Here is a 144,179-nt window from a genome sequence, read left to right as displayed (position 1 = left end):
TAGGTCTTTGCAAAATATAGCCGGGCTTTGGATGTTTTTCTTTGTTAGAAAAGGCTTCCCTCTTGCCACCCTAACGAACAGCCCAGACATATGAACAATACGGGAGATTGTTGTCACATGCACTACACAACCAGTGCCTGCCAGAAAGTCCTGCAGCTCCTTTAATGTTGCTGTAGGCCTCTTGGTTGCCTACCGGACCAATTTTCGTCTTGTCTTTTCATCAAGTTTTTTGGGACTTCCAGTTCTTGGTAATGTCACTGTTGTGCCAAATGTAATCCACTTCTTGATGACCGTCTTCACTGTGTGCCTTGAAAATTCTTTGGTGCCCTTCTCCTGACTGATGCCTTTCAATACTTTGATATGTTGTAAGTACTTTATGGACCATGGCTTTTGCTGTCACATGCAACAAAGAAAATGTCAGGAAAATCCTAATCGAACAGCTGAACTTTATATGTGGTTACTCAGAATCACTTTAAATAATGGCAGCTGTGTTCTGACTACTATTTAACATGATTTTGAATGTGATTGGCTTATTCTGAACACAAGCACATCCCCAATTATAAGAGGGTGTTCACACTTATGCGACCACATTATTTTTGTTTTTTATTTTTATTTTTCCCCACTAAATGATTTCAGTTTGTTTTTCAATGGCATTGTACAGATTATGGGTCACATTAAAGAGGCTCTGTCACCAGATTTTGCAACCCCTATCTGCTATTGCAGCAGATCGGCGCTGCAATGTAGATTACAGTAACGTTTTTATTTTTAAAAAACGAGCATTTTTGGCCAAGTTATGACCATTTTCGTATTTATGCAAATGAGTCTTGCAAAAGTACAACTGGGCGTGTTGAAAAGTAAAAGTACAACTGGGCGTGTATTATGTGCTTACATCGGGGCGTGTTTACTACTTTTACTAGCTGGGCGCTCTGATGAGAAGTATCATCCACTTGTCTTGAGAACGCCCAGCTTCTGGCAGTGCAGACACAGCCGTGTTCTCCAGAGATCACGCTGTGTCGTCACTCACAGGTCCTGCATCGTGTCAGACGAGCGAGGACACATCGGCACCAGAGGCTACAGATGATTCTGCAGCAGCATCGGCGTTTGCAGGTAAGTCGATGTAGCTACTTACCTGCAAATGCTGATGCTGCTGCAGAATCAACTGTAGCCTCTGGTGCCGACATGATGCAGGACCTGTGAGTGACGTCACAGATCTGCACTGCCAGAAGCTGGCGTTCTGAAGAGAAGTGGATGATACTTCTCGTCAGAAAGCCCAGCTAGTAAAAGTAGTAAACACGCCCCGATGTACACACATAATACATGCCCAGTTGTACTTTTACTTTTCAACACGCCCAGTTGTACTTTTGCAAGACTCATTTGCATAAATACGAAAATGGTCATAACTTGGCCAAAAATGCTCGTTTTTTAAAAATAAAAACGTTACTGTAATCTACATTGCAGCGCCTATCTGCTGCAATAGCAGATAGGGGTTGCAAAATCTAGTGACAGAGCCTCTTTAAAGTTGGAAAAAGTTCCACTGAAACTATTCTTCTTGTACTGAGTTTGTAACATGACAAAAACTGGCATTTTATATATATATATATATATATATATATATATATATATATATATATATATATAGTCCAAACAAAGATGAACACAGCACTCCGACCCAGCTGTAAATCAGGACATGTGCACGTTACCAGAGGATGAATCAATTCCCCAACTTGAATATAGAAAAAAAACATAGGACAGGCAACAGCACCAGGACTTCCAGATTTGATTAAAAACAGTCGGTTTAATTACCACCAAGTAAGCAACGTTTCGGTTCACACATATGTATATATTTATAGCTGACTAAAATAGCACACTTAAAAGTTAACACTTGTCTCAAGGAAGGAAAAGCTGAATTTTAAGAGTAAGTCTTATAGGTGCAGTAGGTGCAGAACCTCTGGTGCTTACATAATACACATTTGGCGATGTCCAAAGCGCTACCGTTATTGGAGGAAAGTGGTACACATATTGAGTTCCATTTATCACCTTGCTATCCATGTTGATCATAGTAACTGTATTCTCAAAGCTGATATTGGTATAATTGGCTTTGCAAGCGGTAAAACCATAGCATTAAAAGACTTGTTCTTAGGTGGAGGACTAATTGTCTGTAATTTTAAATCTGCACTTCATCTCCTTCAGTCTCTGCCTGGTGCAAGGCCATGAATTCCTTAGCATTGTGAAAATTATTATCTGTGCAAACTATAATGAACTCTGGGGCTCTGGGGTCCATGGGAACATCTATTTCCACAAGTAATGTATTTAAAAAATTATCTTTTTTTTTTCTCCCTGCATCTTTTTCTCTCTGCTCTCCCCACGAATGTACTGGATAAAATTTGACAAAACTATGTATAATCAATGGCAATATAAATCATAAATCGACAGCGCCTTATATACAATATACTGTCTAATATGATTGATTCCTGTCGAATATGTGATAAACTTGTGATGACTATTTTAAAGAAATCAATAAAAGATGATTAAATAGACAAATAAAAAAAATAGTAACTTTCCATCCTCATCATCCTCAGTGTTCTAATGAAGACTAAATAGACCTGACTATGGAGGAAAGTCTGTGTGCTACAATAAACAGTTGAAGGAAATGGATTTTACAGGTAGACTCAAGTCAAACATTCCTTGAGGTGTCCAGACAGAACAACTCAGCGACTAACAGCCATCACAGACCAGATGGACCTACAAATGATCTGATGTCAGTGCTTTATGACCAAAAGCTTCTTGTGCCACCAAAACAAACCTGCTACTTAAAACCATGGCAGTCCTGAGTTTTAATACATTGTAGGGATTTTCAGGTTCCACACATGTTGTTTTTTGGATGTAGTCTAAATACAAAACCGAACAATGTATGTGACTATACCAGTTGGAATTTCCAGCACTTGTATATAAAACACAAGGAACATAAAACGGATGATGATAGATAGATAGATAGATAGATAGATAGATAGATAGATAGATAGATAGATAGATAGATAGATAGATAGATAGATAGATAGATAGATAGATAGATAGATAGATAGATAGATCAATAGATAGATCTTCCTTGGATGAAAAGCAACCCCACACATGAATGCTCTCAGGATGCTTTAGGGCTTGCCCAGACGTAGCGGAATTTCTGCAGCATTTCTGCTAAAACTAGCAGACATTCCTTTGCGGAAAAACCGCATCATTTCCTGCGTTTTTGACTGCAGAATATGGTGCGGATTTTGCGGCATTTTTTTCAAGTCTGTGAGATGGTGATATCTCCTCTGAAAAACCAGCAATTCAGTCCACTTTCCGCAGCAGGAATTTACATGCTGTGGAACGAAAAACAACGTCCCACAGGTGAATTTCGGGATGGAAATTTTACGCAGCGGGTAGATGAGATTTGTTAAATCTTGCCCATTGTGCTGCGACTGTATTCCATTGCATATTTTCCGTTCGCAATTTCGGACGGAAAATACGCAGCAATTCTGTCCAAAACAGTCTGAAGGGGGCTTCATCAGGGAAAATAACTATACCCCATTCCTCTGCCATCCCATCCCTGTGCTTCTTGCAGAATAGCAGCCTGTCCTTGATATTTTTCTTGGAGAGAAGTGTCTTTTTTGCTGCACTTCTTCACAGCAGGCTAGCCTCCAAAAGCCTTTGCCTCACTGTGCGTGCAGATATACTGACACCTGCCTGCTGCCAATCCTGAGCAAGCTCTGTACTGGTGTTGAACCAATCCCGTAGCTGAATGCTCTTTAGGAGACGGTCCCAGCAAGTGCCGGACTTTCTTGTGCACCCTGGGGCCTTCTTCACAGCAATTGAACCTCTCTCCTTGAAGTTCTCAATGATCCGATAAATGGTTGATTTAGGGGCAATCTTACAAGCACCAATGTCCTTGCCTGTAAAGCCCCTTTGATGCAAAGCAATGATGACTGCATGTGTTTCCTTGGAGGTAACCATGTTTAACAGAAGAAGACAGTGATTTCAAGCACCATGGATAACAGAAGAAGACAGTGATTTCAAGCACCATCCCCCTTTTAAAGCCACCAGTCTGCTCTTATAAATCAATCATCATGACAGAGTAATATGAGTGGCCTTGTCGTCATTTACACTTTATCCGGAGCTAACAACGTGATCACATGATGCCTCGTCATTCGGCGCTTTAGTGATGATGTAGTTGGCGCTATGATGTCATCGCGCCACTGCCTCGTTCCACTGGAGGAGGACTGGTGTCGCTGGAGGATGGCGCGGCAACGGGACAGGTAAGAATATAATGTTTTTTTGCTTTTATTGTGGGCAGTGTTGTGGGCCTTAACTATAGGTGACAATAACTACAGGGGAGGACTATATAGGGCACAATAACTACAGGGGAGGACTGTATAGGGACAATAACTACAGGGGAGGACTGTATAGGGACAATAACTACAGGGGATGACTATATAGGGGACAAACTACAGGGGAGGACTGTATAGGGACAATTACTACAGGGGTGGACTATAGGGGACAGTAACTACAGTGGAGGACTATATAGGGGACAATAACTACAGGGGAAGACTGTATAGGGACAATAACTACAGGGGAGGAATAAACAGCGGACAAAAATTACAGGGGAGGACTATATAGGGGACAATAACTACATGGGAGGAATATATAGGGACAATAACTACAGTGGAGGACTATATAGGGACAATAACTACAGGGGAGGACTATATAGGGGACAATAACTACAGGGGAGGACTATATAGGGGCACTATCTACAGAGAACACTACTATCTACAGAGGACACAATAGAGAGCACTATCTACAGGGGGCTTCTATGAGAGACACTATAGGGGGTTTTACACTGGGCGATTATCGGGCAGATCAACGTTCTTAGAACGCTCGTTGCCAATAATTGCCGACAACAATAATATTTAACTTTTTTAAGATGATACGACCAGCAGACGATCGAGCATTTGTTTGTTCATCTGCTGATCGCTGCCCTGTTTACACGGGTATATCGGCAGGTGTACCGGCAGGGGTAAAAGGCTCTGTGTGTGGTGCATTACTTTACAGTATTTGACACAATTTTATTCATGGACACAGTGTATGGTACTATTATATTCAGGAGTGCAGTGTATAGTACTATTATATTCAGGGGCACAGTGTATAATACTATTATATTCAGGAGCACAGTGTATGGTACTATTATATTCAGGAGTACAGTGTATAGTACTATTATATTCAGGAGCACAGTGTATAGTACTATTATATTCAGGTGTACAGTGTTTAGTACTATTATATACAGGAGTACAGTGTATAGTACTATTATATTCAGTAGCACAGTGTATAGTACTATTATATTAAAGAGTACAGTGTATAGTACTATTATATTCAGGAGTACAGTGTATAGTACTATTATATTCAGGAGCACAGTGTATAGTACTATTATATTCAGCACAGTGTGTAGCACTATTATGTTCTGGAGCATGATACTATTATATACTATTATATTTAGGAGCATAGCGTGCGGCACCATGACAATTTTATCTTAGTTTATAGGTGCGGAAATGTTGGAAAAGTGAGAAGCTGAAGACATCTGAGCGGCAAACTGCTGAAATGGGTCGTGGCCGGGAGAAGTCATCATAGAGGACCAAAAAAAAGAGAAAAAGAACGACTCCAATCTGAGAAGTCGTCACCGGTGAGTCACTAAATGTAAATGTTTATTCTCCTTGTGACTAATCAGTACTATCGTTCTTTTTTTGTGAAACAACAACTCCCAGCTTATCCTTACCATCATTCTGGCTATACTGGGAGTTGTAGTTTTATGCCGTACAAACTTGATAGGGGTTAAACTGAATTTGCAAATGATCTCTGTACTGAGCTGCATTTGTGCTTGTGCTATATGTATGTACTGAGCTTAGTTCTGATGCTGTATATATGTACTGAACTTCGTTCTGGAGTTATATACATCATAACAACCAAGCTCAATACATATGAACACCACCAAAGAGAAGCTCATAACATATATACAACACCAGAACCAAGCTCAGTACATATATACATATCCAGAGCCAAGTTCATTACATAAATAAAGCACCAGAATCAAGCTCAGTACATATATACACCAGAACAAAGCTCAGTACATACAGTATATACACCAGAACCAAGCTCAGTACATATATATAACACCAGAACCAAGATCACTACATATATATACTCACCAGAACCAAGCTCAGTACATATATACGGCACCAGAACAAAGCTCAGTACATATATAGTCACCAGAACTGAGCTCAGTACATATATACAGCACCAGAACAAACTCAGTACATAAATACAATACCAAAACCAAGCTCAGTACATAAATACAGTACTGAGCTTGGTTTTGGTGCTGTATTTTTGTACTGAGCTTTGTTCTGATGCTGTATATATGTACTGAGCTTTGTTCTGATAATGTATATATGCATGAGCTTTGTTCTGGTGCTGTACTTATATACTGAGCTTAGTTCTGGTGCTGTATTTATATGCTGAGCCTGGTTTTGGTACTGTATATATGTACTGAGCTTGTTCTGGTGCTGTATTTATGTACTGAGCTTTGTTCTGGTGTTGTATTTATGTACTTGGCTTAGTTCTGGTGCTGTATATATGTACTGAGCTTTGTTCTGGTGCTGCATATATGTACTGAACGTTGTTCTGGTGTTTTATTTATGTACTTGGCTTGTTCTGGTGCTGTATATATGTACTGAGCTTGGTTCTGATGCTATATATGTAATGACAGGGGTGGGGAGACAGACAAGTGAGCCCTAATCTACCCGCCACTCAGTCCCTGCCTACTTGCAACGACCCGCCCTAGGCGACGGGGTAAAACTGGGCAACGGTCCCTACGCTCAATAAGTGCACGACAGACAAACAGACAAGGGTACACAGAGCTAGGGGGAGAAAGGGGCAGTTGCCCACGGCAACACCGTGAGCAAAAAGAGAAGTGAACAAGCCAAGTCAAACCAGGAGAGTACGAGGTGCCAAACGCAGAGCAGAAGAGTAGTAAACAAGCCGAGTCAAACCAGGAGTGTACGAGGTACCAAACGCAGAGCAGGAGAGTAGTCAGTCAGCAAGCCGGGGTCAATATGAAGCAAGGACAATAGTACAAGAAGCTGCAGCAGGGCCAGGAAACCAAACGAGAAGAATCACAAGCAAAGGAGGAACAGGAAAGGCAGGTAAAAATAGACAGAGGGTGGGAGCTAGCTCCGTCTGGCCAGGCTGTGATAGGTTCTCCCACTCCCAAGCCTGCCACCCTGAGTGGTGGAAGATGGAGTCACTCTCACAGGCATAGAAGCAGGTGCAGACTGATTATCTATGGGTGTTAACCCCGAAGCTGTGCCTGGCAGATCCTTTACAATATATATGTACTGAGCTTGCTTCTGGCACCGTATCTGTGCATTTGCCGGGAGAGTTGACGTGGTATACTGCACACGCCGCACTGTCCTCCACCCTTCTCACAGTCCACATCCTAACTAAATGGGCTGAGCACGCTTAGGATATTGAATGTGCGCATATAGGTCTATACGTAATGGGTGAGTTTAACATAATGAGCGTCGGTATGTAGGTACGCACGCTTATGTAATTTTATACATAGTGTGGAAATCCACACTAAAACATTCTGGACAGGGAATTTCTTTATTTAGAGTCCACTTTAATATTAATATAGAGCATATTTGGAATATTGTAATTGTTTTATTGTATTATTATAATCACTTTCCATGGCGCGATACGCCGCAAAACACTGTGACCCCACCACCCCCCCCCCCCCCCCACGTGTATATCCTTGTCCGCAAAACAGGGAAACTGTTGTTAAAAATTTGAATCCCACCCCTGGGTCTTACCATCTTAGACAAATGTCTAATAGGTATGGAACCCACCTCTGGAACCCCTACCCCAGCCCACCTGGTGAGGTAGCCAAATACAGGCAGCAAAGTAATGGAGAGGTGGCTACACGGCTCTGTCTTCATGTTCCCTTCTATGAGAGTTATGGAAATAGCCGAGCAAGCTGTGGATATGCCATAAATGTCTGAGATGGGGAAACCCCTTTAAATAAAACTTACAGGACTATACACATGTGGATATGTATTATACATATTTTTGGGAGATGGTAGAGAGTCATACAGACATATATCATAAAACATATTTATTTCTTTGCACATATGCTCCTATTATGTCACAATGAACTTTTTTACAGATATTTGCAGTTATATCATACATTGTAAATTTTATTTATTAGGTTAGATTCCACAAGACAGTAAGCTGTATTTCTTTTGTGTGACCTTAGAAAACTACAAATGAGTAAATCAATGTGAATAATTAAATGCAGCAATAAAATTTGATTCATTTAAAAGGAAAGAACAGTATTTTTGGAGAATACAAAGGAAAATGTAATTATACTAATAACTCCATGTAGATTGTAGGTTCCCCAACAAGAATAGCTAATCACTGGGAATTCAACCAGCAGGACCCCAATTATCAAGTATCAAAGGCAATGTAAAAAGGGTTGTAATACGGCAATAGCAAAGTTCAGAAAAAAAACCTGATTCTAGCCATTTAACCCCTTAGATTTAGTGATCAGTAGTGGGTTAGGAGTTTTATATGGACAGTCTGTGGCCTAATAAAGCCCCCATGCCTGTCCTGTGAATATGTCTGTCAGCTTTTTGCTGACAATCACTAATGCAAATGTAGGTATTCCAATGCTTTATAAAAAATAAAAGTCAAAAGTAAAAGCCCTCTTAAAATGTATTGAAAATTGCAGTCGACTATGTTTTTCAATACAGCTGTATGCAAATGCAAAAATAACTATTAAAATGGGAGTCAAAGCGGACATAGGCAACGGTATAGGCATGCAGTTGCATATGCCTGCGGCATACGTCATATGCGGAATATAATGCCCAAATGTGGTGTGAACCTAGCCTAAGAACAATGTCTGCTCTATTACTTGTTCCCTATTTATATCTGACTATAGCCAGAGCAATTCTGCAGTACACATTCATATAACAATGATTATATGGATATGCAGACACAATAATAACACAAGTAGCCTACCCAGGCCTGTACGTTTTATCAATAGGTCCATCCACGTGATTGACTTTTGACATTGTTCTGTTCACCTCTGATGGCATTTGACTTAAACCTGCTGATAAGTGGACACCGCTATTAGCAAAGACTTGAAAACAGACACTTGTCATTTTAGGTCACTTATCTCTTAGCTTTATCCGGTAAAATGTCAAAAGTGCCCCTGGCCACTTCTTTCTTATCACTTCTAATTAGATACAGTCAATTGTCGCTTAAAGTGCAATAGGTAAAAGGAATTCCATGTTTAATCACAAAGAGAAAAACACATTCAAAGCTTCAGTGTGTCTGTTTTATGCAGTCTCAAGTACATAAAGCATGCATCCAGTTATGACAACATATATATATATATATATATATATATATATATATATATATATATATATATATATATATATATATATAAACAATATTGCATATGAGTCTGCCGGCCCGCTCAAAGGGACAATCTTAGGCGTTTGGTATTTAACAGTCCCAAAACTGTAGCATAAAACTCCCATTGCATGTGTTCTGTATCACAGTTGTATACTTTTCAGCATATGCCTATCAGCCTATAATGTTCCATTATTTTCTAGGGATGAGCGAGTGGTAGATCACTTGGATCCTAAGTATTTCCTTGTGAATCATAGCAATAATTTGTATTTTTTTCTCATCCACGATACACATTTAGAAACGTTATTCTAATGTATAAAGTGTCAGATGTTTCCATATGTGTGTTCTGCAATGTTAGGTTACAATTTAGGATCTCCGCTGTTTTAAAAAAAAAAAAAACAGAGTAGGAGCAATCGTATGCTTTTCAATAGAGAGCAAACTCAATTTGATACAGACATGGAAATAAATTATATTACACAGTAGGATGTAATACTTCTGAGGTTTTTCATGCAATATGCAGCCCCAGTTCTACCTGTCCGTCGGTTTTTGCTTGTTCCCTAATATCAGAACCAGAACCCAGATAAGCGAAGAAGGGACATTTTTCAAACATTTTTGTCTCCATGTTTTTGGTGAAAAGAAATGTAAGGGATGATAAATGCTTCTGACATTCTTGTTAACTCTGTTAAAAGTGTTGTCCAGTTTCAGCAAATTAATGTTATTAAAAGTTATAAAATTTTCCAATATACATTCTATATTAATTTCTCACAGTTTTCAAAATCTCTGCTTGTTGTCATACAGTAGGAATATTCATTGTTTACTTCCAGTGGATAAAGTTCTGTCCATGGTCATGAGATGAATGCACAGGTGCACAGCTCGTTGCAAGATACAGCTCTGATACACATACTGTAACGAACAGTGCACCTGTGTGTCCATTACATTACATGACCATGGAAGTAAATAATAAATGTTCCTACTGAATAACAACAAGCAGAGATCTTCAAAACTGTAAGGAATTACTCCAGAAAGTATATAGTAAAATTGTATATATTTTATTTATACAAAAAAATAACAATAATTTGCTGAAACTGAAATTTCCTAAAATGGGTGATACTCTTGAAATGCTTACAAAAATCCATATAATTCCCATAATGCCATGCACATAGACATACAATATGCATCACGTTAAATGCCACTAATCGCTATAAAAGAGGACTCCAGTACCCCATCCTACCCCACCAGTCAGTGGCAGATCATCATAAGGGTGTTTGGGACAGCCACCCGGTGCCCGAGGCCCATGGCCGCCCAAAGTACATTGCAGTTTTAGCACGATTTTTTGCAGCGAATCGCAGCATAACCGCGACAAAACTGCATTGTGTATGTCCTGTAAAAGGACCTTCATAGATAAGGTTAGATGACCTTATAGTTGCAATTCTTGTTACTGTTGAGAGACCTGCAGTTCACGTGACGATGTAGGCAGGTCGTAGAATAGCAGCAAGACTCCATAGAGAAGACTATGAGCTGCTATGTACGTATAAGGTGGATGGATTTGTTTAAGGGTTCTGAATTTAGGGGTCTCTATTAGTTTAGAGGTCTGTATTTAGGGGTCTGGTGTCTGTATTTGGGGGTCTGTATTTAGGGGTCTGATCTGGAGTCTGTATTAGTTTAGGGTGTCTAGGGTCTGTATTTAGGGGGTCTGTATTAGTTTAGGGGTCTGTTTTTAGGGGTCTGTATTAGTTTAGAGGGTTTGGGGTCTGTATTTAGGGGTCTGGGGTCTGTATTAGTTTAGGGTTCTGTATTTAGGGGGTCTGGGGACTGTATTAGTTTACGGGGTCTGGGGTCTGCATTTAGGTGTCTGGATTAGTTTAGGGGTCTGTACTTGAGTTCCTGTATTTAGGGGGTCTGGGGTCTGCATTAGTTTAGATGTTTGGGGTCCATATTCAGGGGTCTTTGTGTCTGTATTAGTTTAGGGAGTCAGGTCTGGGATCATTATTAGTTTAAAGGGTCGGGTCTGGGGTCATTATTAGTTTAGGTGGGCAGGTCCGGGGGTCTGTATTTAGTGGACTTGTCCGAGGTTTGTATTTAGGGGGTATGGTCAAGGGTTTGTATTTATTTGGGGGGCTTGTTTTGGGGTCTGTATTTGTTTAGGGGTTTCTGGTCGGGGATTGCAATAGTTTAGGGGGTATGTGGTCTGTATGTAATCTAGGGTTTGGTCTGGGGTCCGAATTTATTAGGCTGAGTTTATGCATGGGCCTGGGGTCTAACTTTGCTTAGGGACCTGATATGGGGTTTGGAGTCTGAATTTTTGTGTTTCTATAAAGGCCGGAAATGGCTGCAGAAGTGAGGGGCAAAGAGGTCTTGGCAGGAAACTCTGTAGTCATCAGCAGAAGTTGCCATAACGGTCTGTGTCAGATGGAGAAGAAAAGAAAAGAGAACAACTCCTATCAGAGAAGACATCCCCTGTGAGTCACTGGATTTATAGAGGATATTTAACCTCTCTTGACATGTCTGTTATAGGAAATCCTTGTATTCCACAAAAAGTATTTATGTAGCCCAGGACTAATAAACAAATGGGTGTTACCATTCCCATTGTCAGGAGGATGTGTCCCTATACAGTGCGATGCTGTCAGCGATGGTTGGAGACTGTCAGTATGAAGGGACACAGCACTTTGACAAGGGGAATCGTAGCATTCATTTGTCAATGCTCGCACAGAAAGGTGGTGTTGACTATATGGCAGAGTGGTGGTGGAGAAGGGGGGCGGAAGTTTGGGGAACAGCCCAGGGCCTATGGTCTACTTAACTCTGCCACCAGTACATCTGTGATGTGCAGGAGTGGTATGGAGCGTTGGACAAGTATGTGCATTGTGCTCCGTACAGTTCTTCTGGATGGCACAAAAATTACCAAGTACTTAGTAGAGACATGGAACTGCTGTGCCCAGTTTAAGCAATCTGTGTTGGTCCTCAACTTTGTGTGTGAGTGAATTTTCCATTAGATGCCAAAATGACATAGAGATATTCCATCACGGTGCATATAGTTCATGTTGTGATCGCTCCCACCATACAACATTCCCACACCACTATGACCACAATATTAATCCTTCAGAGTATCACTTAGGAAGGGTTCACACTACATTTGGTAACTACATTAGGCGGGACCATTTGAATAATTCCACAGAATATTTGCCTATACACTGGCCAAACATATGCCAAAAATACACTTTTCTGACATATGTGTGACTCATAGTAGTCTATGGGCATGTTAGAGGTGTATGTTATATAACAGATTTTGGAATTCCCCATGACTTTTGTTTTCTAGCATTAAATATGTTATGAATGTACTTGTTCTCTCTTAAAAATGTTTTGCTTACTTAGTCTACAAAAAGTCAGATAGTCTTACTCTGTTGTAAGCGATCTGCTTACAATAATTGTCTGCTTCTGAATATGAGTCCGTTGTCCATGCGAACGCTAAATCATGTAGACAGAATGCCATATAACACTGAGCAATATATAAATCACATGAGTTAAACAACTCAAAAGGCTGAGAAGAAACTTTCTAAGAAGTAACACTGACCTAAAGAGTGATTTGTCATTATTTACAAGTATAGGCTTAAAAACCTTGGCACCGAAAGTCAAAGTAATTTTTTCATAGATTTGACATATATAATACACTGCTAGAAGGTCAGAGAACCCAAGGTCGTGTTAACCTTGGCACTGGAACAGGAAAAATATTGTGTCCCAATCACTTGGAAATATATTTTGACTTATAACAATATCACCTTGGACCTTAATAGTCTGATCTCATAGACTATGAACTCTGTGAATGGCAAGTAATTGAATTTAGGTAAATTTCAGTGTCCATTGCAGTTTCCTTCTACATAATTCAAGTCATCTATGCAGAATGTAAGAGTGGCTCATTTCATGAATATTCACGATGTCTTGACATTTTTAAAGCAGTAACAGAATACTGGATTTTGCATGCACACGCTCAGGTAACAAGCCATATACACTGCTCAGATGGTTTATTGGAATTATTATATAATTGCCAACATGTATATTTGTAATATTTATCATTATTTTCATATGGAACTTTCGATATCAAAGAGGGTTTCCCTCCATACGCATTTATATATCGGATAATGCCCACCCCACTGTAAATTATAATAATAGTAGGAGTCACCAAGGTGCTCCATGACCATGACCATAGAAAAGCATGAGTACATTTCTACAGGTGACAGAGTTCTAATATTCATTATCATTTACAGTAGGGGGTTCATTATTCCCTACGTGACATACCTCAGCTGGGCAGAACCTCTTTTTGAAGCTAAAGGGGTGTTTCCTGTCAGCCATTGACTAATATGGAACGCCCTCAGTCTTTTCATGAAGAAGGTATTCAGCAGCTAAAGGTCTGTATTATAAAGTTCTGCTGTAGCTAAAGGTTTGTAGCAGCGACTGAGATATAGAATTGTAATATATACTGCAGCTGCTGAAGAACCTTTTTTTTCAAATTAGAGGACCCTACAGCCAATCAGTGATTGTCACAGGAGAAGGAACTTCCTGCAAAAGTGATCTACGACAGACTGTTTTTGCAAGAATAGATGTAAAAACCATAACAGGGTCCCCATCTATCATCTGCCATTTACAATATTGGTGTGGCAGAAGGGCCTTTGGCGCACTGATGAGGGAAAGGGGGTCCAACAGGTCTGGAGGGTAGAAGTACTAGTAAGTGTGAATTAGTTACTCACTAGTACTTTTAACTCTCCCTGACTCTTCTTTAGCTCAAGGAGGCAGATCAGGAATAGTAATTGTCTTGCACATTAGCAAAAAGACCAAATAAGTGTTGTGTGTTTTTTCAGAGCTAGGCATTGTATGAAGTGGGCAACTTTCCAGTTATAATGTTTAGAACATCCCCCACCCCCGGGAAAACCAGATAATTTTCCAATTTAATGGTAAATATAACTATCCAGTTTTCTTATATATTTTTTAGATCTGTTTGCTGTCAGTGAATGAAAACATTCTGGCATACACTTAAAAGCTTGAAGGGGTTTTCCACCTTCTAACAACTGATGACCTATCCACCTGATAGGTCATCAGCACATGATCTGTGGGGGTCCGACAACCAGACCCCACACAAATCAGCTGGTCCGGTGCCTCCGTGCACCAGAACGGACGTACATGCTGGAAGCAGTTGGCTCCAGTCACAGAATAGCGGCCGAGATGCAGTACTGCAGCTCTGCTCCTATTCATGTAAATAGGAGCAGACCTGCAACCTGCAGTTCTGCAGCACGCCTGCTATCCTATGTATGGAGCCAACTGCTTCCAGCTCCGTACATAGCATTATGTGCCATAACATCTGGTGCCCGCAGGCCACTGGAGAGGCTGATCGGTGCGAGGTCCGGGTGTCAGACCCGCACCGATGATATACTGATGACCTATCTTCATGGAAAACCCCTTTAATATAGTGCTAACTGTTTTTTACATTGTATCAGTCTAAGCTAGTAATTTTCATCCACTTTACCACCTGCAAAATGTTTCCCCCTCATATGGAACCTCTAAGATTATCCCATGATTACTGTAAAGGCTTACTTGGTACAGCTGCTTTGTATCCTGTATGCAGAGGAGCTGTATCGTGTGCTGAAACCTGTATCCGTCAGGTCAGCGGGACTGACTGGTTCAATGAAAGTGGGTCCTGCGTGTCTCTGACACACAGGATCGAGCTGTTACCAATTACATCTAGTTCATAACTTAGATGTGGTCAATAACAGGTGGATCCTGCGTGTCAGAGACACACAGGCGCTGACCTGACGGATACAGGTTTCAGCACACGATACAACTGTTCTGTATACAGGATACAAAGCAGCTGTATCACACGTGGCTAATAACTGAGGTATTCTCATCTAGAAGGATTGCTACTAGTAGAGTATGGTGCAATATACATATACCATATGGTGGCACAGGGAGTGCTTACGGGTAAATAATATGGAGCCCTATGATGCCATTCAAGCTCTGTGCTTCACCGTGTAGATGAAGCCTAAGGCTGATGCTACATACTTGGGTATTAAGATAATCCACTAATGCTGTCACATGAAGCAATCCTTCTACCAACTATTAATATTAAACCATACTTTTGTGTGGCTTTATATTTGGAATTGTTTAGTGTTGTCCTTCCATCTGTGTCCTGGCCACTAACTGGTTACTACAGGGCTTGCACTACAACTATCAGCATGCTCATGAGATTTATCTAGTGATTGCAGACAGAACAAGGCTCAGCCAATGTCTCTTGTCCATTTGTTTATTAAGGCATGAACTACATGTTGATCGCTCTGCAGTGTGGATAATATTATTCATAATATATTAAAAAGACCAGAATAATAAACAGAATATAACATAAATGTTGCACATGTACATAGAGAATGTTGGCTGTGTCATAACATTAAAAGTCTTCCAAATATATATAAAAAAATGTTTACATGTTTATTATGCTCATGGGAAACAAGGAAAGTGGATGTAAAAAATACAGTTTATATTAACACAGTGTTCTATAAAAGACATAACTAACCCAATATACTAAAAGAGTAATCATGTGAAACAAAAGATGGGACAAAGAAGTCATATAAATATGCAAGAACCGTATATAAAGTGCCACAGTATAAGTAACATTGACTTAGGCTATGTTCACTTCTACTTGCAGAAATATTTTTCCTGTCAAAATTATGGACATATTGGCAGAACCCAACAGACCCATGGTAAGTCAATGTAGTCCATCGGGCACCAGTGATATCCATTGGGCAATGAATTCAGCCATGTGTTGTGGTTTACGTTATAAATAAAAAAAAAACACGATGCAAGTGTGAACAGAGCCTAAGAATGATTTACATTCAGTAGTCAAGTACACACATACAGTACAGTGCGTCGCAGCACAGACTATAAAGCAATTTATAAATACATTCATCATACATGGCATGACAATATAACATGCAGCACAGGTTTACTTCTACTTTACATCACACCACGTGCTACACTAACATCCTTACATAGTGTACTTTTCAGAAAGTGAAGTAGGTTGGGGGAGTGGCAAGAATGGGCTAATGAGGGGAAATCACAAGCCAGAAGAGAGGGGTAATATTCTTCTTCTTCATCATTGATATTCAGACTAAGATGGAATTGCCATGCCCTATAAACATACCACAGAAGTAGCAGAAGAAAAACTAAACGGTGCACTAAAAGGAGTCACTTAGTCATAGTATTTGCCCCAGTAGGAGGAGCTCACTGCGTACAGATCTTTACAGCTCAAACCAAATTCAATAGTTGCTGTATGAGTCCATATGCTGTAGCTCCACCTAGTGGTGGCTGCAGGCAGACAGAGTTGTATCATTTAACTTTATGGCTGCGTGTTAGGTTGGCCATACATATTAGATCGCTTTCAGCTGAGCGTGCATGTATTCCGAATGGGGAGAGGGGAGTAAGCCGCTGCCAGACACTTCTGGCCGCTTATCTCCCCTGAGAACAGAAAGATCGGGTCTGTTGAATACCAACTCCCGATCCCTCTCTCTTCTGCCATTGGAAGAGAGTTGGGAGGCCCCCATACACATCAGATGTTCCAATGATCCTGCCAAAACCAGCAGGTTTGACCTGTGTTTGGACACTTTAAGGAAGCAGAGGGTTTAGAGCTCTATACATGAAAAAACACAGCTCTGAGTTCTATAAAGATATATCATGAAATTAACTATAATATATATATATATATATATATATATATATATATATATATATATATATATATATATACACTACCGTTCAAAAGTTTGGGGTCACCCAGACAATTTTGTGTTTTCCATGAAAACTCACACTTATATTTATCAAATGAGTTGCAAAATGACTAGAAAATATAGTCCAGACATTGACAAGGTTAGAAATAATGATTTTTATTTCAAATAATAATTTTCTCCTTCAAACTTTGCTTTCGTCAAAGAATGCTCCATTTGCAGCAATTACAGCATTGCAGACCTTTGGCATTCTAGCTGTTAATTTGCTGAAGTAATCAGGAGAAATTTCACCCCATGCTTCCAGAAGCCCCTCCCACAAGTTGGATTGGCTTGATGGGCACTTCTTGCGTACCATACGGTCAAGCTGCTCCCACAATAGCTCTATGGGGTTGAGATCTGGTGACTGTGCTGGCCACTCCATTACAGACAGAATACCAGCTGCCTGCTTCTTCCCTAAATAGTTCTTGCATAATTTGGAGGTGTGCTTTGGGTCATTGTCCTGTTGTAGGATGAAATTGGCTCCAATCAAGCGCTGTCCACAGGGTATGGCATGGCGTTGTAAAATGGAGTGATAGCCTTCCTTATTCAAAATCCCTTTTACCTTGTACAAATCTCCCACTTTACCAGCACCAAAGCAACCCCAGACCATCACATTACCTCCACCATGCTTGAGAGATGGCATCAGGCACTCTTCCAGCATCTTTTCAGTTGTTCTGCATCTCACAAATGTTCTTCCGTGTGATCCAAACACCTCAAACTTCTATTCGTCTGTCCATAACACTTTTTTCCAATCTTCCTCTGTCCAATGTCTGTGTGCTTTTTTTTTGTCCTTATTAATCTTTTCCTTTTATTAGCCAGTCTCAGATATGGCTTTTTCTTTGCCACTCTGACCTGAAGGCCAGCATCCGAGAGTCGCCTCTTCATTGTAGACGCTAACACTGGCGTTTTGCGGGTACTATTTCATGAAGCTGCCAGTTGAGGACCTGTGAGGCGTCTATTTCTCAAACTAGAGACTCTAATGTACTTGTATTGTTGCTCAGTTGTGCAGCGGGGCCTCCCACTTCTCTTTCTACTCTGGTTAGAGCCTGTTTGTGCTGTCCTCTGAAGGGAGTAGTACACACCGTTGTAGGAAATCTTCAGTTTCTTGGCAATTTCTCGCATGGAATAGCCTTCATTTCTATAGACTGTCGAGTTTCACATGAAAGCTCTCTTTTTCTAGCCATTTTGAGAGTTTAATCGAACCCACAAATGTAATGCTCTAGATTCTCAACTAGCTCAAAGGAAGGTCAGTTTTATAGCTCCTCTAAACAGCAAAACTGTTTACAGCGGTGCTAACATAATTGCACAAGGGTTTTCAAGTGTTTTCTAATCATCCATTAGCTTTCTAACACAGTTAGCAAACACAATGTACCATTAGAACACTGGAGTGATGGTTGCTGGAAATGGGCCTCTATACACCTATGTAGATATTGCATTAAAAACCAGACGTTTGCAGCTAGAATAGTCATTTAGCACATTAACAATGTATAGAGTGTATTTCTGATTAATTTAATGTTATCTTCATTGAAAAAAACTGTGCTTTTCTTGCAAAAATAAGGAAATTTCTAAGTGACCCTAAACTTTTGAACGGTAGTGTATGTATATATATATATATATATATATATATATATATATATATATATATATATATGTGTATATATATATATATATATATATATATATATATATATATATATATACATTTAGAGGAGCTCTCAGTAATCGGTTTACGGAGCCCATTCTGACTTTTGCAAAATTGTCCTAATTTATTGTCAGTTGTGTTGCATAGGATATTTAAAAACTTTCTTATGATCCTCTTATTTCAGAATTTGAATATATCATAAGCAAATGCCATTTACTAACTAATAGCGGGCAAGTGGTAATGGACTAAGCAGTCTGTATGGCATTTATATATTATACCCTTTTAAGGATAGATTCGAATAAATGCCTACGTTCTCGGCTTTATAATAGACAATGCATTGCCATGTGACACTGATCATGAAATGGGTAAAGCATTTTCAGGTTCTACCCTAGGAAGGTGGCAGATAAAAGACAAGACATTCAAGTAGCTGACAGAGTAACCTATAAGTGCCTGTCTTCTGCAATCTACTTGTCAGCTTTTCAGTTCGGAGAGGAGACGTGTGCCATCGCTGTCAGCTTACTGTCACTCTTCCCCTCTGCCTTTCAGCACATTTAGTTCAATGAATGGATGTTATGTTGGGCTTTGCTGGACAACAAGGAGGATTATACATGTTCATTTCAGCACAATATGACACACTGTAAATTTCTTATCTGTGAGATTGTAATGGAACATAAAGATTAAACAGCATATGCATTGTTTCTTTTTCAAGGAAAAATCATCTATATTAATGTACAGAATATTGCCTTGAGCTATGTTTGGCCGATATAAAGTTACATGAGGATTTTGCAGAAGACAAATAGCAAATATGGCATTTATAGATTGTGTTATGTTGCAATTTATTTTTTAGACAAAATATTTCCCTCATGGAAACTTTTTTTGTTTTCTTATTTTTAAGTTTTTGTATGGGTAATATAAAAAATTCTATATGTATTAACAGCTCTATACCTTATATTGCACTAACAAAGTCCGCAGAACTATACAAAGAATATCACTTCAGTCTGTGTCATCAATGGGGCTCACAATCTAATTTTACGATCACAGAAAGAGAAGGGCTAGTTTCACAGAAAGCCTATTTTTGAATGTGGGCAACAACCGGCGTTCCCAGAGTAAACCCAATTAAAGATGGGGAGAACATACAACTCAATGCAAATGTTGTACACGGCGAGATTCAAACCCAGGAATCCAGTGCTGTAAGGCAACAGTGCTAACCAGTAAGACACTGTGCTATCATAAAGATATTTGTGACGAATCTATGGATGATTCCTTTGATGGATCTTTTTCATTTCTATGGCACTCAGGCAGCAACATGCATCAGTTTCATCATGATTAGTTCTTACAGATTATGGGCAAATTCAGACTACCGTAGTATACGTCCTTGTGATGGCTGTTAAAACAACGGCCGTCTCACGGACACATGTATTTCAATGGGACCGTTCATACAACCATTGTTTCAACGGACCGTACGGAGGGTCCGTTGAAAACTAGAACATGTCCTATTTTCTTCCGTTTTCCTTTCTGCCTTACTCTGCAAACTGTTGCTGCTCATCTGTGTACCAAACTTGGATTGTTTCCTGCCTCATGCTACAATCTGTTGCTGTTCATCTGCGTACTGAACTTAGATTGTTTCCTGACCACATTTCTGCCTCACACTAAAACCTGTTGCTGCTTATCTATGTACCAAACTTGGATTGTTTCCTGACCACATTTCTACCTCACACTACAACCTGTTCCTGTTAATTTTTGTACCGAAATTGGATTGTTACATGACTACGTCTCTGCCTCACGCTACAACTTGTTGCCACTTATCTGTTTACCAACCCTGGACTGTTACTAGACTATTCTTGCAGTTATCACCATTCTGCCTGATCGTTTCAGCCACTGGACTCCAAATCTGCTGCAGACTTTGACACTGTTCTTTCAGTGTGTATTTTGTTGGCTCTACTTCCTCTCTTAATGTTGGAGCTCCAGAAGGTTCAGTGTTGAGCCACCTCCTGTTTTCTCGCTACATAATTCCAGCTGGACACAAAACATTGAACCTTGGGGAACACCTACAGAGAGAGGAAATATAGCCAGCAAAAGACACACTGAAAGAGCAGTCGGCGAGAGATAGGAGGAAGACTAGGATAGGACAGTGTCCTTTAAGCCCAAGGAGTAGAGAGTGCTAAGAAGTATTGGGTGAACTAGCTTGTAAAATGTGGCAGATAGATCTGGAAGGACTAGAAGGGAGTAATGACCATTAGATTTAGCCGATAAGAGATTGTTATATATTTTGATGGATGCAGTTTTAGTAGAATGTAAAGTATGGAAGCCAAGTTGGAAAGGGTCAATCAGAGAGTTAGTAGAGAAGTAAATGACCAAACGAATATACACTATATGTTCCCAAAATTTAGGAGTAAAGGGAAGGTGAGAAATAGGGCATAAGTAGCAGGGGTGGAGGGGTTCTTGAGAATTCGGGTAACTAGAAAATGCTTCTTAAAAGATAAAAAGGGAAAGTTCCAAATGGGAAAGAGAGGGTGAAAATTATGGTCAAGTGGGGAAAGACAGCTAGTGACATAGCACGGACAATATGTGAGGGAGTAGGATCAAGAAGACGGGTGGTTAGAAGAACAGAGGAGTGCAGAGACCACTTCTTGTATTGCAGGGTATATAATGTGCAAGATGGAACATGGGGGGATTGGTGGATATAATTTTGGGGAGGGTTTAAAAGAAACTCTTTATCTATATCATCAATCTTGTCCTTAAAGTAGAAGACAAGGTCGTGGGCATTGAGATCAGTAACAGGTGATTGGGATACTAGACCAAGAAGAAAGATAAACATTTTAAATAAGCACTTGGGGCTATTTAAGAGAGAAAAAAGCTTATGGTAGTGAAATATATTCGCTGTTGAATTCTCCAGCAAACTACATCTGATCTCTGGCGGTCCCAGCAGCAGGACACCCTGTGTCAGGGTACCCTTCTAACAAAAAGTATTGGTTCAAAGCAGGCTGCCCCTGTAACGAACAGTACCAGCTTGACTGATATGTGTTAAGATAGTTATATCACCATATGATCATATGTTAAGGTAATGATGTATATGATGAAGTAACGAGCCACAAATCAAGATAATTGTTGCTATTCACATGGTGATAGAAACAAATATGGATCACCTCAAGTAATACAAGAAGTGTTTTCTTTTACATTTGTGTTCAGTAAATAAATGTAATATTTACAATTTTTATAACTTTTTGGAACTTCATTTACTGAAGTGTAATTATGGATAGAATACCCTCAGGGCTAATTATTTGTACCTGAAAAAAATTAGGAGGGTCCAGTGATAATAAGCTAATTACAGGGTATCCTGCTGCTGAAATCTCCAACAATCAGATATAATATGTGGTGGAACCTGGGAAGTGTTTGTTTCACCTGCAGTGCCGTCATATGGGAAGTGAAGCATCACACCATTTCCAATAAAATTAATGGGATTTCCGTGTAATTTATGGACAAGCTGTGTCCTTAAAATGCTCTTTGTAACCACTCTCTGCTCTAGCTAATGGAAGGAGATTCTGAACGGGAATTAAAAAATTCTTAATAGGGTATTTAAAAATGATTTTTCTAAACCAGACAATTCCTTTAAATTTTAAAACTGTACTTTCAACTCTAAGGCCCTGTTCACACAGAGTTTTTTTTACATGTTTTTTGATGCGGAAACCGTGTACGAAAACGCGCCAAAAATGTCTGAAAATGCCTCCCATTGACTTTGATATAAAATGCTTGCGGTAAAAAGAAGTGACATGCCCTATCTTCAGGGCGAAAGCGTATTTTGCCGCATTTTTGCCTGTGCCACTCAATGGATCCGAGTGTAAAACGCGGCAAACGGCGTGCAGGCAGATGACAATCTGCCTCAAAATTCCAAATGGAATTTTGATGCAGAATTTTCTGCCTGCAAAAAACTCAGTGTGAACTCAGCCTAATACTAAGATCTTTAAGGTGTAGGAGGCCTTTCACTGGCATTCACGGTGCTTCCAATCCTACTACATGTAGATAGTATCTTATGGCCCAAATAACATTTCAAAGGAAGGCAGGAAAAAAAAAAGAATACCTGAAATGTAGTAATTATAGAGGCTGAGATAAGATACGCACAGCATTAAAAATAAATAGATAAATGATCAGAGTGTTAGCTGATAAACCATATTTAGTACACTAATCTCAAGTGTTTGTTTTGCATTCCTTCGGCTTTTAAGATGACAGGATGTGATCAATTGCTTCCTTAAAGGTTGGCAGATGTCCTGCACTGAATTTCTATTCTTTTTGATGTCCTGTAGTTTGTGTTAACGTTTGTGAACTACTGTTCAGATATAGAACCATGATTAAAATAATTTGTGCATCTGGTTATAATTAAAGACCAGGTTCAATATAATGACAACTTTATCCAAAGGCTGGCACAGCAATAGCATCTCCCTGAAAATCAATGTTATATTGTATATCTGTCTTCTGTTTGATCTTTGTGTTTCCTAAACACTGGTCCATTGTGGTTATTGACACAACAGCTGTGGATATCCAAGGTAAAAATAGTATTTTATTCAAAAGAAGAATCAAAGTGTCTTTCTAGTGGAACTGATACAGCACAATAAATTAAATTATCTACTATAGATAATCTTCCAGTTAACCCCTTGTCTTCTGCCAGATAAGGAACGACGGTCGCAAAACCGTAAAAGATGCCTATATTGTCTTCCCCATGCCTATTGAGTTATGCGACCACAATGTAATTTGAATCGTAAAATCAAATAATTGCTACATGTAAATACTCGTTGTGTGGCTCCCTCTTGATTGGACAGTATAGAGGAATGAACAATCGCATCACACAATTCTACGCAATGCTTTCTTAACAACATAATAAATTCCACCTAGACTATTGAGAATAAATTCAATATGATCAACAGCAACCCTTTTTTTTATTGAAAGTGATGCTCCGGGCACATCACATAAACCTGGTTAAACACTCCCTATAAAGGGGTTGTTGTACGATTAAATATTAAATTTCTCTATTAAATCATGCAAAGCATAACAAGTTTTCATTTGGAATTATTTTAAAATGCTCCCGTGTCTACTTCTTACTTGTTGTGGCGCCCCCTGGTGTAATAGAGGATCTCAGGAGGTAGCAATAACAAGTTTGTAGAAGCAATGTAAAAAAACTGGAACATTTTTTTTTAATGATTCCAAATGAAAAATTGTATATTTCATTATGGGACAACCCCTTTAATCCTGAACTGGAGAATGTTCCATCCAGAAGCTCAGAAAGTTGTTTCTGTGTAATAGGAAAACATTAAAATGGAACATTACTCAGTTGGACAGATGCTGTGTAATGTGGAGTAGTAAACTCCTGTCTATTGCTCTGATTACATAATCTTTTTTCATCTACTTTTGGCATCCCCTGGGCCGGTGTCCATCGGCATACTATTTTTATTTTAACTGTATAGGAAAGTGTAGTGTGCTGCGTCTTACTATATGGAGGAATCTCACAAAAACAAATATTCCAGTGCAGTATAATTTTCTTATAATGGAAGCCTGTAGGCGATTTATGCCACCGTGACATCCATCTGAGGTATACGTTAAGAAATACTCCTGACATATACCCCTAACAGAAGTCTCAAACATGATGTCAACAGAGCCATAAAGGGGTTGTCCAGTTTAAAAAAAAAACATTTTCATATCAGAGAATTCTGAGTTACTAGAGGGGGTCCTCGGTGAAGGATCCTCATCTCTTGGACAGAGTGGAGAGCGGTTACAAAGAATGCTTCCTGCTCTGGAGGACCTGTCCTGTTCTGCATTACACATACAGTCTATTGATTTTAATGGTTACTGTGCAATAATTAATTTGCCCTGTGGTGGCACTGCAGGTAAACTGAACACTTACTGCAGCTGATGGTTGGAAATCCCAACAGGGGGACACTTTGTGGTTAGCTTATTGTCAAGGGACCATTCTAACAAGTAGGGATTAAGCCATTTTTTTATTTTTAATTTTTGTTTTTCACTCCCCGCATTCCAAGAGCCAAAACTATTTTTTCGTCAATAGAGTGGTGTGAGGCCTTATTTTTTGCAGAATGAGTTGTAGTTTCTATTGGTACCATTCATAGTTCCATATAATGTAATGGGAAACTGAAAAAATGTTTGCAGGCTTAAGTTGGAAAAAACTGTGATTCCTTAAATTGTTTTTTGGGTTTAGTTTTTACAGCTTTCAACATGCGGTAAAAATGACAACTTATCCTTATTCTGCGGCTCTATACAATTACGGTGATACCTAATTTATATGTTTTTTTTTTATATTTTACTACTTTTATTGATAAAAAAACTTTTGTTAAAAAAAATGTTTTGTGTCGCCATATTCTGAGAGCTCTAACTTTTTTATTTTTTCACCGATTGAGCGGTATGAGGGCTTATTTTTGGCGGAACGAGCTGTAGTTTTCATCTATACCATTTTTTGGTACGTGGAACTTTTTGATCAGAAAACAGTGATTTTTGTAATAGTTCACACTTTTATGAAAGCAGCAATACCAATTTTGTTTACTTTTTTTATTTTTTACATTACTTTAGGGGAAAAATGGGTAAAAGAGCGTTTTTGAACTTTTAATTTTTATTTTTTTTTCACTACTATAAACGTCCTTCACTTTTTTTAAACACTTTATTAGGGGCTAATAAACGTATTGAAGTGTATTGCAGTATATTGTCATTTTGTCATTTTTACCGGCTTCTGTTCAGCCCTGCCTACTTAACAACAGAGGCATGGTGAAGGCAGTCCTGGGGGTCTTCATTAGGCCCCTGGGTTGTCATGACAACCTTCATCACCCCAATCTCATTGCGGTGGGGGCGACAAGCTGTCGAAGGGTGCCACCCCCCTCTGTTCAATGCCACAGATTTTGCGGTCACGATTGAGCGGTTAAACAGCCCGCGACAGCGCGATCGCTGCACCTGGCTGTTAGTCCCGGGTGTCCGCTGTAAAATACAGCTGACACCCGCAGCGTGTGAGCGCGCTACAAACATCACCCCCCGCACCCGGACGTAATAGCACAATCTAACACAGTTTGCCAGGGATTTCTGTTACTACAAATACACACTTTCAGCTTTTTACGACACAGAATGTAAACTGAACACTATTCAGATAATCACATATTAATCAATCAAAGTGATCAAAAAAAGTGTAAATGAGGTAACACAGATGTAAGATTGTCAATGTAGACAGCGTGTAGACAAGGTACGTTAAGTAGGACAGTTTTTACTGATAATCTTTTCCTGAAATAAAACTTCAAGTAAATATTTGAGTTTTACCTAATCCTATATTTCAGCTTCTTGTAGGTCCAGCATCTTGGCTACAAATCAGACAATACTTCTGTTTCATCATAAGTTACAAAGAATATTTTACATGAGAGTAATTACTGAGAAATCATTTCAGCCAATTTCTTTCTGCCCAACAACCCTCCATTTCCTGAAGTCGTCATATGATAAAAAGAACTCCTTGTGCGACTTGTCGACGCCAGAAAAGTTCGCTTTTCACACCTTTGGAAGTTTGAGTCATAGTAAATGTTCACTGGAATTAGAAAGGATTCTGTGAATAAAGCTTGTTAGGACTTCTGAGATACAGAAGTGTCAGCTGGATCATGCTGTAGGTCCCAATATTTGTCCTACAATGTGGTGTATGTTCTAACCTCCTCCCAGGTGTTAATGAACACAAAACTCAGCACAACATCATTTCTCGATACATGAAAGGCAGAAAAATATGGGTAAAAGTCAACACCTTTCTATTAAAACAAAACAAGATCAAAGCAGCATGTAATATAATTAGCGGAGTACGCAGCTAATGATTCAGCTTGGTGGAAACCAATTACCCGAGCTGCATGACTTAAGACATAGGTCATCTATGGGATATTTTAGGATATGTCTATATAGCACCTCTTTAAGATTAAGTCAGAAAATAAGGTGTTGACAAAGTTATGGCTCTTCGTTACTCCCCAATGCAACATTACAAATGTAGAAAACAGTCCTAACATAAATTTGGTAATGATATCTAGTTGATAAAGACCGGAGTCTACTCAATGTGGGCAAAAGTGGTACAACAACATGATGTTTAATTTTTAGCTTCCAATTATGCAAATAGGAATTCAGAAATGCTAAAGTGGAATATAAAGAAACATAGAAAAATATGGTATGTACATTAGCGGACGTAGACAGAAGAAGGCTGCTTGTACCAGAACACTATATAAGTCCCTTACTGTCCATACAGCTGAAATGTCAGGAGCAACGTGATCATCATAGATCTTATGTCTCATGGATTTTTAGCAAATCCTGGTACCTGTGTGTTCATTTCTTTGGTATGTCACAATCCGCCAATAATTATGAGCTGAGAGAATCATTAAAGTAAAGAATTTTTGTATTGTTCCAATGCATCTAAAATTAAAATTAAAGCAACTTTGTAAATGTAAAACTTTGCAAATTCAAGATCTTCTTTTCGTTTTGTGTCTACAGCTCATATGCAAAGACATTACGAGGGATTTATCAAGCTTTCTATGCCAATTTTCTCACATAGGAAAGTTGCAAAAAGGCGCAGATTTACAGTGCAAATTTTGATATTTTTGTGCTGCCCCCACAACTTTTAGGGTAAGGCTGGGTTCACACGACCTATTTTCAGACGTAAACGAGGCGTATTATGCCTCGTTTTATGTCTGAAAATAGGGCTACAATACGTCGGCAAACATCTGCCCATTCATTTGAATGGGTTTGCCGACGTACTGTGCAGACGACCTGTCATTTACGCGTCGTCGTTTGACAGCTGTCAAACGACGACGCGTAAAAATACAGCCTCGTCAAAAGAAGTGCACGACACTTCTTTCAGACGTAATTTGAGCCGTTCTTCATTGAACTCAATGAAGCACAGCTCAAAATTTACGGCTGTCAGAGAAGCCTCGCAAAATGCGAGGAGGAGCATTTACGTCTGAAACGAGGCAGCTGTTTTCTCCTGAAAACAGTCTGTCTTTTCAGACGTAAAAGCCTCTCATCGTGTGCACATACCCTAAGAGGGAGTGGTTTACTAGAGGGGCTGGGCCACAGCGCCCCAACAAATTTATTATAATTTACGCCAGAAAACTGGCATAAATTCTAGTGGAAAGCTGTACAGTATTGTATTTTGATGTACAGTATATATGATGTATACAATCATTTGACCATAGTGTCATTATTCAATGCTTTTCTAATGCACACAGACTATAGGATTACACTTATAAAATTTGTACTATTTGTATTTTATTGCATATCATTTATATTTCACATTATGAACATTGTAAGGTAGTCTAGAGGGCGCATATTTTCTTATTTTTATATCTTAGGATATGATGAGATACAGTATGAGAAAATGTAAGGAAAGACACGTCTTTAAATAAAATATTTTACTCAATTCAGTTCTTCATTTACACGCAGCAGAATTATTGCAGAAATTTCTGCAGCTGGAAAATCAGTTCCATACATGTAAATGGGGATGTTTCTGCAGTATGTACATGGATTTCTGCAAGCAACATTCAGTAAACTTACCTTTATTGGATGTCAACAAAACTGTCGACTTGGCCTTTCTTTAAGGCAAATTATCTAATCCATAAAATTTCCTGATGATAATCAGACGTTTAATTAGCCTTGAAGCGAACCTTCAGTTACAACTAACTTTAAATACGTATATGCTATCGCATTTACTAATAGAAGCCTCAATACCAAAGAACAGTATAAGGACCACTTCCTCTCCAATAGATCATTATAGAGCACCCCCCTTGCACCAGTAATTGTGAACCAATTACACAAAATTAAACAATAGATGCCCTTACCTACTGTGCCCCTGTGTAGCTGCACAGGTTTCACATATGGTATGTCCAGCCCTGCTCTTTGCATTATCTACATTACATGACTGTGCTTCCGTTCAAGAATAATTGGTGCCAGACGCTTCCATTGTCCATGTACAGTTTCCTCCGGGAGCCAAGTTGAGTGTGCAGAAGAACGGGAACCCACTTGGAGACCACTGCTCAGTTCCTAGCTAAGACTTAGGCTTCCGGTGGGCCCTAAAGCCTTGGAAACAGAGTCCATCTACTACAATAAATGCATCTGCGGAGTGGACGTGCCCGGTGCAGATTATTACTGAACAGAGGCACAGTCGTCTAATGAAGTATACAGCAAAGAGACTTCTATTAGGACGTGCGATAACAATAAGGGTAAGTTGTAGCTGGAAGTACAATTTACAGCAATACTTCTAGAGAAGAAAACCTTTGAAATATGGCAACTGACAGCGTATGCTACGATTTCAGTTCAGATTCATACATCTGAAATCCCCGGCATACAGAAGCTCAAAGAAAGCTATGGGTACTGTATTATGGCTCCGTACAGCTCAGAGTTTGTATGGAGCCATACTACACCTGTGGGCATGACCCCTAGCGGAAGTGATCCCAAGAAAAAGCACGTATTAGAGAATTTATTCAATTCCCTAATCTATAAGAGAACCTTATGTATTGTAAATAGACCATTCCTTAATTTCGTCGTGTTTTACTTTGGAAGATATTCTTGTAATAAGACTAGAGGTTCAGTCCCAAGGAAATAAGGGTCAGCGCTGAGAATAAGTTGTATAAGGATATCTCCTATCAGACATAACAGGATTATATACACCCTGGGAACAATCAATATTCTCAATGACATTGTAGAAAACTGATTCCTCCAAAAAGTCAACTCTAGGCAATTAGCAGAGAATTAAAGGGAGGAGAAAATCTGGTTTCTTTGTTTGTCTTTAAGAAAACGTTAATCCTAAACTGCAAATTAAATTGGATTGCATTTCAAAGTCCAACAATTGTAGAGGGAGTGAAATGAAAGTGGGAAATGGTCACTGCACTTTCAAGTGTCAAATCTCTTCTGGTTTTGTCCTTGTTCAAACAAAGAAGCTGCCTGCTCTTGTCCGCTATGCCCTCATATATGCTTCATGTGACCACATGTCTTTAAAGCTGGGAAAATGTTATTATTGTACTTCTAAACAGGGCCATAAAGCTTCTTAATGCTGAGAGACATAGATGGGACTGTATAGAATATAACAATGCGGGATGTGTGCTACATATGGTGGACACCAAATAACACAATTGCCTTGTTCACACAGTGCAGATTTGCCGGAAATTTCTTATGTATTTTTTAAGCCAAAACCAGAAATGGAACCTAAACAGGAGAAATATATAAAGGAAGGTCTTATAGGTCTGCGCTCCTGGATCCAATTCTGTTTTTTTCTTAAAAAATGCATGCAAAATTGACAGCAAATCTGTACTGTATAAACAAGGCATTATACATTTTATATATATATATATATATATATATATATATATATATATATATATATATCTTCATAACATGAAGTTAACAAAATGACATCTTGATAGTTGGTTGTTTTCTTCAGAGCAAATTCCCACACTGCAGACGCGTAACTCGAAAAATCAGTACAAGGGGCCCCCACCTACTATGTGGCATTTATAATACTGATGTCTTCTTAGGTGGCAGAGAGGTCATAGTATTCCCCTAGGCACCAGAACCTAGGTGCGACTGCTACCCATGAAGCCCTTATGCTTTGCCCCTGCCACTATATTGCATCTATAAACACACACAAAATATGTGTTTTGGTGTAAAGGTACATGCGGTATGTGTTCGTTGTAATAACTTACTCACATGGTTGTCACCCATGAGAAGATACATACACTACTATACTTTACTATACTCTACTACACTATACTTTACTTTACTGTACTATACTTTACCATAATATACTTTACTATATTCTACTTTACAATACTCTACTATACTATACTTTACTATACTATACTTTACTTTACTCTACTATACTATATGTTACTATGCTCTACTATACTATACTATATTTTACTATACTTTACCATACTATACTACGCCAAACTTTACTATACTATACTTTACTATACTCTACGTTACTATACTTTACAATACTCTACTATACTATACTTTACTATACTATACTTTACTTTACTCTACTATACTATATGTTACTATGCTCTACTATACTATGCTATATTTTACTATACTTTACCATACTATACTTCGCCAAACTTTACTATACTATACTTTACTATACTCTACGTTACTATACTTTACAATACCGTACTATACCATACTTTACTATACTATATTTTACTATACTATACTTTACTACACTATACTTTACTATGCTATACATTACTATACTATACTTTACTATGCTTCCACGGTTCTGTGGTCTTTCTTTACAACAATTGTGTGCAGTCATGTAGTCAACCATTTATACCGACATCACAACAAATTCACCCTTCAATTCTCCTGCCAATCCTGGGCAGACGGTTCCACGTTCCTGAGCCAGTTTATGTTTACTTGGCTCCAGTCATGATGTGTTGTACCCTAAATGTGACAGCCACAATCAGTCAGCAGTGATGTCACTATGGACGGCATAAAAGTTGTTTTTGTTGTAAGCAGCACCAAATAAGCCAAGTCTCACAGGATTCCCACATAGCAGAAAGAAACGATAATGCCAGCATCCTAAAAGGTGACTGTTTCTGTCACCAAATCAACAGGTACAAAAATAAAGTGAAACCAACAGTATATACCGTACAAACAATTAATCCATCGGCCAGTCAGTCTTTAGTATACAGTTACCCGCCTCTTCTTGATAAGGGGATGGTCATATACTCATGTGTTAAAGGGAAGGTGTCATGACATTTTTTTTTTTAATCATATGATATGAACATAAATTTTATTTATTTGTGTTCTCGTGTTCTACTTTTAACTTTTTTCTAACTTTTACTTCACAATGGTGGCTGCCATTTTTTTTTCATCTCTGTATATGTCGATTAACGACACATACAGAGATGGAATACGGCACATACAACCCCATAGAGAATGCGAACGGGAGCCGTTCCATTCTCTGCAGCATACGCCGTCTGTGTGGTAAGCTCGTTAGCGAAATCCGGCGCCATTTTCATGTGGGCCGGAAGCCACTGCCGGACAGTAAGATGACGACTTCCGGACGCGGCTTCCGGCCATATGTTCAAGGGAGCGAAGACGCAAGGAATAGGAGCGGAGGCGGCGGCAGGAACAGGTAATTTATGTTCGTGTATGATGTGTGTATTATGTTCGTGTATGTTCGTGTTATACTGTCTGCTGAGCCCTGTATCTAATCCTCCTACACTGTGCAGTCGCTCAGAAAATGGCGGCACACAGTGTAGGAGCTTTGTAGATTCAAACCCCTCCTTCTCCTGGCACTAGCCAGAATAAGGGAGGGGGAATTGTGTGAGGACACTAGAGAGAGTGTGTCTACCCCAAATTTGCAGCATAAAGCAATGAGGTTGCTTTACCACATTGACCATGCTGCAATTTTGGGAACTGCTCCCTCTAGTGACCAGCACATGGAAATGTTATAAATTAGAATCTAATTTATAATATTTCCTGACTAAAAAAATTAAAACAATGTGTAATCACTTAAATAATAATTGTTTAACAAAAAAAAAAAAATTTCTAGCGACACATTCCCTTTAACTAGTCATTCTTCCTGGCTATCAGTAAGAACCTGTTGGTTTGAAACGCATAACCGTCTTTTCTGGGAACTTTATCTGTTCTCTTTTCTTTTAAATGAATGAAATAAAGAAGTTGTTTTAATTTCGATTATGTGCCGGACGTCAACTCTACATTGTGCACTGTCATCTGCTACCGACAGGGAATCAACGCCCAAGCACCGATCTAATACAAGTGTGCTGTCTAGGATCGTGTGCATGGTGAGCAGACCAATTATTTATCTTTCTTGTCCAATTTTTATAAAAGCCAATTAGATTGGCATATGATTCCCTGTGTCTCAATATCTTACATTAAAAGATATCATATCTGCAAGACTGATTTCTTTTTTTCTCATACTGGGAGCAATAACACATATATTGTGTATGACTTATGTGCAATCTAAAATACATAGATCAATACCGTGAGCCAATCCATTTTGGGACAGAACAATTTTCTTAAGTGCGCATCTGTCGGTGTTAATGTACATGTCTAGATGTAGAAGCATCCTGTCAGTCACGTCTTTCTATCAGGGGACCTCTCTAGGGATGTCCAAATTTGTGTGGCATGTCACCGCATCGAGTGATTGGCTGATATGGTCATGTGATTAGTACAGCATGTCATCACTGTGACCAAGTAAATGAAGACAATTACATATAACATTTCTTTGTTAGATTAGACAGAATATAACAATTTTTTAATTGTAATTATTCGTAAAAATGCTTCGGTGTGTAGATATTGCTTTTATATAATTGTAATGAAATGATATTCAAGTATTCCATCATTTTTTTCATTTGGTCTAATCATGTTACTGTATAATAAGTATTAATAATTGAGTGAGTTGTTAGCGAGTTTAAATATATGACACGATATTTGCCTGCAGAAATGTCCAGAGCCTCATGACAAAATAAGAGATGCTAATATTATTTTAAATGGTTAAAGCGCCATCTAGTGGCACTATGTAGTATTTTAAGCAGAAATTCTACATGAAAGTTGGTAATTTAGTTATCATTGGAGCAAATAAATAAGTAGTAAAACCTGAGACATCACTTATTCAGTATTCACTGCACCCATTCCTCACAAAAGAACAGCTCAAATATAAATGGGTGGTGCAGAAACGTGACAGATTATAGTTATTGTACAATAATATATCGCAACCAGTTTGCAGTCACTAATATATACAAATAAATACTTAATTATTGTACTATGTATAAACCCCAAATAGCATGACATCATCACATATAGTCAAATATGACTTCATCTTCAGTTAGATTTTGGCATGTGCAGATTTAGACACTAGGGGGCCCTCATAGTAAAATAGTATATGAGCCCCTTACTCTCCATTAACTCATCATAGACCAGCCCCCATGTCTCTCTCTCTTACATGCAATCTACTATAGACCGTAGGATACTGCTTTCTGCTTTTAAAATGGCACTGGTTCACTAACTGGGCCCCCTTGGCATGGATATGTAATATCTGCCCTTGGATAGTGTGGCTCAGGTACATATTGCTATGCTTCTGTCAGTTTATGTATTGTAAAATGTAAAGGGGTTTTCCCATCAGGGACATTTATGCATACCTCCCAACTTTTGAATTCGGAAAAGAGGGAAATTTTTAAGCCACGCCCCCTAACCACGCCCAATATTCAGCATAAACACATCAAATCACTGCCAGATCCTTCTGCAAATAACGCGCGTACATTGTCACTGCGGATCTCTAGACTGTCTGGATATCACAGATATTATGGATCCGGTTATGTCGTCTTTGTGTTACTTTTCCTATCTTGGGTATAACATTTGCTCATCCATGTGGTGGATGACTTTTCAATTGACAGGTAGCAGAGTTACATGATGGGGATTTTTTTTTCCAGTTGTGTAAATCTGCTACCGGTCACTGGAAAAATCATTCACCAGAGCCCCCCTGTAGATTGCTCCACACACAGCCCCCCTGTAGATAGCTCCACACACAGCCCCCCTGTAGATAGATCCACACACAGCCCCACTGTAGATAGCTCCAGATACAGCCCCCTGTAGATAGCTCCACACACAGCCCCCCTGTAGATACCTCCAGACACAGCCCCCTGTAGATAGCGTCAGCTACAGCCCCCCCCTGTAGATTGCATCAGACACAGCCCCCTGTAGATAGCGCCACACACAGCCCCCCTGTACATAGATCCACACACAGCCCCCCTGTACATAGCTCCACACACAGCCCCCCTGTACATAGCGTCAGATACAGCCCCTTGTAGATAGTGCCACACACAGCCCCCCTGTAGATAGCGCCAGACACAGGCCCCCTGTAGATAGCGCCAAACACAGCCCCCCTGTACATAGCGCCAGATACTGCCCCCCTGTACATAGCGTTAGATACAGCCCCCTGTAGATAGCGCCACACAGCCCCCTGTACATAGCGCCACACACAGCCCCCTGTAAATAGCGCCACACACAGCACCCCTGTAGATAGCGCAATACACAGCACCCCTGTAGAAAGCGCCACACACAGCATCCCTGTAGAAAGCGCCACACACAGCACCCCTGTCGGTGCCACATTGCCGCCAGAGCGGAGAGCGGTAGAGGTAGGCTTTATTCACACGTCAGGGTCCGAGTGTCGGCCGATAAAAACGCCTGTTTTGGGCCCTTTTGCATACGTTTCGATTCTGTTCCTGGCCGTGTTGCCGTTTTTAACGGCCGATTTTGACCCGATTTGCATCCGTTTTTTTCACTGTCCGTTTTAAAATCGGATGAATTTTATTTAAATTTGTTGCCACACACAGCCCTCTGTAGATAATGCCACCCAGCCCCCTGCAGGTAATGCCACCCAGCTCCCTGCAGGTAATGCCACACAGCCCCCTGCAGGTAATGCCACACAGCCCCCTGCAGGTAATGCCACACAGCCCCCTGCAGGTAATGCCACACAGCCCCCTGCAGGTAATGCCACACAGCCCCCTGCAGGTTGCCCCCTCCCCCCCCCCTTCCTGGTGAAGTCACTGACTTCAATGTCCATATATGGACAGTGCAGTCACTGACTTCTCCTAGAGAGGAATCTCTGGCCACAGGGTCGGGGATTCTGCTTCACAAGTGAGTGACGTCACTGTGTCCATATATGGACAGTGTAGTCACTCACTTCTCCTGTAGCGGAATCCCCGGCCACAGGGTCGGGGATTCCGCTTCAGAAGTGAGTGACGTCGCTGTGTCCATATATGGACAGTGTAGTCACTCACTTCTCCTGTAGCGGAATCCCCAATCCCAGGCCGGGGATTGGTGTTTCCGACTCCTACAGGGAGCAAAAAAAGACCCGGTGAGGTCAGGTGACAGGTCAGATAACTGGACTGGTCCACTCACGGGCCGGCATCGATCCCAGTGAGAACACACACCGCAAGACTACTGCCTTCTTCTGATCAATGCTGCAGTCAGCAGCGATCAGCTGTTCTGATGGAGCGTCCAGCGGGACATTTACAGACCGCCCGGGATGTCGGGACAGCGGTGAGAAACCGGGACTGTCCCGCCGGATCCGGGACGGTTGGGAGGTATGATTTATGGCATATCCACAGGATATGTCAGAAATGTCAGAAAGATGCGGGTCCTTAGAACGGGGCCCCCTAAATCCTGTTCTACCTTTGTCTGTTCTCGCTGCCTCCCGGCCACTTCCTGGTTATACGATCGGGCATTACAAAAATAGCATAGCTCACTGAGTTACGCTGTTTCCGTAACCCCCATAGTAGTGAATGGCAGTTACCGAAGCATCGTTGCATACGCCGTTTCCGTAACTACCATTCGGTTCTATGGGACAAACGAAAACAGCGTAGCTCAGCGAGATACGCTGGTTTCGTAACCCAGAACCATGTAACATTTTTCATGGTCAGAATTCAGCCGCAACACAGCGGCAGAATGGGGTTTAGGGGGGACCGTTCTAGAGATAGGTGCGGGTCCCAGAGTTGGGAGCCGTATCTATCTGACATTTATGACATATCCTGTGGATATGAAGAAAAATAGAAGGTTTTGAAGCAGCACAAGTCCCGAGTCTGTTGCGGTGCACGCTGTCAAGCCAGGAAAACCCACTCCGGCATAATGCAAATTCCAAAACAAATAGTAGGACAAGAGCACACGTCTCCAGATCTTCAAAGTGGTTTTAACATCCATGTCAAACAGGCAACTTTTCGACCCATAGTGAGTGTAGGGTCTTTGTCAAGCCTTGTCAGGCTTGACAACTCACTGTTGTTCTACTATTTGTTTTGGAATATCCTGTGGATATGTCATAAATGTCTCTCATGGAAAAACCCATTTAACCCCTTCCCGCACCTTGGCGTAAATGCACGTCCAGGTGAGCAGTAACTTCGCGCACCTGGGTGTGCAGTTACGTCCGCGCTTTAACAGTTAACCGCCGCGCGGTGCTACACTGCAGCGGCGGTTAACTTTGCATGGTGTCAGCCCTGCTCTCCACGTTACCGATCAGCGGCCTGTCGCCGCTGAAATTGGCAATTAACCCCTTCGATGTGGTGGTTGATTGCGTTTACAGCGGATCGGCAGCCCCCCACATGCATTTGCGGGGGTTGGCGATCCTTATCATGGCAACCAGAGGCCAGACAATGACCTCCGGGTTGCCATGTACGGAAGCCTCGGAGGAGCAGCCTCCGGACGGTCCTCCGATGCTTCCTGTCAGTGTGACAGTTACGTCACAATGACAGTTAGAACACATTACACTACGTGTGTAGTGTAATGTGTTCTAGCAGCGATCAGAGCTGCAAGTCTAAGTGTCCCCTAGTGGGACAAGTAAAAAAAGTGAAAAAAATATAATAAAAATGTTTTTAAAAGGTGTAAAAATAAAAGTTAGAAGTGACATAAACAAAGAATGCTTTTCTTTCCTATAATAAGTCTTTTAGGAAAAAAATTAACACGTTAAAAAAAGTACACATATTTGGTATTACCGCGTTCGTAACGACCCCATCTATAAAACTGTAGTATTATTTTTCCCGCACGGTGAACACTGCAAAAAAAATAAACGAAAAACTGTGCCCGAATCACAATTTTTTGGTTACCAACCCTCCCAAAATATACAATAAAAAGTGATCAAAAAATTGCATGTACGCCAAAATGGTACCAATACAAACTACAACCCGTCCCGCAAAAAACAAGCTCTTACACCGCTTTTTTGACTGAAAAATAAAAAAGTTATCGCTCTCAGTATATGGTGACACAAAAAATAATTTATTTTATAAATAAGTGATTTTATTGCACAAACGCTGCAAAACATAAAAAAATACATATGGTATCTCCGTAATCGTATCGACCCGCAGAATAAAGTAAAATGGTCATTTATAGCCTAGGGTGAAGGCCATAAAAAAAAGCATAAAAAAACATTGGCAGAATTGATGGTTTTTGGTCACCCGGCTTGCCAAAAAATGGAATAAAACGTGATAAAAAAAATGTCTGGTACCCCAAAATGGTACCAATGAAAACTACAGATTGTCCCGCAACGAATAAACCCTCACACAGCTCCGGTGGAGAAAAAAGAAAAAAAATGTCTGGCTCTCAGAATATGGCGATGCAAAATGTGCAGAGTGTTCCAAAAGCAGATAAGATCGGGCGCCATTTATCAGTGCGGCACCGGCCACATATCTGCGGATTATTATTTATTTACTGCATTATTATACCCTCTTATTATACCCTGATGTACCCCGCACAGATAACATATGCCCCAACATTATAAACTGTAAAACCCAACAACAGAACATCTACCAAGCTACATCTGCGCCCCAAAAGCCAAATGGCGCTCCCTCCCTTCTGAGCCCTGCAGCGTGCCTAAACACCAGTTTACTTCCACAGATATGGCATCACCATACCCGGGAGAACCCGGTTAATATTTTATGAGGTATTTGTCTTCAGTGGCACAAACTGGGCATAACATATAGTGCACTAAAATGGCATATCAGTGGAAAATTTTAATTTTCACTCTGCACCATCCACTGCACATTAACCCCTTCGCGCACCACGACATAGCATGTCTTACTGTGGGGGGGTGATGTATGGAGCGTCTCACGTGAAAAATAAAGAATTTAAAACGGCAAAATCGCTGTTTTTTGGTCACCTTCGCTCTACCTAAAAATGTAATAAAAAGTGCTCAAAAAGTTGTATGTACCCAAAAAATGGTACCAATAAAAATGACCGCTCGTCCCTCAATAAATAAGCCCTCATACCGCTCTATTGACTGAAAATAAAAAAGTTATGGCTCTTGGAACGTGGGGAGGAAAAAACTAAAAAGGAAAATAAAAAAATGGATCAGTCCAGAAAGGGTTAATTACTTTCTAATGAAAAACCATTTATGACCACACGTGGGGTATTGCCGTACTCGGGAGAAATTGCTTTACAAATGTTGGGCAGCTTTTACCCCCTTTATCCTTTGTGAAATTGAAAAAATGCAACATTTTAGTGGAAGAAATGTTGATATTCATTGTCACGGCCTAATTCTAATAAATCCTGCAAAAGACTTGTGGGGTCTAAATGCCCACTATATCCCTAGATAGATTCTTTAAGTGGTGTAATTTCCACTTTGGGGGGTTTTCCACTGTTTTGGCCTCTCAGGGGCTTTGCAAATGCGACATGGCACCCAAAAACCATTTCAGCTAAATTTGAGCTCCAAAAGCCAAATAGCGCTCCTTCTGAGCCTTGCTGTGGGTCCAAACAGCAGTTTATTACCACATATGGCATATTTCCGTAATCGGGAGAAATTGTTTTACAAATGTTGGGGTGCTTTATCTCCTTTATTCCTTGTAAAAATTAAAAATGGCTACCTTTTTTCAGAAAAAAACGTAGATTTTTACCTTTACAGAATAATTCCAATGAATTCAGCAAAACAACTGTGGGGTCAAAATGCTAACTTTACACCTAGAAAAATTCCTTGATGAGTGTAGTTTCCAAAATGGGGTCACTTTCCGGCGGTTTCCACTATTTTGTTCCCTCCAGTGCATTTCAAACGCGATACGGCACTGAAAACTATTCCAGCAAAATCAGAATTTCAAAATCCAAATGGTGCTCCTTCCCTTCTGAGTACTGCTGTGGGTCCAAACAGCAGTTTATTACCACATATGGGGTATTGCTATAATCGGGAGAAATTGCTTTACATATGTTGGGGTGTTTTTTCTCTTTTATTCCTTGAAAAAATTAAAAATTTCTACGTTTTTTCAGAAAAAAAGTAGATTTTCATCTTCACATACTAATTCAAATAAATTTAGCAAAAAAACTGTGGGTTCAAAATGCTAACTATACCCATAGATACATTTCCTGAGGGGTGTAGTTTCCAAAATTAGGTCACTTTTGGGGGGTCTTTATTGTTTTGGCCCCACAAGACCTCTTCAAACCTGACATGGTACCTAAAATATATGCTAAAAAAAAGGAGGCCCCAAAATCCACTAGGTGCTCCTTTGCTTCTGAGGCCGTTGTTTCAGTAAATTAGCGTACTAGGGCCATATGTGGGATATTTCTAAAAACTGCAGAATCTGGGCAATAAATAATAAGTTACATTTCTCGGGTAAAACCTTTTGTGGTATAGAATTTTTTTTATTACAAATGAATTTTGTAAAAAAAAAAATGAAATTTGTAACTTTCACCTCTACTTTGCTTTAATTCCTGTGAAACGCCTAAAGGGTTAAAAAACTTTCTGAATGCTGTTTTGAATACTTTGAGGGGTGCAGTTTTCAAAATGGGGTGATTTATGGGGACTTTCTAATATATAAGGCCCTCAAAGCCACTTCAGAACTGAGCTGGTCCTTGTAAAAATCGCCTTTTGAAATTTTCTTGAAAATATGAGAAATCGCTGCTAAAGTTCTAAGCCTTGTAACGTCCTAGAAAAATAAAAGAATGTTCAAAAAACGATGCCAATCTAAAGTAGACATATGGTAAATGTTAACTAGTAACTATTTTGTGTGGTATTACTATCTGTTTCACAAGCAGATTCATTTAAATTTAGAAAAATGCTAATTTTTGCAAATTTTCTCCAAATCTTGGTGTTTTTTACAAATAAATATTGAATTTATCAACCAAATTTTTTCACTAACGTAAAGTACAATATGTCATGAGAAAACAATCTCAGAATCGCTTGGACAGGTAAAAGCATTCCAGAGTTATTACCACATAAAATGACACGGATGTCAGATTTGAAAAATCGGCTTCGTGCTTAAGGCCAAAACAGGCTCAGTCCTGAAGGGGTTAATATACAGATGTAGCAATCTTAAATCTAACAGCAAGTTATAAGGGTCAAGTTAAGGATTGCTACATCTGTATGTTGAATATAAATCATACCAAAAAGAACTAGAGCATGTAGCCATAAGTATATAAGAATATAACAATTTTATTACACAAATATGACAAACACTGAATTAAAAAAACATATAAAGACAAGACTCTAGTAAAGATAACGTGATATTATGGAGCGAAACATGGAAATTGCTGTATAACATGTAAAAATAGAAAGGCTGTACTGAGTAACTGCAAAATCTATTTTAGACCCAAAGAGGTTCCATACTGATTACCTCTAAAACCCTGTAAACATTTTCGACTAGTGAAAGGGGAAACAAGAGAAAATGTCAGTGCATGCAAATAACAGTCAAAAGGCAGCCTTACCCATAAGAGAAAAAAATGGTATGAAATGATGTCCGCTCTACCACAGAGACCCCAACGAGCGTTTCGCTGTGAGTGCTTCCTCAGGGGGTGTGTGTTGTGTCCTGACAATATCCGGCCCTTATGTAGCGAGGAGATAAGTGTATTTAGTGTACACCATCGCCACAATGAGAGAATCGGCGCATGCCCGCTGACGCGACCGGAAGCGAGGCATGCCCCACTTCTGGCTCCAAGTCCTGGAGCTCCGGACATGCGCAATGCGCCTAAGAAGCCGAAGGGGGGCAATGCATTGCCACCAGCTACCACATCGTCGCTGGAGATGGATTTAGAAGAGTGTAAGCCCAAGATACTGAGCAAAAGATGCCTTCACCCTATAGATCGACACCTTGGATTCATTTAACGGACCCAAGTAAACAGTAAGTTAAAGTAATGTATCCCCAATGAATTACTGTAAACAAGCATGTATTGCTGAATCAATAAAGAGAAACCCTGTACAGTAGAGATTTAACATAGAATTATAATAATGGTGACATTGATGAAAAAATAAAGTGAAACACAAATAATAAATAATATGAGTAACTAAAGAAAAAAAAATTATAATGAACTGCAAGTGAGAAAAATTTTAATTTAAAGTGAGAGAGTACTAATCAAATATATATATTTATAAAATAAAACACACAAATAAATCTCATACATAAATGTGTATCTTAAACTGACAGTACATAATTAAGGGATTAGTATTAAACCCAATCAACAACATTATAGGGTGTATTATCCCAAAACAGAGATAAATAACATGATTCTTAAAAATACAAATAAGGAGAAGTATGTGTTATACATGTAATATTTTTGTACCGAACCATAATAATCTGCAGAGAAACTCTCCATCGATGCACAACATTTTTCATGAAAAGAATAATAGTAAAATAAAAAATAAATAAAGCAAGAACAATAAATATACATTTCACGGGGGACAAGAAAAAAGGTAAGGAGAAATTAGGAAAGAAAAGCCGCATAACACTAGGTTACAAAGGTGAAACAACGGATCCTCATTCCCACACTCTATCGTTATATAGGATATTCAAAGGACTTAGATCTGTTCTCTACTATTCAGGCAGTCGGACATGAAGAAAAGTAAAAAATGCCTATAAATAACATACAATACAGAACACAATTAGTAAAAAAGCATAGATAGCAGAGATTATAAGAAAGGAACAAAACTAAGTTTTTCATTAAGTCCATAAGATTTCATTGATCCCAACTTGACAATCCATTTGCACTCATTTTGTGCCAAAACTCTCTTCACATTGCCACCCCTGATGCCACAACGTATTTTATCAATCCCTCGCACTGATAGCGTTCTGGGATTGCAGCCATGATGTAATTTAAAGTGTCTGGGCAAGGTCTTTAACTGTGTTAGATCCTCGATTTCACTGGCCCCCATAATATCACGCACGTGCTCTCTCGTACGGATTCTCAATTCCCTAGAGGTAAGCCCTATATAAAACTTTGGGGCATCCACATGTGGCATAATATACCATGTGTCGTGCTGCATGGGATGTATTCTCTGATCTCAAAGTGCCTCGTTCAGATCGACTGACAAAAATGAGTTGCCCGAAAGATATTAATGCAAGATCTACAATCTCCGCAGGGCTAACATCCCTTTCTGGGTCTACGGGAGCCAAACGGACATAGCTGTCGTGGTATGTAATGACTTTTGACAAGGAGATCTTTTAGATTTTTTGCCCTTCTGGCTGTCATCATAGGTCTCTCCGATAAATTTTGAGCCAGTTGAGTTTCGGCTCTCAGGATAGGCCAATACCTTTCCAAGATAGTCCTCATCTTATCCCACTGCCCATTATATGTAGATATAAATCGTACACCTGGGTCACTAACACGTTGTTTAGATCTCAAGAGATCACTACGGGGGTTGCTCTCGCTCTTCTATATCCCAACTTGATGATTCTATTACTATAACCCCTGTCCCTAAATCTGGACTTGAGATCTTTAGATTGCTGTTTGAATAAGGCATTGGAGGAGCAGATCTGCCTCATCCTGAGGAACTGACCAACCGGGATAGCTTTAAAGGTGGATGGAGTGTGGGCTGATGAGGCATGCAGCAAAGCATTAACAGATGTTGACTTCCGGAAAACATCGGTATGTAGAAAACCTGAATTATCTGTAAAAATCTGTATATCTAGAAATTCAACACGTTGTGGATGATATTTATTTGTCAACTTAATGTTGAATGGGTTTTCGGTAAGCTGTTGCATGAAGCTCATCAGCCCAGACTCCGATCCTTGCCAAATAAAAAAAATATTGTCAATGTAATGTAACCAGGAATGCACATGGTCAGCGGCGCGGGCACCATCCCCATGGAAAACCCGTCTCTCCCAAAAACGGAGAAACAGGTTTGCATAGGACAGAGCACACGCCGCCCCCATGGCAGTACCCTGTTTCTGCAAATAAAAACAATCTTTAAATACAATAAAATTATGACTCAAAATAAATTGTAGCAACTCCAAAATCAAGTCACAAAGTTGGCCATCCCGGTTGCAGGTCCCCATGAAGAAGCGGACTGCCCCCAGCCCATCATGATGTCTTAAACTGGTATAGAGGGACTCTATAGCCGCTGTTACAAGATGCATGTCTGGTTCGATTTGAATCCCATCGATCCTCCCAAGGACATCCGTCGTGTCCCTGGCGTATGAAGGTAGATCGTTCACCATAGGTTTCAAATAGTGATCAATAAACTTACATATAGGATCACAAAGTCCGTCAATACCGGACACGATCGGACGTCCGGGGAGGTCCGTGGCATTCTTATTTATCTTTGGTAAAAAATACAAAGTCGGAATTTTAGAGTCATTCATCACTAACCCATCATATATTTTTTTAGGGATGATGCCCCTATCAAAGGCCCCATTCAGAATCTTAAGCAATTCCCGGGAAAAGGGACACACCGGATTGGATGGTAGCCTAGCATAAGTCTGCCTATCCCGTAGCTGTTTTAAAGCCTCTTTCTCATATTTTGCTATTGGTCAAACCACAACGTTTCCCCCCTTCTCCGCAGCTTTAAATACTACATCATCAAGTGATTGGAGTTCCCTCAATGCATTCCTTTGATCTAAGGTTAAGTTATCATTAGTCCTGTAGGTGGATAACTTTTTAAAGTCATCGATGACTAATTTGGTGAAAATTTCCACCTGAGGGCATAGGGACAAGAGGGGAAACCTGGTGGATTTGGGCACAATAATAATAATAATAATAATCTTTATTTATATAGCGCCAACATATTACGCAGCACTTTACAATTTAGAGGGAACATAAAACAAACAATATCAGACATTACATAGTGACAAAGTTCATTTACAATTCAAACCTGGGGAGTGAGGACCCTGCTCGCAAGAGCTTACAATCTATGAGGACATAAGGGAGACACAAAGTGTAACAGTGTTTGTTCTGTACAATAGTCCGGCCATTTTTATACACATGCGGTGGTAACATAAAGCTGCATGAGCCGGTCACCAGCCACTATCCGTGTATGACGGACACGAAGAGAAGGAGTGTGAGGGAATCTTATTCTGATGACTAATCTAAATGGAGGGCCATGGAAAGGAGTCAGATTAGGGAATGTTATAGGCCTGTCTAAATAGATGTGTTTTCAGGGCACGTTTAAAACTGTGGATATTGGGAATTAATCTGATTGTCTGGGGTAGCACATTCCAGAGGACGGGTGCAGCACGAGAGAAATCCTGGAGACGGTAGTGGGAGGTTCGGATTATGGAGGATTTTAATCTAAGGTCGTTGGCAGAACGTAGAGCCCGAGTAGGGTGGTAGACAGAGATGAGGGAGGAGATGTAAGGAGGTGCAGCACTGTGGAGAGCTTTGTGGGTGAGAGTAATAAGTTTGAATTTTATTCGGAAGGGGATGGGCAACCAGTGCAGTGACTGGCACAGATTAGAGGCGTTGGTGTAGCGGTTGGTCATAAGGATGAGCCTGGCTGCTGCATTGAGGATAGATTGGAGAGGGGAGAGTTTAGTGAGGGGAAGACCGACTAGTAATGAGTTACAGTAGTCAAGACGAGAGTGAATCAGAGCAACAATGAGAGTTTTGGCAGTTTCCTCCGTAAGAAAAGAGCGGATTCTGGAGATGTTTTTGAGGTGAAAATGACAGGAGCGTGAAAGTGATTGTATGTGAGGAGTAAAGGAAAGATCTGAGTCAAAAATAACCCCGAGACAGCGGGCGTGCTGCTTAGAAGTTATGATAGTGCCACACACAGAGATGGAGACATCAGGTTTAGGGAGGTTAGTAGATGGTGGGAACACAAGGAGCTCAGTTTTAGAAAGATTCAGTTTCAGATAGAGAGAGGACATGATGTTAGAGACAGCGGACAGACAATCACTGGTGTTCTGTATTAGAGCAGGGGTGATGTCACGGGAAGAGGTATATAATTGGGTGTCATCAGCGTAGAGATGGTACTGGAAGCCAAATCTGCTGATGGTTTGTCCAATAGGAGCTGTGTAGAGAGAAAAGAGGAGCGGACCTAGGACTGATCCCTGAGGAACCCTGATATCAAGGGGAAGAGGAGAAGAGGTGGAACCAGCAAATGACACACTGAATGAGCGGTCAGAGAGATAGGAGGAAAACCAAGAGAGAGCCGCGTCCTTGAGGCCAATAGAGTGGAGCATGTAAAGTAGGAGTTTGTGGTCTACAGTGTCAAAGGCTGCAGAGAGATCCAAAAGAATCAGGAGAGAGGATTTACCGTCCGATTTAGCCGCCAAGAGATCATTTGAGACTTTAGTAAGGGCAGTTTCTGTGGAGTGTAGAGTGCGGAAACCAGATTGTAAGGGGTCAAGAATGGAGTTAGCAGAGAGATAGCGGATAAGGCGAGAGTAGACCAAGCGTTCCAGGAGTTTGGAGATGAAGGGCAGATTAGAGACTGGTCGGTAGTTGGCAGCGCTGGATGGGTCAAGTGTTGGTTTTTTCAATAATGGGTTTATAATGGCATGTTTAAAAGCGGAGGGAAAGATACCAGAGGAAAGAGAGAGGTTAAATATTTTAGTGAGGTGACTAGTGACAGCTGGGGAGAGGGACTGGAGGAGGTGTGAGGGGACAGGATCACTAGGGCAGGTAGTAGGACGAGAAGAAGAGAGGAGCCTCGAGACTTCTTCTTCAGTTATTGGGTCAAATGCTGAGAGTGAAGAAGAGGGAGTGCGGGGGGGAAGGGGATCGATGTTACTAGGGGACTGGGAGATAATATCATGCCGGATGTTGTCAATTTTAACTTTAAAATAATTGGCCAGGTCTTCAGCACTGAGATCTGTGATTGGCGTCTGCACTTTAGGACTAAGGAGGGAGTGAAAAGTATCAAAGAGGCGTTTTGGATTATTAGATAGTGTGGAGATGAGAGAAGTGAAGTAGACTTGTTTGGCGCGGTGAAGGGCAGAGTTGTAAGTTTTGAGCATAAATTTGTAATGGAGGAAATCTGCAGCCAAATGCGATTTTCTCCACAGTCGTTCGGCACATCTCAAGCACCGGTGAAGAAAGCGGGATTGAGGCGTGTGCCAGGGTTGTCGTCGTCTTTGTCGGGTGGTTCGGAGTGTAGGGGGGGCTGCTTCATCCAATGCATTTTTGAGAGTGTTATTGTAAAGTTTGGCAGCCAGATTGGGACAGGAGAGGGAAGAGATAGGGGACAATGAGGACTGTAGACTGTCTATGAGTTTCACAGTGTTAATGGCATGTAGATTTCTGTATGTCTGATACGTAGGGATGACCTGAGGAGGCAGAGAATATTTGATAGTAAAGCAGAGAAGATTGTGGTCAGAAAGCGGGAGAGGAGAGTTAATAAAGTCAGAAACTGAGCAGAGCCGGAAGAAGACCAGGTCAAGTGAATGCCCGTCTTCATGTGTAGGAGAGTTAGTAAGTTGTGACAGACCGAGGGACGAGGTTAAAGATAGAAACTGGGAGGCAGATGAGGAGATTGGGTTATCAATGGGGATGTTGAAGTCACCCATGATGAGAGTGGGTGTTTCAGAGGATAGAAATTGTGGAAGCCAGGCAGCAAAATGATCCAGGAATTGGCGGGGTGAGCCCGGTGGGCGGTAGACAACTGCCACTCGGAGGGGAAAAGGGTGAAAGAGTCTGAGGGTGTGGACTTCAAAAGAGGGAAATGTGAGTGAGGGGACCGGGGGAATGACCTGGAAAGTGCAGTGTGGGGAAAGAAGTATACCTACTCCTCCACCCTGCCTGTTCTCAGTTCTGGGGGCATGAGAGAACTGGAGAACACCATAAGATAGAGCAGCAGGGGAAGCAGTGTCAGACAGGTGTATGCACAACAGCTGTTGGAAACATACCTGGCACATCGGCAGTTTGTTCCCGCAATAATTCTTCCAGTACCAATAAGGCTTCCCTTTCCATTGGGCTAATGATTTCCAGAGACGCATCTCCCCTACTGTGTAACTTTTTCAGCACCACTTTCCTTGAAAAAAATATGTAAATCTTTTAGAGCTGTGAAAAAAATGAAAGGGATTAGTGGGTGAGAAAGTTAAACCTCTACCCAAGACCTCACATTGGGCATCAGAGAGGACATGTGAAGACAGATTTGTTACCTCTAGGTTGCTCCTATGCTTCTTATCTCATCGGTGGTTAGACGGATTCTTGCGGTTTACTTGTCTGTCATAATACCTTTGGTGGGCCTTGAGATCCCTGGGTAATACCAGATTCAGAAGTATTTCTAGTCTCTCTAAATCTAGAGGACTCATCCACAGATGTACGAGATGAGGTGGAGGATGATCTAGAGCGGGATATATTCCTAGATCGATCCCTAACCATGCACCATCTATATACCCGATGCTGTTGGTAATCTTGAACGTCTCGTTGGAATTTACCTGCTTTTACTGCACATATCTCCTCCCATTTCTCAAATTCCCTGTTAAGGTCCTCGGATAATTTATCCAATGCTGCACTGGGGAATATCTAGGTTTAGATGTAACTAGCACAGTTGGTATTTGTACTTAAAGTCCTTGGGTAGTATTTATTTCATATTATAAAAAAAAATATAGTGGGTCTTATTTATAGATGTAAAGTGAAGCAGATTCCTTTAACTTTCACTAGCCCATACATGTGCAGCTGAGTGCAGCATGTGATAGGCACTGCTGCACAGACCTTGTGTCACTTTAAACTATGTTTCTAGTCTCCTCCGTTTTTTAGATATCGGTGCCGTTCACGTTCACACTCTTCTTCTGCTCTTCACGGTTTTTGGCCCTTTCCAGCCTCATAATATTAGCCTGCGGCCGCCCAAGTGCCGGCCCATCACTACAGATGGTCAGGTACTGGATCATACCCGGCTCTTCCCAGCACCCCTGGTGGCGGTGGGTACCAGGGTAATAATGGTGGGTTAGTCTAAGCCTTTTTACCGGCTAACACTAAGCCCCACCTTAGTAATGGACGAGGTCAGACAACTGCCATTATTAAGGCGCTATTAAAGTATTAAAAAAAACACAGAGACATAAGAAAATATTTTTTTATTGAAATAAGAACTTCCCCACACAACCCTCTTTCCCCATTTTATTTTTAAAAAAACGTAAATCATCGCAGTAGTCCAACGAATCTACGACATAGTCCAAACAGTCCAGTGGAACCTGCAAATCCAAAAAAATAAGTTAGTAATATTTACAAGGGGGGGGGTGTTGTGTGTAGATAGCGCCAGATACAGCCCCCCTGTAGATAGCACCAGACACAGCCCCCTGTAGATAGCTTCACACACAGCCCCCCTGTAGATAGCTGCACGCACAGCCCCCCTGTAGATAACTTCACGCTCAGCCCCCCTGTAGATAGCGACACACACAGCCCCCTTGTAGATAGCGCTAAAAACAGCCCCCTGAAGATATCACAACACACAGCCCCCCTGTAGATAGCTCCACGCACAACCCCCTGTAGATAGCTCCATGCACAGCCCACCTGTAGATAGTGCCACACACAGCCCCCTCTTGTACATAGCACCACGCACAGCCCCCCTCTTGTACATAGCGCCACACAAGCCCCTCCCCCTTGTACATAGTGCCACACAACCCCCTCCCCCTTGTACATAGTGCCACACAACCCCCCTCCCCTTGTACATAGTGCCTCACAACCCCCCTCCCCTTGTACATAGTGCCCCACAACCCCCCTCCTCCTTATACTTTGTGCCACACAACCCCCCTCCACCTTATACTTTGTACCACAATGCCGCCAGAGCGGAGAGCGGTAGAAGTAACCTACTGCTACCACTCTCCGCTCTGCCTTCACATCACTCACCGTTACGAGAAGGGAGGAGATCTGGCAGCGGCGTTCTGACTGGTGTCGATGCCAGCCCGGGAGTGGACCAGTCCAGTCACCTGACCTGTTACCTGACCGGTGAGGTCATAGAAGATACAAAAGTCCAGCAGCACAGGCAGTAGTGGGTGCAAGCCCCAAGGAACCGACCAATGTCCCAAATATATAGTACTGAAAAATTAGGCAGCACTCCAATGGTTCAAGTGAAAAAAGATAAGTACTTTATTTCCCTGTGCGACATTTCAGCTCTTTCCTCTAGAGCCTTTCTCTGCTTGAAAAAGGCTCTAGAGGAAAGAGCTGAAACGTTGCACAGGAAAATAGATAGATAGATAGATAGATAGATAGATAGATAGATAGATAGATAGATAGATAGATAGATAGATAGATAGATAGATAGATAGATAGATAGATAGATAGATAGAGGGGACTAGGGTAGCGTCTGGGGGGGGGGGGGGGGCAGGCATGCACCGTGAGTCGGTCAGGCCCCTTTTTTCAGCCATGTGGCCGGGCCCCTGACAGCATTACCAGTAGTACTGCCCTGATGACGGCCTTGTGTATGTATATATTCCAGAATGTGTGTATATGTGTTTGCCTGTATGTCTACTACAGTTTTTCTGTGCTACGGTCTGTGTAGAGTAGAGATGAAACTCATTTTTTCTCATTTGCGAAGTTAAGTAAAACGGGGGGAATATATCAACAGGTTCAATCTAGTTTTCTGCCATAAAAAGTGTAAAGTATATAATGTAATTGATTTTGTGGGGGCAGGATTGTAAAAAAAAACAGCAATTCCTCCTTGGTTTTCTGGATTTTGGTTTTATGCCGTTCATCATGCAATATACAGATATGTCCACCCTTACCTTTACTTGAATTTGGTTAAAGTGTAGCTAAACGTTAGACAAACTTCTGACATGTCATAGTGACATGTCAGAAGTTTGGATTGGTGGGGGTTCGAACACTGAGACCCCCACCAATCGTTAGAACGAAGCAGCTGAAGTGATCGTGTGAGCGCTCAGCCGCTTCGTGTCTGTTCGGCTTTTTCCGGAAAGCCGATGTATCGGAGTACAGGCTCATAGGCATTCAATTGAGTCCGTACACCGATACATTTATTTCCAGAAAAAGCCGAACAGACACAAAGCGGCTGAGCGCTCACACGAGTGCTTCAGCTGCTTCGTTCTAGCGATTGGTGGGGGTCTCAGTGCTCGCACCCCCACCAATTCAAACTTCTGACATGACATGACATGACTATGACATGTCAGAAGTTCCTCAAACGTTTACCTGCACTTTAAGGACTCTAATTTATCATGGAATAAATGTAATACAATATAAGGACATGCTAGCGAAACCCTTTTCAGGCTGCAATTAACATCATAACCACCGGGTGGCCCCACGTAGTCACATATAGCATAGACATCTTGTGACAGAGCATCACAAAATTACATGTTAACTTTATTCCGCAGGTCTTTATTGTTATGGCGATACCAATATACATAAGTATGTATATATATATATATATATATATATATATATATATATAATTATAAATATAATTATTTGTATTTTTTCTGTTTTACTACCTTTGCACAATAAAACCCCTTTTTTTTAAAAAAAAATAATATTTATTTGTAGCTTTGTGGGTGCTTGGGTTTCGGGGATCAGTAATAGTTTTCACTGGTACCATTTTGGCGTACGACAGACTTATTGATTATCTTTTATTTATTTTGTTTGGAAGTGCAATGAACAAAAGGCAGAAATTCAGCCATTGTTGTTTCTCTTTTTTTGTATGACTTTCACCATGTGTGTTACAGTAATTTATGTTCTTGTTTTATAGTATGGGTTGCTATGGTTACGGTTATACCAATTATGTATTGCTCTTTTTAATAATATTATTTTAGTCATAACAAAACATTTTGGCAACTTGTGTCACGAGGGCACCTATGGGGTTACAGAGGTAGACCCTTCACTCTGTCTAACCACTTAGATACTGTAGTCACTGTTGACAGCAATATCTACAGAATTAAATGGCAAGAATCCGAGTTATGTCCAATATCGGGCATTGCAGCAGGATGTCATGTATTACATAGAGTGAGCACAGCTCCTCTGCCTGCCCCATCCCTGCGACTCACCTTTATGGCGCTGTGCCGGAAATACATCCTGCCAGCACCTTAAATGTATGGCACAATGCGCCAAGGGGTTACTGCAGCTCCTATCACTAAGAACAGGATGAGAAGCTCCATACATACCCGCGGTGTATCCTCCACATGACGTCAGACACAAGTACGAGAGCTTCATATAAACCAGAAGAGTTGAAGATCCTGCACAAGACGAGGCTGAAATATAAGAGATTATTTATCAGTGACAATTCAGACATATACCAGTAATTCTGTATCTTACAGCTGGGGGACATTATTTCTTATAATACGCACCTCAGCTGCTGCAGAACCTTGTTTTGAATAAGAACATCTTCTTCTGCTTCATCTTCTTCAAACAGTGCTGAATAATAGGAGCCCCAGCTGCTGTAGAACCTCTTTGTATTTAGAAATGGAGTTTCACATTTAGCAATCAGTGACTGACATGAAGTTCCCCCTCCCCTGCTGTATAACAGCAGCATAACAATGCCACAGTGCCCCCAAATAGATCCAGCTACACAAATACCCCGGCCAATGCCTTGATCAGGGGACTGTAGAGTGCGTACACTCCTACCGGGGTCATGTTACTTCACCCACTCCCCTTCCCCCATTATTGGCTATACCCTTTACCAAACCCCCGTCCCTATAATAAAACTCGGACACTTGGGTTGGATAAATTTGGCCACAGCAGCCATTTTATTTACAAACAAACATAATGAACAACAATTTACAAGTAATAATAACAATGGAAGGGGAGTCCTTGGAGCTACAAAAGTCTACCTGCATCGTATTTTACTCCCAGCCGTCACCCTACTGACTCAGGGGCACCGTTATACCTGCAGTTGGCTGTCCTAAACCGCAACCACTCCCCGGGACACCACCCAGCAGGAGCCCAAATTGACCAGACTACCAACCATAATAAATTGGGGAGGGACCATACCCCCGATGAATCCCCCCCCCCCACAGTAATTTACCACGAACTCCAAGGACCCCCAATCCGCCACACGAACATACTTAGACACCTTTAAGTATGCGAGCCCTCACCCAACAAGGGGGCCCTTTCTATAACTTCCTGCAAGCGCAGAGTCCACAGGTCAATCCCCACGGCTGTCAGGTGCACACCATCACCTAGCCAATAATACCCAGGCCATCCTCGAAGTCGTAATGACGCACGAAGACCCCCCCGTTACTTAACCCGAAACTGCCCGATTAACTTTCACCTGGGCTTTATTTAAACGCGCCACTGACCTGGCTTGCCGCCAAACCTTACGCGGGACAATCTCTGACCACACCACCTTAACCCCCGGGAAACTGGACCACAACCTGAGTAAATCGTATTTAATATCCCTAATCAATTCCTGGAAAGGTCGACTACCCAAATCATTACCCCCGACGTGCAGAACCAAGACATCCGGGGCTCTGTCCATCTGCGCAAACCTATACACGTCAGGCAACACCCGACTCCACACCATCCCACTACTCCCTAGCCACCGCACAACTACCTCCTCCCGCCGAAAACCCAACTGACGCCCGTCCGGACGAACATCAGCCCGCTCCGCCCCCCAATGAACGTACGAATGCCCGACGATCCACACCAATCGGCCCACAGGACCTGGAAAATAAAAACCAAACCGATTAAAATAAAGCTATGCATGGACGTGAGCGAACAGTGAGGAAGAAAGAAAAAAACTAGAGGTAGAGAGGAGGGATTAAGACTTTACACAAAATTATCATAAAAACTGAGGGCGTACAACTGGAATCCCATTGACCTATCCGCTTCACCACCTCCTCCCCCAACCCCCATGACACCGCCTCCGTCGCCGCCCCAATACGAAATGAATGGGGGGAAAACAAAGACTCCTCTAATCCCAACTGCCGCAGGCACCTACAAAAAACCCACGTAAACTGGTACCGGGACAGAAAGGACCCGTCCTCATGACACAACAACTGTCCCCTCATTACCGGCAAAACCTCTCTGTACCCCGCAAAGCATGCGACCGGGCACATCATGGCCTCCTTGGCCGACCCCAACACCACTCTCTTACCCCGACCCCCTTGATCCATCTTAGAACGCCGGATCCAGAACTCCACACTGCTTTCCGCCAACAACACATCTTCCATCCTCAGCCCCCCAGGCCTCCTTGTGCTGGGCGCCACCAGTTCCCCAACCTTCAGGGCCCCAAAAAACGCCCACGAGAACGCCACTCTTTATAGGGTCGCCTCGAAACTAGAAAAACAAATTTCACCCAACACCCCCCACAACTGTTCCAACAACATAAAAGACACTGGGCGCCGACGATCCAGCAACATTTTCCCCTTCTTATAACCCTTCAGGGCCTGGCCGACCAAAAAACATTTCGTAACATCCTTGTACCCCCGGAGCTTAAAACCAAAAGCCAGGGCTACCACAAAACGACTAAACTTGGACGCCGACCAGCCCGCGATAGAGACCTGTCCCAGAAAAACCAACAATGCCACCACCCGATCGTCATCCGTCCTTACCCAAACCAGAACCGCCAGCCAACTTTCCCACTCCCGCCACGCAGCATCATAAGCAGCCCAAGTCCCCGAAGCAAGCGAGGCCTGAATCAATCCTCCTGCGGCTCGTAACCCAGCCCCCACAGCCACTCCGGGCAGGAGATCCCTTCCGCGTCCGGAGCCACCATCCGGGAACGGTCCCACTGCAATCGGGAAAGAGAATTTGCAATGTCATTCTGGACCCCCGGCACTTGAACTGCCACAACTCAAGCGTTCAACGACAAGCAACGTAAAACTAAGTGCCTCAACAGCCGAACGACCGGGCGGGACGAAGCTGACACATTATTAATAGCCCCCACCACCCCCAAGTTGTCACAATGGAAATGGACCTTGCTGTCCCGAAACATCTCACTCCAAATTTCCACCGCCACCACTATGGGAAACAGCTCAAGGAAAGCAAGGTTCTTCACCAAACCCAACTCCACCCACTTCTCCGGCCACCGAGCCGCGCACCACTGTCCCTTGCAGTAAGCCCCAAACCCCACTCCCCCCGCAGCATCTGTAAACAACTCCCACTCTACGCTATCCACCACCGGGGACATGATCAATGACTTCCCATTATAACAATGTAAAAACTCAAACCAAACTGCCAAATCCGCCCTAAGCTCTTTATTCAGACGAATAAAATGATGCAGGGCCGACACCCCGGCCGTCGCTCCCGACAGACGCCTGCTAAAAATCTGACCCATGAGCATGATCCTACAAGCAAAATTGAGCTTTCCCAACAAGGACTGCAATGCGCGCAAAGAGATCTTCCGCAAGTGCCTGGCCCGATCCACCTCCGCCCGCAAAGTCTCCAATTTATCCTCCGGGAGCCGACAGTCCATCCTCACAGAATCAATGGTGATTCCTAAAAAGACCAGACAGGCGCTAGGCCCCTCTGTTTTGTCCTGGGCCAAAGGCAGACCGAACCTCTTTGCCACCCACTCCATCGTGCTCAACAAAGTAGAACAAACCGAAAAACCGGCCGGACCAACACACAGGAAATCGTCCAAGTAATGTATCACTGACGAGACCCCCGCTACATCGCAAACCACCCACTCCAGGAAGGAACTAAAAGCCTCAAAATAGGCACAGGAAATCGAACACCCCATAGGGAGGCAGCGATCCACAAACTAAGCCCCGTCCCAATAACACCCTAACAGCCGTATGCTATCAGGATGCACAGGGAGGAGGCGAAAAGCCGACTCAATATCCGTTTTCGCCATTAAAGCCCCCGCCCCATAACGGCGCACCCACGCAACCACCGCGTCAAACGATGTGTAAACCACCGAGCAAAGTTTCGGAGCAATCCCATCATTAACCGATCGCCCCCGCGGTTAAGATAAATTATGTATGAGCCGAAACTTATTCGGCTCCTTCTTGGGCACCACCCCCAGTGGCGACACCACTAAATCCGGTAATGGGCAACACTCAAACGGACCCGCCATACGCCCCAACTCCACCTCCTTCCGCAACTTATCCCCAACTACCCCCGGATACTACAACGCTGAACGCGAATTACGCAAGGTAAACGGCACCTCATGTGCAGGGGCAGGAATATGGAAACCAAACCGAAAACCACTTGATAACAAAACTGCCCTGGACCTATCAGGGAATTTATTTAGAAAGGGCGCCATTTCTTCCCACTTCACCGGCGTCAGGCCCTTGACTAGCACCCCCGACCCCCATCCTTTCCCTTTACGAAAACATTTAACGGTCCCGTGAGAGATCCCGCCGCAGGAGGAACAGCTATGTTTAAACTTGCAACCCGGTCCGAACTTACACTGGCCCTCATTAAACTGCCAGCAGAACCCGCCCCACCTGATCCCCCCCCCCAGAAGGCAAGGAGGGGCCGGCTGACCCGGCCCCACCCCCAGGAAAGGACTGGCCAAAGCGCACCGGAGCCATGACCCGCAACCATAACCCAATATCTTTGTTATCCCATCTAATGTCGGGTCGCACAGCCTTCCGCTGTCGGAACTGCTCATCATAGCGCAGCCATGTCTGCCCGCCGTAAACTTGATGAGCCTCCCGATAGCATCCATATAACAGAAGAGGCCAGAACAATGTTCAGGCGTCTTTTGTCCAATTACGCTCGCTAAAATCGCAAACGCCTGCAACCAATTGACAAAAGTTTGAGGAATCAAGCGATACTGACGGTTTTTCTTCCTTCTCCTTTTTGCTTTCCACCCATTTCCCTTTATCTAAATTAAACTTCTCCAACGGCAATAACGAAAAAATTTCAACATATTCGTCCCTCCATATTTTTTCCCTTACTTCAGGCTTCAGATGCACCCCCAATGGGCCCTCAAAACATACATAGACCTCGCCCTTCGCCTTATCATCCAACCGCACCTCATCCACCGCCCCATCCTTTTCCGTCTGCACCGACACTGCCACACCCGATTCCTTAGACACCCCCCAGCTCCACATGGCTTGCTATCCACAACTGCAGGCCCCACTGACGGCCCCACCCACGCTGAAACCGGGGACGGGGAACCCAATGCCCCCCCTCCGCATCGCGCCAAAAGCTCACGCACACAACCCAACAATTCGCAAATCCCCCCCCCCCTCACCAACCGCACTCCCTTGACTCCCCCCGCTACACCCCGGCAACTACGTAGGCACAAGTGAACCCCCACCCCCGGGGACCGAAATATAGCAGGCAATGAAAACGTAGGAGACATCAACTCACCGGGTTGCGCAGGTGCTGTGTCCCCACCAGCCGGGGCGAAGGATCCATCCAGATGTCCCTCTTGGTCACCGAACTCCCAGTCGTCAACTTCATCCTGACCAGCTGGCCCAGGACAAGCGCCACACGACTGACATCCACGACGCTCCAAGGAAGCGCTCCGGACTAGCGCAGATGAACTGGGCCTCTCCGCCCATCTGTTGGGGGCCTTGTCCACCCTGTGGCCCGCAGGTAGCCGCCCACCTGCCCGCCGTGTCACCACCGACCGTGGTACACGCCTGGAACCCGTGGCATCATCTTGGGGACAGGCGAGCCACCCGACTGGATCATCGCCAGCACTGCCCACCGCAAATCCTGTATCCCGTCGTCCGGAGGCAGAGGGCGGTCCTCGCTGCAAGGGCGCCTGCCACCCCATCTCCGCTGAGCCATGCCGGCCTACCGGATTCCTCTCAGACCGGGCCGACCTGCTCCCAACAGCCGAGCGAGGGGCCCGGCCTGGAGGGTCCCTTGTGGGGCTCCTTACCTTCGCCTGGCTCGCGGCATGACTTCCGGGCTCAACCTCTCCGGAGGCCTCGTGCGACGGGACCGCCGCTGGGGAGGAGATTACGTCACTGCCTGCGCCCCGGATCCATGCACCGACACTTCCTCTGCTCCTGCCGCCGGACCAGAGGGCTCAACTCGCTCCTCGCCTCGTCCGTTCACCGCCGAGCTCGAAGCCGCCGACACCGGGACAGAAAGCACCAGCCCCTCCGCCAGCCAAGCCATGCCTCGTTCTGCCACTGCCGCCCGGAGCTGAGTGAGTAGTGCATCCATGCTTTAAGGCAGTACAGGACAAGCTTTCCTGTGCTGCTAGGTGTAATGGTGGTGTCCTTCCTCTCTGCCACCCTTAAGTATCCTAGCCTCGCCCCACTAACTTCCGCCCCCCACTACCTCCTAACCACCCCTCCTAACTCCCTTAACTCCTTCCCTGCCTACATTTCTGATCGTGGTGGCCTCCCCCTAGGGCATTCTGCCGGGTCCGGCCTGTACTGCCTTATTACACAGGTTAGAACAGATGGTTTCAGCTAAACTCATTTATTGACAAAATTTATGATAAAATGATGGCTGCATCTTCCCCCTTTGATAAATCCGCCACAACATACATCACCGCCATTACCTGTCACACTGGCTGACGTAACTCCAGTTTTTCTGCGCTAGGGTCTGTGTGGAGTAGAGATGCAACTTTTTTCTCCTCTTTTTCGATTTTTTGTGACTTTTTATAAAGTTGCATTTTGTAAATATGTCTGAGCCACGTCCACTGGTCACTCCACCGTTACAAACTGACATTCATGGCACCAATGGCTCTAAATTGTTGTGCACTGACTCTGTTCTGGAATAAAACGTGGCAAATAAAGACACAATTAATACATGTGAGCCATGGACTTTTTTCTTTTTATATAACTATATGAAGAATGGCAGGAAAATCCCCTAGCTTCTAGCATTCTTATGGTGCCAATGTATGCTGGGCACATCAGACACTTAGCTCTACCTCTGTTCTCAGGCAATAATGGCAGGGAATGTTGGGGGTAGTAGTAGAGTTCACTTATGCGGCCCCCATTGCTGTTAGACGGCACATACAAGCTCCTCTTCCTGCTAGGATGTCGGTTGCTCGCTCCAACTGTTGTCTAGGAATTCTCCGCCTCCTGACACACCCATGCATTCAAATGAGCCGATCAGCTTCTCTGAGAACCAGAGCAGCAGTGATTGGCCGATTTGATTATATAGAAGCCTCAGTGGGATGGGCTGATAGTCACCCTGGCTTAGATGATCTATTATATGTATTTATTGGGGCATCTATGGCAGACATGATTAGGGGTCTCACCTGGCACACACTGGCGAGGAAGCATTTGTGGCTTACCCTCAGGAATACTGGGTCAATAAACCTGATATGAGTGATTACATCCTGTACAGCGCTGCAGAGTATGATGGTGCTATATAAGAAACAGAAGATAATAAATATCATATGAAGTGCTGCATGTGTTGCCCTGTTTTTATCACTGTGCAGCAGACTGAATATATACTTTTTTTTCCATAGTGATAAGCAAAACTTTTTAAATGGTTTTTTTTTACGTCATTTTGCCAACAAGCGTTGCTGTACTTTCCACATCTAAGGATTTGTTCACATTTGCGTCAGAGGCTCAGTTTGGAACCTCTGTCACAGATTCTGTTAAGTTTCACAGGTAAAATACAGCTGCATATGTCACTTTTTTGCCCGTCAAAATGACGGACACTACGTCGGAAAACCAACAGACCCAATTGTAAGTCTCAGTCCATTGTCATTGGTGTAATATGTGTAATTACCACATTTACAGTTATAGAGGACTTTCCCTGAGGCAGCCAATGGGATCTGGGGGAATATTAGGAAGTTGTCCATGTTGGTCTCAATGATCAGTGGTATTAAGCATTTGGTACCAAAGGGTCAGTGAGCATTCTAGATTTCATTGTGGGTGGTTCACTCATCCGAACCCGAACTCTTGAACTATTGGAAAAAAAAATCGACCTCCTTAAAGATAAAATTCAACAGTCTCTAACTAAGGAGGAGATTGATGTCTTTGATAAAATGTTGGAGGAGGAACTAATTAAGTGGGAATAACAGATACAAGACCTCAAAACCAGGAAATTCCAACGTGATTTGAGTGATTTTCAGTCCAACAAAATCTATCGCTGGCATAATAAAAGGGACAGAGCACGATCCTTGTCTCGCTCCGTCTCTTCTACTTCTCTTCTATCTGAAGAAGAATGTGGCGGTTTTTTTAGACAGACCACAGGCCGCAGGAGATGGAGACCCTACATCCAATCCCAGAACACCGGCAGTAAAAAGAAAGATCAGAAGGGTGTGCAACAGGGACCAGAAAACAGGAGGTTCTTAAGGTAATCAATTTATCTACATATACTTTATCGCCCTCTCAAGTGGCTGTATTACAAAAGGGTCTGTCCTTTTCTCCTACGGGTAAATTTGATCTTTTTACAATGATCAAAGACCTGGCCCTTTTCTCTAGAAAATTGTTAATTTAAAAACCATTTCAGTAGAAATTATTGCACTGTTTCTATGGGTTCATTTGCGGAAAAACAGGCATTCAATGCTTTGATGTCATTGTTGGAGGAACTGGAGGAAAGGGTGGACCCCAGATTACCCATGCATCTGTGCTGTCGCTCCCAACATTTCCCCCCTTTTGCGTTGTGTCCCTCAGTGGACATTCTTTTTAAATTGGTTAAAAAAGATTTAGAAAATATTTCAGAGAATTGATTGTCCTGTAATCTTAATTTCAATCAAAGACAGGCTATCATACAACTGAAAAATCTTAAGGATGTGGTTATTAAACCAGCAGATAAGGGGGGGGGATATTGTGATGTGGCCGGCACAGATGTATGAGAGTGAAGCATTCCGTCAGCTTAATATGTATGCAACAGTGTTATCGTAGGCTATCATCTGATCCCACTCTGATTTTCAAAAGAGAATTAGATACCCTACTACAAAGGGGTGTGGATGAACAGATTATTAATTTGAAACTTAAGGAGGGCCTTTCAGATGATTTTCCAATTAAACCCACTTTTTATCTATTGCCTAAAGTGCATAAGAATTCCACCAGCCCTCCTGGTCGTCCAATCGTATCAGGGATTGGGGGCCTTTGCGAAAATATCTGTAGGTTCATTGGTCTCTTGTTACAAAAATGTGTGAAAACCCTACCATCTTATATCAGGGATACAACAAATGTGTTACAACGGCTGAATGGGCTACACCTGGATGATGACATGTTCTTGGTGACATGTGACGTGGAGTCCCTGTATACGTCTATATGCCACAACCACGGAGTGAGTGCAACAAGACTAAACATAACCCAGATCTTATTGAGTTTGTTTTATGTCTTCTGAATTATGCTTTGACTCATAATTATTTTACTTTCAAGGACTGCCTTTTCCTACAGCTCCAGGGCACGGCAATGGGGGCGACATGAGCGCCCTCGTATGCTAATTTATTCCTGGGACTGTGGGAAAGGGACATTGTCCAGCAGACTCCGGGTCATGATGCGGTACTCTTGTGGTCGAGGTATATAGATGATATTCTTTTCATCTGGCAGGGCTCCACGTCCCAATCTTATATATATTTTCGAAAGTTTGTTTGAAGCCCGATTTTTCATTGGTTTAAAATCAGGGAATAGGCTCCGCCCCTATTGATGACGTGGCAGCCCATAATTGGCTGCAACGTACATTATTCCTCGCTGAATTGCCTAACACAGCAGCACCGCGATGTTGGCCACAGCGGTTTTACACAGAGGCAGGACAGTTGTCCTGTCTCGTATAATTGAGGGACTAAAATGCATGGAGAAGCAATGAGTAAGTAAAAGAAGTTCATACGTACCGTTGTCTTGGTGACGCATCCCTCTTGACATCCAGTCCGACCTCACTGGCTGACGCGGCAGTCCATGTGACGCCTGCAGCCTGTGATTGGCCTGTGATTGGCCAAATAAGCTGTTTTTTAACTGAAGGACTGGATCTGACTATTTATACTTAATATAGAATGTACTTATTGTATAGTTACTTTTTGTACACTTATTGCCCTAGTGTGATGCTTCATTTATGAGCATTATTGATATGTCATTTTCTGTTTGTTGTAATCTTTAAATCGTGATTTAGCTCTTTATCTTGAGCGTTGCCGCTCCTTTTTCTGGGGATATCTTGTCACATTATATTATATATATTGTTTTTCAATATTGTGGCATAGACTGCGGGGAATTAAAAAACTAAGACGATAGCAATAATACAAAAATATAAGTAATTACAAATCTACTACAGCATTAAAGTTGAGATTTTTTTCCTTTGATATCTTTTTTTATAATATAATATTCTTTGGATAATTTCTTGCATGCATCATTGCCCTTTATTCTTATTTTTGGGCATATAATGATATATCGTCTTAGTTTTTTGTTCGCCTGTTACATACTCATTATTTTGAGCATGTTTAGGGGGTACCTTTTTTTAGTCTTGCTCTCGCTCTATTTATGAGGGTTTATTGAGTATAGTACCTATATGAAGGTACCTATTTCAAAATATACATGTGTTTGAACTATATATACATTCTAGAGATATTTATCAAATATTTTTACTCACTTATTTAATACGGGTTTACATGTTTTTTTCACTTATGCACTTTATTACAAAAAATCATAATTGCCTGTATATGTTATATTTATTTATAATATTTTTCATATATAATTATATTAAAAAAAATTAATTTGTATGTACTCACTATATATATTGTTATTATGCAATTTTATATTTTGTCATTTATATATATTTTTTTCACTATGCTCTTCAGGTTTACATATATAATATTTATATTCTTTATGGTTTTGCACCATATATATTTTTTATCACGATTCAATTTCTTTTGAGTAATATTACTTTGTATGTTTTTGTTTGTGTCACTTTTTTATTTTTTATTTTGTATTTTCACTTTTTAATTACTCACCTTATCATATATATATAATATTTATTTTTATTATTTATTTTTCACTTCACATCACTTCACGTTATATTATTATTACACTATATGTGTTGTATTATGTATGTATATATATTAGCTCTTTTTTCAATTGATATTTCATACACATACATGCTCATCATCAATGTTTAGGTACATATATAATATAATTTTTTTTAAGGTAATTACCATCTTCTCATATTCCCCATATCCCATACCAGTCCCATTTAATTGTAGTTTTCATACTTACATAGTGTTATTTCATCTCGGTTGCCTTGGCTGTTGTACACGCATCCGGGAGTGCCGCTTAGCGTCTGGCGCTGTCATGGTGACTCATGTATGAGGTCATCATGCGGCGCCTTGTCATTCTGACGTGCGGCGCTTCCTGTGATGCGAGATTCTCTCGGCGGACGTGTCGAGCGCCGATTTGCGCTCATCACAGGTGAGTATAACCATTTACTTATATTTAAACCCCTTGAGTTTTACTGTATGTAGCCTCCTGACGAAGCCGGTCTGTAGGGCGAAACGCGCGTCGAGGCGTTTGTTCATCCAGTTCCTGAGGTTGCCGGTCCCACTCCCCATCATGTCTCAGGGTATGTGCTTGCCTTCATTTTTTCACCATCGATTATCCTTGATGACAATTTCCAGTACAATGTTCTGGCCTTTTTGTGTCATGATTTCTCATGATCACCCTTGTGTATTATACACGCATTTAGGTAGCATACTGTAATATGTGGGCATGGTAATTCTATGCGCACGTTTTATTCATCTCTCCCTGTGGGTTATGTAAGTGGTTCCCGGCCACTGATGGTTGGTTGACTCTGTTTGCCTATGGTCTTTTACATCTGACCTTACTGTCTGTATTTCCGTATATGGTTCATTATATTCCATAAAGATTTTGTATTTCTGCATATACTTTTGCATATAATTTCTTTAGGGGCTATGTTTCCTTGTGGTTCGCGTTTAGGTTGTCTGGTTCACTCAGCCGCCTGATCCCTGATCGTCCAGTGGGATATTCATGTCAGCGGGCATTTCAGTGACTTGATCCAGGGCATTACCGTACGTATATGAGTAGACCGCTCCCAATGAATATCTGACAGATAGATCAGTCATTTTTCATTTTACACTGTATCTTTCATGTATATTGGAATCTCTATTGTCTACAGGATACTCTAGTGACGTTCGGACCTCACAGCACCCCTCTTTACAAGGTTTGATAGCAGTTGTGCCTCTTATATAACCGGAAAAGGGGAGCACATAAGCTGTTGTGTGCTGGTATCACTTCTCCAAACCATACAGATGTATTGCCCTATGACGTGCCCTTGCTTGCTTTTTTTCCTTCAAGTACACAGCAGTGACATGTCAACCTTACTGGTGTCACTATTTTGGCCAGTGATAATCTGTCGTGGTCATGTGTCAAGTCAAATGTCATTGCTGCAGTGGAGTGAACAAAGACCAGTGGGGAAACAGAGAATGGGCAGATATTTTAAACTCAAGTACAATGGGGGGAATTTATATACGTCGGTATTATTTATTTTTATTTATTTATTTTGCAGAATGAAATAGCGTAGAAGACTACGCTATTCCATCCTGAGGAATCCTACAAAAAAATGCATACCTCACGGAATAGGTTTTTAACATAAGAGTCTATGGTTGGTGAATGCCACTGTATGGCATCCATCACAGGTTAAGACGTATGCCTCGGGGAGCTCCCGATATCACTGTGATGGACAGTGACATCAGGGTATTCTCCAGGGCCAAAATCCCCCACCAGAGCATTGCAAAGCTTCTGACATCATTTCTATATATGGACAGTGATGTCAGGAGCTTCTACAGCGCGGGAGTCCCTGGGCAAAGAGCTAGTAGATGCTTTGCCCCTGCATTCCGGCCCTGGGAAAGCTCTTGACATTACTGTCCATATATAGGCAGTGACTTCTGGAGCTTTCCCAGTGCCAGTTCCCGGGCTGCATGTTGTCCTTTTCGTCAAAGGTATATGTCGGGAGTCTTTCCAACACATACCTCTGTTGGTAAGCCAAAACGTGCCGTAAATGGGGCATTAGATGTAATCGGTATTAGGGTGTCAGAGGCACACAGGAGCCGCTGTCAGCCGAGCCCTCAGCCCCGCTGACAGACGGATTCGGCTTACAGTGACGTTCTGCAGCTTCTATGTATAGTGGATACATAAAGCTTCAGCTCTAAAATGAAATAACATTTTCAATGAATCTATATTAGAAAAATATTTGGGAAGCCAAAACACATACTAGTACTTCTCAATAACTTAGAATATCATCAAAAAGTTAATTTAATTCAATTAAAGAAGTGAAACTTATATATTCTATACATTCATTACACACAGAGTGATCTATTTCCAGCATTTATTTTTTTTAATGTTGATGATTATGGTAACAGTTAATGAAAACCCAAAATTTAGTGTCTCAGAAAATTAGAATATTAAATAAGCCCAATTTCAACAATGATTTTTAATACCGAAATGTTGGCCTACTGAAAAGTATGTACAGTATATGCACTCAATACTTGGTCGGGGCTCCTTTTGCATGAATTACTGCATCAATGTGGCGCGGCATGGGGGCGATCAGCCTGTGGCACTGCTGAGGTGTTGTGGAAGCCCAGGTTGCTTTACAGCAAGTGTCGGGATTGTGAATAGACATCCTGTCATGGCTGGAGGTCTATTCACTGTCAAGACACTTCAGTAACGTTAGTGTGTGAGTATGTGACAGCACATAGTGAACAACGCAGGATCACTATTTGCTGAGTATATGAATGGAGAGAAGCGTATGACGCTGATTGGTCACTGATTGGTCAGCGTCATACATTTCTCTTTACAACGTCCACTTGGTCAAAAGTAAAAACACGCCCAGTAGGGCATTAAGAAAGTCATTAGGAAAATCGCTCATAAATTGGTGAAAATTGATTGTTTTTCTAAATAAAAACCACTGCTGCTACCTACATTACAGCGCCGATCACATTATGTAGGAGGCACTTATAATGTGGTGACAGAGCCTCTTTAACAGGGGTTATGCATAACTAGAGAGATCTAGAGCAACACCAGAGTGACAACCATTGTGGGAGCTGTGATGGTCATATTAGTTGCCACCCTGCTCTTTCAGAAGCAGATATAGCTAAGAAGTTGATAAATAGAATGCTATATATATATATATATATATATATATATACATATATATATATATACACACAATGGAAAAGGAGCACTCACAATGCAATTCCAAGATGGTCTCAGGTGCAAGCAGGTAATCCCGATCCAGGGAATATAGATCAATATTGAAGAAAGTCCCACAGCACTCCGTATTTGTGAAAAAAATGGTGGTTTATTAAGCCAGCACAGGCTGCAACGTTTCCGTCCTGCGGAATATATATACAGTCCCTGCGTCCACTAATCCCAGTCATAGCAAGGCTTTTCTTCACGCGGGGCAAGGATTTAATTCACGGTCCTAGTCCTATATCTAAATACCCTGGCCAAAAGAAAATTGTCTTGCCACACATTCCACCTTCCAGCTATGCCCCTGAAGAATCATCATTACATGGAAAACTAATAAGAACAATGTGTGGGAGTGACAGGGGAGATGCATACAGAGCCTTATCTGTGCGCATAGTGAATAGTGTAACTACCCAGCCTTATCTAGGCATTTAGAAGTACAATCGAGCTATTATTACCTCGCCCGACCTCTAATGATACCTATAATCATAACCCAGTGCAATGAAAAGAGTAACATTTATGGAAAAATCAGTAGAATCTGCATGTAAAGGCCCTTTTTACACCGGCCGATAATCGGCCGGTTGCAGCCATCGCTGATCAACAAGACATCGTTGATCGGCGCTTGTTTGCTTCTGTCACACGGAGCTATGGATGGTGACAAGCGGTTGTTTCTCCGATTGCTCGTCCCCATACATTATTATCATGTCGGCAGCGTGTCCCCCTGTTTCCACAGGGAGATGTGCTGCCGACAACGATAATATTTAACTTTTTTTTAAAGCAAAACAACCAGCAGATGATCGAGTGATCGATGATCAAAGCCAGTTGTAAGCGGCTTGGTGTAGACAGGTGCGACATAGTGACATCATCGTGTCTCTCTGCGCCGAGCCTTGCACAGACTGAGGGGACCTGCTGAAGGATCTCCTTTACTCATCGTGGGAACAGGACTAGGTGAGTATATATATATTTATTTTGGTACTGTGAAGGCATTATACTGGATATGCGGGGCATTATACTGTATGCAGCAGCTATGGGGGCATTATATTGGGTGAGGAGGCATTATAGGGACATTATACTGTGTGGGGAGGCACTATAGGGACATTATACTGTGTGTAACTAACAACTAAATGCCCGAAGGCAAGTGAAGCCCTAACTTGCCAGCTACGTATAGAAGTAAAAATAAGAAAAAACGTTATTGCTGCTATTATAAGCAAATTGACAAACCACAAGTATTAAAATGATCAGTGCAAGCTGCTGAAAGTTGAACTCCTGGGCACAATGCCTGTAGGATAGCTATGAATAGCGTGATAGTATCTAGTCTATATATAGCAATACGAGCCAGCGGCTGCAGAACGCTAAATCTCCCCTATCTAGTGGACTAAATTGAATCAAACAGCTATGCACTGTATTAAAATAATTAGCCCCCCCCCCCCCGACATGTGTTCGCTATATATGTAGCGTCTTCAGGGATTTCCGGGGCTAATGATGGCGCGCTGCAAACTTTCCTGTATTTTATAAACTTGGAGTGACGTACTAAAAGGTGCATCCATGTAGTTATCCAAATCACAGTAGATAACAGCGATCGAGCCCCTTACTGACATGATGGGCATGTGAGTAAGCCAATCAGAGGTCATAAAAACTAGCCAATTCTCTGTTCGAAATTTCGCACGCGCCTGAGTAAGAGAAAGACAAACAGCGTCTGAATGCAGAGACGCCAAATGCTTAGAGTTTTGAAAACTAAAGATGTTGCGCATGCGCTAGGACTTCTTTTGTTTTAAAAACTCTAAGCACTCTAGAGGATTGGCTAGCTTATCTACTGTGATTGGCTAACTACATGGATGCACCTCTTAGTACATCACCCCAAGTTGATAAAATAAGGGGAAGTTCGCAGCGTACCATCATTAGCCCCGGAAATCCCTAGCGAAACATGTCAAGGGGGGGGGGGGTAATTATTTTAATACAGTGCATAGCTGTTTGATTCAATTTAGTCCACTAGATAGGGGAGATTTAGCATTCTGCAGCTGCTGACTCCTATTGCTATATATAGACTAGTTACTTTCATGCTATTCATAGTTACCCTACAGGCATTGAGCCCAAGAGTCCAACTTCCAGCAGCTTGCACTGATCATTTTAATACTTGTGGTTCATCAATTTGCTTATACTAGCAGCAATAAAGTTTTATTCTTATTTTTACTTCTATAGGTAGCTGGCAAGTTAGGGCTTCACTTGCCTTCGGGCATTTAGTTGTTAGTTATTGTTCGTGTGCCCCTCCACTACCAGGGTCTTTTTGTTTTGTTTATTATACTGTGTGGGTGCAATATGGGGCATTATACTGTGTGGGGGCATCTATGGGGCAGTATAAGGTGTGGGGTCATCTATGGGGGTATTATACTTTTTGTGGGCGCAATATGGGGCATTATACTGTGTAAGTGCAATCAAGTCTGTGGGGGCAGCTATGAGGGTTATTATACTGTGTGGAGGCACTATAAGGGAATTATACTGTGTGAGGGCAGCTATAGGGGCATTATACTGTGAAGAGTACTATACTGTGGGGGCAGCTATGGGGGAATTAAACTGTGTCAGGGCCACTATGGGGGCATTATACTGTGTAAGTGCAATCAAGTCTGTGGGGGCAGCTATGAGGGTTATTATACTGTGTGGAGGCACTATAAGGGAATTATACTGTGTGGGGGCAGCTATAGGGACATTATACTGTGAAGAGTACTATACTGTGTGGGGCAGCTATGGGGGAATTAAACTGTGTCAGGGCCACTATGGGGGCATTATACTGTGTGGGGAGGCACTACAGGGAAATTATACTGCGTAGGGCAGATATGGGGGTATTATACTGTGAAGGTTCAATTTGGGCCATTATACTTTATGGGAGCCACTAGAGAGGAATTATGCTGTCAAGGCCACTACAGGGGCATTATACTGTGTGAGGGATTTATACTTTGTAGGGACACTATGGGGCAATATATTGCATGGGGAGGAACTATGGAGCATTGTACTGTGTGGGGGCAGCTGTAGGGCATTATACCATGTGGGGAGGCATTAAAGGGGCCTATACTTTGTGGGGCCGCTACAGTGCCATTGCTCTGTCAGGGCAGCCATGAGGGCATAATACTTTGAGGTGGCAGCTATGGGGGCATTATACTGTGTGTGTGTGTGTGTGTGTGTGTGTGTGTGTGTGTGTGTGTGTGTGTGTGTGTGTGTGTGTGTGTGTGTGTGTCTGAGCAGCTTTGAGGGCATTATAGTGTGTGCTGGGTGACTATGGGGCATTATACTATGTGGGCCACCATGGGGCATTATACTGTGTGTGGGGCACTATGGGGCCTTATTAGAGCTGTGCAGTCAAGTAAGAAAGTAATATGTGCATAAATGATTCTGCCTTGCATATTAGTATAATGTGTATTATTTGCCCTTGTGTGTGTATTGTCACACCGCGTAAATAGCACCGCAAAGGGGCCAACTAAGGCTATGTCACCTAAGGATCCACATAAACCTGGAGCCGGCCCTGCTGTATATAGTCTCGTGAATGTTCATACTTGTAGTGTATACCAGATTGTCTTGTTGATTTGTAGCAAAGTCAGGACGCATTCCTTTCATTGTAGTATGATCTGCAAATCTAGGAACCAAAGTAATGTCTTCAGGGATCGGACAGATATATTCTTTACATTCTACACATTCCATCACTGAAAAGAATAAAATTGAGTACTGTTTCTCAATGTGTTAGTTTTACTATCATCTGTAAATAATAGTATGATGTATGACGTTGCGATTACTCTTATTTGTTTTTCTATAGTTACTGTAATCAGCCGGTGGTCATGCGGCAGTTCTTAAGGATCATTATTCATACTGTTGGATGAGCAACTCTGATGAATGAGTTACTCACATATCCTCTACGGTTATAACACTCTCATATTCCGGGTTTTCACTTGCTAGACATAGTAGTTAAGGGTGTGAACAAACATCAGAGTAGTTTAAAACACAGTGACATCATCATTCCACCTCATGTGGCACAACACAGGATGTTGATATCAGTTTGCCACACCAATTTAGGTTAGTAATTCTAGCTACAATATACAACATATTTTTAATTATGACTCCGTTAAGCCTGTCTGCAATAAATTCCCCATGTCTGAATTGTGCTAACCACAAACAAGTTATGGAAAGTCCTTACTGCAGCACAATAGACTAGGACTTTTTACCTACCATCATGACACATGCAGATGGGAAGGGCACACTTATTATACATATACATCATCCATAGAGAAATAAAATAACTATTTAAACCCCTATGTTTAAAGGGGTTTTCAGGAAGTAATACATTAATGACCTATCCTTAGGATAAGCCATCACTATTTGATTGATGAGGGACCGATGAGCCGATGCGCCTGGATAAATATTGAGGGATTAAGCCTTTCTGATGAACTGGCAGATGTTAAACCCTGTCAAGAATTCTTTTTTCACCAGTTTAGGGTTAGCACTGGCAGTGTTGAGGCACGGAGTATAAGGGTATGTGCACACGATAACTGCAATTACGTCTGAAATTACGGAGCTGTTTTCAGGAGAAAACAGCTCCTGAATTTCAGACGTAATTGCATGTACTCGCGTTTTGCGGGGCGTCTTTTACGGACGTAATATGGAGCTGTTCTTCATTGAAGTCAATGAAAAACGGCTCCAATTACGTCCCAAGAAGTGTCCTGCACTTCTTTCGACGAGGCTGTATTTTTACTAGCCGTCTTTTGACAGCGACGCGTAAAATCACAGGTCGTCGGCACAGTAAATCATAAAGCCCATTGAAAGTAATGGGCAGATGTTTGCCGACGTATTGGAGTCGTTTTTTCAGAAGTAATTTGAGGCGTGAAACGCCTCGATTACGTCTGAAAATAGGTAGTGTGAACCCAGCCTAACAATTTCCCTGGTCTTCCAAAAAAAAAAGTTAAAAAGAACCCCTAAATAAATTGAATAAAAAAATACATAAAATACCCAACCAAAAAAATGCTCCCCCCAGCAATCATAGACGTATTGCTAGCCCTGACCCAATTATCCTAAAATAGACATATTATATATAAAATTTAATGGTGGACATTGCATCATAAATAAAAAGTCTTTATTAGGGTAATACTATATTATTACCAGAAAAAAAATAGCTAAAATGTAAAAAAGCATATTGTTTAACATTTTTTTTTCATACTATAAGTCCAAAAATAATAAAAAAAGATAATTATGTTTATAAAAAATTATAAGAAAAGAAACCTGCATTGATTACCAAAAAAAAAACGTTGCAAAAATCACATAGCTAGCACAATAAATAAAAAAGTTATAGCGATTTAACTAACGAGTACTAAAAATGGCTAAATGGTATCTAGTTGGTATCTAGTCCTAAAGGCTCAAAATAGCCCGGTCCTGAACCAGTTAAAATGTAAAAAAAAGGAATTATAAATAATTGTAAATAGATATAAATAAGTACATAAATATACATTATAATTTCTAATAATTGATCATAAATTATTAATTCTACCTTACCTCCACTACTTTACTATGACCAGATGTGTGGTATTTTATGGTTTGCTGTCATTGAAACATAGGAGGAGTTGAATTCTCCATATATTTTGTTGAAATTGGTAATACCACAGATTACATTTCACCTGCACCTGATAGCAGTGTAATGTAGACATTTACCAAAAGAAGAAATTGTCCAGAACAAGCAATATACACAGCAGTGCGCTTATCGCATTCCACAGGTGCACCATTGACGGCATCTTTACTTTTGATTTACTTTGGAATAGCAGTGTGGGAGAAATAAAATTGTGTAGGAATTTATCAGACAAAAATGAAAATTACAAAATCTGATGGCCTTGCAGGCTACTATTGGGCCAATAACCAATGTGATCATGTAGTAGCAACCAAAGATCTGGTAATATTCCTTACAACAGTCTGTTTAAGGGCCATTTTATATTTTTGGGAAGACCTAACAGTCTAGGGAGAACGTTGAATGTTTTTCTCAGTAGGGCTACTTCTTATGTCAGAATAGAATGATGTTGCTATCTCTAGCTAATATAACTGGACTATTTAGTAATAGACCAGATTTTTTATTTTTTTTTTCTTCCAAACAATGTCATAACAGGTCTTTATATGAGTCGGAACTATTGAAGGATATGGCTACACAGAGACTTTTGGTCCCACAATGATCATGTAAAATCACAGGTTATCAAAACCTCAGTTTCCTTATGGAGGGAAAAATATCACACGACCACTGCTGGAGAGCAGAAGAAACTTGGCAGCAGGCAGGGATAATAAATGACTGATACCATTATAGAGTTGTCGCAGACTAACCTAGAGACTAAGGAAACCCCCGATCTACAGACTTAATTCCTGCAAAGAGGTATGGTTATTGCAGGTACGATTCCGACGTTGCGGTCCTCTGTACAGTACCCAATAAATAGTCGGGCTGCTGATGGTAGGTATGAAAAGTTTCATCATCAAATAGATCCCGGTAATTAACAGGCAGCCAGTGTTAGGTCCAGTAATCAGTATCAGTAGTCAAGGTCAGGTTCAGGCCAGAGGTCATTGTGCAGATAAAATATATCAAGTGGAGTCAAGACGAAAGCCGGGTCAAACACAAGAAATTCACAGGGAATAACAGGAACAAACACAGGGGAACTCCACCAGGGGTGATAACCAAGCACTGCAACACTGGAACAGTTCTTCCATACTGTCCAGGAGTGACATCATGCGATACACCAGATCCCGATCCTGCCGCTAGAGCGGTGCAGCACAAGCAGAGGAGAGACGTGGCATTCTCTGGTCACAGTGATGACACAGTTCCAGACAGGCCAACATGCCGCCTGCTGAGGAGGAAGAATGCTGCCGCGATTTGTGTCAGCCCGCGCCTGGCAAACATTGAGGTTGCAGTGGAGCCCTAGCCTAATTTCAAAAATTCTGCCTGCCTGCAGCTACTAATAGGTGGAGCATAGGAACTTACTGCATACGGCTCCAATTTGAACTCAAATAATAAGGTTAAATTCACACTTTGCGGATTTGTGGAGCAAAAACCCCATCCACATGTAGTGAAAAAAAAACTGTAGCATGCTTATTTTCTCCGCAAATTTTATTCAATGTTATTGGGTGAAATCCGCATAGAATCCAGAGCATACTCCACGGCAAAATCTGCATGTAACACATTTTGCTACAGAATGCTTGGAATGTTATCAAGCTCACCTCAACTGTTAATTATTAGCGATAAAGTTTAAAGTGTAGCTAAACGTTTGACAAACTTCTGATATGTCATAGTAACAAGTCAGAAGCTTGGATTGGTGGGGGTCTGAGACCCCCACCAATCGCTAGAACGAAGGAGCTGAAGCGCTCTGTGCCGGTTCGGCTTTTTACGGAAAGCCGATGTATCGGAGTACGGGCTCATAGACTTTACACACCATTACACAGTTCCCATTGAAATCAATGAGCTGTCAATCCACTGCACATATGTGCTAGGTCCTCCAGGTCTGCCTTGGGTAATAGACAAATATTACCTCAAAAATCCCTTTTCAAGTATTTGAAAATGGGTTTCTAATGCAAGCAATCCCTCTAACAAGGATTTATACATATCATGGTTTATTGCTTATAACAGGATGGAGGCCTAGGTGTTTCTTAATATCCTTAAACATTATCAAGAGGCTACAATAGCACATTTGATCAGGTCGCATTCGTCCTCCAACATGCCGCTCTGAGTGTACTTGGATATCCCGGATGTTTCTTCCATCCTTAATGAATTCCTACTATGGCTCTCCCCTCCTTTATGACCTAGACATCTCACACCTACCCTTGTAAATTCCCTGTCAGTTTGGGATAATCTTAATATGCCGGCATGCTGATTTCTCCACATTTACCTCTTGTTTCAATATGGCATAACCCCATTTTCCCTCTAGGTACAGACAATTATATGGCCTTCAAATGGTGGTGATCCAACAGTTTTCTTAAGGTCCATCATCTTCTCAATCCTGCCCACTCCAAAATCCATTCATTCCAAGAACAGTTTTTTTCCCCCTTTTTTAGCAATAAAAGTGACTCGAAATCCTTTTCTCAGTTCGACAGGATCTGCAATACATCCACAGGCTCTAGAGGACCTTTAGCTATAATTTACAATTAGCTATTTGGTCACCCGTCAAATCTCACTCATTTATATGTCAGTAGATGGCATGAAGATTTGGGGACCGTTATTAAATTAACAGATTGGCGATCCATCTGGGACGTGGTTTCACAGTGCTCTATAAATACATTGACCATGGAGTCGGCATACAAAGTAAAGACGTGGTCGTACCTGGTTTTCAGACGATTGCTGATGCCGTTCCCAATTATTCAGCGACCTCTTTTCGTGGTTGCTCGTCCATTGGGGACACATGTCACATACTGTGGACCTGTTCTAAAATGACAAGATTTTGAGTTTATTTGGCATAATCATAAAGATCCCAAATAGGCCCTTCTGTGCCTTAAGCCACAAGAACTTGTTCATTCTCAATTCAAACTATTCTCCTCAATCCTATTAGCTGCCAAAATAACTATAGCTCACTCTTGGAAAAACAAACAGTCCCATTTAGAGATGTTAAATTAAGAGTGGACCAAATATTCATTCATGAAACACTTACTAGCATTCTGCTCGATAGAAATGCAAAGTTTGAGAAACTATAGCGCCACTGGATTAGGTACAACTAACTACCCCCATCTCCATACCTCCTTAATTACAGAACTGTAATTTTCTTCAAAGCGGCAGAACTTTCCCCATACTTCCCCTTTTTTAGTATTTATTTCTTTATATCTTGGATGTTCTGTTTTTTGCATATGTTCACAAGCTTATGCGTTTTGTTTTTTTTGCATTTGCCCTTTTTTAGATATGTATCTATGATACTATTGTTACTCCTGACCTGCCGAAGCTTCCTGTATTGTCATATACTCCTTTTTGTTACACTGCATATTTCAGATTGTAACTGTTCTCTGTTATGCAAATTTTAATAAAAACTATTGAAGAGAAAGTAATGTCAGCAGGCGGGGAGACGACTTATTATGATGACGTACTAGAGGAAGAGTTAACTCCACAATGCACAAAGGAACACAGTCCTCAGGTACTAAAGTTCAAGCATAAATCCTTTGCCTGTAGGATAAAGCTCTGCGCCTTTAGCAAATCACACAACACAGTGTTTGTACCTCTTACAAACTTGGCAAGTGGTATAATGCTCCGAAGGAATTTGGGAAATGTTCACAACTATGCTCGACAAGTGTTTAAACCAGTGGATAGAGAAAGAAAGAAGTTGACGGAATTCATGATTTGCTGTATCGGTGGAGCTGATAGTCTCATCTATGACATGCTGTTACCTGCAGACATAGAAAAGCTTGCTTGTGCCAGAAACCTTGGGCGGGGCATTGAATAGCAAGTGGAGGGCACTTTCTCAGTTTACAACCTGCCCCCTTCGCTCCTCTTTTCCTCGTCACAGTTGGGTGGAGATTAAGAATTGCTGTTTGTTCCTGTTCTCTTTGGAATCCAGGTGGACACAGTATTGCACAGTACAGAACATAGGAAACAGGAAAGGTGAGACCACTTTATACATACTCATGATCATACAATACAAGAATCATAGCTATATATATATATATATATATATGTGTCACCGTTTCACCTCTTATGTAATTACTTACGGCATTGATTGTTTATGGTACTTTAACATTTTTGACCGAAGGACACTACTGCTTCCCCTGTTTTAGAAGGCAACTAACCATATGTATATCCCTATTTTATTCAATTTTTCTTCTTGTTCAGCATTCATTTCTGTTACTTGGTTTTACTATTTGCTGATTTCCTTATAACAATAGCATCAAAGTGAGTGTTCTTAAGATATCATTTAGATTGACTTCAAAATCGTTCATTTAAAGGAGCATTCCAGCTACAAGATAGGTGATAAATGTTGATCGGTTGGACTGGGATCTCCACTGATCACTAGAATGGTGGGTCCTCGGTCATCATCCTCCCCCACCAGAAAGACCACAATGTTGAGAAGTTTATATGGAGTAGTAGTAGTACATGCTCTTTGCTGCTCCATAAAACTATTGGTGATACAGCTGAGCGCTCTAGCCCAATCTTTGGCCAGTCATTTTTAAATACAATCTCTGTTCTCTTTTCTGAGTAACACTACCGTTATATATACTGAATTTATATATGAATCCTACATCCAGTAGTATTATAGTTATGGGATCCAATTATATTTGTCATTTTGTGATTCTGTTTTACAAGTAGTCACTGGCATTGTTGTAGCCTGAGGCTCCAATTTAATTAGCTGAGGTAAATCTATACTTTATATCTGCAATTTTCATTTAATAGCATGGTTTGGATATGAAAGTTGCAAATGCAAACATGACAATAAAAAAACAATACATTTTGAATTACCCAATAACAATTAAAGGGGTTTTCCCATGAGAGAAATTTATGACCTATCCACGGGATAGGTCATAAATGTCAGATAGATGCGGGCCCGCACCTATCTCCAGAATGGTCGTGAGTTACGTAAAAAGCGTAACTCGCTGAGCTACGCTGTTTTCGCAGCTCACATAGTAGTGAATGGCAGTTATGGAAGCAGCGTAGCATGTGAGCTATGCTGTTTCCGTAACTACCATTCAGTTCTATGGGATTTAGGGAAACAGCGTAGCTCAGCAAGCTACGCTGTTTACGTAACTCACGACCATATAACCTTTGTCATGGTCGGAATTCACCTCATTCAGCCGCGACACAGTGCGGCTGAACGGGGTTTCGGGGGCCCCATTCTGGAGATAGGTGCGGAGCCGCATCTATCTGACATTTATGACATCCCGTGGATATGTCATAAATGTCTCTCATGGGAAAACCCATTTAACTTCCAAGTCAGGATCTTATATGAATAGAATACTTATTGTTCGCTTTCCTTGATCTGAAATTGTACAGTATAAGCCGGTAAACAGTATTGAAAATGTTCATATGCCCTATTTGAGCCTGTGTTGCTCATAGAGGGAGTCTCTCAGCTCAGTCCTTGGCACAGCAAGGCCATATTCACACATGGCAGATACGCTGAGTAAAAGTATACAGCGTATCCAACCTGGAACCCGCAGGGAATTTCACCTGAAAAACCGCACCAAATTGTGGTGCAGTTTTTAAGGCGGAATGTGCGCTGCGGACTACAGTGGTTGAAAAAAAACAAAAAAACAAAACAAACCTTTATAATTACCCCGTTCTCTGTTGTCATGGCAATGCGTCCCTCTGTTGTCTGTGCAGTCTGGTCTCTTGGGATGACGTTTTACCTGCGAAATTCCTGCAGTTTTATGCTTATTTTCCACAGCAAAATATGCAACGTGTGTATGTAGCCATGCAGTTTGATAGCAGCCGATTTACTCAATTACATTTAATTGGATTGTTTAATTCCTGAAAACGGGTGACCTCAGAAGCTGGAGCCTTACCCTGACAATTGTTTGCCCCTAACGATTACATGATCCTATGTGTCTCGCATTGTAGATGCTAACAGAGCTCATCAGGGATATGTGGCAATACAGATAATAGGATGTGGCTAGTAATAGTGGCCTCTATACTCTATTTTCCCACATATCCCTAATGAAACTTGTCATCACGTGAAACACTTAGGCTTTTCTTACATCTCATCATTTGAATGCGCTCGGTATATGCACCGGAAAAAAAACCCGGCACATATGCCAAGTATATCCATTGGGCCCTGTGCACCCGGCATATGCCAAAAGTGTGAACAGAGCCTTACAATAATGCAGTTATGACAGACAACAAGGGTATTATCAGGGTGAGTTTCCAGCTTATGGGGCTTCCACTTTACCAGCTTACATCTCATCTTAGGATCAGTGTCAGCACAACCCCGATAGATACTGCTGATATAGGAAGCCGATCACCTGCTTTGACTATATGAATTTTGCTTGTGAACCTAGTATATGTAGCCACCACATACACCTCTCATGGCTTCCTCACTTTATTGTACATCTTTCTTTGGCTTACATTAGTTAAAGCTACATTATGAAATAGTGAATGATGATGATACACTACAACCTGAACAGTTGGACAGCTCATGAAGGGTTATCAGAGGTGACTGCATTTCACATCATGTTAAACATGTTCCATAATACCCCTCAATAATTAGGACTGTTATCTGGTTTGGGTCATGTTCGGTCACAAAAGTTGTTATTTGGCCCAATATAGATAAAGTAATAGCAATGTGGTATAACAACTAAGAAATACAGTAATATTTATCAAATATAGATATTCCAAAGGGAATGTCGCTCCCTCCACCCCACTGCCCTTAAAGGGGTCATGTGGGGACCGAAAAGTATTAGCAGTGTAGTCATTGCAGTATGTGAGTACACTGCTAATATATATTCGGGTCCCCCGCCGCGCTGATTATGAGATTTTAATAGATTTTTATAGCGCTGGCGGGGGACCAGAAGTCTAGTTGCACAGTCTTCCTTCATGATGATACCAGTGGCGTAACTACCGCTGTAGCAGCCGTAGCGGCTGCTACGGGGCCCGCAGCATGAGGTGGCCCGTGCTGCCCACCGGCACGGCCCCCCCCCCCATGGCCGGAGGCTCTGCTAGCAGCCGCTATGGCTGCTACAGCGCGACGCCACTGAAGGGGTTGTTCCTACAAAAGACATGCATCCCCTAGCCCCACAGGATAGGGGATACATGTGGGATCGCTGGGACGCCCAGCGATAAGGAGAACGGGGGACCAAAAGTCCCCCGAAGTTCTCCATGACAAACCTCGGATTTAAGGGGTCTGTTTGGAGCTCCATAGAAATTAATTGTGCAGCGGTCGCGCTTGTGCGCATGCGTGACCAGCGCACCTTTCATTTTTATTGAACTGCGCAGACCCTGGAAGTCCGAGGTTTCTCATGGAGAACTTCGGGGGACTTTTGGTCCCCCGTTCTCCTTTTTGCTGCCAGCGATCACACATGTGGATAGGGGATACATCTCTTTGTAGGACAAACTATAGGCCGTTTTTTTTTGAGCGGGGTTGGGGGCTGTATGGCGTTATCTACAGGCGGAGGGCTGTATGACGTTATCTACAGGGGGGCTGTTTGGCGTTATCTACAGGGGGAGGGCTGTATGGCGTTATCACAGGGGGGCTGTATGGCGTTATCTACAGGCGGAGGGCTGTATGACGTTATCTACAGGGGGGCTGTTTGGCGTTATCTACAGGGGGAGGGCTGTATGGCGTTATCTACAGGGGAGGGCTGTATGACGTTATCTACAGGGGGAGGGCTGTATGACGTTATCTACAGGGGGGCTGTTTGGCGTTATCTACAGGGTGAGGGCTGTATGGCATTATCACAGGGGGGGCTGTATGGCGTTATCTACAGGGGGGCTGTTTGGCGTTATCTACAGGGTGAGGGCTGTATGGCATTATCACAGGGGGGGCAGTATGACGTTATCTACAGGGGGAGGGCTGTATGACGTTATCTACAGGGGGGCTGTTTGGCGTTATCTACAGGGGGAGGGCTGTATGGCATTATCACAGGGGGGGCTGTATGGCGTTATCTACAGGGGGAGGGCTGTATGACGTTATCTACAGGGGGAGGGCTGTATGACGTTATCTACAGGGGGAAGGCTGTATGACGTTATCTACAGGGGGGCTGTTTGGCGTTATCTACAGGGTGAGGGCTGTATGGCATTATCACAGGGGGGGCAGTATGACGTTATCTACAGGGGGAGGGCTGTATGACGTTATCTACAGGGGGAGGGCTGTTTGGCGTTATCTACAGGGGGAGGGCCGTGCACACATTGATTTCAATTAGCCTGGACTGCATAATAACATGTCCTATCTTTCTGTGGTCCGGGTTTCTGGCCAATGCACAGACCATGGAAACCACGTTCGTGTGCATCGGCCCATAGAAATGAATGGGTCGGCAATTCACCCGCAGAGTTGCGGGTGAATTGCGGCCGCAAAAACACGTTCGTGTGCACGGAGTCTTATAGATGCTCAACCATAAACTGGACTTCCTATTTATATTTGAAGAGTTAGTAGTTGTACTCATTCTCCAGCAGCCACGTCTTTGTGAGGAAGACATTCTCAGGAGAGACAATATAATCAGGATATATTGCTCTTTCTAAGATGAAGGTTGCTTTGGAAAATGTCCCCTTTAAAATCGCTTTACGTATTGTTTGCTTATAGAGTACACACCTTTTACATGTACTTGCAAAATGTCCATACCTACCAATATATTTATGTGTAAAAGACTTGTCACAACTAAATACTGTATGTATACCTTCCATATAAAAAAAATAAAGGACAAAAGCACGGCGCCACATAATGCAGGTGAATCCAAGACAGTATAGGCAATTAGAAACAGAGGTATGCTCACCAAAGTTCAGATGGATAAAAGTCGCCAATGTGTGAGCATTTCAAGCAGGAAATGAAAAGTGCTGCTGCCGGGATCCAAGACCGGTTGTACCAATAGGCCACTGCAAATTTGAAGTTTAAAATATAGGAAAAAACTTGGAAAATGAACAGCGCTGCTACTTAGAAATGAAGAAATATGAAAAATGAAGAACTATTTATTGAGATGGTGGCTACGCGTTTCGATACCGCACTGGCATCTTCCTCAGGCCAAATAAAAAGTGTATACAGACATCCACACTTAAATACACCAAGATGTTAAAAAACCCGCCAATGTGACCGGGGTCAAACTACCTTAAAGAGGCTCTGTCACCAGATTTTGCAACCCCTATTTGCTATTGCAGCAGATAGGCGCTGCAATGTAGATTACAGTAATGTTTTTATTTTTAAAAAAGCATTTTTGGCCAAGTTATGACCATTTTTGTATTTATGCAAATGAGGCTTGCAAAAGTACAACTGGGCGTGTTTAAAGTAAAAGTCCAAGTGGGCGTGTATTATGTGCGTACATCGGGGCGTTTTTACTTCTTTTACTAGCTGGGCGTTAGGAATGGGAGTGTATGATGCTGACGAATCAGCATCATCCACTTCTGTTCGTTAACACCCAGCTTCTGGCAGTGCAGACACACAGCGTGTTCTCGAGAGATCACGCTGTGACGTCACTCACTTCCTGCCCCAGGTCCTGCATCATGTTGGCCACATCGGCACCAGAGGCTACAGTTGATTCTGCAGCAGCATCAGCGTTTGCAGGTAAGTAGCTACATCGACTTACCTGCAAACGCTGCTGCTGCTGCAGAATCAACTGTAGCCTCTGGTGCCGATGTGTCCTCGCTCGTCCGACACGATGCAGGACCTGGGGCAGGAAGTGAGTGACGACACAGCGTGATCTCTCGAGAACACGGCTGTGTCTGCACTGCCAGAAGCTGGGCGTTCTGAAGAGAAGTGGATGATACTTCTCGTCAGAACGCCCAGCTAGTAAAAGAAGTAAACACGCCCAGATGTAACACACATAATACACGCCCAGATGTAACGAACACAATACACGCCCAGTTGTACTTTTACTGTAAACACGCCCAGTTGTACTTTAGCAAGCCTCATTTGCATAAATACAAAAATGGTCATAACTTGGCCAAAAATGCTCGTTTTTTAAAAATAAAAACGTTACTCTTATCTACATTGCAGCGCCGATCTGCTGCAATAGCAGATAGGGGTTGCAAAATCTGGTGACAGAGCCTCTTTAATGACGTCATCCGGCAAGGTCAAGGGTTAAAATCATAGCAAATAAACAAGAAAGGTATTCTGTATAAACCTTACAAACATGCACAAAATGTACAAATATATCTATAAATACATTGAGCAAAAAATACATTTAAGAAAAAATACAAAAAGCTTCTATTTAAAAAGCAGCGTAATCGCAGTACAGAACACCTGTTTTACCGCTTATTTAACGTTCTGTAATGCGATTACGCTGCTTTTTAAATAGAAGCTTTTTGTATTTTTTCTTAAATGTATTTTTTGCTCAATGTATTTAGAGATATATTTGTACATTTTGTGCATGTATGTAAGGTTTATACAGAATACCTTTCTCCTGCAGCTAATGGGTATAATGATAACCCACTCAATCCTGGTGAATGCCATCTCTGTGAATGCACGTATAGGATTTTGTTGATTGATGATGTTATTAAAACTTTAGACACTGGCTTTGCTATGCGTGAGTCTGATAAAACTTTATGGACAGAATACGTATTGAATGGCTGCATAGCTGAGATCCAGTGTGTGAATTTAACTCATTGCTATATTTCAGTGGTGTAGGCATAAGAGAACTTTGTTGCTGCAGGACAAAGGTGAACGTGCCAGCCACTTCCCCTTGACAGCGGATGGCCGGCCGTAGCCTGGTCAGGAAAGCCGGTTGTCCTAGATGTACAAACCCTTTAACAGTTTTTTAGTACAGTGTAGAATTATGGTCCTTTCAATAATTGTAACTTGTCCAGGTCCTGAGACAACAGAGGATCCCCCACCCTGCCCCACTACTATCGCCATGTCTGACTGTTGGCATGATGTTCTAGAATGCTATACATAGGTACGAACATGTTATCTAAATTGTTCCACTCATCTGCACATAGAACACTATTTATAATTGGAGTCATCAATTTGTTTATTTGCAAGTGTGAGATAAGCATTAATGTTACTCTTGGACAGTGGTGGCCTTTCCCCACGAATGCTGTTTTTGCCCATTTTCTTTCTTTTTGTGGATTAATGAATACAGGTTTTACTTCACCCAGGGCAAAGGTCCAATTTGCTGCCCCATCCCTATAGCTAAATATTCTGGCCAAGGCAAAGTGTTTTGTTGGCACCCAACATCTGTTGAGCCTGCCCTGGTAGCCCCCTTCCTAGCTGCGCCCTGAGTTATCTTGAAGTAATGTTAGCAGGTCAGTGTCTCACGGGAAGGTTGACCATTTTTCCAAGTATTCTTCATTGGAAGATAAAGGCTTTCATTGTGGTAAAAAGGAATCCCCATGCCTTAAAAATTTGTTTTTAACCCCATACAGACTGATATAGTTCAACAGACTAATTTCCTGTCATCATGGCGTAGTGTGTTCTTGTAGAAACTTTGCAGCTTCTTACTTGACTTTCATGGTAAGGTTCCAGGTTTAGATTGAACAGAGATGTAAATGATTTATATAAAATTTTAAGATTTAATGGTTTCAGTTATTAATTTCACATAAGGATACTTTGTTCCTTGAATAAATTCCGTAATAATTCAAAATCTGTGTAAAGGGATTACTCAGAATCCCTTTATACATTACAAAGATTACAGTTCAGAAACCTTTCATTGTAAGAAATTTGTATTTTATCTGTATAGAGGCTTAAAAGTAATCCAACTTCTCTCTAAATATGGATAGAGAAAATTAGACAGGAGGTAGCGCAGAACATTGACTAATTCTATAGCTGGGTCGAGGGCCAGACCTACAGTAGATTAGTCGAGGCCCGTGTGCGTCCGCATCATATAATGTGTGGCTAACTTAAGATTGATAATAATAATTGTCATATTTTGCTGATGTAAACAGGATGCGATGACAGCCATACTGTCCCCTGATGTCTTCTGTAGGGAAAAAAAAATGTTCGGTACAGATGTGTCCACCCTTACCTTTGCTTGAATATGGTTAAGGCTCCAATTTCTCATTAATCAAATTCAGTACAATATCGCGACATGCAAGTAAAACCCTTGACAGGCTGCAACTCACATCACAACCACTGGGTGGTATCACAAAATCATGGTTTGTTTTTCAAAGCTGGTCATATGTGCCACACATCTCAGAATATGTTGATATTTGAAAAAAGGTAAGAAAGGACACATCTGTATGTTCAACAAGCAACCTCAAGTCAGAGGTATTAAAATGGAGCATGGGCATTACAGGCAAGGAGAATGGTGCTCTGAACCTTAGTAAAAAAATAATAGAAAAACATATTGTTAACACAATACTTTTCAAACTCACATGACTGCTGGGAGTGTCTAGAAAGGGCTGGAGAGAACTGTGTGGTTTGACACAAACATGCAGCACAAATAAAAAAATAATAATATATGATTAGAACTATGCTACTGTACAATATTGTTTTGTAGTCAAATGAGTCCTCCCTATTCATCCTTCAACATTTGCTCCTTCAAGATTCCAGATTATTAAAGGGTAACTAAACGTTCTACAAACTTCTGACATGTCATCGTGACATGTCAGAAGTTTTGATTGGTGGAAGTCCGAGCACTGAGACCTCCACCAATCGCTAAAACTAAGCGGCAGAAGCGCTTGTCAGAAGCGTTCGGCTTTTTCCGGAAAGCCGAGTACGGGATCATAGACTTTCCATGGAGCCTGTACTCCGATACATTTATTTCCAGAAAAAAACAAACAGAAACGAAGTGGCTCGGTGCTCACACGAGCGCTTCGTTTTAGCGATTGGTGGCAGTCTCAGTGCTCGGACCCCCACCAATCAAAACTTATGACATGTCAGAAGTTTGTCGAACGTTTAGTTACCCTTTAAAGAGGCTCTGTCACCAGATTATAAGTGCCCTATCTCCTACATAATCTGATTGGCGCTGTAATGTAGATAACAGTGGTTTTTATTTTGAAAAACGATCATTTTTGAGCAAGTTATGAGCTAGTTTAGATTTATGCTAATGAGTTTCTCAATGGACAACTGGGCGTTTTTTTACTTTTTACCAACTGGGCGTTGTACAGAGGAGTGTATGAGGCTGACCAATCAGTTACTAATCAGTGTCTTACACTTCTCATTGTTCCAGCCCAGCTTCATTCACTGCACAATCACACTGTAACAATGGGAAGTGTATGACGCTGATTGGTCACTGATTGGTCAGCGTCATACACTCCTCTGTACAACGCCCAGTTGTCCATTGAGAAACTCATTAGCATAAATCTAAACTAGCTCATAACTTGCTCAAAAATGATCGTTTTTCAAAATAAAAACCACTGCTGTTATCTACATTACAGCGCCAATCAGATTATGTAGGAGATAGTCAAGTTATAATCTGGTGACAGAGCCTCTTTAAGTAATTAGAGGCCGTGGCATTTCAGTTTAAATAAATTTGATGTATAGGATATTATTGTATAGGTTTTTTTATGCAGGGCTGATATAGCAGATATACTTTAGTCAAGGTATTCACTATTTTATTAACTGATCATCCTTTATTTGATCGGTCTTGTAGCTGCTTTGCTGTCTTAGTTCTTGTTGTTTCCTGGAGTTTCTCTTCCCAGAACTTCTCTTAGCTGCAGGACTTTATGTGCGACTGCTCACAAACACAAGCACAGACATGATTCCCTAGAAGTCTGAGCACACAATGCTTGCCCTCGGGAGACTGATATTTACAGGAATGTAGATAAACTTGATAAATGCATTCTGTGCATAAGTTTGCTGTGATCGCATGATGTCAAGAGCTGTAACAATATTTTTCATTTCTAATCTTTGTATTTCGAATAACAAGCACGCAGGCAATGCTATCACATGTGTTATTTCTTACTTAAAAAAATAAGTAAATAATAGACTTTATTAGTGCAAACACATAGCAAAGGAAGTAATCAATTTATCTCATCTAACAAAAGAAACAAAATGTTGCTTTGAGTTGCTATACAGAAATACTTTGAATAACCCATATTCCTGGTAGTCTATTAATGCATTATATATGCAGCACATTGCACAGTATATACTATAAAAGTGCAATAAATATGTCATGGTGCTACAATAGTAAATCAGCACTGTCCAACTGGCAATATAATTCAAAATAGTTTGACTGGTAGCTATTGCCCTCTATACCCAATTGGTATGTAACTATCAGTTCAATTATGCATGTTATTCCTATGAAGAGAGATAGGAAACAGTAGCATCTAGACAACTCAATGTTGAAAATTTTGGGAGAAAACACCAGGTGGTCTGCTAAAAAATTTCAACAGCACTACAGTAATTCTTTTTTTATTTCAGGAAATAACAGCCACAAGGGTCTGCTGGGGCCTGATGACATTAGATTCTTTCCAGGTCCCACCAAAAAAATTGGCTTTCAGAAATGTAAAGTCAGTGGCTATCTTTACAAAACATAGTTGGCAGGCGTGGGTCAAAATTGGTGTAAGCTCCAGTCTTCTCACTGAAGCTTCTCTTACCTTTGTTGGAGTAGCCTTGAGTTTAGGTAATAGACAAAGGCTATCTGGTTCAGTCGACTGATTCTAATTAAACAAAGACAACGGCCAGTTGGAAAAAGAGACACATGCACACAAGTTGGTGAGGAAGTCGATCTCCTTCTGAGGGTTCTTTGTTTGAACAGTTTAACGAATATCAAGTGGACAAACAAAGCCAATCATCTTGTGTTACGTATAGGATTCAGTTCATTATCATATATACTAATACTGACGTAACTAAGCAGAGTGCATTCGTCATATGCTATACCTTAAAGAGGCTCTGTGACCAGATTTTGCAACCCCTATCTGCTATTGCAGCAGATAGGCGCTGCAATGTAGATTACAGTAACGTTTTTATTTTTAAAAAAGGAGCATTTTTGGCCAAGTTATGACCATTTTTGTATTTATGCAAATGAGGCTTGCAAAAGTCCAAGTGGGCGTGTTTAAAGTAAACGTCCAAGTGGGCGTGTATTATGTGCGTACATCGGGGCGTTTTTACTACTTTTACTAGCTGGGCGTTCTGACGAGAAGTATCATCCACTTCTCTTCAGAACGCCCAGCTTCTGGCAGTGCAGACACAGCGTGTTCTCGAGAGATCACGCTGTGACGTCACTCACAGGTCCTGCATCGTGTCGGACGAGCGAGGACACATCGGCACCAGAGGCTACAGTTGATTCTGCAGCAGCATCAGCGTTTGCAGGTAAGTAGCTACATCGACTTACCTGCAAACGCCGATGCTGCTGCAGAATCAACTGTAGCCTCTGGTGCCGATGTGGCCAACACGATGCAGGACCTGGGGCAGGAAGTGAGAACACGCTGTGTGTCTGTGCACTGCCAGAAGCTGGGCGTTCTGAAGAGAAGTGGATGATACTTCTCGTCAGAACGCCCAGCTAGTAAAAGTAGTAAAAACGCCCCGATGTACGCACATAATAAACGCCCACTTGGACTTTTACTTTAAACACGCCCACTTGGACTTTTGCAAGCCTCATTTGCATAAATACAAAAATGGTCATAACTTGGCCAAAAATGCTCGTTTTTTAAAAATAAAAACGTTACTGTAATCTACATTGCAGCACCTACCTGCTGCAATAGCAGATAGGGGTTGCAAAATCTGGTGACAGAGCCTCTTTAAAGAGGCTCTGTCACCAAATTATAAGTGCCTTATCTCCTACATAATCTGATCGGCGCTGTAATGTAGATAACAGTGGTTTTTATTTAGAAAACCGATCATTTTTGAGCAAGTTATGAGCAATTTTAGATTTATGCTAATTCGTTTCGTAATAGACAACTGGGCGCTATTTAACTTTTTACCAACTGGGCGTTGTAAAGAGAAGTGTATGATGCTTGCTGACCAATCAAACTTCAGATCGTTCCAGCTCAGCCTGTTTCACTGCACACACAGCGTGATCTCGCGAGATCACGCTGTGACGGGACTTTCTCCCACATGTTCTTCATCAGAGCCATGGAAGACTGAAATGAGCTGGCTCGTAAGCACACTTGTAACATTCAAAGCAACAAAAATATATTCAGTTATATTAGGGGCATAGCTAAAGGCTCATGGTTCCCGGTGCAAGAATTCAGCTTGGGCCCCACTACCCCTCCACAACACCACCAGACTCCTGCGCGTGCCTCTGCCCAGTTGCCTTGCCCAGTGGCAGGACCAAAATCTTATCAGGGGAATTTTAATCTTATAAGGGCATTATCATAATAATAATAGGGATAATATCTAATATGATGATTGACACTAAAGCCTTATTCACACGAACGTGTAATACGTCCGTGCATTGCGGACCTATACAATTCAATGGGGCCATTTACACATGCAGTGTTTTTCACGCAGCATGTTTCCATTGCGTGAAGCTCACCGCATGTCAAATTAATGTGCGTTTTTTGCGCATCACGAACCCATTGAAGTCAATGGATGCATAAAAAAAGACGACATCAGGTTTTTTTTGGTGACGTAAAAAACGCGTGAATTACGGATAACATACGCGCATAAAAAACGCAGACGTGCAGCGTACACGGATGTCACACAGAACTGCAACGCAAGAAAAATGCTGCATTTTTTTACGCATGCAAAACGGACACGTTAGTGTGAATAAGGCCTTAAAGACCTATTCCCAACTGAGATATTTCTGGCGAAGCCACAGAATGACATTAAAGGGGGTTTCTGGGACTGAAAAATTGATGGCCTACCCTTACGATAGAGCATCATAATATCAGTACACAATATAATGCCCCCATAGCTGCCCACACCCAGTATAATGCCCCCCATAGCTGCCCCCACACAGTGTAATTCCCCCTATAGCTGCCCATACAGTATAATGCCCCCATACAGTATAATGCCCCCCATAGCTGCCCCGACACAGTATCATGCCTTCATGGATGCCTCCACATTATAATGCCCCCATAGCTGCCTCCACAGCATAATACCCTCATGGATGCCTCCACAGTATAATGCCCCCCATAGCCATATCAGACCCCCATACGGTATAATGCCCCCATTTTGCCTAATGGAAAAATAATAAAATTACTTACCTATCCCCATTCCCATGACGGTCAAAGGAGATGCTTCTCCTCCTTTGGCCTGTGCTATGAGTAACTCTGCACAGATTGGCACGATGACGTCACTAAATCGCACCTGTCTGCGCCGAGGTGCTCATGGCTCACGGCACAGTGAATGCTGGAGCAAGGAGCAGTAAGTTTCTTGCTCCAGCATTGAATTAAACTGCATCTGCGTCCTGAGGACGCAAATATAGTTGGAACCGGGGCCTCGGTGAGCGGCTTGCGACCCCCCCCCCCCTAGAGGTCTTCACACGACACTCCAAGGGGTCGCGACTTATAGTTTCTAATCTATTGTAGTGTGTTGTCTGTGTTTGTGGTGGAGAGAGGAGAGGGGGGGCCTGTAATTTAAAGGCCCCCTCTCCTCTCTTCAACACAAACACAGACAGCACAATGTGACCATGACGTCTAAGGAGCCCTTCCCATTACCAGATAGTGCCGGCGTCACGGCCAGGGGCGTAACTAGGAAAGACTGGGCCCCATAGCAAACTTTTGCTGGGCCCCCCCTCCCCTGGGAGTCACACAACCCCCCCCCCCTTGTAGATAGTGCCTTTTTTACAGCCCCCCCTGTAGATAACGCCATACAGCCCCCCCCTGTAGATAACGCCATACAGCCCCCTTTGTAGATATCTACAGAGGGGGACTGTATGGCGTTATCTACAGGGAGGACTGTATGGCGTTATCTACAGGGAGGACTGTATGGCGTTATCTACAGGGGGGACTGTATGGCGTTATCTACAGGGGGGACTGTATGGCGTTATCTACAGGGGGGACTGCATGGCGTTATCTACAGGGGGGACTGTATGGCGTTATCTACAGGGGGGTCTGTGTGGCGTTATCTACAGGGGGTCTGTGTGGCGTTATCTACAGGGGGGCTGTGTGGCGTTATCTACAGGGGGACTGTGTGGTGTTATCTACAGGGGGGACTGTGTGGCGTTATCTACAGGGGGACTGTGTGGCGTTATCTACAGGGGGACTGTGTGGCGTTATCTACAGGGGGGACTGTGTGGCGTTATCTACAGGGGGGACTGTGTGGCGTTATCTACAGGGGGGACTGTGTGGCGTTATCTACAGGGGGGACTGTGTGGCGTTATCTACAGGGGGGACTGTGTGGCGTTATCTACAGGGGGACTGTATGGCGTTATCTACAGGGGGAACTGTATGGCGTTGTCTACAGGGGGGTCTGTGTGGCGTTATCTACAGGGGGGTCTGTGTGGCGTTATCAACAGGGGGGTCTGTGTGGCGTTATCTACAGGGGGGTCTGTGTGGCGTTATCTACAGGGGGGGGCTGTGTGGCGTTATCTACAGGGGGACTGTGTGGCGTTATCTACAGGGGGGACTGTGTGGCGTTATCTACAGGGGGGACTGTGTGGCGTTATCTACAGGGGGGACTGTGGCGTTATCTACAGGGGGGACTGTGTGTCGTTATCTACAGGGGGGACTGTGTGGCGTTCTCTACAGAGGGGGCTGTATGGCGCTAACGCCATACAGCCCCCACTGTAGAGAACGCCATACAGCCCCCCCTGTAGAGAACGCCATACAGTACCCCCTGTAGATAACGCCATACAGCGCCCCCCCCCCTGCAGGGAACGCCATACAGCGCCCCCCCTGCAGGGAACGCCATACAGCGCCCCCCCCCTGCAGGGAACGCCATACAGCGTCGTCGTCCCCCCCCAAAAAAAATGCGACCTACAGTGTTGTTGTGTCCTACAAATAACATGCATCCCCTATCCATAGGATAGGGGATACATGTGCGATCGCTGGCATTGATAGGGGGAACGGGGGACTGAAAGTCCCCTGAAGTTCTCCATGACTAACCTCTGACTTCCGGCGTCTGTGTCAGCAGCTCAATAGAAATGAAAGGAGCGCTGGTCACGCATGCGCACAAGTTTTTGTATATTGTGAGCATTGTGGACAGCCAAACCGTAGATTGTGGGAACCAGGCCAAATTTTTTCTCGGCAGAAACATGTAGTAATGGTTTGGACTTCGTCACTGCCCGTCTACATAACATATGCTTAGGCACTTTCTCATAAGGCAATTCATCAAATTGCCAGGTCCAAGTTGCAGACTGGATGGGAGCCAAGGTACAGGAACCCTTAGCACCTCGTGGAATCCACTTATATGCATAGGGGGTTTGGAAAGCTTGTATAATGCCTAGGACGGTCATGATTTCGTGGGGTATTTGTACTGCAAAATGTGTACCCCTATCGCTTTCACTTACCTCAAACACACCATACTATAAAAATACACATAGTACCTCATTGAGGAGTTTATTGTCAGTAGTTTTGGCATTAGCTGATGTTAGAGGCCAGACTTCTGGCCAACCAGAGAAAAGATCAATACACACCAAGACTTACTCACGCTTACCCACTTTTGGCAACTGTATGCAGTCTCTGAAGCGGGTTTTCTAGCAGAGGTGTACACCGAGAAGTTTTACCTGGGTTATGGCGGGGATTTATCATGCAACCATGCACAAACCTTGTTGCTGCATTGTTAAATCCAGGGGCAACCCAACCAGAAGACACTATACTGCACATTATCTCTTTTGACTGATCAGTCGGTCTATAGGATAAGTGAGACATCATTAGATACAAGGCTCCTGGCAGGCAGGTTGTCTTACCATTTCTACATGTGCCTTCATCACTTTGGTTGGCTCTTTTCTCCCTCCATTTTGACTTTTCAGTCTGAGGTTAGATAGACAGGATTAAGGGGCAAAAGCGCAGCAGCTTTGGCCACCACATCCACACTCCTGTTACCTCTGGCCTCGGGAGCTTGGACCTTCATAATGGCTACTTGCTTAGGTAACTTAAGAGCATCAAACAACTTGGACACTAAAGGTCCTCTTACACAGCCTGTCCTGGGCCGTGTAAACGAGCACCGATCAACGAGACAGCTCGTTGATCAGCGCTCGTTACTCCAATCGTTCGTCCCCATACATTATCATCATGTCGGCAGCACGTCTCCCTGTTTACACAGGGAGATGTGTAGCTGACAACGATAATATTTTAGGCATCTAAAACTATATGATCAGCAGATGAACGAGCGATTGCTCATTCATCTGCTGTTCGCTGCCCTGTTCACACATGGCAATTATTGCCAATGAGCGTTCTATGAATGAGCGTTTGCCCAATAATTGGCCGGTGTAAAAGGGCCTAAAATCTGCATTCTTGATTGGTTTGCCTGAGGAACCCACAAAGTTTCTGCTATGCCAAATAGGCCTACTCCGAAGGCATACCTCGAGTCCATGTACACATTTGCAATCTTACATTCAGCCAGCTAACACGCATCAGTCAGTGCCATCAGCTCCGCTTCCTTTGCTGATCGTCCAGGAGGTAGTGGTTGTTGTAGTATTACCTCAATGGTGGTTACCACGGCATATCCAGTTTTGTATTGTCCATCTTGATGATATCTGGATCCACCTACAAAATACTCAAGATCTGAATTAGGAATTGGGTCTTCAAACACATTTTCAAGACCTTGTGTTTCATCATTCAATTCTAAACAATCATGTGGGGGAATTCAAAACCAAAATCCTCATCTCCAAAATCCTCTTCAGGATTATTATACCCAGGATAATCATACCCTTTCATCCCCTCTTTTTAAACCCAGTGGAAGCAATGTAGCTGGTTTTAAGCCACCACACCGTTTAATTGTAATGTGTGATGTAGCAAGAAGTGATACCTCATAATTTGTAAGTCGTGCTGCTGAGAGATGTGTAGTCTGAGCCTAATGTAGAATCTCACTGACAGCATGAGGCACTATTCTAGTGAGCTCATGGTTAAGAGTGATGTAACCCAACAAGCCAAGGAAAGTTTTGAGCAGCTTATTTGTCAGTGGATTGGAAATCTGCTGAATGCCCCTCCAACCCTCTCTGGAGATGTGTCTGATACCATGGGAAATGCAATGCCCCAAAAATGTGACTGTGGTCTGGCAATACTGTAATTTGTCCCTAAAGGCCTTGCATCCATTCTCTGCCAGCTATTTCATTAGTGATAATAAATTTTCTTGACAATGTTCTTCAGGAGAACAGCACAACAACAATAAATCATCAACATACAGCAATAGAGTAGTGTAGCACAGTGAAAAGTTACTCATTATACTGACTTAGCGCCACCTGTGGAAGAATGGCAACAGTATTGTTTTTGCTCATGGGTGAAAACAAGGAGCAGCTGACTTTCCTCATGCAAAGATAGTGGCTCAACTCCCTCAAGTGTAACCTGGGCAATAGCAGAGTCTCCTGAATCATCACAATACAGAAGAGCCATGCAGGGATAGAGGGGGGGGGCGGCATCTCGGTTGCCAACGTCCTACAGCAGCTCCTCCTTGGTCAGGGGAGAAGACTGCCTAGGAGGGCTATCACAGGCAAAATGGCCCATCTTGTGGAAATGATAACACTCTGAGGACTTTCAATTTTCTGGTCAGTTTTTGTTAAACTTATTGTTATTACCACATCCACGTCCCTTAGGCTGCGTCACAAAATCCGCTTTTGATATGGCATTCCTATTTTTCTCGAATGATCGCAATGCCAATTACAAGTCTTCCTATTTCATGCATTTGACTTCAGGTCTGGATTTAAGTCATTCCTCCCTGAGTGATTTATGCAACCCCTCCGTAAAAGCAACACAAAATGTCTACATAGTCCATAAACTCCTCATCTTTCCTTTGCACCATGTATGTCAAAGCAAAATCTCCTGAGGCTAGTTGTGCTTGAGCCCATGGTTCAACTGCAGCCATGTAGGCTAGTCCAGAAGCTTCGGTTTTCTCATCACCTAAGGGATTGGCAGGGAGAACAAATGATCCATTTTGACAGCTCCAAATTTTTGTACCTGCTGCTACAATTAACTCTTTCATGTCCTTTGATGTAGCCCTATAGGTGCTTTGGATGGTAAACATACCCCTGTAAAATTCACTGGAACTTTCCTATGATCTGGTTAATCCTTTACCATGTTAATTTTATGAGAGGGTGACTATGGTTGATAAGTCTCTACATTCATGGGCACTGGTTGTCCCCTGCCTGACTGTATCTCACTCTGAAGGACCCTAGTGTTGGTGACAATTGGGTACAGACCTGTCATCTGACAGGGTATACCACATGCAATCCATCTATCTACAGTCGGGAGATTCTGTTATCCATAATTGCTGCAAGCACAGCAATTTGGACCACTAACAGGTGGCAGAGCACTAGGCTTTGTTGGTCCGTATGGTGGAAGCAAAACTTTTACATAGTCATTATAGATCGGTTTGTCTGTCCACTATAAAATTATTATTTCCCATCATATACTTCTTTCTAACCACCTTATTCAACTTCCTTTGGCACTCTAACAAATTCTTCAGCCAGAGATTCAAATTTATGGTCTTTGAGCCATCCATTCCTTTTCTCTATACTGAAAACCTTTGACACAATCTATTTTGGGCGCCTATCAGGTACTGGGATCTGTAAGTCTGTTCCCTGAACTTACTACTATCTACAAGAGTCCCTGACTCTCCAGTCCCTTTGTCTCTAACAGGTTCATGTGCTTGCTGGGACTTGTGGTTCGATAGCCTTTAGTCAATGGTGCTCAGTGCACGTAAAGGGAAGGCATAAGCAAATACACAGCATACAGAAGAATAGACTGCACAGCACTCACCGCTTTCAAAGGTGCTTTTATTCAATGCAAAGGCAGGCATAACACGGGAAATTAGACAGTTAGCCTACGACCGTTTCACGTCCTCCAGATGCTTTTTCAAGTCATACTGGGATCAGATGCACACGCACTTAAATACCCTCACCTTGCCTCAACAGCTACTTCTGTTCCTCGTAACAATGTAACAGAGCACAAGTATAAACAATATATCACACATATTAATAACATCAAGTATATAAACTTACAACCAGATTGGAGACAAACATAATTTGAAATCTATTTTAAGAAAGCCGATAGATCATTCCTATCGTTCAAGCCCAGAGGTCCTAGCGCCTCCGTTTTAATTATTCAATTGGCTTCACAACGTAGCAATTTTACATGTCGATCACTACCGTCCAGTGGAGCAAACACACGCTGTTCCCCCCCCCCCCGCAAAAGACATGCACTTGGGGCCACCCCCATGTAATTTTCGCATGTGGTTTATCAATTTGGGAAATCCCTTTCCTGTACCAATGGAATATATATGTTCACAAAACCGTTTGAATACTGGTCTATTCTTCTGTATGCTGTGCAATTCCTATCTAAGCCTACTATGTGGTAGGCTTAGATACTGGGCCCATCAGACAGGATCACACATGGGCCCTGTATCTAAGCCTACCATGTGGTAAGCTTAGATACAGGCCCAGCAGACTGGATCACATTATGTGGGATCCTGTCTGATAGGCCCTGTATCTAAGCCTACCACTTGGTAGGCTTAGATACATGGCCCATGTGTGATCCTGTCTGCTGGGCCCTGTATCTAAGCCTAGATATAGGACCTCCGCTGCGCTCAGGATGAGGAGGGAAAGTATAATGTTACTATAGTAACAGGGGCACGTGTAATTTATTACATAGGCCCTAGTTACTAAAGTAACTTTTAATAGACGTGGTGTGGGGGGCCGCGGGCCCCCTGGCTTCGAGGCCTGGTCACAATTGCGACCCCTGTAGCTACGCGGCTGTAAGAAGGTATATCAATGTTTTTCGGCATCCATTTGTATTGGAAAGCATAGTCTACTATGCTTTACAATACAGTGGAATAAAAGGTATACCAACGTATACTGGTCAAACGTATACCAACAGGACACTCCTTTGGCATACATTTAATAAACAGAAGTCTGTAGGCATGTTAGACGTCAAACATAGTGCCCGAATGCAACGTCAATAACTTTGCGCACCCACAGTGTAACCAACAAGAGTAAAAACTATAATAATAAACAACAGTCTGGATATTTATTTGTATCTACAAGCCCAAACATTGATAATGAGTAATATTCAAGTGCTTTGGCTGTGCCCTAGCTTGTATTCTAGAGGTGTGTCTGTGTTGCGTTTAGTTGAACATACCTTCATCACCTGTTTGTACGTTAAAAACTAAATACAATATTTCATTTATTCTATTAACTTTTTGCGAAAGTAAGGCTCTGTGTGCATCACACTGTGTCCAAACGTCGGAGGTATACGCCGAGAGTATTCTCGGACGTATACCTCCGATATATAACTCTGACATATGCCACTGTAAAGCCATACAGTGGCATACATTGGCCACAATGTAACGCAAATCTGCCATGTCTGAAGGTGGCCTAAGACTTTTCTCGCTTGATGTCTACAGTTTATAACACTTTCTTCTGTCTCCTTATAAAGGCCTGTGAGCTTTCCAGAATGACTCATACAGCCGCAATTGGACCGGCATCATGGGAGCTTTGTGTTACTGTGGATCAACAGAACGAGTCAGAGAATGTAGGTGTCACAATAAGAGTGTCTGGAGATCTTCATATTGGTGGAGTCATGTTCAAACTGGTAGAACAAATTGGTACGTATTGTAGCTATTCCACATTATCTACTTCTGAATGACATCACGGCAGCTACTGTCCATTATTTCTAAAAAGAACAATGGTGGTCTTTTAAGATTTTTCTATTTGTTCTTGTAGTTTACACAAAATAATTGTAATGTACCTGGTTCTGTGATAGTGAAAGATTGCGTTAAAGGGGTTTACCACGTCCTGACAACGGATGACCTATCCACCGGATAGGTCATCAGTATATGATCGGTGCGTGTCCGACACCCGGAGCCTGCACCGATCCGCCACTCCGGCTGCTTCCGTGTACCGGCTGATATCGCCGGAAGCAGATGGCTCCGGTCAAAGGATAGCGGCCGAGCTGCACTACTGCAGCTCAGCTCCTATTCATCTGCTTTCGGCTCCAACTACTGCATACCATTCCAAACATCCAGTGCACGGAGGCAGCTGGAGTGGTGGATCAGTGCAGGGTCCGGGTATAGGACACAAACCGATCATAGACTGATGACCAGGGCCGGCCTTAGGATAGATGGCGGCCCACCCCATCGTAAAAAAGTGCCCCATACAGTATAATAATATTTCATAATATATTATAATCCCTTCAAGGTCACAGTATTTTGTCCTCTAATTGTGCCCATACAGTATTATGCCCCCTAAGTGCCCTCACACAGTATATTGCCCCCTGTAGTGTCCCTACACAGTATAATGTCCGCTTAGAGGCCTCCAAACAGTATAATATCCCCCTCCCCTGGCTGCCACACATAGACCCCCCCCTAGTAGATAGTGCCACCCTGTAGATTGTGCCATACAGCCTCCCTGTAGACCATGCCATAATCCCCCACCTCCTCCTTGTAGACAGTGCCACACGGCTCCTTGTAGGTAGTGCCACACAGCCCCCTTGTAGGCAGTGCCGCACAGCCCCCTGTAGGTAGTGCCACACAGCCCTCTTGTAGATAGTGCCACACAGCCCTCTTGTAGATAGTGCCACACAGCCCCCTTGTAGATAGTGCCACACAGCCCCCTTGTAGATAGTGCCACACAGCCCCCTTTTAAGTAGTGACACACAGCCCCCTTGTAGGTACAGATGCAGCCATCTTTACCTTGACTTTTAACGCATTAAATAAACAGTGGCTAGATCCCTTATCTTGACTTTTTAATGACTTTTCAATGGCTTTTGTGATATCATGCTGCAGCAAGTTATCAAAATCAAGTTAAAGATGACTACATCTGTAGTGCCACACCCCCCCCCCCTTGTAGGTAGCACCCCCCCCCCCTTCCTGTACATAGCGCCACTGTAGCTCCTTGAAGGAGCGGAATCCCCCTGTGGTCGGGGATTTTGGTCCTGGTTAGAGCGCTTGATGTCTCTGTCAATATATGAACAGTGACATCAGGGGCAACTCCTGAAGCGGAATCCCCGTCCACAACGTTGCCGACGCTGTGACCGGGGATTCCACTCTAGGAGAATCACTGCGCCAGGGGATTCGAACCCAAAGCTAAATCACTGCGCCAGGGGATTCCGCTTCAGGAGTTGCCCCTGATGTCAGTGTTCATATGTGGATTAAACATTTTGGCTCTGAGTTTTCTCAAAATGACATAATGGTGGCAACCACTGGGACCTTCAGACACTACCTAATCGTGGCGAGGTACATTACTACAATCGGTCCCTTGACTCATAAGAAAGATGTTATTTACACCATTCTTTATGTGCTGTACACTTTAGGAAATTATTTATATTTAATATAAAGGTAATTTATCCACTGGTCATATTGCATTAATTAGATGAAGATCATATCTTATAATATTACAATATTACCAAGAAAACATGTAGCAACCTGATTGTTTTTTGTTTTTTTTTTGTATTTTGTCTTATAACAGGGGCATTTAGATTCAGGGCTCTGCTTATATTGCTATACATTGTATCATAGTTTTTGCTATGCTCCTATCTTATAAGAGGTTAGGAGAGTAAATTGTGTATAAGGATTGAGACTTAGCAATACACAATGGAGCACGGTGAGTCTTTACATGTACAGTAACAATGTGCAGGTGAAGTGTCTCGATGTTTATGTATTTTAGGTATTGTTTTACCAAAAGGATTTAGTGGCCTCGAGGTAAATTCTTCCGCACAATGAAAACTCCTCTCAATGCCATTTTGTATTTTAGAAGTTACTTAATCTCTCTGTGCCTTGGGCATGAAAGGAAATGAATTGTAAGCCCTCTGAATATCAGGTAGTATATGGCATATATATTATATCCAGGTGTTTGAATACTTAGCATAACATACACGAGCAATGTTCATTCTGAGCTTTTAGTAGTTTCCACAGATGTATGCTACAGTAGAATATGAAGTGTGAAGATCTTCTTAAAAGTAGATGAAAGAATATATGAACATTCAAAGTAGCATAGAGTCATAGTTATTGCAACTAAAGTACTTTACCTGACTGTCCAATATAATTGTCTTCAATAGAAAACCACAATTAAAGATGGAATTTTCTAATTGTTTTTAAGTTGGCTTGTATTGTGCATTTTTTTTTAAGCAGTTTTCCACTCTGCAGGTTCTGTCTCTAATTTTCAGGTTTCCCTGAGTTAGGGGGTAGAGCCTAACTGCTGTCATGTCTGCCATACACAGCACACATAAAAGAGGAGAGTCCTGCTCTCCCATCTCTTTGTAGTACACCTTCAGAAGCAGCAGCAGCAACATGGAGGAAACTAAACAGCAGTAATGAGCAGTGTAGCTGTGAAACCAGCACTGGTGTGACAAACTGCAGCAGCGTCTCTGTGTGTCCCTCCTCCCCTCTCCACAGACTTCTTTAAGCAGCTGTAACCTTATCCTTCAGTGTGCTAGTAGTCTGTCTGGTCACAGAGCTCAGTAAACTCATAGTGAGTAAACTGTTAGGCCAGGTTCACATGGCATTTTTTGCACACTGATTCAAAACTTTTTCAACATCGGAAAAATCGTGCAAGATGCCTCTCTTTTGGTTCCCCATTACTGTCAATGAAAATCAGCGCTGTAGTCCACACGGTGCTAATTTTTTAGTTTGCTGAAATCAGCTACACAAAAAAAAGACAACTGACCTATGTTGGTGCTGAATCAGTGGGGTAAATATCCAATGAAACAATGGGAAGCAGAAAAAATAGCATTGAATGCTTTGAGCACTGGATTTTGTGCAGAAAAGCACTAAAAACAGCGGCCAGAAAAGCATGCATTTTAAATTAAGACGAAAGGGAGAAAGGAGGAAAACACCCTGATAAGTAGGGAAAGACATTTTTTCTCTAATCAGATATATTACAGTTTCTTATATTCACTTGTAATATTGATTTATGCAAAGTTTGTTCAAAGTGCTGGACCTATTTATTTCATATGCATGCAATATATAATCCCTTTTACCAGTTTTTCTCAAACCTGTCCTCAGGGATCCTCAACAGGCCATGTCTTGATGATTTCCCACAAAGAAAAACACGTGTTAATTATTCATTAAAGGGGTTGTCCCAAGATTAAAAAAGTTATCTCCTAACCCCAGGACATGCTGGGACCCCACGATCACGAGAATGGGGTCCCATTCCTCTGAATGAATGGAGCAGCAGGTCGATTGCGCGATCTACCGCTCCATTCATCCGGAGGAATAGGACCCCCGTTCTCATGATTGGTGGGGGTCCCACCAATCAGCATGTTATCGCCTATCCTAAAACTAAGTCCTTTAAGTGACATTAATTCAACCATTGGGCTACATTAAGGAAATTATAACGGTATTATAGCTTACCCAATCCCTGCGGCCGTCGTCCTCTCCTCTTCAACTGCTGCCGAGCTCCTGTCGCTGCACATGTGCACTTCACAGAGCCTCCTAAAGGGCCAGCGCGTGCCAAACTCAAATAGTGCTCGGACCATGCTATTTAAGGCACTCTTGGCCTCTCCATTACTGCTGAACAATACGTTCATTTGGACTTAGTATTCTACAGTGTTTCTCTGGTTTGACACAACTTGAATACTTACTGTACTTCGCTGCCTATCTTAACCCTGTGCCTGGTTACTTATACAGCAAGAATTCTGCCTGCCATGACCCCGGCCTATGGGCAACTATGCCTTAGTAATGCGTTATTAATCTCCAGCTGTTACTATATGTGACTTTTATAAGGTAGTGGCCTGGAGACTACCTCGGGGAAAGTCCATACCTCCTTCAAGGAGTTAAGGGTGAAGAATGGATAATCTCTTAGGGTTTGTTCACACGGCCTTTTTACGGACGTAATTCAGGTGTTTTACGCCTCGAATTACGTCCGAAAAGATGGCTCCATTACGTCTGCAAACATCTGCCCATTGGTTTCAATGGGCTTTACGATGTTCTGTTCAGACGAGGTGTAATTTTACGCGTCGCTGTCAAAAGACGGCGCGTAAAAGGACGCCCGCCTCAAAGAAGTGCATGTCACTTCTTGGGACGTAATTGGAGGCGTTAATTATTGACTCCATTGAAAAACAGCTCCAATTACGTCCGTAATGGACGCCGCGAAAAACGCGTGCACTTATAATAACGTCTGAAATTCAGGACCTGTTTTCGCCTGAAAACAGCTCCGTAATTTCAGATGTATTTGGCGTTGCTGTGTGAACATACCCTTAGACTCCGCTCCCTGGTCTTGCATACTCCAAGTCCATCAGTAACCCAGGGGGTCCACGATCTGCCTGCTGACCTCCAAGATAAAACTCCTCAAGACAAGGCCTGTAAGGGTATGTTCACACGGAGTGTTTTCAGATGTTTTTCAGGCTGTAAACGCCCTGAAAATCGGCTGAAAAATCGGAAACAGAACGCCTCCAAACATTTGCCCATTGATTTCAATGGGAAAAGCGGCATTCTGTTCCGACGGGCCGTTTTTTACGGGCCGTTTTTCAAAACAACCGCGTAAAAAAAAGTGCATGTCACATCTTCAGCCATTTTGGAGCCGTTTTTCATAGACTCTATAGAAAAACACCGCCAAAAACGACAGCGAAAAACGCGAGTATGATTAAAAAATGGCTAAAAATTTTTAAAAGTTTTTTATTTTGTGTGTGAACATACCCATAGGGTTGCCTAGGGAAAAATTTTGGAACACTGCCCTAAAGTATTGTAGCTACAATAAATTGTGCAAAAAAATTTATATAATAATTATCATGTGCTATTTCAGTTTTATAGCTTTTTGTTTTTTGTTTTGTTTGTGTCTAGGTGTTGCCAGGGACTGGTCAGACTACGCACTATGGTGGGAACAAAAAAACTGCTGGCTACTAAAGACTCACTGGACTCTGGACAAATATGGAGTCCAGGCAGATGCAAAGCTTTTCTTTACCCCTCAACACAAGCTTCTGCGTCTCCGACTACCAAATATGAAAACGGTCAGACTTAAAGTCAGCTTCTCATCCCTGGTTTTCAAAGCAGTTACAGAAATCTGCAGAACACTAAGTAAGTAGGATTAATTACATCTCTGTACTGATTTAATGTGGATGATGGTACCAAAGCTCAAGCTAGACTCTACATCCTGACATTATACCTAGTCTAATAGGTACTGCCTTTCAAGATTTACATTGAATTTTACTTTGTGTAGTGCCACGCAAAAGTTGCTGCCAACTACAGCACTTGGTGACCACTCTATCACATGTACATTAAATCAGACAATGGACATCAAAAAAGTAAGGCTGCGTTCACATCAGCGTTGCTTTCCATTGAGGGGTTCCCTCTGAGTTTTCTGTCGGGGAAACCCCTCAACCGAAAGGCGAACTGAAACCTTAGCTTCCGTTTGCATCACCATTGATCTCAATGGTAACGGAAACTTTGGTAATGGTTTCCGTTTGTCACTATTGTGAAAGGTTTCAGTTGTTTTGACGGAATCAATAGCGCAGTCGACTAACGGAAACTGAGATTAAGGCCTCATTCACACGAACGTGTTAAACGTCCGTGGGGGACATGTCCTATCTTTTCACGCATCACTCATCCCTCCATAGACTCTCAACTATGGGGGATGCGTGACATCGCGTCCCGCAGAGCTGAGCACGGATGCACCTCGGACGTGAAAAACGGCAATTTCCTAAAATTATTGGTTGCGGTTGCACAACCAGCAATAGGAGGGTGGCATCTATTTTTTTATTATTTTGCTATGGAACCCTCTCTCTATATGTGCCATTAGGACAATATATTTATGTTCTTCTACAATCCTCTTTCCTACAAAAGTAAATTCTTCAAAGCAGGGATTGCATAAGCAACTACTGTGAAATGTAGACAATATAAAAAGTCTCATTGTTTTATATAATAATATCTACTCTTTTGCATGCATGTACCCACAGCATAGCAATGTCTGGCAGATAATACAGATACCCTGAGGGACTTGGAATGTCATTGAGTAATGTAGATATACCTTCAGCTTTCTACAGCACGTCTATTCTTGTTCTGTTCCAAACAATTCCGTAAATGAGATGTTAAATCTTCTGCAGAAGATAAATATTAAATTATATTTCTAGTTTACTCATTGTATATTGATACTTGAGACATGACAGAGGCAACTATGCTGTGAAATCTGACAGAAAAATGAAGTCATTTTCAGGTTTTGATTAGTTTTACGATTTTGTTTTCCCGACAATAAACATTGATGGCATATTAATATTCAAGTGAGATTGTCAACGCAATTCCAGCTTAGTGCCGAGTCAAGAGTGCCACTGTTTTGGAAAAGAGTAACTTCACAGACTACTGTGACCCCTTAGCACCCCTATTAATCAGATATTTGCAGTTTATCACCAGGACAACTGTGAGATAGATAGATAGATAGATAGATAGATAGATAGATAGATAGATAGATAGATAGATAGATAGATAGATAGATAGATAGATAGATAGATAGATAGATAGATAGATAGATAGATAGATAGATAGGTTAAGTTTATGCAGCACGGTAAAGACTCAAGCTTCTCATTTCTACTGTTCTGGGGAAGTTGGTATAACATATATTCTGAAGGTCAACATCATATTCAAAATAAATATATACAGTACCATACAGGTTTCATGAGCTTGACTTTGACATTAAAGCCTTGTTCACACAGTGCAGATGTGGAGCAGATTTTGCATATACTTTTTAAATGCTATGTAAACCTTTGAAAGATATTAGTTTTTATTTAAAATGAATTGTTACTTTTTGAGATACAGCTGCTTTGTATTCTGTATACAGAGCAGATGTATTGTGCGCTAAGACCTGAATCCGTCAGGACCGCGGGCCTTTTTATTTAAAAAAAATAAATAAATCGCTTTCGAAGGTGTACATAGCCTTTAAGCCAAAATAGGGAACGGGACCTAAACAGAGATATACAAAGGAAGGCCTTATAGGTCTGATCTCCTGGATCCAATTCTGGTTTTAGTTTAAAAATGAATACAAAATGTGCAGCAAATTTGCACTGTGTAAACAAGGCCTAATTATAGAGTAGAATACAAATATATGACCCAACTCTATGATGTTGATATGCTGTAATACGAACTTGGGTGGTCTTCATGAGAAAAACCCGTCAATGCGTGAATTACATTTTCTAAACTTAGCACATACACCTGCTGAAAAACGTCAAGCAATGCGAGTGTTTAATTGAAGTATATTCTTACTATGATGGTCGCCAGCTCTTTGTGTCTATGGCCAGCTTTAATCGTGAGAGTTGTTTATTAAACTGATTTTATGGTTTCAGATATCAGAAGATCTGAAGAACTTTCTTTGTTAAAACCTCTGGGAGATCCTGTGCAGAAGAAAAAGAAAAAAGATGTCAAGGAAACAATGCTCGAAGAAGTTATAAACTTGGACAGTCCAAAAAGTAACTCTGGATCATTAGGTAAAGACAATAGGGGGAATTTATCAACATTTCTACACCAGTTTATTGGCATAGAAAAGTCGCAAATGGGGCCCAAAAGTTTGGCCTTTTTACACCGCTCTCTACACTTTTGTGAAAAGGGGGGCGTAACTTTCCAAATGCAAATTAATTCTAATTTACACCAGAAAACTGCCGTAAATTATGAAGGGAATCTATCCCCCCACCCGATCAGACATCCCTTCCCTCAGACTCCCACCGGACATTAAAAAAAAAACTTATGCTCACCTCACCGCTCCCCTTCGGGTTTCCTAAGGCTCTGACACTGCTCGGCATCTGGATCTTGTATGAGCCGCGGCATGCTGTGGGAGACTGAGTGGAGAAGAGGAGTGCGGAGGTCAGTATGCTTAGTTTTTGTCCGTTGGGAAGGGGGGAAAGAATGTTGCCCCACATTTGTAGCGCACGGTCAGCTGAAAGAGGCAACACATTTATTAAGAGGCGTTTGCCTCTTACTAAATATGTTGCATCTTGCTCCAATAAATAATAAACCTCCCTCAATGAACTTTTCATGATCATAATAAACTGTCCTTGGAAATAATTACATTTCTGTCTATGTCCTGTAACAGAATATGTCTTAGGCCTTCTGTATTGTGCTAAGTAAAACTTACCAAAACTGGTTTCTCTAAATGAGATTTAGGTTTTGGTTTATTGTCATAAATGATGCCTGGATTTGCAGATTGTTAATATTAGAACGGTGGAGACTTAGGCTTAGTTCACATGATGCAAATTTGTTGCAACTTTGACGTGAATTGTTTTGAGAATTTGACTCGGATCTAACCCTTTGTATCGCGAAAGGTAAAACCCACATTGAAAATCTCCGACAAATCCGCAACGTGTCAACTGAGCCTAACAGAAAAAACAACCTAGTTGCCTAAAGAAACTAATCAGAGCTCAGCTTTCAATTCTTAAAACGTTGTGGAAAAATTTATTCTGAACTATGATTAGTTGCTATAGGAAACAAGCCCCGTCTCTCTGTTACACCTGTTTTATAAATGAGATCCAATGAATTAGAAATACGTTTTTGTAGTTTCCGGTTGTCTTGAAAAACATGTCAGCAAGTAAACATGATATACATCAGTTAAAAGGATACTGTACCATTTTTTTAAATATTCTGATTTAGGCCTCCTGCACACGGCGGTAGCTTATGGCTTACGTGATTATGGCACAAGATGTGCATTTATTTCAATGAGAAATTGTGGTCCATATAATGACATGCCTTATTTTTTTTTGCGGTCCAGGCTCCGGGAAATGCACGGACCGTGGAAACCCTGTGCATTGGCCCATAGGATAGCATGTGTTCTATACTATCTGCAATTGCGGATAGTATATGAACGCAAAACTATGTTCGTGTACATGACGCCTTAAACTGCAAAAAAATTTGTCCAAAAGTGGGACCTTAATATATTTTCCCCAGAGAATTTGTTTGTATGTTAAAAAATTTGTTTAAAAATATCCTCCCCCTTTTATTAAGATACTGAAGCATTCTTTTTAGAAAATACTAAAACCCCAAGGCTCTATTCACACGACAGGTCCCGAGTGTCGGCCGATAAAAACGCACATTTTGGTCCATTTTTTTTCAGCCGTTTTGCATCCGTTCCGTTTCCGTTCCATGCTTCCAATTTTAACGACCGATTTTGACCCATTTTGCAATGTTTTTTTCCCCTGTCCGTTTTAAAAACGGATAAATTTAATTTGTCAATTTTTTTTGCCACACACTGCCCTCTGTAGATAAAGCCACAGCCCCCCTGTAGATAAAGCCACAAACTGCCCTCTGTAGATATTGCCACAGCCCCTCTGTAGATAATGCCACACAGTGCCCTGTAGATAGATGGCACCCCCCCCTCCTGTAGATAGCGCCGCTGTACGGGACCACTCCAGGAGAAGTCCCAGACTTCGCTCTCCATATATGGACAGTGACATCATAGACTTCTCCTGGAGCGATCCCCTGCTCCTGAAGTGGAATCCCTGGGCCAAAGCGACCTGTCTGCCGGTGATTCCGCTCCAGGAGAAGTCCCTGACTTCACTGTCCATATATGGACAGTGACTTCTCTTGGAGCAGAATCACCGGCCACAGGGACGGCTGTGACCGGGGATTCCTCTTCAGGAGATGTCCCTTGGACAGTGAAGTCAGGGACTTCCCCTGGAGCAGAATCACCAGCCACAGCGTAGGCCGATGTAGCCGCGGATTCCGCTTCACGTCCCTGATGTCACTGTCCATATATGGACAGCGAAGTCAAGAACTTCTCCTGGAGCGGAAACACCGGCCGTTGTGGCTGGGGATTCCGCTTCAGGATTAAGGGACCGCTCCAGAATAAGTCCCTGTCACTGTCCATATATGGACAGGGAAGTCAGGGACTTCTCCTGGAGCGGAATTCCTGGCTACAGTTTCAGCCAAAGCTGTGGCCGGGGATTAGGGATTCCGCTTCTACTGGGAGCAAAAAAATCCCCTCCTCCTCCTCACATGCACTTCGCACTGTGAGGAGGAGAAGTGAGCGAGCAAGCGTCAGAAAGCATGGCCGTCACTCAGATCACATCCAAGTGGCAGCCGTGCTTTACTCGGCCCCATAGACTTCTATCGGAGCCGTGCGGCTGGAAGAACTTCCCAAAATAGGGCATGTTCCATTTTTTGAAAAAAAAATCTGCCGTGTGAATAGCCCCATTTTGGGTCTATTGTTCCTACTGCGGCCATGTGTTGGCGATTCAAAGAATGTCCGTCACACGGCCGGGAATCCGTATCGTGTGAATAAGGCCTGAGAGTTTTTACTCCCTCACCCCCCCCCCCCCCCAAAAAAAAAACAATAAAGATTGTAACATATTTGCTTGAAGAGTTTTTGCAGCAGATTTTTTTCATAGTTTGCTACACCTGGTGGATACATAAGTATAACTTTTCCTGTGGATTTGCCACATACATCTACCTGATTAGTAAAAGTTTCAGACATTTTCTCGCAACTGAAGATAAAGAACATTATTCTACAAGTCCTCTTTGGTTTATATGCTACATATCACATTTTTGTTTCAGCCATTTATATCATTGATTCTAAATCTTTTCTGAAAGTAGCTAACAAAAGTCTCATTTTGCAGGTAGCCCTGGATTATACAGCAAGACTATGACACCCATGTACGATCCTGTAAATGGTACACCGGCCTCTTCCACAATGACGTGGTTCACTGATAGTCCGTTAACAGATCAAAACTGCAACATCTTAGCGCTCAGCCAGCCAATATCTTCTCCAGACATCCTCACTCAAATGTATCAGCCACGGACAGTGATTGATAAAGCAAGACTTAACACTGGGTAAGTCACCAGTTATTAGTCACAAATGTCACTGAATATACAGATACAGAGATTACACAGTTTAGTTTATCATAGCTTTGGTTTTAAATGACTTGGAGGTCATGGACGTAACTATAGCCGTCAGAGTCATAGCAGCCTATATGGAGCACAGATGTTGAAGGTACTAGATTAATGTTCCCTTTTTGGGGAATAAAATCTTGGTGTCTTTCTGCTATCTAGCACTACTACAGTATGTGGATTCTCTGATATATGGCGATGTTATCCATACCTTTAATTATTGCTACTTATGAATTCCAGTTTCATCTCTGAGGACTGCAGTGTACCTTAAAGAAAAGGTCAAGGAACAAGGACAACAAACAAAAACTTATACAGAAATAATAAGAACTTGTAAAGGGGGACTTGGCTTAGCAGCCTTTGCAAGGCATATAAGAAATTGGTGTAACAATAAAGGCCCTTTTATACTAGTCAATTATCGGGCAAACGAGCGCTCATCTGCTGTAAACAGGGCAGCGACCAGCAGATGAACGAACAAACGCACATTCATCTGCTGATCGTATCATTTTAAATGTGTAAAATATTACAGTTGACAAAATTATACAAATGTATGGAACAAGCCCTCTTGTGAAAGGAGCAAACGAGCTGTCTCGTTGATTGGTGCTCGTTTCACCGGCCACAATTTTTTCTAATTAAAAAAAAAACCATCTACACAAAAAGATTAATCAAATGTAAACACATCTAGGAAAAGAAAGAGGAGAAGGGAGGTCAAGATAAAAGAATCAAGAAGATCAGAAATAAAGGAAAGGAGAAAGGAGGAGGGAATCAAACCCTAGAAAAGACAAAAGGTCGACTAGACATAGACAATATCAGCCTTATATTCTCCTCCGTCACCTGATGCAATGATATATTTTTTAAAATTATTATTATTTATGTTAAAGCACCATTAATTCCAGGGCGCTCTACATACTGTATATAAAAGGGTTTAGATACATGACATGACACAAAAAAACAAGTGCAATAAACATGAGCTAAATGAATGACAGTCTGGTGCAGAAGGAGAGGACCCTGCCCATGAGGGCTTACAATCTACAAGGGAAGGAGTCAGTAGGTAAGGGTAAATGCTATTCATCAGTAGAGTAGTGGCAGCAGGGCTATTGCAGGTTTTAGTTATTTTTTTGAAGAGTGGGTTTTCAGATTTCTTTATTAGGTTTGGATGGTGGGAGAGAGTCTGATGTATTTGGTTAGAGAGTGCCAAAGAACGGGACATGCAGGAAGAAATCTTGGAGACGTTGATGTGAGGAGCAGATAAGAGAGCAAAGTAGAATGTCTTGTAAGGACCGGAGATTACGTTTGGGGAGACATCAGGAGATTAGAGCATAGATGTGTGGAGGGGACAGGTTGTGGACAGTCTTGTTTGTCATTGTTAATCTCTTGAACTGAACTCGCTGAGCAATGGATAGCCAGAGAAGGAATTGTCAGAGGGGAGAGGCAGAGGTGAAACAAGGGGAGAGGTGGATTAACCTGGCAGCAGAGTTGGGGGTGGCTTGGAGGGGTGCAAGAGTGCTAGATGGGAGGCCACAGAGAAGGATCTTGCAATAGTCTAAGCTGGAGATGTTGAGGGCATATTCTAGCATTTTTGTTGACTCAAGGTTAAGAAAAGAGAAGATTCAAGAAATGTTTTTGAGGTGGTAACGGCTTGGATGTGCGGCTTCAAAGACAGGGCGGAATTAAAGATTATCCCAAGGCAGCAGATTATTTTTATTTAATTTTTTTATTTTTAATTTTATTATTTTATTTTTAAGAGATTTTCGAATCCTTAAAAAACTGTTCTAATTTGCTACTATAATTACCTTTTAAATGCTGTGCGCGCACCCTTGCAACTAGTCACCAGGGTCCCTCACTGCTTCTTGTTGTCTTCACACAACAATGACATGTTGTCTGGCCCGACTTGACCATTGTCATCCATTCACTGGCTACATCAGTGATGCGTTGATCACAGAAAGGTCAAAGAAGTCGCCAACAATTGGCTGCTGCATTCACAGAGTGCAGCAGACTTCTTTAATCTTTTCTTGTATTCTATCTCTTGCAGGTGGTTGGACTCATCTAGATCTCTTACAGAACAAGGCATCCAAGAAGATGACCTACTTTTACTGAGATTTAAGTATTACTGCTTCTTTGATCTTAATCCAAAGGTAGGAAAGTATATAGTTATAACGATACATATACAACGAGAACAGTTATAGGGGTTATGTGGGGATCAAAAATTATTAGAAGTGTACTCAGTGCAGTATGTGTGTACACTCACTAATATACATTCAGGTCCCCTGTCACGCTGATTCTCATATTTTCATGGATTTTTATAGCCGGGGGACTGGGAGTCTAGTTGCACAGTCTTCTTAGATGGCGATACGACACTTCGTGATGTGACCGGCCCCGCTGTACTCTATGTAATTGCTGTACTACTGATACTGCATGAAATAGAGCGCAGTGAGGCTGGTCACATGACGAAGAGTCGTATCGTCATCAAAAAAAGACTGTGCAACTAGACTTCCTGTCCCCCAGCAGCACTATAAAAATCTATGAAAACCTCAGAATCAGCGCGACGGGCGACCGGAATGTATATTAGCGAGTGTACCCACATACTGTAGTGAGTACACTGCTAATAATCTTTGGTCCCAACATGACCCCTTTAATACATTTGATTCAATCATAAGCCTTGAAAATACAAAAGCATACTTTTTATCATAAATAGGAAAGGTATTTTTGATATATCAAGAGAAGACAACCATTCCATCATATATCTCTGAAAGAGTCTGGATAGAAGTCTATGTACAATATCCATTATGCCCTGTCTCCAGAAATACTGGTATAATGTAGAAGATTTTCCTCTTTTAAACGGATTAATGTATTGCCATGATTACCCCTGAGAAAATACTAAAACAAGTTACTAATATGCAAACTAAGTTAGCTTAATAGTATTAAACTTAAAGAGAACCTTTCATCTCCCCATACATGTGCAGCTGAGTGCAGCATGTAATGGGGAGGGCTGCACAAACCCTGGGGCACTTTACACTTTTTTTACCTCCTTCCATTATTTAGATATCGGTGCCGTTATATTTGGCGCCTCATATTTAAATAAACCCCTGAACAGTCAACGGGGCGTGTACTGGCAGGGAGCGTGTTACTATGGCTGTGACACTGTCCAATCAGATATGGACAGTGCCACAGCAAGAGCGAGGAGAGAGAGTGTGCGATTGCAGTCTTTTCACCCGAACTGGCAAGGTGGCGTGTCACTGCTATGGACACAGTGTAAGAGCTATGGAGAGGTGCGCGCACTCTCATCTCTTCAGCTCTTGTGAGAGATCAGTCTTGTACTTTGTTTGCCGAACTGGCAAGGGGGCGTGTCACTGCTACGGACAGTGTAAGAGCTGGGGAGCGCTTAAACTGTCCGTAGCAGAGACACGCCCCCTTGCCATTTTGGCAGAAGACTAATCTTGAAAGCTGAAGAGTGAGAGTGAGAGCGTGTGCGCGCGCACACACTCTCCCCTCGCTCTTGCTGTAACACTGTCCATATCTGATTGGACAGTGTCACAGCCAGAGTAACACGCCCCCTTGCCAGTACATGCCCTGTTGACTGTTCAGGGGGTTATTTAAATATCGGGTGCCAAATATAACGGCACCGATATCTAAATAATGGAGGGAGGTAGAAAAAAAATGTATAGCGCCCCAGGCAGGGGCGTAACAAGGAAAGACTGGGCCCCATAGCAAACTTTTGACTGGGGCCCACCTCCGCTGGGTGTCACACAACACCCCCCCTTGGAGATAGTGCCTTTTTTACAGCCCCCCCTGTAGATAACGCCATACAGCCCCCTCTGTAGATAGCGCCATACAGCCCCTTCTGTAGATAGCGCCATACAGCCCCCCCTGTAGATAACGCCATACAGCCCCCTCTGTAGATAGCGCCATACAGTCCCCCCTGTAGATAACGCCATACAGCCCCCTCTGTAGATAGCGCCATACAGTCCCCCCTGTAGATAACGCCATACAGCCCCCTCTGTAGATAGCGCCATACAGCCCCTTCTGTAGATAGCGCCATACAGCCCCCCCTGTAGATAACGCCATACAGCCCCCTCTGTAGATAGCGCCATACAGTCCCCCCTGTAGATAACGCCATACAGCCCCCTCTGTAGATAGCGCCATACAGTCCCCCCTGTAGATAACGCCATACAGCCCCCTCTGTAGATATCTACAAAGGGGGCTGTATGGCGTTATCTACAAGGGGGCTGTATGGCACTATCTACAGAGGGGGCTGTATGGAGTTATCTACAGAGGGGGCTGTATGGAGTTATCTACAGTAGGGAGCTGTATGGTGCTATCTACAGGGGGGCCATATGGCGTTATCTACAGGGGGGCTGTATGCCGTTATCTACAGGGGGGCTGTATGGCGCTATCCACAGGGGGACTGTATGGCGTTATCTACAGGGGGCTGTATGGCGTTATCTACAGGGGGGCTGTATGGTGTTATCTACAGGGGGGCTGTATGGCGCTATCCACAGGGGGACTGTATGGCGTTATCTACAGGGGGCTGTATGGCGTTATCTACAGGGGGCTGTATGGCATTATCCCCCTGTATACTGCTATCTACAGAGGGGGCTGTATGGAGTTATCTACAGAGGGGGCTGTATGGAGTTATCTACAGGGGGGCTGTATGGCGCTATCTACAGGGGGGGGCCATATGGCGTTATCTACAGGGGGCCTGTATGGCGTCACTATGACATGTCAGAAGTTTCTCGAACGTTTAGCTACACTTTAAGTACTATTAAATACAATAACATTGTCATTGTCCAGTGCCTGCTGATACATTATTCATTATGAGGTGAATATATACATGTTTAGACTGTATACTTTACCATACTATGCAGGTCTCTGCTGCTCGGCATGGGTATATGTGCAGTTATAGCTGCCCTGTAAACTATTAGGTTATATATCCTCAATTAGCGAAAATTTCTATTAACCGCTTAGTCAGGGGCATAACTAGGAAAGACTGGGCCCCATAGAAAACGCTTGACCGGCGCCCCCTGGGTGCCAAAAGCAGCCCCCCTTATAAATAGTGCCCCCTGTAGAATGTGCCATACAGCCCCCCTGTAGACAGTGCTATATAGCCCTGCCTATAGACAGTGTCACACCCCATTTGTAGATAGCACCCCCACCTCCTCCCTTGTATATAGTGCCACACAGCCCCCCCTTTAGTAGATAGTGTAGCACAGCCCCCCTTTAGTAGATAGTGCCACACACAGCCCCCCTTAGTAGATAGTGCCACACACAGCCCCCTGTAGATTGCGCCACACTCAGACCCCTGTAGATAGAGCCACAGCCCTCCCCCTTGTAAATAGTGCCATACAGTTCCCCCATGTGTATAGTGCCACACAGCTCCCCCTTGTGTATAGTGCCACACAGCCCCCCCTTGTGTATAGTGCCACACAGCTCCGCCATGTGTATAGTGCTACACAGCTCCCCCTGGCCATTCAGCGCTAAGGCATGTATTTGGCTGTTGCTAGCACCGGGGACCCCTCCGGTGCTAGAGACGCCTACGGGCATGAGAGGGCCTGTGTCGCTCGGCACATACTTCTTGGGGGCTCGGTGGCGCGGGCCCCCCCAGTAGCGGCGCTACCGCTGTGGCAGCCATAGCAGCTACAAGCAGCGCCACCGGGCATATGGGTGGGTGTGTCGGTTGGCGGCACGGGCCCCCTCAAGCCGCGCACCCCGTAGCAGTCACTACGGCTGCTACTGCGGTAGTTATGCCACTGCGGTTAGTGACCAGCCTATTTTAGGCCTTAATAGCCAAGCTATTTTTAAGTTTTTCCATTGTCTCATTCAAAGAGTTATAACTTTTTATATCTTTGCGTCGACATAGCTGTATAAGGTCTTGTTTTTTGCGGGACAAGTTGTATTTTTTTTTTAGCACCATCTTGGGTTATATATAATTTATGGATACATTTTTATAAACTTAAAAAAACCTGCAATTTCGCCACGTTTTTGCGTCCTAAATTTACGCCGTTTTCCGTGTCGTAAAAATAACAATAACTTTATTCAGCGGGTTGTTATGATTACAACGATATTAAATTTATATAGTTTTGTTATGTTTTACTACTTTTACACAGTAAAAACACTTTTTTTTCAAAATGATTTATTTTTGTGTCTCCATATTTGAAGAGCCATAACTTTTATTTTTCCGCCGATGCAGCTGTATGACGACTTGTAGTTTTTGGTACCATTTTGTAGTACATGCAACTTTTTGATCACATTTTGTTTAAGGCAGTATGCACAGAAAACAGCAATTCTTGCATTGTTTATTGTTTATGTAATAGCTTCATAGTTGGGGTCTTAGTTGTACCTATAGAAGCAGGTACAATTATAGTGCAGGAGGGGGTGGCGGCTCATCTCGCCTCATGGATGGTGCGGCCCTGGTTATCACTACAAGACAAGTAAACAGAGTGGCGGAGACCAACGGAGCATCGGCGCCTGCAGCCTATCTTTTAAAAGTCACAAAAACCCCTTTAAGTTATACCTCTGCAGCCCCCATCACCTAGAGTCTAATAAAGCAGCCCTTCCTGGCACAGGGAGACTGCAGTACGATACATATAACACAGTACTGTACCCCAGGGAGGCGCTACTATACAGCTAATCAGTGCAAGCACTTCAGTAATACAGAGCTTTTTGATTGGCTGACTTGCCCCCAAAGCGATGCATTGATTAACAAGTGTTTGATCGTTGAAATGCCCATCCTGATTGACTGGATCTTCCAACCAATCACATGTGCCACATATCGGACCTGCCCATGGCATTGAAAGTTGTATGCATTGAATGTTGTTATTTAAAGTATTGTAAACTGAGACCATTGTAAAATGTGGCTATGGATTTTAGAAAATGGAAAAACATTCACAAAAAAGAAATGTGTAACTACATTTTTTTAATTAAATATCTTGTTTGTTGAAGTTGAACTTTGTGTATATTTAATATAACCTTTACCATCTTTTAGTATGATGCTGTCCGTATAAACCAGCTGTTTGAACAAGCTCGATGGGCTATTCTTTTGGGAGAAATCGATAGTACTGAGGAAGAAATGTTAATGTTTGCAGCACTACAGGTGAGTACGTGAAAATGTTCCATTATTATTGATGCCACTCAGGCACGTGTTATATTAGTCTATTGACACTTTTCTGTCCATTAACTCCCATTCATTGCAGCTGTCATAAAACACACAATAATATATATGTTATGTTTTAGAATGTACACTGTGACAATCAATGTCATGATTTATAATGTAAAAGTGCATGCTGTTTCTAATATACAACTTCTTATTTATCTCAAATAGTATCACATAAGCAAATTATCATTATCAGCGGAGTCATTTGAGTTAACAACAGATGGAGAAACAGATGAAATTGAAGCCGCTCTTTCTAATTTAGAAGTAGCCCTGGAAGGAGGAAAATCCAACAAAATTTTGGTACGTGTTGATATTGTTGACGTATATAACGTTCACTTATGTAACAAAAGCTAATCAGTCCTTTTGCTATAGGTTTCAGGAACCATTTCCACTTATGGGATTATATAAATAGTAATTATCCTGGTTGAATGATATGTCCAGACCCTCATTGCAGACATTTCGTACACGTTGTCACTGACGTATAGTAGCATAGTAGGTCAGTTAACTACTACTGAAGAAGCTTCGGGTTACCTTACTCCGTACTTATGATGTCAAACACTTATTAAATGTGGTGCCATTGTAACTCAATATAATTATTTGCGTCTTTATTCTATTTGCTTCTCTACTGTAGAAATCAAAGTCGGTAATTCTGAAAGTATATAACATGAAATATCCACACTCCTTGTAACAGCACGGTTGGGTGGTTTGATAAAATGCTAAAATCGTTTGTCTAGGTTTGTTGTATGAGTTTTTCTGAATCCATTAGAGGTTTCATGAGGCTAGATATTATATTAAAAGGGGTTGTCCCACGATTAAATATTATGTTTTGTTTATTCTTATAGAGAAAAGTAACAATTTTTCAACTGAAATAATAAAAAAAATGCACCAGTGTCTAGATATTGCTGTTACATACTTGTTATGGCGCTGCATTTTATTTTTTGGATTTCCTGTCAGAGCGTCTACCTAATGTGTCCAGTACCAGTGGTCACACATGATCAGTAGCTCAGTCCCACCGCCCTCTTTTACACGGACAGTAATTCCTGCTATCATGCAGACCAGCCAATCAGAATCTGCGTACTAGAAGCGGCTTCTTCTCACCAGCACTGAACACATTAGGTGGGCATTCTAAGAAGGAATCAAAAGAACAGCAGGGGGCGCCATAACAAGTATGTAACAGCAATATCTAGACACAGGAGCATTTTTTTTAATTTTAATTTAAAATTTTGGGCTTTTGGGTGATCTGACAGTGAAATTTAAGGTTTAATCGTGGGACAACACTTTTAAAGGAATTGTATAAATTTAGAGAAAATATGTCTGTTTTCTTCCAGAAATAGCGCCTCACTTGTCTATTGGGCTGTGTAGAATAATGCATCTCAATTTTCATCTGAATGAAAGCTGCTAAACTACAAACAGCCCATGGACAAGAGTGGTACTGTTTCTAGAATAAAGCAGCCATGTGTTTTGCATTACATACAACCCCTTTAATATAGGAATGTACCTTCAGATCCCATTATAAAAAGCGGTGTACATTAAATAAGAATAACAAAAATGGAGTATACCTACTTTAGACAATAATGGCATATCAACAGGTTACCATAAATGTCTGATAGGTGCAAGCTTGCTCGACTGTTTCCGTCACTCCCATAGAGCCGATTGGAAAATGCCACGCAATACGTTCTTGACTTGGATGCGGCTGGCAACCGTCTCACATGGCAGGATAGGGGCCCTATGTTCTCATGATTGGTGGGGATCCCATGGGTGTGACCTGCACCTGTGAGGCATTTATAGCGTAGCCTGTGGATATGCCCCTTTAAAAATAATTCTCACTTACAAAATGTATAAAGATGTTTCATTGTGTCTTTAACGGTTTTACAGGAGGATATCACAGACATTCCAAAACTTGCAGATAATCTTAAAATTTTTCGGTATGTATTCACACTATCACGCAACTTGTCTTCCATCCATTTTCAGACAGATCTTCAGCCTTCCTTACAGTATGGTAGTTACACCAGTCACTCCACTGCATCTGGCAATTCTCTACATACATCAAAGCTTTGCCCCCAGTTTAATCATTGACCTAAATAAACATTTGTGCTTCCTTACCATGCCCAGTCTACACTGATGTTATGTAGCCAGACTTGGTATAGTTTATTAGTAGTATGAATTGTGGTTTAATTTATAATTTTATTTATTATTACAAGTATTTTAATCACTATTCATTAAGCAGAAATTAAAAATGTTTTCTCGCTTTATATGCATACATATTAACCACTGTACAATAAAAGCTCTGCAACTTTCTAACATTGTGTGTCAATCCCTCATTGTTATTAAGATCTCTGCTTACTGTCGGATGAAAACATTCATTGTTTACATTCAGAGGGTGAAAATGTGTCCTGAAAATGTACTTCACAAGATGATACAGCGCTGTTTGCAGTGTATCGGAGCTCTACCTAAGAAACCATGTTTGGACCTGTTCACATCAGCGCTGGCTTCCATTCATCTGTACCGTTCAACCATTCCATCAGAGGAAAAGATGAATGGAAAGCCAATCGCTTCAGTTTGCATTACCATTCATTACAATGGTACTTTTTTTTTCTTTCAGTTGGTTTCAGTTTGCCTCCGTTCCGCTAGGTTTCTAAATTTTTTCACGGACACAATAGCATAGTCGACTACGCTAATATTTCAGTGAAAAATAACTCTCACTTCATTCACAGATTTATTTATGTATTTATCTCGGTTGTTATAGAGTGCCAAGATATTCTGCAGTTCTGTGCAGAAATTGACAACATTTGCATCAGTCCCTGTCCCCATTGGGGCCCATAATATAATTTCTCTATCTCAGACACCTTTTAGGGAAAATTTCAAAGGAAGTCACTTAACCTCACAGTATGTTTTTGGAGTGTGGGAAGAAACCGGTGAACCCAGAGGAAACGCACACAAACATGGGAAGAACATACAAAGTCCATGCAGATGACTTAAAATGTATTTAAACCCAGGACATTTCCCGCCAAAATCAGACTTGCCTATTCTTCCGGATTGTCCAGGAGTCTCTTTAAATAGGGGAGATCTCCATGGCTCCCATCAGAACAGGCAAATGTCGTACAATGTCTGCTGATAGCCATCACTAGGGGGACCTTGTAAAGTGCCAGTGAATGGAAGAGTACTAGAAAAAAAATAAAAGGGGGAGACGGGGCCATCACATATAACAGATTGAAAACTGAGGGCGGTAAAGTTTTTGTGTGATGCAGGTGTCGATATGGGATTATGTCTCAAGGAATTAGGTATTCCCGAAGACTATGTAATCACGAAGCAATTTTACTAAAATGTTGGAAAAATTTCCAACTTTCTATAGAGGAGCTCAAAATCTCCCTATGCTCATGCTGATTCTTTCCCATATGGTTTACGGAGCCAATTAATAGGAATACATATAACTACCATAAAATAGCAGACAATATTAAAGGGTTAATTGAATTACCACACATTGTGTGATGTTGAAATTTAGTCAATATAGGTGAGGTCTAGCAAAGTAATACTTTGATAAGAGAACTTAATAGTGTTCACACAAGAAGCTGATAATTCACTTCTGTTTGTCTTTCAGACCTAAAAAGCTGACACTCAAAGCTTACAAGCAATATTGGTTTGTTTTTAAAGATACATCAATATCTTATTTTAAGAATAAAGAAGCCGCTCATGGAGAACCCTCAGAAAAATTAAACCTGAGAGGTAAGTAAAATATACAAAGAAAAAGTTCATAATCGAGGTATGGGGTGATCTAGTGGAAGCCGAGGAATGTTATTATCTTAGACCTCCACACAATATTGAATGGTCGTCTTAAGCCCAATGCAACAAAAAAACACAGAAAAAGGCCATACTTACAAATGGACACAGACAGGTCAGAAACGCTGATGAAGGAGAGTGAGCAGGTGCTTTAAATAATAATAGCCACTCCCACTAGTCTTGAGGGGAGTGGCGTGTGGTGCATGGGATGTGTAGTACATAATAATAAATGAATAGTGTATGTGCAAGTGATAATAGGGGTGGAATATAGGGGGCAGTAATGAGTAAAGTGGATAAATAAAAATAACTGAATAATGGGGTGCAAGTGTGTGAAACATGGAGGGATAGTGTATAGGTCATGAGGCGCAGCGTGTATAGCCAGGTAGAAGCCTATTTGTGCCGCCTTGATAATTCATAGAGCGGGCTACGCTGCTTACGATGCCAAACAGCACACCATACTCTCCCAGCATCAAAGACGCGGCTGTGTCCAAAAAAACCAATGCAACAAGTTTACCCCCTGTACTCCCAATGGTCCAATTATTATCGAATAAAAGAGCTTGGATGGAGCCTGTTTATCATTCTCTAAATTGCAGCCTTCTCAATCTCTATCAAATACAGAGAGGCCCCAGGCCACTCCACCTGCTGTTTCTTTATCACTGCTTGCAGTGAGGCTGTTGGAAACTTCCATCCGCCTTAATGGATTCATTCAACTTTAGGGTCTCTCTTCATCGGGTGCACACCAGAACGAACAGCAATCCTGCTGCTCACAGGGCCGTAGTTTGCACTGGACCCCATTAGTCCGGAACAGCGCACCTTTTAACAACTAAGTACCGCCTCCAGTGTAAAGCACACAACGTCCTTACACTCTATGCGTCCTCACCCTGTTATAATGCAGCAAAATCTACCCAAAGATGGCATCTGAACCGTTTCTCCCGGCACTTATTTAAAGCGACAGTGAGCCACAACTCCCTGCCATACACAGGTATTATAATAAAATAAATTGTTACAGACATAACATATATAGCAGCAGCTCTTATCCTCCAGAATCTTGACTTGAAAGGCAGAAAACAGTTAGGCCCCATGCACACGAACATGCTTTTGCGGCTGCAATTCCCCGAAAATCCACGGGAGAATTGCGGCCCCATTCATTCCTATGGGGCCATGCACGCGACCATGGTTTTCATGGTCCATGCATGGCCCCGGAGCCCGGACCGCAGAAAGAACGGGCAAGCCCTATTACGGCCGTGTTCTGCGGTCCGGGCTCATTGAAAATAATGGCCGCGGCTTGCAGCTGTCACTCTGTGGCCGGCCGACCCGGAAATCACAGCCGTGCACATGGCCACGGTCGTGTGCATGAGGCCTTACACAAACATAAATCTGTACATTTTAAGATACAGCAGCATATGCCTGCATGAGACTGCTCCACACCATGAAGGAAAGCACCTTCCAACACCTGCACAATCATATGTAAATATGTTTGTTGGCCTATTGCTCCAATGCATCTTAAATGAAAAATCTCTATAGCTGTTATGCAGACCTACTGTATGTGTTTCCATACCATGTTTTCATATGTAGTCTGATCCTGCAGTTATATTCCAGTCCATTTATCCCCTACTTCTCACTAAAGATTAGTGAACCAATTCGGCACAAATCAAATTTGGTCCGAATTTCCCAAAAGTTTCGGATTTGCCGAAATCTGAAACTTTTTGGATTCACGGTGCACAAATATTTAAAATGGCAGCCGATGAGGAGCATCAACCAACATTTTGCAGATTATAGAAAAATTAAGGGAGAAGAGATTAAAAATAGAAAAATACCATACTCACCACCTTCCTTGGTCTTCCATAGCGACACGTCCATGCCAGCAGGTGAGATGATGTAGCTTTCCTGTGTGATTGCTGCAGCAGTCCCATGGGACAGTTACGTCATGATGTAGTTTTGTCCAATGTGATCGCTGCAGCCAATCAAAGGAAGACCAGGGTAGGTGGTGAGTATGTTTCTTTTATTTTTTTGTGGAATCGAAAGTCACCCAATTGCCTAGTTTGACTTGTCTGACAGGGCTATCGGGGGAATTGCGATTCGTGGTGAATTTATTTGGACCAAAACAAATTTTGGTCCTGAATTCAATTTTCCTCATCACTACTTCTCACTAACATACATTTGGTAAGTTAGCAAAGCGTAGGGGACACATAAATGGTAATATGACTGAAGGATAAAACTATGCATCTTTCTAGACCATTTTTTATTTTAGATGCCTTATATTGGAATATTTTAAAAAAAAAATGGTTGCAAATGTGAAAGTAAACTCATTGTACAATAAAAATGTATTGAACTTGTCAATTGTAACCAGGACATCTCAGTGACACCTAAATAATATTCCTCTCAAATTCCATTAGTGACATGGGTTGCAGGGCAAAGTAGGTTGCCTGTCGGTGAAACACTGTAAGGCATAATACATTGTAATACAGCAGTATTGCCATGTTTTATAAAAGGATCGCAAGTGTCACTGGAAAAAAAAGAAACAAAATGTAAAAAAATTCTACATAACTGGCATCAAAACATTATACATAACTGGTAATTGAAGTTTTTTTTTAAAAAAAACTGCCGCCTAATTATGTCTGTGTACATTTCAGGACCTTTATCGAAGCTATAACTTTATCATTTCTACAGAGAGATATTTCACTAACATGAGAACAACATTTAATAATAATAAAACTCGGATATTGAAAACAATGGGGTTTCCTACATCTCAGAAGATTGTGTCAGTAACATTTTAGGTGCATTGCTAATGGATAGTTAAATTTTTTTCTCAAACTGGAAACAGAAAGAGGAGTCAGTAGTATAAACAGCACATCCCGGACTTCACAACTCCCACAAGGACAAGACATTCCTTCATTAATCTCACTGTGACTCACTAGTGATTGCAGACCTGTAACCTCTGACCCCATATGTTTATACTAATCACTTATGGTAAATGGTCAACTACTTGTTAAGCAAAAATATCACAGTCAGCGCTTCCAGCAAGCTTCCATTCTGTTAAAGGAGTGTCCCCAAATCGACAATTATCACCTCTCATCGCTGGGGGCCTCACCACTGGGACTGCACCAATCGCAGAATGGGGGTTCTGAATCCCCAGATCCTCCTCACTGCACCCCCATGGAGCGGTGGTCGGGCATGCGTTCGCCGCTCAATTCAATGTCTATGGGACTTACGGAAAGCGCTTTTTCCATCATTCCCATAGACTTTGAATGGACCAGCAGCACGCATGCTCGACTGCTCCTCTATTTAATGTCTCCTCCTCACTGCTGGGGGTACAGGGAGGGGCCCCAGGAGGTTTAGGACCCCTGTTCTCACGATCGGTGGGAGTCCCAGTGGTGGGGCCCCCAGCGATTAGACAATTCTCACCTATCTTGTTGATAATGGTCGACCCTGGGTATACCCTTTTAATCTATTAATATTAGCTCTTAATAATGGCCATAAACACCACCTGGCTCCATGTGAAAAAGTAATTGCCCCCTTAAAATGAACACCTAAAAAAGCATAACTTGAAGCCCCTGGGCCCTAAGGCCTCATTCACACGACCGTAGCCACGGAATAACAGCCGCGAACCAGCCCGCAAAACATTATTTTCAATGAGCCCGGACACGGCCGTAATAAGGCATGCCTGTTCCTTCTGCGGTGTGGGCTCCTGGGCCATGCACGGACCGTGAAAACCACGGTCGTGTGCTTGGCTCCATAGGTATGAATGGGGCCGCAATTCTCCCGTGGATTTTCGGGGGAATTGCAGCCGCAACAGCACGTTCGTGTGCAAGAGGCCTAATACAAAATCCGTATGTATCGGTATCCTATGTGTCATTTATAAAATTGGTGTCTTCTTACGTAGCAGAGGAGACTTTCATGGGCTTCAGGGTATGGGTGCTACCTCTACCTCTACATTCCCTATAGCTCTGCCCCTGGAATACCTGGTTGTGCCACCAACAGCAATCAAAAACTTCCAATAACTGGAGATCAGGCTTTACCACCGTTGTGGAAGAATTTTGTTTCACTCCTTGCAGAGTTGCTTTAATTCAGTAATGCTTTGAAGCATGAACCGCTGTGTGATGGAAGAGAAGTGACAAACATCATCCTCATGCTCAGAGCAGTTGCTGTCATTCTCCCAATTTGCATTTCTAATTGCTTCAACATTTAACCCTATACTATATGTTCATAGTTTATTCCTTTAAAAATGCTAATAGTTTGCGTATCTGAGGGAAAGCATAAAAGACTAAATACTTCCATGAAGTCACAGGATACTACAATATTATTTGCCAAAGCCAAATTCACTTATAGAACAGATGCCATCCTTGTGTAGATTGAAGCATTTCATCGTCTATTTGTGCTCAGGTTGTGAAGTTGTACCAGATGTCAATGTATCACAGAGAAGATTTGGGATAAAGCTAATGATACCATTTGCAGAAGGAATGAATGAAATACATCTAAGATGTGACAATGTGAGTATAAACATACAGGTAAAATGACTGCATAAGTCAATTTTAGTGGCTCTAGATAACAATTTGTAGACCTGTCCACAGGTCCTTTGCTCTATTTGTTTTTCTTTCGATACATGGTGTCCAAGTGTTATTATATTAGTTTTTTATTGGAATACAGGACATAATGAAAGGTTAAAGGCTATGTACACCTTTTGAAATCGTTTTTTTTTCTTAATATAAATGTGTATCCATGTTATTGGTGCAACTTTCTAAATACATTGTATTACAAATAATTTTTACTATTTGAGATACAGCTGCTTTGTATCCTGTATACAGAACATCTGTATCTAGCGATGAGACCTGAATCCGTCAGGTCAGCGGGACTGATGGGTTCAGTGACAGCGGGTCAGGATCAACCTGTTATGGATCACATCAAAGTTATGAACTTAGATGTGATAGATAACATGTGGATCTTGCGTGTTGCAGAATAAGATACAGCTGCTCTGTATACAGAATACAAAGCCACTGTATCTCAAAAGGTAACAAGAATTTTTAATAAAAACTTATTTGAAAGATGCACCAATCACACTGACTGTCATTTTTTATTTTATATATATATATATATATATATATATATATATATATATATATATATATAAAATCACTTTCAAAGGTTTACATAGCTTTTAATGCTGCCCTGCTATCCTTCAAAAGGGAAGGGAGAGTAGTAGGAGGCTCTCCTGTCCTAGAATAAAGGGGTGTGATGGCATGAACTAGCACCACCAGGAGTCCTTATTTGTTTGTTTTTTTGTGTGCTATAGGTATTCCTCTGCTCTATGTACGCCCCTGTGTACATAATGGTAGAGTTTGGAATGACTTGCAGATCTGATTATGACATTAATAATTTACAGTTCTACAGCTCCTCTCACTTCCGGTAGTTTTACACGGAAAGATATTCGCCTGTATTTACCACCTATTTCTGAGCGCCGATCAACAAAGAAGCAATCTGCGCTTGTTTGCTGCACTCATACGGATGCATATGAACGATCATTGCTACGATCATTTACACAGGGAGATGTGCTGCTGACTAGCATTCATTTTTATAGCCACAGAAAAAATCTGATCAGCTGGCGAACGAGCACTGAGATCACACGTCTCCATAGTAAGGAGCTGTATGGTTTCCATGCACTGCTGTACAGGTTCCACACCTGTGTACATGAACCCTCATATGCAATAATTCAAGTTGGCTTTCCATAAAGCTTTATTCACCACAGCATTTGGTTGTGTTTTTCATTGTGTATTCATTGGCATTTTCAAGAGTGTTTTTTTTTAAGGTAAAAAAAACTGCGGCCAGATTTTACTTGAAAACCTATAGTGAATTATTGAAAAGGTTAAATATAAAGTGTTTTGATCTGTGGCGTTTTTGTGGCGTTTTTGAGTTCAGTCACATTTTTTTTTTCAAAAAAAGGTGCTGGGTTTTGAAATTTTTTCACATTTTTCTCATAGACTTCTTTACAGGACATGAAAAACGCCAGAAAAAAAATGTATGCTACATTTGAAAAAACACAGGCGTTTTTACATGCATTTTTTTTTTTTCAGTTTAAAATGCCAGACAAAAAGCCTTGTGTGAAATAGTCCGGAAACCAGTCCTAGGAACATTTGTTAGAGCTGCTTTAGTGTGGTACAGATGTAGCCACGTTTAACTTGACTGATAACTCGCTGCAGCGTGATATCACTCAACAAAAGCCATTGAAAAGTGAAGTTAAAGTTTCATGCCAGAGTGTATTTGAAGGAGTTTTCCTATCAGGGACACTTATGACATATCCACAGGATATGTCATAAATGTCATATAGATGAGGGTCCCAACTCTGGCCCCCTAAACCCCGTTCTACCTCTCAGTGCTGCGGCTGAAGCGCGTGATTTCCGACACATGAAGAAGAAAACAGCGTTACTCGCTGAGCTACGTACTTGCATTGTTTCTGTAAGTCCCACAGATCTGAATGGTAGTTACGGAAACAGCATAGCTTGCTTGTGAAGCTACTTTCGTAACTGGCATTGTAACTGGCATTCATGGTCGGAAATCACACACTTCAATGGCAACACAGAGAGGTAGAACAGGGTTTAGGGGGCCCTGTTCTAGAGGTAGGTGCGGGTCCCAGAGTTGGGATCCGCATCTATCTGACATTTATGACATATCGTGTGGATATGTCATAAATGTCCCTAATGAGAAACCCCTTTAATGCGTTAAGAGACAAGTTAAAAGATGGCTACATCTGTATGTTGGAATATACTGAAATTTTGTGTTTTACCAAGTCCAAAGTCAAGAAATACAATAGCTTACTACTATACTACTGCGTGATGGTTTGTCAGAGTTTTAATACCTAAAATGAGTGGTGAACACAAACATTCAGCGCTGTGTAATAAACTCTTTCTACCTTCGACCACTAGGAATCTCAGTATTCTAAATGGATGGCTGCTTGCATACTGGCATCTAAAGGAAAGACAATGGCTGACAGCTCGTATCGATCAGAAGTACAAAGCATCCTCTCATTTCTGAGGCTGAAACACACAAACACTACAACTCAAAGAAATACCAACATTGAAAACATGGACATCAAGCCAGAGTGCTTTGTGTCACCGAAGTATGCAAAGAAATACAAAACTAAACAGGTAGCTAATGATCAGGCATTGATGGAGACTAGTATGTTTTGTTCTGTTACTACTTGTGTATGTTGCTGAAGACTCAGACTTCTCAGGCCTTGTTCACACAGTACAGATTTGTTGCAGATTTTGCAAGTAGTTGTTTAAGCCAAAACCAGAAACGAAACCTAAACAGAAGAAATATATAAAGGACGGCCTTATAGGTCTCTTTCTTGGACATAATTCTGGTTTTGGCTTAAAAAGAAAAAGCCTGTAAAATCTGCAGCAAATCAGAACAGTGTGAACAAGGCCTTAAATGTATTCACTATATACATGAAAAGTTGTACAACTGTCTAATATACTTTTGAGTACTTATTCCTTACAATTTTCAAGATAATGGATTGCTGTCAGTGAACACTTTTGTTTACAATCAGAGGCCGCAGACCTGTACATAGAAGTGGATAGAATTGTATTCAGTGTAGGTAATGCATTGTGAGTTAAATAGATCAGCTACAGATGAATAAATCTCTCCGGTAGTTTCCTACAATGTATCAATCTGGAGTCCAGGCTGTTTATCTCACAGGGCATTGGCTAGACTGAATACAATTCTAGCAGGACTAAGGTCTCTTGCACACGACTGTTGTGGCACTAGTTTTTAACGGCATCCGAGTTGCACCCGATAGTCTTCACGGACCCATTCACTTTTTTTTTAAAAGGCTTTATTTTCTCCAACCACCTTGACCAAATTTTGCCGAATTTATCTGGGCACTACCTACTAAGGTAGAGCTTCTTATACATAGGTACATACTTATTTACTAGTTGCAGCCAGTGTGTCAAACTCGGGCAGTCTGTGCTCTTCCAAGCCATAATTACAATCTTCCGGGCACAAAACACGACAAAGCGAAAGAATACCTTATCATGGTGGTTGTGTATAACGTCATCCATAATGCCCAAGAGGCACATCTGAGGGGTAAGAAGCCGCGGCAGCTCATAATGGGTATGAAGAAATTCCACCACCTCTGACCAAAAGGGGGCAACTCTGAGACATATCCACACACAATGTAGGAAGGTGCCAGCATCTGACTGGCAGCGAAAACACCTATCCGAAACTAATACTCCCATCCGCTGAAGCCTAACTGGTGTGTAATAGATCCTATGCAAAAACCTAGACTGTATTAGAAAATCCCTTGTACTCACCACTGAATCAAAAAAGGAAGATTCCACCTCCCGCCAGTCCTCCTCTGTCAAGGTAGGGACATCATCCCTCCATCGCAGAAACGCCTTAACAAATGGTCTAGTTCCCATGGATGTAATGAGGGTGTATAATTTAGTGAGGACCCCTGAGAGATCTGGAGCACCGAGCAGGTCCTCTAATCCAGACAAACCCAGCTCAGGCGACGAAGAGCCAAATTGGGCACAACAGGCATGTCGTAGCTGGAGATAATAAAAAAAAACATGTCCCTGAAATGTTATATCTCTCGTGAAGTTCAGAAAAGGATGCCAAGCCAGAATTTGCATTACATATCTACCCCAGAAATTTGAACCCTGCCCCTGACCACATCACCGCTCCCGGCAATGATTCCAGATGAGGCAACCAAGGATTACTCCATAGTGGAGTCCTAGGGCAGTATGAGGGGACCGTAGTAACCTTTAGCAGAGCCTGCTCTGTCCTCCAGGATACAGCCACCGACCGAAGTGGGAGTGGTATACAGCTCGGGGATTTAAATCTGTAGAGCAAATTTGTTAGACTTTCATAAGATGTCATAAGCGGCCCTATATCTATCCACCAGCAGGCAATCACCAGTTGAGAGGCTAAATAACAGGAATCAAGATTTGGCGACGCCATACCCCCCCGTCCCCCCCCCCCCGACGTTTAGGGGTTTGCAAGAGACTCTGGCTAAACCAAGGAACTCCACCCTGCCAATAGAATGTTCGCAGTAAACTATCCAGCTGTTTAAAAAAAATAAACATTTGTAACACAATGGGACAGGCTCAAAATAGATATAAAAATTTAGGTAAGTATATCCTCTTAAATAAATTAATCCGTCCATACAGTGACAGAGGGAGGGTCCTCCAGGTATGCAACTGTCTCTCAGTGGCCGTCACCAAAGGGTCAAGATTCAGTTCCAGATATCTAGTTAAATTAAAGAGGCTCTGTCACCAGATTTTGCAGCCCCTATCTGCTATTGCAGCAGATCGGCGCTGCAATGTAGATTACAGTAACGTTTTTATTTTTAAAAAACGAGTATTTTTGGCCAAGTTATGACCATTTTCGTATTTATGCAAATGAGGCTTGCAAAAGTACAACTGGGCGTGTTGAAAAGTAAAAGTACAACTGGGCGTGTATTATGTGCGTACATCGGGGCGTGTTTACTACTTTTACTAGCTGGGCGTTGTGTATAGAAGTGTCATCCACTTCTCTTCACAACGCCCAGCTTCTGGCAGTGCAGCACTGTGACGTCACTCACAGGTCCTGCATCGTGTCGGCACCAGAGGCTACAGTTGATTCTGCAGCAGCATCAGCATTTGCAGGTAAGTAGCTACATCGACTTACCTGCAAACGCCGATGCATCTGCAGAATCATCTGTAGCCTCTGGTGCCGACACGATGCAGGACCTGTGAGTGACGTCACAGTGCTGCACTGCCAGAAGCTGGGCGTTGTGAAGAGAAGTGGATGACACTTCTATACACAACGCCCAGCTAGTAAAAGTAGTAAACACGCCCCGATGTACGCACATAATACACGCCCAGTTGTACTTTTACTTTTCAACACGCCCAGTTGTACTTTTGCAAGCCTCATTTGCATAAATACGAAAATGGTCATAACTTGGCCAAAAATGCTCGTTTTTTAAAAATAAAAACGTTACTGTAATCTACATTGCAGCGCCTATCTGCTGCAATAGCAGATAGGGGTTGCAAAATCTGGTGACAGAGCCTCTTTAAGGGAGATCTCAATCCCCAAATATGTAAATTGGGAGACTATCTGCAATGGGACAGGGAGGCCCTGTCGGGTGCAATAACTAGGAGAAAACTGACCCATTCCCTGGACGGCGCACTCGGTCGTGTGCATGAGCCATCAGGCTGTGTTCACATCAGCATTGCCCTTCTGTTGAGGGGTTCCGTCTGAGGCTTCCGTCAGGTTAACCCCTCAACAGAAAGTAAAACGGAATCCTTAGCTTCTGTTTGCATCACCATTGATCTCAATGGTGATAGAAACGTTGCTAAAGGTTTCCGTTTGTCAACGTTGTGACAGAGTTCCGTTGTTTGTGATGGAATCAATCAGCCGACTTCGCTATTGAATCCATAAAAAAAACGGGACCCTGTCACAACGGTGACAAACGGAAACCTTTAGCAACGTTTCCGTCACCATTGAGATCAATGGTGATGCAAATGGAAGCTAAAGTTTCCGTTTGCCTTTCCATTGAGGGGTTAACCCGACATAAACCTTAGACGGAACCCCTCAACTGAAGGGCAACGCTGATGTGAACAGGCCCCTAGTGTGTCCTGGTCTGCAGCCTCTGAATGTAAACAAGAATGTTCTCATTCACTTACAGCAAACACATCTTGAAAATGGTGAAGAATGCAAACACAACATGTATTAGAAAGTTGTAGAACTTTAAATTTATACATTGATTAAACTTTATGTAAAACCAGAAAACTTCTTTAAAGAGAACCTTCACCTCTCTTGACATGTCTGTTTTAGTAAATACTTTTATTCCCGATGAAATAACAATTCTGCAGCATCTTTTCTTGTGTCGTTCCTCTGTTATTCCTCCTAGAAATGTATGAATAAATTAACAACTGGGTGTTACCAGTTTGGGGTGAATCCCTAAACACTCTGACACTGTCCAATCAGTGCGGACAGCGGGAAGTATAGATCGGGTACTGATGTAGTCATCTTTATTTTGACTTTTAACATATTAAATACAGTGTCAAGACATTTTAAATGGTTTTTCAATGGCTTTTGTTGTGTGATATCACGCTGCAGCAAGTTATCAGTCAATATAAACGTGGCTACATATGTACATAAGTTGAGCCCACTCCATACTTAGCAGGTGTCATCTGTATATTAGATCTGATGCCATGCTCTCATGGCCGAGATCAGAGATAACTTAGATCTTGGCCATTTAACCACATAGATGCAGCGGTCAATAGCGACCGCAGCATGTAAGCTGTTAGACAATCAGAGGCAAGGGGATAGACAATCTATTAAAATAGACGTGAATGGGAGTTATAGAAAGCTTGGCTCAAAGATTTTGTCTGTTTCCGAACTCTTGGCCACCTTGTTACTCAATGGCCAGAGAGCAGCGATAGTGGGACAAGGTAGGATGAGGTTGTCAGGGGGCCTCGTTCCAGACACAGGTGTGGGTCCCAGAGGTGGGACCCGCACCTTTTGGACATTTATGGCATATCCTGTGGATTTGACATAAATGTCCAAGATGAGAATACTCCTTTAACTCTCTTTTTTAATTATTATTACAGTTAGCTTCCCGCATTTTGGAAGCACAACAGAATATATCACAGATGCCACTTGTGGAAGCCAAAATGAGATTTATTCAGGCATGGCAGTCACTACCTGAGTTTGGCTTAGCTTACTATATTGTCAGGTAAATATATTTTAGATTTTTTTCAGATTATATGTTTTCTGCAAACATCTTCCAATTTAAAGCAACAGTGACACAGTCATTACCGAATTCAACTCAACACATCCAAAATGTATAATAACTATTACTTGATCATCTTCTTTTTCATATTATCGATTTAGCTGCTTGTAGTTTATAATTAATTAATTCTATAATGTAAATTATTTTTATACTGACTTCCTAGTGGAGAGCTTGTGTTTATACACAGCAGTCAATCTAAAAAAGCAGATCTGCAGTACAAAAATTATAGGGAGAGACAGAGCTGTCCCGTGAGCCTGTGATAATACATGAGGTCTATTTCAGATGACCTCAGATAATCCATATGACATTGCAGCAGTCAATCCTCATAGCTATGTCTTTATAGAGCACAGCTAAAATTCTGAATAAAGTTAGGAAGACCACAACTGCACAACATATTCATATAATTGCAACAATAACCCTGATTTCGACTTAATAGAATTTGAAAAATTATTTTTCCAGATTTAAAGATGCCAAGAAAGAAGAACTGCTTGGAGTTTCTTACAATAGACTGATTAAAATAGACATTGCCACTGGGGACACTGTTACAACTTGGAGATTCTCAAATATGAAACAATGGAATGTCAACTGGGAAATACAACAGGTACAGAAAATGTGTATTCATCTTTTCTTCTAGTATCACCTATTTATTTCATTTTTTAAAGACTTAGGCTAAGTTCACACTACCGTTAGTATACGTTTACCTCTCTTCTGTCAGAGGAAGAGAGGATCGAAAGATTAAACGGAAAGCAATGGTTCCGTTAGAATTATCATTGATTTCAATGGTAATTCTTTTGTTTCCGTTGCTTTCCGTTTGTCTCCGTTGACTAGGTTTCCATTTTTTCGTCACAGAAACAAAAGTTCTGCAAACTGCACTTTTGCTTCCGTGAAAGAAAATGGAAACCTAGTGAACAGAGACAAAAGGAAAGCAACTGAAACAAAAGAATTACCATTGAAATTAATGGTAATTCTAACGGAACCGTTGCTTTCCGTTTAATCTTTCGATCCTCTCTTCCTCTGACGGAAGAGAGGTAAACGTATACTAACGGTAGTGGGAAAAAAGCCTAAGGGCCACAACCGTGTTTTTTTTTTTCATATTCAATTTTTTTTATATTGATTTTCAATACACACAGATATAGAACACAGTGGAGGGAAGGCCTCCATACACTAAAGGAAAACAAGAAATAAGGGCAAAGCCCAAACAAAAGAAAAAAACTAAAAATAAATAAATGTGCATCACATCCCAGTACAAGGGACATTATATAGCAGCAGCATTAATGAACCTAAAAAAAGAGGAGCACTGCATAAGGATGAAAGAAAAATAACAGCTCAGACTCCTATACAACATAAGGTACAACGAGGACCGATGAATGCATCAGAGGAAGCGAGGCACATTTTCCTAGACAGGGGGAGAGAAAGAATAGAAAAAGTACAGAGAAGGGGAAGGGAAAATTAAGGTAAGGGAAGGAGGAAGACATGGGGAGCCTGAAAGCAGAAAAGAGCAAGAACTGCAATACACATAGTAGGGGCATAGTCGGACTAGCAAAATCCCAGGAAACTGCAAGGAACATCTCCTCAAAATAAGTCATGCAGGAAAAGGGGGGGAGGGAGGTGTGTCTCAAGTTACTGCAGTAAAATAGGTGGAAGAAGACAGGAAAGTAATCCATTGAGACCATGTAGACGTGTATCTTATAAAAACAGCTGGGGAATGAGCCACCAGGTGTTCCATTCTCTGTATGAAGGCAACCTCCTGAAACCACTCATCTAACCTTGGGGGAACCGCCGTTTTCCACCTACGTGCGATTACCGACTTTGCCGCTTGAAGGAGATGCCTAGTTAGGGAACGTTTATAAATGTGTAATGCATAGGGAACATAAATAAAAGAGTCGCCTCAGGAGAATTGTGAACCGAGACTCCAGTAACCTCTAATATGATTTTAAGGACCGCATCCCAAAACTCCTCATCGAGGGGCAACTCCATCAAACATGAGACATGGAACCTCCCATAGTTCCACAATAATTGTCAGGCATGGGCGGATACCATTTATGAAGAGCAGCAGGAACCCGGTACCATCTAGAAACAATTTTGTAACTAGTTTCCTTAGCTCTGATGGCTATAGAGGCTTTTTGGGAAAGGGAGAAACACTGTTTTCATTTTGCGTCAGTGAATGTCGTGTCCAATTCTTTCTCCCAAGGCCTGCAGAAGGAAGAGAGATACTGGGATCGTTGGGAAAGGAGTAGTATATATAATGTGGAGATGGCATGGGTAGGGGACAGAGTGGAAACACATACTCGTTCGAAGTCAGTATGCGGCCGGTGAAGATGGGTGTGGCGATTAATAGCACCATAAAATGCTTTAACTGGGAATATTCAAACATGTGGCGTGTGGAGGGTGTATCAGCTGGGTAGATGGAGGCTAAAGGGAGTAGAGAGGAATCGGAAAGGACCTGATTAAAATACATAGGATTGGTGGATGCCCTGCCTAGGAAGGAGAGACGAGCCCTACCAGCAGGAAAGGCTGCATTGTCAGTAATAGGGGTTAAAGGGCCCAATGGGTCTATGAGCGAACCTCCGAAGACCACAACGCCAGGAGAGTGTGGTAAACAACAAATGAGGCTTGACTCGGTCTGTTTCCAGGCAGGGTCCACGGCAGGGTACATAGGGTACTAGGGCAGAGTTGTTGGGCTAAACTAAGCCAAATTTTTGAGTCACAATTGTGAAAACAATCAAGAACACGAGCATGAGTCGACGCCAGGTAATAGAGACGACAGTCCGGCAGACCAACCCCACCTGTATCTCTGGATCGAGTAAGAATAGTTCTACTCTGACGGGGATGACCCATTGGCCATATGAAGGATTCAAAACATTGCTGGATTCACAACCAGTAAGAGGATGGGATGGCGATGGGGATCGTCTACAGGAGAACACAACCATGTTTTTAACCCGTGTTGTTTTGACTACTGTTTGCCAGTTTCTGCAGATTGCCATTTTTTTTATGGAAAAGTAAAGATGATACTTTAAATCCCTATTGTCACAATTGTTTCCTACAGTTCTGTTCACTGGAGCTTCATTCACAATGTCTCTCTATAAAAACATCAGTAAAGGAAATGTACATCATATTGTTCTATTAATGAATTTAAAGTTTAAACAGTATGCAGATGTTTTCTAACCCCCCCTACTTAATTGGGTTTTCCAATGAGAGACATTTATGGCATGTCCACAGGATATGTCATAAATGTCAGATAGATATGGGTCCCAACTCTGGGACCCACACCTATCTCTAGAACGGGGCCCCCTAAACCCCGTTCTGCTGCTCTGTGTTGTGGCAGAATTCTGACCACGCTGTTTCCGTAAGTCCAATAGAACTGAATCGTAGTTACGGAAACAGTGTAGCTCGCATGCTACGCTGCTTCTGTAACTGCCGTTCACTACTATAGGACTTACGGAAACACCGTCACTGTTTTTGTAACTCCCGACCATATAGTCAGGAAGTGGCTAAAAAACTCTGTATGTCTTCAATCCAAAAATTGAAGTGGTCACAACGCTGTTTTGGTGATGCATCCCTCCCACAGCTTTTACCTGCACAGTGACACTAGACTGGGCAGAATTGGGGGTGCATGGGCAGGGATAGCGCAGGGTTTGAGGTATAGCTTAATGCAAAGAGTTTGCGAGTGCGCTGCCTGGGTTATCCCTCTTTACATTTTTTTTTAAAGTTAGGAGTGCACACATATACTGTAGAAGCAGCATCAGCAGCAACATGGGGGACATTACACAGTAGTAATGAGCAGTGCAGCTTTGAATCCAGCAGTGGGGTGAGATACAACACTTACTAGAAGCAGCAGCATGTCTGTGTTTCTCTCCCTATTTCTCTTTCTGCAGCTGCGCCCTCCTCATCCCCCTCCCTTCTCTCTAGACTTCTATGGGCAGCAGCTGTAACCTGCTCTTTCAGTGAACTGATTCCTGTGTACAGCTTTTATCAGCAAATTCAATGAGTAAAGATTTAGGGAGGACCTGTCACTAGGTCCTACAAGTTGAGTTGGTTAACTGACCTGAATAGCGCTGTCTCCCTGATTCCAGCACTGTTTGTCTTTTTTCCTGGACACCCAATTCCAGAGGTATGGCCCACTGTTGTGTGGGCCTTCCTATATGCTAATTTGCTGTGGTTAGCCAATGGGGTGGAGCTATCTACCCTACCTCTGATGCTGACTAATCAGCGTGAGACAGCTTGAGGGTAGTTCACGCCCTGTTGGCTAACTACAGCAATTTAGCACACCTGGAGCCAACACAACAGTGGGCAATATCTCTGGAACTGGGGGTCCAGAAAAAAAAGAAAAGCAGTGCTGGAATCAGGGAGACAGTGCTATTCAGGTCAACAAACCAATTTAACCTGTATGACCTAGTGACGGATCCTCTTTAAATAAGCGGGGGTGGACTCTGATAAGTAGAGAAAGAGGCAATGGCGTAGCTATAGGGGTCGCAGTGCTCGCAGTTGCGACCCAGCCCACAAGCCTGGGGGGCCCGCAGGGCTACCGTTGCCACGCAGCGCACTAATACAAAGTTTGCATGTGCTGTGATGCCGGCACTTCCTGGTTACGGGCATGGTTTGTTTAGACATCACAGGCACATCGTACACTCAGTGTACCATGTGACCGTGACATCACGAGGTCACAAGAGGGGGCGTTCCAGCCACTGTGGAAGAGCCGATGCGGAAGACTGCAGGTGAACTGCAGAGGGAGCCCGTAATGTATGTGTGTTGTATTGTATTGTATTGTACTGTCTGTGTTTGCGGTGGCGAGAGGAGAGGGGGGCTTTAAATTACAGGCCCCCCTCTCCTCTCTTCACCGCAAACACAAACTGCAAGACACAATACATTACAGACTGTGGCTCGCACTCCCCCTGGGGGGGTCGTGTGAAGACCTCCGAGGGGTCGCGAACCACTCACCAAGTTCCTGCTTCCAACTATATTTGCGTCCTCACGACGCAGATCCAGTTGAATTTAATCCTGGAGCAAGGAGCTGACGGCTCCTTCCTCTAGCATTCACTGCCATGAGCTATTAGCGGCTCGGGGAAGCCAGGCTTGATTTAGTCACGTCATCGCGCCTGTCTGCGCCGAGTCACTCATAAAACAGGGCAAAGGAGGAGAAGGATCTCCTCCTCCACCCATCGTGGGAATGGGGATAGGTAAGTAAATTTATTATTTTTCTATTATGCACATATGGAGGAATTATACTGTATAAGGAGGGGGCTGATATGGTGGCAGCTATGAGGGGCATTACTATATGGGAGGCTGATATGGTGGCAGTTATGAGGGGCATTATACTGCCTGGGGGGCTGATATGGTGGCAGCTATGAGGGACAATATACCGTATGGGGGCATTATACTGTCAGGGGGGCTGATATGGTGGCAGCTATGGGGGCATTACACTGTAGGGAGACAGCTATGGGGGCTTTATACTGTGTGGGGCAGCTAAGGAGGGCATTATACTGTGTGGGCAGCTATGAGGGGCATTATACTGTATGGGGCTGCTATGGGGGCATTATACTGTATGAGGGCATTTATGGCGGGCATTATACTGTATGGGGCAGCTATGGAGGCATTATACTGTATGGGGCCGCTATGGGGGCATTATACTGTGTGGGGCAGCTATGAGGGGCATTATACTGTATGGGGCTGCTATGGGGGCATTATACTGTATGGGGATGCTATGAGGCATTATACTGTATGGGGGAATTTATGAGGGGCATTATACTGTATGGGGTCTGCTATGGGGGGCATTATACTGTATTGGGGCATTATACTGTGTGGGGGTAGCTATGGGAGCATTATACTGTGTAGGGGCAGCTACGGGGAGCATTATACTGTAAAGGGGCAGTTATGGGGAGCATTATACTGTATGGGGGCAGTTACAGGGAGCATTATACTGTATGGGGCAGCTATGGAGGCATTATACTGTATGGGGCCGCTATGGGGGCATTATACTGTGTGGGGCAGCTATGAGGGGCATTATACTGTATGGGGCTGCTATGGGGGCATTATACTGTATGGGGCATTATACTGTATGGGGGAATTTATGAGGGGCATTATACTGTATGGGGCTGCTATGGGGCATTATACTGTATGGGGGAATTTATGAGGGGCATTATACTGTATGGGGTCTGCTATGCCGGGCACTATACTGTATTGGGGCATTATACTGTGTGGGGGTAGCTATGGGAGCATTATACTGTGTGGGGGCAGCTACGGGGAGCATTATACTGTAAAGGGGCAGTTATGGGGAGCATTATACTGTATGGGGGCAGTTACAGGGAGCATTCTGTATGGGGCAGCTACGGGGAGCATTATACTGTATGGGGCAACTACAGGGGGCATTATACTGTGTGGGGGCGGCTATGGGGGGAAGTATACTGGGGGGGCTGTTGGGCAAGGTGGCTGGCCATAGGCGCGGCAGAGGTCTTGTGGTGTTGGGGAGGGGTAGGGGGGGGCCCAAGCTGAATTCTTGCACCAGGGCCCATGAGCCTTTAGCTACGCCCCTGGAAAGAGGCATTGTTCTGTAATAAGATATAATACTAAGTTTATTATATTGGCTTATACTATTGTATTTTGGAAAAAAAATAAAAGTTTAATTACTATTGAAGTTTTCTTACAAGCAGTATCACAGAGTAGACTTTACCTAGATTAGTATCATAACTGTGCTTCCTTAAGTTCTATTTCATGCATGCCTAAGTATTTAAGTATACAAACTAAGCTGCAGGGGCCTTTGCATTGCATAAAATAGAGCCATTTGCAACATTACTGAGCAGGACTACCTAGACACATTCTAGCCTAATGCCTATCCCCACACCAGTCATGGGGGTTGATATATTTTTAAACCAAAACATAGGGGGGAATTTTGAAGTAAGATGCTCCAAATTTATTCAGAGGTGCATGCCTCTTAATAAATTTGTTGCATCTTAGACTGTCCGCACCACAAACTGAAATCTATGCTAGATTTCTGATTTTATTCATGCCAATCTCTGGCATAAATTATAGTTATTCTGTTGGGCCGTTGGTGGCCCTGCCACCTCCCTTTAATCCCCGTCCATAGTTTTTAGAACGTCCATAGAACGCCTTAAAAACTAAAAGTTGCACATATTGCAGAATAGGCATGTGAAATATAACTCCCCCTACGTGTTCTATTATTAGGTATAGTTTGACTGCAAAGAGCCATTAGAGTCATCATAAGAGAATATGACAGCTGGGACCCTGACCAATGTCAGGAACAGCCAGGTCCCAGAGCTGTGCATTATTTTCCACTGTGTCGCTTAAATTATAGAAAACCTACAAATGTACTTGAAAATTCCTTTAATTATTTCAAATTATTAGAATGATCCAACCCAAATCATTTTATTCGTAATAATACATGATTTCTATATCTTTTAGGTTGCTATTGAGTTTGACCCCAACATTGCTGTCGCATTTACATGTCAGAGTGCAAGCTGCAAAGTTGTCCATGAATACATAGGAGGCTACATCTTTCTCTCCACTCGTTCCAAAGACCAGAATGAAAGTTTGGATGAAGAACTTTTCCACAAACTTACCGGAGGCCAAGAATGATTACTAAACATTTTTACAAGAGTGTGTTTGTGAGTGTGCGTTTTTGTGTGTGTGTGTGCGCGTGTTTTTGTGTGTGTGTATTTTTGTGTTTGTGTTTGTGCGTGCCAATAATGATATGTATTTTAAACTTGCTGTGTAAAAGCCTATTAAAAAGCTCTGCATAGAGTTACTGGAGGCTCAACATAATATAAATAATATGGCACCATAGTATCCGCTTGTCCAGCTAGGGGCTTAAAAACATAAAACTGAATTAGTATAAAAAACATTGTACATATGAACAGTAATACTTATCAAATACTTGTGTTTAATCACATTTGTCATTTATCCTGACATTACTTTTCCTTGACCATCTGAAGTTTAATAAACACTGAATTTTTCTACATCAGTTTTTCTACTTTACCTTTAACAGTGATGCATGAAAAAAAAATCCTTGAACAAAGGAAACTTTAAACTCGCGAAAAGTTGTCCCCCGTCACTCAAGAACCAGGGCTGAAAGATTGTCCTTCTCTTGGGTTTAGCTAAAGGCTCGTGGGCTCGGGTGCAAAAGTTTGGGCACCCACCAGAATTACTATTCATGCGACTTCATGCAGCTGAAAGTTACGCAGCTCAACCGTAACTTTTAGCTGCATCGCTGGGTCTCTTAAATGACCCATCGATGCAGCACTAGCAGCCAGGGACGTTGCTAGGGTCCTAAAAGATCAGGGGTACAAGCCCCAAGACATAAGTTTTGTCCTCTTCTCCCTAAAAAAAAATACAATGAGTCCTATAGCTAAGCCACTGCATAGGATTAGATACATTAGCTCAGCAGACAGTATCACACATGATAGGATTAGATGCATTGGCTCAGCAGACAGTATCACACATGATAGGATTAGATGCATTGGCTTAACAGACAGCCACACGCATGATCGGATTAGTTACAGCTAGCAAATAGTATACAAGATAAGATTAGATACAACCGCTCTGAAGACAGTAACACATAATAGGATTAGATACATGGCTCAGCAAACAGTATTAGGCCTCATGCACACTTCTGTGTGCCGTTAAACGGCCGCTAATGACGGTTCCGTGAATCACGGACCGCACACCGATGACTTCCGTGTGCAGTCCGTTGTTTCACGGACCAAATAAATGCAAAGGCCGAGACTGTTCCATCAAAAACGGGCAGGAGTAGGACCTGCCCTATTTTTGACGGAACGGCCGCATGGTTCCGTTAGTAAGTGTGCATGGCCCTATTGAAATGAATGTGTCAGGGTGCTATCAGTTAAAAAAAATGGATAGCGCCCTGAAGAAAAAAAACTAAAGTGGGCATGAGGGCTTACACATGAAAGGATTGGACACATTGGCTATTCAGACAGTATCACACATGATAGGCTTAGATACAGGACCCTATTAACCTATATATTTTCTGAACAACACTAATATATTAAGCATCAGAATAGAAATGTTTAACATGTTAAACCAACAATATCCAAGCTACCGATAAGAGAGACAAAGTACAACGTCTTTCACTCATAAAGGTTTCTCTTTGCTAATAAATACAAAGAGACAATACTCGGGGTCACCACCAGAAACAAACAAGATAAAGACATGAAATCCCCCTGGTGTGATATCCACCCATCAAACTACGCCAATAGTTATCATTTATTATTGTGATTTATTGATTGATTTTCTGATTTTATGACTCTTGGCCGTGGTTTCTAGTGGTGCAGGAATTTAGGCTGCAGGGTAAAGTTTGGTATGGAGCCTAATTTTGGCTAAGTCTATTTGGATTGTTGAATGTAGTGCCCCTGTCTATGACACATTAAGGGGTAGAATGCATTGACAATATACAGGCCCCAAGGGTGAACATCGACATAAAGCCTAAACACATAGCAATTTTCTTGCGCAATTTTCTTGCCCCAATATATCTGCAGCCCTTGTCCCTTTTAAGGAGTACATTTGTTATTTAATGACAGAGGTCAGGGGGGGGGGGAGTGGGATAATGGTTAGATAGGAGTTCCTGGTCATATGGAGATATTGGTTATAAGACTACTAAGAGGGAGGGGGAAATGGTAGATGGGAGGAGAGCGTTTTGTTTTTTTTTAATCATTCCTTTCTAAAGCTGTACTTGATCTAAAATGCCGGTACAATGCCGAAGATTCTTTCTTGGAATATTTGGGGGGGGGGGGGGGAAGGTAAAAAAAACTATAGAGAATCGTCGTCTTTAATTTAATTAGAAACTAATTCCCAGCAATCATCTGCCTACAGGAAACACATTTAACTAGAGAGAACGCTAGCCATTTTGATAGTTCCTAAGCAATATACTTTTGCCATTCTACGTTCTCATCCTTCGCAAAGGGGGGTAACTAACTTGATCCATCGTAAGATTAAATCACAAATTTTTCATGTTCTTAAGGATACAGAGGATTATTATATCTTTTTGAAAGGTCCTCTGAGGGTCTAGTTTGTATTATAACGCAATTTAAAGTTCAAAGAATGGACCATAGAAAGACGCTGCTGATATAAATGGAATACGCGTTTCGACGCTGAACTAGTATCTTCATCAGCGGCCTGATGAAGATTCTATAAATTACTGATTCTTTCATATAACACTTTTACTTGGATTCCATTCCATTTATATAATCAGTGCCATTCTAAGGTCCATTTTTTGAACTTTAAATTGCGTTATTTCACTTCGGTAACAGATCTTGTTACCTGCTGGGACCTGGCTGCAGCTGACCTTCCAGATAAATAATTGTGCAGCTTACATCAGGGTTGTGCCTGAATTTGCAAAACTTGTAGAGGTGAGCATTTGACCTTATCAGTTATTTATAATCACTCCATTGGTGATCTGCATTATGTGGTGCCGTGAATCTCTGCTTTTTCTCCTATAGCTATAGTTTGTATTATTGCTTCAGTGTTCATACCTCCCCCATTCTCAGCCCGAGTTTTGAATGAATTAAAGAGGCTCTGTCTCCACATTATAAGTGCCCTATCTCCTACATAAGGAGATGGGCGCTATAATGTAGGTGACAGCAGTGCTTTTTATTTTGAAAAATTATCTATTTTAACCACGTTATTAGCGATTTTAGCTTTATGCTAATTATTTTCTTAATGCCCAACTGGGCGTGTTCTTACTTTAGACCAAGTGGGTGTTGTAAAGAGGAGTGTATGACGCTGACCAATCAGCGTCATACACTTCTCTCCATTCACTTAGTCGGTGCATAGGGATCCTGCTAGATCAGTATGTGCTGTCTTATACTGACACATTAACGTTACTGAATTGCTTAGACAGTGAATAGACATTCCTTCTAGCCAGGACGCGATGTCTATTCACAATCCCGACACTTCGTTAACGTTTCTGTGGTACTTACAGCAGAGCAAAGCGTAATCTCGCTGTAACCTGTCATTTACAGCGTAATCTCGCGAGATCACACTTGCTCTGCTGTAAGTACCACAGAAACGTTAGCGAAGTGTCGGGATTGTGAATAGACATCCCGTCCTGGCTGGAAGGAATGTCTATTCACTGTCTAAACACTTCAGTAACGTTAATGTGTCAGTATGAGACAGCACATACTGATCTAGCAGGATCCCTATGCGCTGACTAAATGAATAGAGAGAAGTGCAGGACGCTGATTGGTCAGCGTCATACACCCCTCTGTACAACGCCCACTTGGTCTAAAGTAAAAACACGCCCATTTGAGCATTAAGAAAGTAATTAGCATAAAGCTAAAATCGCTAATAACGTGGTAAAAATAGATCGTTTTTCTAAATAAAAAGCAGTACTGTCCCCTACATTATAGCACCCATCTCCTTATGTAGGAGATAGGGCACTTATAATGTGGTGACAGAGCCTCTTTAAGTGCATATGTTTCTATTAAACGAGAATGCCCGGTCTTAATTAAAGGAGACTTTAATACAGCAATGGACAAAGATATTGATAGATTTAGGCAAACCACCACCCTTATACCAAAACTGAACCATATTCTAAAAAAAATGCAACATCTGAATTAGGATGGATGGATATATGGAGACAAATTAATCCTAATAAATGTTGTTTCTCCTGTGACTCTAAATCGAATGGCACTATGTCTCGTGTATACATTGCATTTGTTAATGAATGTATGGTCCCCTTTACACTGAAAATCTCGTATGAGTCCCGTGAGATCTCTGATCACTCCCCGGTATTAGTTTAGCTCAACCAACTCAAAACTGGTAGTTGTAAACCTTATAAAATAAATCAAGCACTTATTACATGGCCTCTCCAGACATAATCCGGGAGACCACTAAGGTATATATAAGGGGACTGTTCCTAAAAGAACAGACAAACAATATAATGGAAAAGATTTTGAAGAAAGCTGGAAGGATGCACAATTAGGATATGACTCCCATATAAAACACCAAGCAAGTCAACAAATGTTTAATATCTCCAAACAATATTTCCTGGAGGCAAATAGATCAAGTACTACTGGCGAAAATCACAATGAATCAGAATCCACCCAACTGTAGAATAGCTATTAAAGGGGAAGATGGACTTATGGTCTCGGATCTAGAAACTATAACAAAGGTATTTGATACATATCATAAGAAATTGTATAACTCCACCCTGGGGAGCAATAGCATTGAGATTAAGAAATATCTAGACCAGTTGAGTTATCCTACTCTCAACTCTAGTCAGATGTGATCTAGAAGGACCTATTACACTGTAGGAAATAGTAACGGCCCTAAATTAAACCGCCAACAATAACTCACCAGGCCTTGGTGGTATACACTTTGAGGTGTACCAAAAATATTCTAAGACCTTGCTTCCAGAGTTACTTAACGCCCTTAACTTTGCTTACAAGAAAGGGAAGCTACCCCCTCAATGAATGAAGTCGTGATTATTACCATCTTGAAAAAAAAGAGGAAAAATAAACCCCTCTGTAAAGTCTTATTGACCAATATCTCTTTTAAACACCGACGTTAAACTCCTTGGAAAGGTGCTAGCAAATAGTTTTAATGAGAATTAGGCTTGTCAACAAAACATCCGGACCAATCAGGGTCCATGAAGGGGAGAGCTATTGCAAGTAATATTAAAAGAGTTTTTGAAAATCTGCAATATGCGTCGGCACATCTAAGGAGGGGGGGGGGGCTGCTATCTTTGGACACCATGAAGGCATTCTATACAGCTGAATGACCCTTCCTCTGGGAGTCCTTGAACAGGTCCGGCCTTGGCGATGGCTTTGTAAAATGGTGTAAAATTCTATATTCTGAACTGCTCGCAAGAATGGATATTAATGGGGTGATATTGTCAAATTTGAATCTAGAAAGAGGCATGCGTCAAGGTTGCCCTCTTTCCCCGTTACTGTTCAATATTATAATTGAGGTGCTTGCAATTAAAATAAGAACAGATATTTAAGTTAGGATATTTTCTTTTGGACCCTATGAGGATAAACTATCGCTGTATGCCAACGACATGCTCCAGTTCCTTGGGGACATGGGTTCTGTGGACCACATTCTCTGCAGTTAAGAAGATTTTGGATTCCACGCGGGAGTAAACTGGATTAAATAGAGCCTGATAGCATTTGCCCTGACCTCTAAACTTCTTCTGAGTTTACAATTAAAACTTGTGGAGCAATTAGATTATCTAGGTATAAGAATGTCAAGATCTCTTTTTGACTATAATGCTCTAAATATTAGTCCACTACTGCCTGAACTAAGGAAAAAAAATGAAGCTGTGGAGTCGACTAGCACTAGCCAAGATGATAATGCTGCCCAAGATACTTCACTATCTAACGAATAGTCCAATACGGATACCTAAAAAAGTTTTCAAAACCCTAGATTCAATGATAAATTATCTCATTTGGCAGGGGAAGAGGGTTCGGGTCAAGTTAGAAATAATGGCCAGGCCAATTGACGAGGGAGGATTTTCATTACCTAATTTATTTTTGTATTTTATATATTTCCAACTATAATACTTAAAAACATGGGAATACGGGATAGGCAATAAATATCTGCTAAGAATAGTTGGTAACGGCACATGAAAGGATATATATGAAATATTGGAATTGGGGGTTTTCTACACATGGTGGATAAGGATAAGTGTGTTTATAAATTAATGCTAAGGATTTGGTTTGCTCTCAGAGAGATAGAGGGTATTGATACCTCTATTGAAAATACATCAGTATGGAATAATTTTCTGCTAGAATAATTCATGAAATTGCCTGATATTGCCTACTCGCAGATTCTTGATATAACAAAAGTTTCACAAATAATTGGTAATGCTACGCTGAGACGCTTTCAAGAATTTAGATCTCTATTTAAGGTTCTGAAGAACGTCTGGTATCGATACAGAAAATGACTGCATGCCTATAACTTTACGCTAAATAAACAGATTTAGCGTAGCCACACTTAGGTCACTCAAAGGAATTAAAAAGGACTAGTGTCCAGAATGCATAAAATGTTAAGGACCTATATGTGATATAGGTGAGCAGATCAATTTCTTCCATTTATGTTAATACACAGGTTACATTACACACCAAAACTCCTAAAGTGAATGGGGATGAGGAGGATGACTGCTGCTCCAGATGTTCTCAAGGTGGAGCTGACCTTGTTCACCTGATGTGGAGATGTCCGAAGCTACATAAATATTGAGGAAAGGTTATGAAGGCTTTACAGACCAAATGTAAGCAAAGACTATCGTTTAAGCCCGTTGTATGTCTTTTTGAAGCCCAAGAGCCTCTGAAGCTTCTGAGATTAAATAAGCTCTTTATTCTCCAACAACTGTTTATAGCCAGGCTAGTAATATTATATAATTGGATGACCAGTAAGCCCCTATCTGTGTTGGAATGGAAGCACCATGTGAACAGGATCAAGCTCATTGAAAAGAGCCACTACCAGATAATGGAGAAAATCATAAAGTTCCTTGAGAAGTGGGAAAGGTGGATATGCTCTCCGGAGGATCAACAGAAAGCCTTTAACTATAGAAAAAACAAGGAATTACCTTCTTTTCTTTATTTTCCTTCTCATATCTATCCATCCCTGGGAAAGAAGGG

General features: G+C 42.0%; 1 protein-coding gene across 1 annotated transcript; it reads left to right on the top strand.

Moving 5' to 3' along the window:
* The first annotated feature begins 75,070 nt into the window (after window positions 1-75,070).
* On the top strand, window positions 75,071-137,510 carry FERMT1 (FERM domain containing kindlin 1). The gene is made up of 15 exons (XM_075864528.1): window positions 75,071-75,132; window positions 95,518-95,686; window positions 100,859-101,092; window positions 103,348-103,488; window positions 106,606-106,819; window positions 108,906-109,008; window positions 113,856-113,963; window positions 114,192-114,323; window positions 115,899-115,948; window positions 117,622-117,746; window positions 122,184-122,290; window positions 124,718-124,939; window positions 129,392-129,516; window positions 130,033-130,174; window positions 136,990-137,510. Exons 2-15 carry the CDS (start codon window positions 95,536-95,538, stop codon window positions 137,161-137,163), a joined length of 2,028 nt encoding a protein of 675 aa, XP_075720643.1. The 5' UTR covers window positions 75,071-75,132; window positions 95,518-95,535; the 3' UTR covers window positions 137,164-137,510.
* Window positions 137,511-144,179: the final 6,669 nt, after the last annotated feature.

This window comes from Rhinoderma darwinii, chromosome 4, assembly GCF_050947455.1.
Source record: "Rhinoderma darwinii isolate aRhiDar2 chromosome 4, aRhiDar2.hap1, whole genome shotgun sequence".
NCBI classification, from domain to species: domain Eukaryota; kingdom Metazoa; phylum Chordata; class Amphibia; order Anura; family Rhinodermatidae; genus Rhinoderma; species Rhinoderma darwinii.
Note: the sequence above shows the minus strand (reverse complement) of the source record. Positions and strands in the feature narration are given on the sequence as shown.

Coding starts and splice junctions, on each gene's coding strand:
- FERMT1 (XM_075864528.1), top strand. CDS start 95,536: ATGACTCATACAGCCGCAATTGGACCGGCATCATGGGAGCTTTGTGTT. Junction 114,324..115,898: donor GAAAATCCAACAAAATTTTG/GTACGTGTTGAT, acceptor ACGGTTTTACAG/GAGGATATCACAGACATTCC. Junction 124,940..129,391: donor AGAAATACAAAACTAAACAG/GTAGCTAATGAT, acceptor TTATTATTACAG/TTAGCTTCCCGCATTTTGGA.